Source organism: Fundulus heteroclitus, chromosome 22 (genome assembly GCF_011125445.2).
Source record: "Fundulus heteroclitus isolate FHET01 chromosome 22, MU-UCD_Fhet_4.1, whole genome shotgun sequence".
In the NCBI taxonomy this organism is placed as follows: Eukaryota; Metazoa; Chordata; class Actinopteri; order Cyprinodontiformes; family Fundulidae; genus Fundulus; species Fundulus heteroclitus.
The window spans coordinates 746,779-877,500 of NC_046382.1; the positions used below are offsets into that span (position 1 = coordinate 746,779).

A 130,722-nucleotide genomic window follows, 5' to 3' on the forward strand; every position below is an offset into this window, starting at 1 on the left:
GTATTTTTCTTTTTACTTTTGTCTAAAACATTAAATTGAAGCTGACCTTTAATTCTGGGTAAGATTTTGATTTCATGGGATTTACAATAATAGAAATGCTTTTTGATCAAATATTAGTAAAATAAAAAAGTTAAGTTACTTGCTTAAAATATATTTGAGTTTTATCAATTTCAATACTAAAGGCAAAATATCGGATCGGGACTCGAAATCGGATCGGATTTAAGGTTAAAAGATCGGATCAGGATCGGAGGCCTAAAATGCTGATCGGGACATCCCTAGCTGGAACGCAGACTGGCTTTGGTGGTTGAACTCAAGGGGAGATGGGATAAAATCTGGAAGTGAAGCGCGGAAAATCCCAACAATTTGGAATATTGGATTTCACCATTTGGAGCCAACAAAAGACTTAAAGCTGTGGATGCTTTTCTGAACTGTTGGCCGGTTGATAACATCAAGGACAATGGCCTCTGGAGAGTGTTCACGGAAATATAAACAATATTTACCAATGTTTACCTTCTGCTATATGTGTCTCGTTGTATTTGTGCTTCTCATGCAAGAGGTTTTTTTCCGGATATCTCACACTGTACCGTTAGAGGATAAGGTGTGATATATCTGTCTTTTTTTTCCTCTCCATACCTATCGTGGCGACTATCTTTCCACAGAGTAATGGCAGCGCCCTGTGGGCACCGTGTAATGCGGTTCCTTGGCAGCTTGGCCTCAGTAAATCGTCCCCCCCTGAAATGTTTGTGATGTTTGTGATGGCGGTTGTACTGAAACAGCAATTTCCCTCGAGGCTTCGAGGCGTGTGTCGAGTAATGGAGGGGGCGTTTCCGTGAAGCGCGTATCGAGGCTTGCTTCATTTAGGGGAGGAGCCGAAAACGATGACGTCCGAAGCCTCGCTGGCCGGCTGTACCACGTGACTGCTTCGGGAAGTGGCTCAGATTTTGGCGCAGGGTTTGACAGCTTTAGAAACCCCACAGGCTCCATTCAAAATGTGGGATGTTGTAGGCGAGTTGCGGTCAGTTGAGAGAGTGGAAAGAGTTTTGATAGCAGAGTTTGGATAGTGGTTATTTAGTTTGAGACAGTTAGTTTGGTGTTTGGAGATAGATAGATAGATAGATAGATAGATAGATAGATAGATAGATAGATAGATAGATAGATAGATAGATAGATAGATAGATAGATAGATAGATAGATAGATAGATAGATAGATAGATAGATAGATAGATAGATAGATAGATAGATAGATAGATAGATAGAGGAGGATTTCCCCAATGTGGGAACATTTTGATTTGATAAGCCCTAACAAGTTAAGGCTAACTGAACATTTGCAGATGCATTAGGTTTGCTTATGAGGAACTGTATTTTTCACTGTTTATTTTTTGTAAAGTTGAGGTGTTTATTGTGCTCCAAGGAGTTGGGGTACAATAATAACACCTCATCCATGCTAAGGCACTACCGTGCCTTGCATGAGAATAGGGAGGAAACTGGAGCTTCACCCAGCCAAGGTATTTCATTACTATATTCCAAACACACTATCACAATTTTTGCATGCTGATGTTTGCTTGTTGTGCAAATAAAGACAGGTAACAGACAGTGTATTTATTCCCTTTTAACCAGCCACCAGAAAACAAGAGCTGGATGAAGCTCTGGTCTCCATGATAGTGAAGGATACCCAGCCTTTCACTATTGTGGATGACGTTGGATTCAGGACAGAGGCAAACATAAGCAGGCTGGAGAACCCCCTGGAGTACTGGGCTAATCATCGGTCACTGTACCCCAATCTGTACAAACTTGCACCTATTTATTTATGCACCCCGGCATCATCTGTGCCATGTGAGCGTTTCTTTTCAAAAGCTGGAGAAGTAGTGTCAAAAAAGAGAAATCGTTTGAAACCAAAAACTGTGGAGAAATTGTTGTTTCTTAATAAAAATGCATGAAATCATCCAAGTTACACAAGCATTAGCCTATTCACTACCGCCTCCCTAGTTCCATAAGCACTTTCACTGTCCTCTGCCTGATTAAGCCCATGCCATTTTTCTAGAGTCACAGAAAAACATTATTACACAACATGCCATATCACATGACACTACTATTTTGGGAATAATTACACACAGAGAATACATTCAAACAATATTTTATTATACACATATGTGTACACAAAATTTATGTAGACAAATGATTTCGTCCTACACCTTTTGTGAAGTCATTCCCAAGAGCCATAATAGACAACAATTCAATGCATCACACGTGTTAAAGGTATACTATGCAACCGGCGTTGATTTTCCAGCGAGGCTCCCCCCAGAGGGTGAAAGTAAAAGTGCACTGTCGTAAAGATGCTCAGCTGTTCTCCTGGTTCCTCCATCAAGCCAGGCGCGGTTGTTTTGAGCTTAGCAGACAGGCGAACGCAACGAAAAGTGGAAAAAACGGCAGTACAAACAATGACTAACACAGTGAAGGTATGAACATGCACACAGAGAGAGAGAAACCATTCCAATGCAGTGTTTCCCCTAGGAATTTGGGAAGACCGGCGGAGTGGGGGGGAAACAAGCTTTGCGCCGCGGAGCGGGAGGGGAGACAAACTTTGCGCGCATATCGAGTTAGTTTTATTTTTTTATTATTATTTTTTTGGAATGTCGGCGAGGCGGTAGCGTGAGGGAAACCCTACAATGTTACTTACAATCGCATCAGCAGAAACGCGAGGTCCGCGTCAGCCTTGCAGCCTTCTATGTTCACCCGTGTACGACTCCTCTCTCTGTCCAGAGCCCTTTTCCTCTTTCTTGCCTGCTCAGACATGGACTTTCGCTGTTTTCTCGCTGGTTCCGCCATGATAACTGCACAAATATCGCCACTGCGCTACCAACGAGCACGCCTTTCACTGCGGGCGTGTAGCAGTTCTCACCGTAAAGCAAGACCGACTCGCGGTCTTGCACGAGACTTCTGAGCCTGTGAGTGCGGGCCGAGGGCTCCTGCAATTGCAAGTGCGGTATTTCTCCCACAGACCACCAGGGCGGCCGAGAAAACCTTAGTTCAACCTGAAATGACTCATTTAATCATCCAAAACGGTATGGAATATATTAATTAACTGAAAAATGTTGCATAGTATGCCTTTAAGATATAGCTGGCTGTGATTATACACCTGGCCAGTAGGTGGTGTCGTGTGCACATGAGGCTCCAAGAAATAAACCCTTTCTCGAACCAGTTGGCTCAAGTGGTTCAATGCCTCATGAGACTTCATCTCACCATCACTAGTTGTAAGGTCATAGTTTGTATTATGACCTTACATAGTTTTCTTTGCTCAGGAAATCCTCAGCTGGCAGCTGATCCTTCTCTGTTCTCCAGAGCTCCGTCTATGATCAAACTCTGCTCACCCACCCCGCTCTCTGCCTCCCTGCTTCAGCCTTACCTCATCGACCTGGCGATCAGCCTTCCACAGCTCCTCTCCATGAAGTTCCACTTTCTCCTCCCTGGCGGGTTCATGATGCACTCCCTGTAAGCCCTCTCCCCTTTATTGGTTATCACCACTGCTCCTGTTTTCCTCCACTAACCTCTCGCTCTCCCGTAGGCTCTGCTCCGCTTTGCTCCCTTTACATCCGGCTACGGAATCCCTGATCCAGTCCTTTTCCCTTTAAATAAACATTTAAAACAGATTCATGTTCTCCTGAGTGTGTGTTCTGCATGTGGGCCAAACACTTACCTGACAACATGACACTACAGAGCTGAAAAGTTAATATCAGAATTTATGTGCTTTTAAAGCTTGAATATATTTCACTTTTGTAAATCCATGAGGATTTTAAGCAATTCAGAACTTTAGTAAATATGGATAAAAATATTAATGTTATGCTAAAGCAGCTAGCTTAAGTTATTTTTGTGGATAGGTTCACATCAAATTGACATCAAACTGTTTGTTGGTGGTCTCTTTACCCGATGCTGTTTAAGCATGTTTTAATCCTTGTTTGCTCAAGTGTAGCCACTTGCTTTAGTCCCAAGTTCAGTCCATCTTTTGCCCACAAGTTAAATGATTAATAGGGCTGCAACTAACGATTACTTTAATAATTGATTAATTGGTTGATTATTTCTACGATTAATCGTAACACAACAAAAGTGAGGCTGCAAAGCTGGGGTGTCAAATGTGGTTCAGTTGAACCTCAAACTTGTGCTAGTCCTTCTTGGGAATGGTGATGTTGGATTGACCTTAACTTTTAGATGCTGAAGTGCTGCTTGTACTTCAAATCCAGTACCAGCAGACTCAGGAACAGCTTGTTCACAAAAGCTTTAAAGGCTATCGACTCCTGCTGAGGAAACTAAGTCTGTACATGTTACAATATCACTACTGTGAATACATATTTGTTCTTTCCACACTTAACTTGTGATGAACGTGTCAGGGTTTGTTTATCGATGAACTCAGGACGCACACACGGGACTAAAAAGTTTGAGTTTTTAATTGAAGGAAGTATGCTGGGTGGTGAGTGATGAAGACCGGAGGTTCAGGACTGCAGAAAGTCAGGGATGTAGGTGATGGCAGCAGCTGACGGCCCGGAGCAAGAGTCCATAATGACCGGGTGGCCAGGAAAGCTCAGTGCTGCTAGCTAGCAGACCCTGTAGCAACACCAGGCACTGATCAGAGTATCTTCCAGGGCGGCAACTCAGGTTAGCAGTTTCTTGGAGACACCAGGGCACAGAGCAGAGCTTCTCCAGGGCGGCTAGTCAGGTTAGCGGTCCTCCAGCAACACACATCAGAGTTCAGAGTCTTTTCAGAGAGACTGGTAGGACTAACCTTCAATGAGAGAGCAGAAACAAATCTTCCAAGGCAAACCGAGGACTGGCATGGAGAGGTGGATGACTGAAGACGGCCCAGTGCCGAACTGAAGGCAGAGGGAGGTTTAAATAGAGCACTTAACAGGTGGAACAAGGGTCTGGCTAATTGACTGGTAAATTGTTAACAGGTGTGACTGACTGCTGAGGAGGTGAAGTGAAGATGACAGAAAATAACTGATGACAATGAAAACTAACAATAAATAAAGTCAAACCAAACCCACATGAGATGAAAAAAATAAAAATAACAGAAAAATGAAGTCAAACCAAAACTCAACCATGACAGCACGGGGATCGGACCCAAGATTGAACCACATCAGGTCAGTGACATTTAACAAGCTTTACTGAAAAGAAAAGGGGAAGCGCCAACGTGCAGGGCACGCTGCTTGCACTCGGGCTGGAACCTCTCCCTGAGGAGAACCAGGGCACGGAGTGCCGGTTTGAGGCGGTGTAGTGAGTTCAGGGCTAAGGTCCGCTCGCAGGCAGAGTTAGCTGGGGCGCGGCCAGGGGACGGCCGACAGGGAGGCAGACGGTTCCAGTGGGGCTTTCCAGAGACGTGATCCAGAGGGGTCCGGGTTTGGCAACAGTGAGGCAGAGATTCAGCGGCAGTACAGACAGAGAGATCCAGGTCCAAGTTCGTTAACTGACGGGTTCAGAGATCCACAAAGGTTAGACAGGTTCCAGTACTCACAGGCAGGAGGGTCAGGCTCAAAGGTAGGCAGTCCAGGATAAACAGGGTCCAAAGTCCAGAGGCAGATCCGATCAGGTTTCCAGGCAGGCAGACAGAGACAGAACAGGGTCCGAGGCCCTGCAGCGCTGATTTCACTCCAGATTTTGCCCTCAGCTTGGGAAAGTGGGTCCTGTGCCTGCTTTTCTGACTCCTCTGAGGAAACAAAGCTGGTTCAGCTTAGATGGATTCACTGCGGTATCTGTTTTACAGAGAAGTGAGAGACTTATCTCTGATCTGGCTAGCCGTTTTTTCATGCCAGACTGGTCCTCCAGATGATGAGAGATTTCCGCCATTTGCTGTCCCAACAAAAAAGCAGGAACTGAGTTTCAGAGAGGTACATATTTACTCAGCTTGTGGGTCTTTCAGGCCCCATGAGGCACCATGTGGTTAGCAAACGTGGCTGGCTTCCCCAGCCAGACGCTCCTCCAAGGTCCCAGGCAGAAGTGGTGAAGTAACTGGGTGTCTGTGGGAACAAATGTTTTGTAGCACTGATGGAACCCTGTTGAGGGGAAGGATCCTTTGTGCCTGTAAAACTTATTTTACTTCCAATTCGATCTGAATTTAACATGCAGGTAGGTTAAATGCAGAAACAAATTTCATTGGAATGAATGTTGCAATAACAATTAATATGATTATTATTATAATCCTGCTACGTCTTTTTGCTCCATTCTAATTCCTTGTTTTTACTGAGATCCAAAGTTTCTTGAGTGGTTTTCAATTAATAACTACAGTTCTTTTGAACATTTAACCCTCAGTTTCCCTCATCCAAACTGCAAAGCAATAAAAACTTCTTCTGTTTGTTGTTTTGTATCGTCCACCAGGCCCTTACACTCAGTTTTTGGATCAGTTGTCAGATTTCTTATCTGATTTGGTGATAAACACTGACAAGGTTATTATAGTGGGTGATTTTAACATCCATGTTGACACTGAATGTGATAACCTTAGTGTAGCCTTTAAAACTATCCTAGATTCAATTGGTTTTGCTCAAAATGTGCATAAACCGACGCACTCTTGGCTCCATACTTTAGACCTTGTGCTGACATATGGCATTGATTGTGAAGAATTAACAGTATTCTCTCACAACCCTGTCCTGTCTGATAATTTTTTAATAACATTTGAGTTTAATCTAACTGAGTTCTCCACCCCCAAAAGAGGGTTCCATTATAGTAGATCTTTATCGGATAATGCTGTATCAAAACTTAAAGAATCTGTCCCCTTTGTATTATCCTCAGTATTGCAGAAATGCCCTGTAGATGGCAGCAATGCTGTTTCTTCCCATTCACAAATCGATACCTTTGCTAACAGTGTGACTTCCTCATTGCGTTCTGCATTAGACAATGTAGCTCCCTTGAAAAAGAAGCTGATAATTCACAGGAAGCTGGCTCCTTGGTTTAATTCAGAGCTGCGTTCCTTGAAGCACAATGTTAGGAAATTGGAGAGAAAATGGCGCTCTACACACCAAGAGGAATCCTACCTAATCTAGAGGGAGAGTCTATTGTTGTATAACAAGACCCTTCGCAGAGTTAGAGCAGCATATTTTTCATCATTAATTGAAGAGAATAAAAATAATCCTAGATTTCTCTTTAGTGCAGTTGCTAAACTTACTCAGAGCTGCAGCTCTGTTGATCCATCCATTCCCTTAGCTCTTAGCAGTAATGATTTTATGGGATTCTTCATAAATAAAATTGATGCCATTAAAAATAAAATAATTGGCATCCTCCCAAACATGATTACCTCGTCCTCAGTAAGTGAGGCAGCGTTGGAGGAATCTTTAGAACCTGCGCAGTGTCTGAACTGTTTAAAAGCAGTAGAGCTTTCTGAGCTATCTAAAATTTTAGCTTCATCTAAACCTTCTACCTGTATGTTAGACCCAATCCCAACCAAGTTGTTTAAGGAGGTATTCCCTTTGATCAGTGGTCCTATTTTAGACATGATTAATCTGTCCGTCCGTCCGTCCGTTGTCTTCCGCTTATCCGGGGTCGGGTCGCGGGGGTAGCAGCTTCAGTAGGGAGGCCCAGACGTCCCTCTCCCCAGCCACTTGGGCCAGCTCCTCAGGAGGAACCCCAAGGTGTTCCCAGGCCAGCCGGGAGACATAGTCCCTCCAGCGTGTCCTGGCTCTTTCCCTGGGCCTCCTCCCGGTGGGACGTGCCCGGAACACCTCTCCAGGGAGGCGTCCAGGAGGCATCCTGACCAGAAACCCGAGCCACCTCAACTGGCTCCTCTGGACGTGGAGGAGCAGCGGCTCTACTCTGAGTCCTCCCCGGATGACTGAGCTCCTCACCCTATCTCTAAGGGAGAGCCCAGACACACTACGGAGAAAACTCATTTCAGCCGCTTGTATCCGGGATCTCGTTCTTTCGGTCACGACCCAAAGCTCGTGACCATAGATGAGGGTAGGAACGTAGATCGACCGGTAAATCGAGAGCTTCACCTTTTGGCTCAGCTCTCTCTTCACCACAACGGATCGGTACAGCGCCCGCGTCACAGCAGACGCTGCACCAATCCGCCTGTCGATCTCCCGCTCCATCTTCCCCTCATTCGTGAACAAGACCCCAAGATACTTGAACTCCTCCACTAGGGGCAGCACATCCTCCCCAACCCGGAGAAGGCACTCTACCCTTTTCCGGTTCAAGACCATGGTCTCGGATTTGGAGGCACTGATTTTCATCCCGGCCGCTTCGCACTCGGCTGCGAACCGCTCCAGTGAGAGCTGTAGATCACGCCCTGATGAAGCCAATAGGACCACGTCATCCGCGAATAGCAGAGACGCAATCCTAAGGCCACCAAAGCGGATCCCCTCAACACCTTGGCTGCGCCTAGAAATTCTGTCCATAAAAGTTATGAACAGAATCGGTGACAAAGGGCAGCCTTGGCGGAGTCCAACCCTCACCGGAAACGAGTCCGACTTACTGCCGGCAATGCGGACCAGACTCTGACACCGGTCGTACAGAGACCTGACAGCCCTTATTAAAGGGTCCGGTACTCCATACTCCCGGAGTACCCCCCACAGGATCCCCCGGGGGACACGGTCGAATGCCTTCTCCAGATCCACAAAACACATGTAGACTGGTTGGGCAAACTCCCATGCCCCCTCAAGAATCCTGCTGAGGGTATAGAGCTGGTCCAGTGTTCCACGGCCAGGACGAAAACCACACTGCTCTTCCTGAATCCGAGATTCGACTATCCGACGGACCCTCCTTTCCAGAACCCCTGAATAGACCTTACCAGGGAAGCTTAAGAGTGTGATTCCTCTGTTGTTGGAACACACCCTCCGGTCCCCCTTTTTAAATAGGGGGACCACCACCCCAGTCTGCCAATCCAGGGGAACTGCCCCCGATGTCCATCAATGTTGCAGAGCCGCGTTAACCAACACAGCCCCACAACATCCAGAGTCTTAAGGTACTCAGGGCGAATCTCATCCACCCCCGGAGCCTTGCCACCGAAGAGCTTTTTAACAACCTCGGCAACCTCAGCACCAGAGATGGGAGAACCCGACCCAGAGTCCTCAGGCTCTGCTTCCTCAATGGAAGACGTGTTGGTGGGATTAAGGAGGTCTTCGAAGTATTCCGCCCACCGACGCACGACGTCCCGAGTCGAGGTCAGCAGCACACCACCCCCACTGTAAACAGTGTTGGTGCTGCACTGCTTCCCCCTCCTGAGACGCCGGATGGTGGACCAGAATCGCTTCGAAGCCGTATGGAAGTCTTTCTCCATGGCCTCTCCGAACTCTTCCCACGCCCGAGTTTTTGCCTCGGTGACCAGCCGAGCCGCCTGCCGCTTCGACTGCCGGTACACATCAGCTGCTTCCGGAGTCCCACAGGCCAAAAAAGCCCGATAGGACTCCTTCTTCAGCTTGACGGCTTCCCTCACCGCTGGTGTCCACCAGCGGGTTCGAGGGTTGCCGCCACGACATGCACCGACAACCTTGCGGCCACAGCTCCGACTAGCCGCCTCAGCAATAGAGGCGTGGAACATGGTCCATTCAGACTCAATGTCCCCCGCCTCCTGAACCCTTTCAATTTCAATTCAATTTTATTTATATAGCGCCAAATCATGAAACATGTCATCTCAAGGCACTTTACAAAGTCAAGTTCAATCATATTATACAGATTGGGTCAGATTATACAGATTGGTCAAAAATGTCCTATATAAGGAAACCAGTTGATTGCATCAAAGTCCCGACAAGCAGCATTCACTCCTGGGGAAGCGTAGAGCCACAGGAAGAGTCATCTGCATTGTACATGGCTTTGCTGCAATCCCTCATACTGAGCAAGCATGAAGCGACAGTGGGAAGAAAAACCACCCATTAACGGGAAGGAAAAACCTCCGGCAGAACCGGGCTCAGTATGAACGGTCATCTGCCTCGACCGACTGGGGTTACAGAAGACAGAACAGAGACACAACAAGAGAAACAAAAAAGCACAGAAGCACACATTGATCTAGTAATCTGTTCTACATTAGATGGTAGTAGCGGGTGAGCCGTCTTCTCTGGATGATGTCACAGTTAACAGAACGCCAGACCAGGTGTACCTACTATTCTGTTCTGTCTCTCCTCGAGGTCGGTCGGTTTTTCTTCAGCTCTCCAGAGCTCCTTATCTGCTTTTACCCTGCCCCCATTCTCCTGCTATTTGCTTCGTCTGTGTCTTTTGTGCCATTTCTTCATAGCAACCGAAAGCTCTAAGGAAATTATGGATCTCGTCAGCTGGTCTCTCAACGCTATTGATCAAATTTTTTCAACTGGAAAGCAAAGGACCGGGGAGCGTGCCTGTCCCGACGGAACTTTTTTTGCGGGATACATCTTGGACCCGTGGCAGAAATGGTCCACGGTGTGCCTCTCAATTCTTTCTGTTGAGGACGTCGAAGATGTCTACTTATTCGGATTTATGATACTTGGATTCCTCATTTTTGGCTTTGGAGGATATTTAATGTATCAACACCTTCAAAAGCTGCTGGCGGTAAATATAGCCCTGATGAGACTGCCAGTGGCAGTCGACGCGATCACGAGGTCGTTGAATGAACAAAACGGACGGCTTGATAAGCTGACCGCGGTTGTGGTACAGAGGTGAGATGGGATAAAACCTGGAAGTGTGAACGTTACTAGCCCATCGATTGGATTATTGGAATATTGGATCCTGGAGCCAGCAGCGAAAAGACTCTAAGGCTGACAGAAAAGTTGGTGTCAGCTTGTTCTCATAACAAATTCTGTTTTCTTCAAATCGGACTCCCCGCTATCAAATTCTCCCTGGTTGTTATGGCGACATCGCACAAATTCCCTGCTACCCCACATTCCTGCGGACATCTGTGGAGGAGTCAAGCCGGAGCGGCAGAGTGATAAGACTTTCCACCAAGGACACTTGCCTGCCGGAGGACGGCCTTCATGGACATACAGATTTCCACACAACATGCACCCAGACACACATATGCTCACAAATACAGATGACTTTACCCGACCAGAACTCAAATGTTTACCTTCTGCATATATGTGTCTCGTCATTGATTGTGCTTTTTGTGCAAATGAGGTTTTTTTGTCGGATGCTTCACATTTTGTGTGGAAACACAAATTGTGCAGCACCTGTCTTTTTTCTCTCCTCCACTCGCCCAGTGTAAATCTTTTTTCAACAGATCTCAAGGCAGCGCCTAGGGACCCCGTGTAAAGCGGGGTCTGGGGCAGTTTGGGGAACGCACCTCACGGCTAGCGCTCATGTAGCAGCGGCCGACTGGGTGTGTTCCTGGCAACGCAAGGCCTCAGTCAATCGTTCCCCCAAAATGTTTGTTAAGTGTATGTGATGGACGGTTGTACTGGAACTGAAATTTCGATTGTAATGCAAATTGCAGTTGACTAATAAAATTGATTGATTGATTGATTGATTGATTGATTGATTGATTGATTGATTGATTGATTGATTGATACTATGAAGAGAAAAGAGAGAGAACAGAAAGTTTAAGCAGAAATGACAACACATAATGCGTAATTGAAGAACAGTAGAACTCAATATAGTGAGAAAATTAGATCCTGATATACTCCAGTAACCTAAGCCTATAGCAGTAAAACTATAAAGGTAGCTGAGAGTAACATGAGTCACTAGTTATAATTTTTGTCAAAAAGAAAAGTTTTAAGCCTAGTCTTAAAAGTAGACAGGGTGTCTGCCTCACGGACCAAAACTGGGAGTTGGTTCCACAGGAGAGGAGCCTGATAGCTAAAGGATCTGCCTCCCATTCTACTTTTAGAGACTCTAGGAACCACCAGCAGACCTGCGGTCTGAGAGCGAAGTGCTCTGTTAGGAACATACGGGGTAATCAGAGCTCTGATATATGATGGAGTTTGATTATTAAGGGCTTTATACGTTAGAAGAAGAATTTTAAACTCTATTCTTGATTTAACAGGAAGCCAATGAAGGGAAGCTAAAATTGGAGAAATATGATCCCTCTTGTTGATTTTCATCAGAACTCTTGCCGCAGCATTTTGGATCAGCTGAAGGCTTTGAACTGCATTTTGTGGAATTCCTGATAGTAAAGAATTACAATAGTCCAGCCTTGAAGTAACAAATGCATGGACCAGTTTTTCAGCATCACTCCTGGACAGAATGTTTCTAATTTTGGCGATATTCCGGAGGTGAAAAAAGGAAACTCTGGAAACCTGTTTAATATGGGATTTAAATCACATGTCTTGGTCAAAAATAACACCAAGATTTTTTACTTTATTACCAGAGGCCAGGTTAATGCCACCCAGATTAAGTGATTGGTTAAGAAGTTTATTTTTTGAGGACTCTGGCCCAAAGATTAAAACTTCGGTCTTGTCAGAATTTAGATGCAGGAAATTTAAAGTCATCCAGCGTTTGATGTCATCAAGACATGACTGCAGTCGAAGTAATTGATTGGATTCATCAGGATTTATGGATAAATATAGCTGAGTATCATCAGCATAACAGTGGAAATTAATCCCATGCTGTCTGATAATTTTGCCTATCGGAAGCATATATATAGTAAATAGAATTGGTCCAAGGACTGAACCCTGTGGTACTCCACAGGTGACCCTAGAGTTTGAGGAAGATTTATTATTAACATGAACAAATTGGAATCTGTCTGACAGATAAGATTTAAACCAGCCTAATGCTTTCCCCTTAATCCCTACAGTATGTTCAAGTCTTTGTAGGAGAATATTTTGATCAACTGTATCAAATGCAGCACTGAGATCTAACAGGACAAGTACAGACACAAGTCCCTTATCTGAGGCCATGAGAATATCATTAGTGACCTTCACCAGAGCTGTTTCAGTGCTATGATGAGCTCTGAAGCCTGACTGAAACTCCTCAAGTAGGTCATTACTTTGTAAATGTTCACAAAGTTGATTAGCAACTACTTTCTCAAGAATTTTAGATAAGAAAAGAAGATTAGATATAGGTCTGTAATTTACTAACTCATCTTGATCAAGAGAAGGTTTCTTAAGTAAAGGTTTAATAACAGCTACTTTAAAAGCCTGTGGTACATATCCATTTACCAAGGATAGATTAATCATGTCTAAAATAGTGCCACTGATCAAAGGGAATATGTCCTTAAACAACTTGGTTGGGATTGGGTCTAACATACAGGTAGAAGGTTTAGATGAAGCTAAAATTTTAGATAGCTCAGAAAGCTCTACTGCTTCTAAACAGTTCAAACACTGCGCAGATTCTAAAGATTCCTCCAATGCTGCCTCACTTACTGAGGACGAGGTAATCATGTTTGGGAGGATGCCAATTATTTTATTTTTAATGGCATCAATTTTATTTATGAAGAATCCCATAAAATCATTACTACTGAGAGCTAAGGGAATGGATGGATCAACAGAGCTGTGGCTCTGGGTAAGTTTGGCAACTGTACTAAAGAGAAATCTAGGATTATTTTTATTCTCTTCAATTAATGATGAAAAATATGCTGCTCTAACTCTGCGGAGGGTCTTGTTATACAACAATAGTCTGTCCCTCCAGATTAAGTAGGATTTCTCTTGGTGTGTAGAGTGCCATTTTCTCTCCAATTTCCTAACATTGTGCTTCAAGGAACGCAGCTCTGAATTAAACCAAGGAGCCAGCTTCCTGTGAATAATCACCTTCTTTTTCAAGGGAGCTACATTGTCTAATGCAGAACGCAATGAGGAAGTCACATTGTTAGCAAAGGTATCGATTTGTGAATGGGAAGAAACAGCAATGCTGCCATCTACAGGGCATTTTTGCAATACTGAGGATATTAAGAAGGGGACAGACTCTTTAAGTTTTGATACAGCATTATCCGATAAAAATCTACTATAATGGAACCCTCTTTTGGGGGTGGAGAATTCAGTTAGATTAAACTCAAATGTTATTAAAAAATGATCAGACAGGACAGGGTTGTGAGAGAATACTGTTAATTCTTCACAATCAATGCCATATGTCAGAACAAGGTCTAAAGTATGGAGCCGAGAGTGCGTCGGTTCATGCACATTTTGAGCAAAACCAATTGAATCTAGGATAGTTTTAAAGGCTACACTAAGGTTATCACATTCAGTGTCAACATGGATGTTAAAATCACCCACTATAATAACCTTATCAGTATTTAACACCAAATCAGATAAGAAATCTGACAACTCATCCAAAAACTGAGTGTAAGGGCCTGGTGGACGATACAAAACAACAAACAGAAGAGGTTTTATTGCTTTGCAGTTTGGATGAGGGAAACTGAGGGTTAAATGTTCAAAAGAACTGTAATTATTAGTTGGCCTGGGACTAATTAATAAATCAGACTGAAAGATAGTTGCCACTCCTCCTCTTCCCACAGATCTGGGAATGTGGAAATTTGAATAACTGGAGGGGGTTGACTCATTTATACTAACGTAGTCCTCTTGTAGCCAGGTTTCTGTGAGACAAAACAAATCAATCTGATTATCAGAAATCAATTCATTAACTAACAAAGTCTTTGGAGGGAGAGACCTTATATTTAATAGACCACATTTTATTATTTTATTTTTTGGGTCAAGGTGAACCATATTGATTTTTATTAGGTTTTTATGATTTGTTCCTTTTAGATCAGTTTTTGATCTGTTAAGTTTTGGCCGTGGGAAAGACACCGTCTCAATAGGATAATGGGTGGGTAACAGTACAGAAGCTGCAGAGAGGTGTGTTAAACTACGGCTCTGCTTCCTGGTCTGGACCCTGGGTTGTCAGCATTTAGGAGAACTAATAAATCCGGCCAGATTCCTAGAAAGAAGAGCTGCACCATCCAAAGTAGGATGGATGCCGTCTCTCCGGATCAGACCAGGTTTTCCCCAGAAAGTTCTCCAGTTATCAATGTAGCCCACGTCATTTTCTGGACACCACCTAGACAACCAGCGGTTGAATGATGACATGCGGCTAAACATGTCATCACTGGTCAGATCAGGCAGGGGACCAGAGAAAATTACAGAGTCCGACATAGTTTTAGCAAACTCACAAACCGAAGCAACACCAACTTTGGTGACCTCTGATCGGCGTGACCGGGTGTCATTACCGCCAGCGTGAATAACAATTTTGCGGTATTTACGCTTATCCTTAGCCAGTAGTTTTAGGTAGGATTCTATGTCGCCTGTTCTGGCCCCTGGTAGGCATTTAACTATGGTCCCTGGTTTCTTTAGTGCCACATTTCTCATTATGGAGCTGCCAATAATTAAGGTCGGCTCCTCAGCGAGATTGTCGCTCAGAGGGGAAAATTTATTAGAAACGCAGATGGGTTGGTGGTGATCTGGGGTCTGTAATCTAGAGCTATGCTTCCTACGAACCGTCACCCAGCCAGCCTGGTTACCAGGCTGCTCGGGTGCTACTGCTTTAGGTTCGCTACGTGAAGTTACTCTATGCGGCTCCGCGCTAGCAAAAGAGCGGCTATCAGCTGGTTTTTCAACAGCACGGAGCCGGGTCTCCAATTCTGACACCCTCGCCTCCAAAGCTACAAAAACACTACATTTATTACATGTACCATCATCACTAAAGGAGGCAGAGGAATAACTGAACATCTGACACAGAGAGCAGCAGATAGGAGACTTAGTCAGGGACGGAGAAGCCATTATGAGGCTAAGGCTTGGCTAGCGCTAGGCTAACGCTAGGCTAAAGCTAGGCTAACGCCCTATTATCACGCCAAAGAACAAACCGTGTGAAACACGAGGAGTTCCCAAACGTGATGAGCAGCCACAGACAATGTTTTAAAAGTGCTTATGTTTGGAAACAGATGTTACAGCAAAGAGGTTTAAAGATAAAAAGCGAGAGAGCCTGGAGCAAAGCTCCGTCGTTCACACAGCAACAACAGGAAGTGACACAATACGCCTTACCGCAAACAGGAAGTCCGCGAGCTTTAACCCTAACCCTCTATCCTTAGTAAATGGATATGTACCACAGGCTTTTAAAGTAGCTGTTATTAAACCTTTACTTAAGAAACCATCTCTTGATCAAGATGAGTTAGTAAATTACAGACCTATATCTAATCTTCTTTTCTTATCTAAAATTCTTGAGAAAGTAGTTGCTAATCAACTTTGTGAACATTTACAAAGCAATGACCTACTTGAGGAGTTTTAGTCAGGCTTCAGAGCTCATCATAGCACTGAAACAGCTCTGGTGAAGATCACTAATGATATTCTCATGGCCTCAGATAAGGGACTTGTGTCTGTACTTGTCCTGTTAGATCTCAGTGCTGCATTTGATACAGTTGATCACAATATTCTCCTACAAAGACTTGAACATACTGTAGGGATTAAGGGAGGGGTGTCAAACATACGGCCCGCGGGCCGGATCCGGCCCGCCGAACAATTTAATCCGGCCCTGTGGCTAAATGCATTATCATTATAAAAAAAAATTAAAAATTAAAAATTTTCCCCAGTGTCCTGTCTGGCAATGTGGCAATAAGAAATGTTGTCTTAATGCCAAAAAGAGCTCATCAGATTTGATTTTCACAAGTGGAGCAGTACTGCTTTTGCCATAGTGCTCCGCTTGATTTATGAATGTGAATAGTTTTATTATGATTCATGTGGGGAATATCTCAAATGATATGGACACTGCAATGGGAAAGTAGGAGAGGAAATGAAGAACAAGAATAAAAAAAACAAATGGTGAAAGAAAGAGGAGCTAAAAGGAAGAGAATGATAAAACAATTATTGAAAAAAACGTACTTCGTTTAATTGAAAATATGCAGTTCCTATATTGTCCACAAGGGGCGCTGTGTTTTAATTAGCAGATTAAGCTTCAGGTGTGGAACAATTTAAATAATTTCTTAATTTTTATCTGTTTGATGTAATTTGTCATGTAGGACAGTGTTTTTAAGTTCCAAAAAATGTGAATAAATGTTTTTCAACATTGTACAATCACTGTGATCAGTTATTATGCATAATGCACAAGTAAATGTTTAACTGAGTAAAAGTATTGTTGAAATTGCACATACTTTTCTTAAAAATGCTGAGGTTATTCATAATATATTGTGTAAAAGTGAAATTCATTTAATATAAAAATCAACAACAAGTCCACTTTTATTAGTTCTATTTAATCTTGCAATGAGTTAACTCGTGTGGCCCTCTTGAGATCAGATTAAGCTGAATGCGGCCCCTCAACCAAAATGAGTTTGACACCCCTGGATTAAGGGGAAAGCATTAGGCTGGTTTAAATCTTATCTGTCGGACAGATTCCAGTTTGTTCATGTTAATAATAAATCTTCCTCAAACTCTTAAATCTTCACTTGTGGAGTACCACAGGGTTCAGTCCTTGGACCAATTCTTTTACTATATATATGCTTCCGATTGGCAAAATTATCAAACAGCATGGGATTAATTTCCACTGTTAATGCTGATGACACTCAGCTATATTTATCCATAAATCCTGATGAATCCAATCAATTACTTCAACTGCAGTCATGTCTTGATGACATCAAAAGGCGGATGACTTTAAATTTCCTGCATCTAAATTCTGACAAGACAGAAGTTGTAATCTTTAGACCAGAGTCCTCAAAAAATAAACTTCTTAACCAATCACTTAATCTGGATGGCATTAACTTGGCCTCTGGTAATAAAGTTAAAAATCTTGGTGTTATTTTTGACCAAGACATGTGATTTAAATCCCATATTAAACAGGTTTCCAGAGTTTCCTTTTTTCACCTCCGGAATATCGCCAAAATTAGAAACATTCTGTCCAGGAGTGATGCTGAAAAACTAGTCCATGCATTTGTTACTTCAAGGCTGGACTATTGTAATTCTTTACTATCAGGAAGTCCACAAAATGCAGTTCGAAGCCTTCAGCTGATCCAAAATGCTGCAGCAAGAGTTCTGATGAAAATCAACAAGCGGGATCATATTTCTCCAATTTTAGCTTCCCTTCATTGGCTTCCTGTTAAATCAAGAATAGAATTTAAAATTCTCCTTCTAACGTATAAAGCCCTTAATAATCAAACTCCATCATATATCAGAGCTCTGATTACCCCGTATGTTCCTAACAGAGCACTTCGCTCTCAGACCGCAGGTCTGCTGGTGGTTCCTAGAGTCTCTAAAAGTAGAATGGGAGGCAGATCCTTTAGCTATCAGGCTCCTCTCCTGTGGAACCAGCTCCCAGTTTTGGTCCGTGAGGCAGACACCCCGTCTACTTTTAAGACTAATCTTAAAACTTTCCTTTTTGACAAAGCTTCTAGTCAGAGTGGCTCATGTTACCCTGAGCTACCTCTATAGTTATGCTGCTATAGGCTTAGGCTACTGGAGGACATCAGGATCTAATTTCTCACTCTATAGAGTTCTACTGTTCTTCAATTATGCATTACGTGTTGTCATTTCTGCTTTAACTTTCTGTTCTCTCTCTTTTTTCTTCATAGTAGGTACACCTGGTCTGGCGTTCTGTTAACTGTGGCATCATCCAGAGAAGACGGCTCACCCGCTACTACCATCTAATGTAGAACAGATTACTAGATCAATGTGAGCTTCTGTGCTTCTTTATCTCTCTCTGTCTTCTGTAACCCCCAGTGGGTGGAGGCAGATGACCGTTCATACTGAGCCTGGTTCTGGTTCTGCTGGAGGTTTTCCTTCCTGTTAATGGGGAGTTTTTCTTCCCACTGTCGCTTCATGCTTGCTCAGTATGAGGGATTGCTGCAAAGCCATGTACAATGCAGACGACTCTCCATGTGGCTCTACGCTTCTCCAGGAGTGAATGCTGCTTGTCGGGACTTTGATGCAATCCACTGGTTTCCTTTTATAGGAAATTTTTGACCAATCTGTATAATCTGACCCAATCTGTATAATATGATTGAACTTAACTTTGTAAAGTGCCTCGAGATGACATGTTTCATGAATTGGCACTATATAAATAAAATTGAATTGAATTGAATTGAATAGATGGCCATTAGATTACAGGACAAATAGTCCATGGAGCAGAAGTGACCCACATCTGTGAGGTCAGACCGACCTGCACACAGATCTGTAGAGATGACAACTGCAGGTGAGCCATGATTGTGAACAGGTAAAATAATATCTACCATTACAAGAAAGCATCTAATGAAGTATGGAGGTAAGTTATGTTGAATGGCTGCATGGATATACTTTATGGATGTGGTTTTAGCAGGAGAATAAATCTGTTTTACAGACAAAGCCATTATCTTGTTATTGTTGTACTCTAATTAGAGAATACTGTTGTCAGATTTTAGGCCTCTCTTTATCTACCAGCAGAGTTAGATATTCTTCAACCTTTAAGAAGAAAATTACAAAGTGAATCAAAACTAAAATTAGGAAAAAAACATGTTTTGGACAAATTAGAAGTGTTTTCTGCTGAAAACAAATACATCAAGAAATGAGAATTAGAAATTATATCATGAAAAGAAAAAACTGAATGGGTGATAATATTGAACAAACCATAATTCTAAGGGAAACATCATTTATTCATAAGATTTACTCATTAGCAGATAGTTTTTTCTTTCAGAAAGCATCAAATTAAAGCATTAACTGCTAGAATAAACCTCAAAGCTTTTACATTATCACTTTATTCTAACCAACACTCCTAATTGCTTCAGGGAAAAAGCTTGATTTGATGTCAGATCAGCCGTTTCCATTTCAGCCGATCAGTTAGATAGATGTCAGCGCTCCAGAAAGGATCTCTGGCTGCAGGAACCTGAACAAACTTGGACAAACAAGGTAAACTATACACTTCTGTGATTAATTATAAAAGTGATGTTCTTTATTTAAAGCCTGTTTTTTGTTCTGCTGTTGAGGTGATGGGAAGTATGCTTGGGAGGTGAATTCAGAAAGCAAATGGTTCTGGTTTTTATAGATGTTGTAATCAGACGGTGTGTTGGGTGATGAATAACTGCTGAAACATTTTCAATGTGTGGTAAAACATCTTTATTATTCACAAACAATAGGTCTAGATGATAATGAATGCTTTATTGCTCTTACATGACAAACATGTAGTAATAACCTATAATCTCACCATTTATGAATTAAATAATTCTCTAAAAAAGACCTGGCAGATTAATATTTCTATACAAAGAAGAATTTTAGTGTGACTGAAAATGAGCCAAGCGTGGCCATTAGTCGACACAAAGCAGTAGATCCATAAAACGCTGAAAGGCCACGTTAGGTTTTCTCAGCTTGGAAAGTTATTTCTAGATTGAACAAAGTTCAGGAAAACTTTTTGTGAGAAGAAAAATATCTAAGATCTGATGATGGAGAAAATCTTCCACTTTGACCTAAACATCATTTTATAATTTAGATTTTCTAGTTTAACATCTGGATTTACATGCTACACATAAACAACCATCAGACATGTTTTCTCTTAAGATTTACACAACCATCATCACTTCTGTTTACAGACACCACTGTCTTCAAAGTTCTGGTTCAACACTGAAGGACAGAAGAGATGAAGTTCAACAGGACATCAGAGGAAAACAGCTTTGATAACAGCTTCAACATCAGCCAGAGCATGAAATCCACTCATAGAAACCATGGTGATAACAGTGACTATGATATAGTTGAACAAATCGACACATGGCTGGACCCGATCAGCATTGGCATTGGACTTCCTTTGACTCTAATAGTGATAGTTGCAGTTTTTCTACAGGTGAGACAAAATAACTTAAACCTGATCAGCAACAATGAATGAGCTGTTTGACTTTGTGTCTGCTCTTTAAATAATGGTTCTCTCTTATTTCAGGTGTAAGTTTACCTTTTCTTACTACTAGAAATGACTGAAATGTTTGAAAGAGGAAACATTTTACATGTTAATAATATTCTGGAGTCATTAGTCACTTTTTTCTCTGTTGTCTTTGTTGCAGGTGAAAATGGATCAGGGTGTCCCAGTCTACGTCATCAACCTTCTCTTTTCTGATCTCATTCAGTTCTGCGGCAGAATTACATATTTAGTTCAGTCTAGGTATGATCCCGGCTATCCCATCATGGAGTTTGGTTTAATGGCCAGTGTTGGATTCATGGCCTGTATCTCCTTAGAAAGGTAACTATGTGTTTCCCTTTAAGCTTCTTCATTGTCTCATATAATCCCGTTAGTCAGTACCTGATAGTCTCCATGGACTAAACAGCTCCATCTGTTATTACAGGTATTTGGTCATCGCCAAGCCACTGTGGTACAGATTCAGGAGAAACATCAAGACATCTCTGATGGTCTGTGTTGTGGTCTGGACTCTTTCTCTTTCAATCCTGCTAACTCGTTGGCTGGCTAATGATCCTACTGCTGATTATATTATTATTCAAATCATCATGCCTGGTGTGCTCCTCCTGCCCTTTCCCTTCTTCATCTTCTTCTTGGTTGGGACCATTAAAGCTCTGTCTGGAGCCCTCAGTGTCCCAGCAGAAGAAAAAAGACGAATTGTAGCCATTCAGGTTGTGGTGCTGCTAATTTATTCTCTGCTTTTCCTGCCTATCATTAGTTACTTCCTGTTAAAGGAATTTAAATTAATTCCTTATCTTCTGTTCTTCGTTTGTGCTTATCTCAGTCCCCTTGCAGACACAACTCTGTATTTGTTAACTCGTAAAAGCTTCCTGGATAAGTTTCTGGCTTCACTCTGTTCTTGTAAAGCATCAGACAATCAGGAGATGAGCAGCAAGGATACTGAAAGCACGACTGCTCCACACACTGAGACTGTTTAGGCTTTAATATCTTGGGCCTCCACAACAATCTATTGTAGATGCTTTTTTCTTAATTGTTTTTAATGGACTCATGTTTTGTTTTAGAACTCATCTACTGCAGAGGTTTCCATCCTGCAGCAGCAGCAGAGACATGTCAGCAGCTTTTCAATCGGTCCTTTACGCATGAAAACAATCAGAAACAGATCCATGAAATGAAAGAGGAGAACCAAGATGTGCATCTCATTCAGTAGAAAATAATCGTAAGAAAAACACCAAAAAGCTATTCCTCCAGTTGCTACACCGTAATTAACCATCAACAGATCAAGAGTTGCCACACTTCTACGTTTTTCCTCTGCAGACACTGAGGAGGCTCCAGGCAGACAGATGCAGGTCACAACTGGACATATGATGAAGACGAGGGAAGGGATGGCAGCAGAAACAGTGATAGCTAAAATAAACGTCAGTCTGGATGAGGCAGAGCAGCAGCTTCAGGACCACTTGGTCTCTTCTGGCCTGATATAGTGAGAACGCTGTGTGAAAAGGGCTCTGGACACTTAGAGATGCTGATCTCACCTCTGAGCGTGGCTCTGGCTCTCAGCTTCCCCACCCAGAGTGGTTTTAGAGGGAGGGACTCCCTCCTCTCTGTCCTCAGGCTGATCCATGCTGCTGAATTCACATCCACATCAGCTCACACACACTTTCTACCTTCACCTGCAGAGGAAACACACATCATTCATCTGATCATCAACTCTGATCATCCTTTACATCATTAGTGCTGGAAAAAGATCAGCTGCTCCTCCTCTGATTGGCTCTTCTTCTCTGCTTCATATCAGTGTCAGTTGAATGCAGTCAGACAGCAGTGAGAGGCAGAGGAAGCTGCCATCAGCTGCTGTACTTCTACTATCAGTCCACTAGATGGAGCCATGGAGCAACATTTCATCCACTGACACTGATTCACTCTGACTGAACATCAGCAGCTATTTTATTTCACAATCATCAAACTCTACAAGTGGATTATCTGCTGCATCAAAGCTGAACTATTTAACAATCTGACTGAATCAAACACATTTTAACTTTCACTTTCTGGTTTTAAATCTCTGGTTAAAACCCATCTCTTCTCCTTGGCCTTTCGCACTGTCTAATAATTTTATATACAACTATTTTACATTTTACTTCATGTTGGTGTTGTCGGCCAGGAGAGACTAAATCACGGTGTTTCTGAAATGTGAGTAGCTGCAGACTCCCTCTCTTAAGGGACGGCCCATCACAGCAGGGGTGCCAACACTGCTATGAACCAAGCCCCCTGCATTTATTCTCCTCTTTGTCCGTTGGCCTTTGAGGAGAGGATTCCTTCACTGGGGAGACCCAAGATCTTGAGTTCAAGCTGGACGTGTGGCTAAGTCTGCAGTAATCAGACGCTGCATGATCAACTTCTACCGAGATCAGGTTTGGTGATTTTTCTCAGTAGTTGCAGGAAAACTGAGCTGAGCCACACACTTGCAGGAGTGCAGTAGGTCCCCATGCTGTGTGCCCCCCCCCCCCCCCCCACACACACACACACACACTTTCATGGACCGAACACAGAAAACACAGGAGACCCGTGGAAGCTTCATTCCATGCCAGGTTTCACATGGGGTGAGAGTCGCTTGCTTGCTGCTCCGAGCTACTTTCAGCAATATCTTCCAAAAGAATGGCCCAAAGTCATAAATGTCATAAATAAAGCTCTGCTGATGTGTTTGGGTGTGCTTTACAGTTATAACAAACCTTATTTCCATAAGAGTTTTATACACCGATGGGATATTAATGTTTGTGTTTTCCAGTCCGCTCATTACTACCAAATAGGAGTTAAAAGCCTTTTTAAGTGAGCACCGAGCTCTCGCTAGCATTAGCCCGAATTAGCCTCTCTAAGAACTCGCTAATACCCTGGTAAAACATAACTACAGGTTTTTATATACATGTTTGTTCTCCATAGCTCTGCCATCGTCTCAATAGTCATACAAGCTTTATTACAGCATTAATGGGGAAAACTTATGTTGTTTGTGTAACTTTAGGATCAACCTATCAAGCTAATGACCTATCCTCTGCTTCCTCTAGCGCCCTCTAGCTTCCTCAGTGACCATTTGGTGTGTTAATTATTTTCTGGAGAAATAATTGGATTAATAGAAATCAAGCATCCTAAAGGTTATTGATTTTTATTGAGCAAATCATTCTTCAAAATGTTATTTCCTCAAATAATGTTTTATCTAACTCAGATTTGTATTATGAATGAGTTGAAACACACGTCAAATGTTGTTCTGACCTAGTTAAGCTAATTTAAGGTAATTCCATGTTCTTTAAGATTAACTTTGGTTCTTTAACTCAGACCTGCGTTGAACCAGGATTCACCGAATGATTCTCATGATGGTGATGATGATCAACCATTTTATTTTGTCTTTTGTTTCTTTTGCATGTAAATAGTTCCTTAGTTTCTTTTTATCTTCATTTTGCTTAGTAGTGTTAGTTAAGTTTCACTAGCCTGGTAGAGAGGATTTGTTGATTGCAATATTGTGTTAATTCAGATAAACAGCATTATATAGTGATGTTCTCTGGATGTTCATTTTATTTCTGTTATTAAATTCTTGAACTTGAAGAAGTTGTCACTCATTTATTCTACATGTGTGCAGAGTTTGCTGTTAAAAGAACACCAGTGCTGGAATCATTACTTTTAACCATTGATCTGATCTCAGCTGTTTGGGCTGATATTCAGCAGACAATACCTGACAGACAGAGAGTTAATTATTACCAAAACATGTGTAATGGTGATTCTATAATTAATCTATTATTTTCGTATAGGGCTGTTTAATTTATCCAGGTCTTGTTGGTTTTAATATTGGTTTAATGGTATCATATGACTGCTGTTTATTTACTCTGTGTACAGCACTTCATGTGGGTGTTTAAAGTGCTCCATAAATAAAGCTGGTGTTTTATGGTATGTTAATATTGATGTCCTTTTATTTTGAAAAGACTCACAGGGAGCAGCAGGAAGCTGTCCTGTCTTAACTTAATGGCAGAGACGAAAGTTTGGTTCTAGGAAATAAAACATAAAGCAGTTTCTTGAGTGAAAAAAACAAAGAAACATCAGCTGTTGGTGCCAGCCAAAGAAGGAGAGCGGGGGGGGGGGGGGGGGGGGCTCCACACTTGCGTTGAGATGTCCTGGAAGGTGGACAAAAGGGGGACGCAGTACACACACTTGCACTCACCACACACATCCTACATTCCCAGGCACCACCATCCCAGAGGGGTATCCAACCCCCGGACCGAGGAGGTGAACCCTCACATCAAGATGGGGGGAGGGAGAGACCACTACATCCAAACCCATCCAGTCCATGCTCCAGTCCCACCCCGATCCCAGACACCATGAACCGAACGAGTCAACCAACCAGAGACCACCTAACAAGCTACCTCCCCCCACACACTGCCCTCCATACCTAAGCCCCCCCCCCCCCCCCCCCCCCCCCCCACCATATTCCAGAGGAGAGCAAAAGCCCCAGCCCCAGCCGATCCCCAGGACCCAATGCCCCCCCCCCCCCCAGCCAAGACCCCCCACCAGGTGGGCGGCTCCTCATCCAGGTGTGTGAAAACCCTGAACTGGCCTCCGCCTGCTCAGATTTTATGTTGTTGCATGTTGTTCAAAATGAGAGGGCCAAAAAGGGAGATCCCTCCAAGACTTGGTGAGGGTTAATGCAGCCGCTTCTTGTTCTGCAACCATCATCTGATCCTCAGCCTCAAGTTTATGTAGTTTTTCATGGTAGTGCTTCTTACTCAACCATAATCTTTAATACTGCTGCATACTGAGCAGACGGTTCTTGTCCTCTGACTGAGGATGTATTGGAGCAAGTGGAATTAGCCTTGGAGTAATCTGAAGCTGCAGAAGAAACACTAGAAACTGAGGAGGTGAAAGCAGAGGCAGCACGGACCGATTCCAGCACCTCCTTGGTTCCTTGAAGTTGACACTGAGCCTTGTGTAAGACCGCTTTGGTAGCTGATGCTTAGTTGTCCAGTTTATGTCACATTTAATGAGGCAGACGGTCAACTCTTCTGTAGTCATTTACAGTATTTACTCAGAAACGTCATTCTGAATGATTCTCATGCTCCTTAAGGATGTCGCCTTGGTTTTGTCTTATTACTGACTTTGTAGTGACCTTAGCTGAGACCTTCCAGCATTCATAAAGACTGTAGAAGCAATAATTCAACCATTTTTCCCTGTATTATTCTCTGGCCTTTCCTGTTAGGCTGCAGCGTTTTCACTATTCAGAGGCTGATCAGGCTGAACCGCTCACCGTGATTCTCTACATTCACTGGTCTGTCTGGTTTCTGCATCTCTCTCTGTAGTGGCTGCCACACATGGAGTCTTTTTACTTGTCTGGGAAATACCTGAAGTCCTCCTGCCTGCAGTGTTCTTTATCTAAGAAACCTGAAGGCACCAGCAGTTCTGTTTCATCAGTTCTGCTAAGATCTTTAAAAACAAAAAAATAGTGTCTTAGATTCATATTTGATGAAAACATTTCTGATAGTAGTGAAGGGGTGAGTAAATGAAAACAGAAAATTTACAGACACTTAAAAAGTCAATCCCATTTTATCTGTCCTTAAAACAGTGTTCAGAGGAACCACCATGATTTAAATGTTTAATTAATGTTTTTATAATGGGTATTTACCCTGGAAACATGAAAATTAAGAACAATACAAGGAAAATAATATTCAACAAAACATTATGGATTAGAATTTAAAACATGATGGACAAAATGAATTATGATTAATTGATTATCTATTTTAACATTGTGCACATTATTTATATAATTTCTTTCAGTCGATCATAATTAGCTGCTTAAATGGCTTCAAACCACCAACCCTTATGTTCTAATATATCTATGGCTATAAAAACCTGATCAAAAACAAAGTTTCCCTTTTTCTCCTATTTCCCCTTAGTCCCTGGAGCTGTGGCGGGTTTGCCCTGAGTGCGGTCTGTCAGGCGCTGCATACAGCTTCAGGTTGAAGGTAGTTGTGTCCTGATCCTCCTGAGGTCCCTGCAGCGCTGCGTCTCCATCGCTCCCCTCTCATCGCTCCTCTTCTCGTCTCTTTTCTGCTACTGACAGTTACGCTGGTAGTCCAGTTTCTCCCCCAGCTTCGTTCCTGCCAGCTGCTTGTTGAAAGCTTCGTCCATCTCTCCACTCTGTTCTGCGGTAAAATGGTTCTTCCAGTCTCCAACCTCACCTGCACAAAGAGGACAGAATAAATAATAAAACCTGATCCTGAATTAACGAGCCCCTTTAATCTGTTCTGACTTCCTTTTCAAACAGGATCGCCATGTTTAAGGACTGACAAACTGATGAATGTAATAAACTCACATGGTTGGAATCATTCTGAAGGGTAAAGAGGACATTTCTGATCATGGAAGTCGGTCTGGAGGATAAAGAAACGATTTCTAAGCGTCGTTCACCTTTCCTGAAGATGACGTTCCCCATGTTGCCGTGCGAGTTGGCCGCGCTCTCCTTCATGGCGCTGAAGGTGCTCGCCGCTGCGATCTGCTGCACCTGAGCGTCCGTCAGGCTGAAGCCGAGGAAGCTGGAGATCTGGTGGATACCTGCGCTGAGGTCCTACGGCACAGAAAAGCCAATCTGTCAACCGCCTCACAGATTCAGCCCGGCGATCAGAGGGCTCTACCTGTTTCAGGTCTTCATAGGTGACCACCAGGACGTTTGGGTCGTCCATCTTCTTGTTCCAGGCTAAGGCGTGGTCAAAGTACGAGCCCCAGGCCACTGCAGACACATATCCACCATAAAGGTCTGCCTCCATGAAACATGGAGACCATAAAGCTCTAAATATGTTCTCTGACATCAAGTAACCTGTAGCTGGCAGTCAGCTGTATTATCAGGGCTTGTTCAACATAATCTGAATAAAAAGCTTCCAAAGGAGCAGCTGATTATGCTTTTCTGTGCCTAATGCCATAAACTGAGCCAGGACTGAGTAAAGACCTCCACAGTGACCCTGCTGACTCAGCTTTATCTGCAGTTTATGGCAGCTTTCAGGTCATAAACACAGCAGAGAGCAGGTGTGGAAGTCCAAACTGAGAAGCAGAAGCTGCAAAGTCAATCATTCAGCTCTTTATTTACATGGAAACACATTGAATACAAAACCAGGGGCTGAGAATCATCTGGAGAGGTTCACAGGGTATTTCTGCATGTACCTAAACTTTATCTAAATCTCCCTAATATCCTCTACAACATGAGGGGAAGTATTTACTTGCAAAGTGCAGCAGAATAGTTTGACTAGTCCAAGAAAACCTCTCCGTTATTGAAAGTGAACCTGTGGTGGGTGTAAAGTCAACACAGTTGTTTTAGCGTAGCGCCCCACAGCGCTGCCCCGCCCTGAGCCGCCGCCTTCCCTCACCGTCTCCTTTCATGAACTGGGAGAAGAAAGCATCCCAGGAGCCGACGGACGGCAGAACCGGGTTGTTGTTGCAGAAATGATAGTAGGAGACCAGCGTGTCCTTCGGGTTCCTGAAGACCACCACCATCTGGGAGAAAGACAGCTCGTTAAAACGGCTTTCTCTCAACCTCAGGATTACAAGGCCGTCTCCAGCTAAACCTTCAGGCTCTATTCACCTGGAAAACAAAGTCTCCATAAATTGAGTTCCTTATGGTCATCTTAGAATGACCATAAGGAACTGAACTTAACCTGTTTAGAAAGTATTTCTGAGTGATAAAATGCAAGGCAAGGCAAGGCAAGGCAAATTTATTTATATAGCACAATTCAGTACAAGACAATACAAAGTGCTTTACATGATTAAGATATAGCAAAATAATAAAATGTAGATAGAAAATAGAATAAAAGCAAGTATGGATAGAATGTAGTAACAAAAAAGAACATTAAAAACAGTAAAACTGTTTAACTAGAACAGTCAAAGGCAATTTTAAACAGATGTGTTTTTAATCTTGATTTAAAAGAACTCAGGCTTTCCGCACTTTTACAGTTTTCTGGAAGTTTGTTCCAGATAAGCGGAGCATAGGAACTAAATGCTGCTTCTCCATGTCTGGTTCTGGTTCTGGTTCTGCAGAGCAGGCTGGAGCCAGAAGACCTGAGTGGTCTGGAGGGTTGATGCCCTGATAACAAGTCTGTGATGGATTTAGGTGCTAATTCAGGGATTTATAGACTAACAGAAGGATTTTTAAAGTCTATTCTCTGAGATCCAGGGAGCCAGTGTAAGGACTTTAGAACTGGTGTTATGTGCTCTACTTTCTTAGTCTTAGTGAGGACGTGGGCAGCAGCGTTCTGGATCAGCTGCAGCTTTCTGATCCACTTTTTAGGAAGACCTGTGAAAACACCGTTGCAGAAATCAATTCGACTAAAAATAAGTGCATGGATTAGTTTTTCCAGATCCTGCTGAGACATCAGTCCTTTAATCCTGGAAATGTTCCTCAGGTGATAGAAAGCTGACCTTGTAATTGTCTTTAGATGCTTTTGAAGGTTCAGGTCTGAGTCCATCACTACTCCCAGATTTCGGGCCTGATCAGTGGTTTTTAGCTGAAGCAGCTGAAGCTGTGTGCTAACTTTTGATCTCTCCTCTATTGGTCCAAATATTATTACTTCAGTTTTGTTTTTATTCCATTGAAGAAAATTTAGGAACATCCACGTATTGATTTCTTCTAGGCATTTACTCAGTGCTTGAACTGGTTCATAGTCACCTGGTGACATGGTGATGTAGAGCTGTGTGTCGTCTGCATAGTTATGGTAGCTGATGTTATTTTTTATTATCTGAGCTAGAGGGAGCATGTAGATAATGAATAGGAGGGGACCCAGGATGGACCCTTGGGGTACCCCACATGTTATTTTTGTCGTCTGGGATGTAAAATTACCTACTGATACAAAAAAGTCCCTGTCGTTTAAGTAGGATTTAATCCAGTTGAGAGCTGTAGCAGAGAGGCCGACCCAGTTCTCCAGGCATTCTAACAGAATGGAGTGATCGACAGTATCAAATGCTGCACTGAGGTCCAATAGAACCAGCACGGTGGTTCTTCCACAGTCTGTATTTATATGGATGTCATCAAACACCTTGATCAGGGCGGTCTCTGTACTGTGAGCATGGAAACCTGACTGGAAAACGTCAAAGCGGCTGGTCGTTGTTAAGAAGGTGTTTAATTGTTGAAATACAACTTTTTCAATGATCTTACTGATAAAGGGGAGGTTTGAGATGGGCCTGTAGTTCTGGAGTAGAAGTTTGTCTAAATTGTTCTTTTTCAGCAGTGGTTTGATAATTGCTGTTTTTAGGGACTGGGGTACAACACCTGACAGAAGGGACGTGTTTATTATCTGAGTCAAATCAGACGCTATGCCAGGTAAAACTTTTTTAAAGAAAGCTGTGGGTAGAACATCAAGGCAGCAGGAGGAGGAACTTAGCTGCTGAATGATCTGCTCTAAGCTTTTGGAGTTTATTTGGCTGAATTGGGACATTTGGTCAAAATCAATTCTGGTAGGAGACAACTTTGGTACTGAACTTAGTATGGATGTACAAACAGGTCCTCTAATCTTTTGGATTTTCTCACTAAAGAAGTTAGCAAATTCGTTGCAGGCCCTGGTGGAGTGGAGTTCAGAAGCCACGGACACAGGAGGATTTGTTAACCTGTCGACTGTGGAAAATAAGACACGAGCATTATTAATGTTTTTCTTGATGATCTCTGAGATGAAAGATTCTGTTGCATTTTTCAGTTGTAAGTTATAACTGTAAAGTCTCTCTTTATAGATGTCATAGTGAACCTGGAGTCTGTTCTTTCTTCACCTGCATTCAGCTTTCCGACATTCCCTTTTTTCACTTCTAACTGCTGGAGCATTTCTCAAATGAGATTTTTTCTTCCCGGAAAAAAACTTCACTTTGACTGGAGCAATGCAGTCAATGATGTCTGAGACTTTAGAATGAAAGTTATCTACTAGCTCATCTACTGAGTTGCAGCCCAAGGTTGAAGTAGCAAAGTAAGCTTGAATAAAAGTTTTTGTGGCATTGTCCTTAAAGGTGCGTTTTCTTACGATGTCCCTTCGGCTAAATGAGTCACTGGAAATGATACATTCAAAGGTAACGGAGAAGTGATCGGATAGGGCAACATCAGTTACATTGACCTGTGAAATCTTTAGACCTTTAGTGATGATTAAGTCTAAAATATGTCCCTGCTTGTGTGTTGGCTGTTTAACATTCTGAGTTAAACCAAAGTTTCTAAGTGTGTCACACAGTTCTTTTGCACTTCTGTCTTCAGGGTTATCGACGTGAAAGTTGAAGTCTCCCACAATAATTAAAAAGTCATAATCAACACATATCACAGACAGCAGGTCACTAAAATCATTAAAAAGTTTGATGTGGACTTAGGAGACCCGTAAACATTCAGAAACATAGTTCGTACCGGGCTCTTTACCTGGAGAGCCAAATGTTCAAAAGAGTCAAATTTTCCCAAAAACACCTTTTTACACTTTAGTGAATCATTAAACAATGTTGATACTCCTTCACCTTTCCTTTGCTGTCTGCTCTCACAAAGAAAATTATAGTTTGGAGGAGTCGACTCCATCAGTATAGCTGCTTCACTAAATTCATGCAGCCATGTTTCTGTTAAAAACATTACATCAAGATTATTGTCAATAATGAAGTCATTAATTAAAAGGGATTTTCCTGACAGAGATCTAATGTTTAATAAACCTAGTTTATATGATTTGGTGGTTGATGATGTCTCTGTGGCAGGTTGCATCTGACAGTTTATGACTTTCAAGTATTTGTTCCTGTTTATCCTTTTGTTTTTCTTTTTTCTGCCACGTATCATCACAGATATTCCATAATCCCCGGCAAAAGACCCAAGCTGATTCTGGAAACTGTCATGTCTGATAAACGTGCAGCGAGGGCCCGCTGTGTATCACAGCGAAGTAATCTGAAGGTCTTGAGGACAGGCATTTTCCGTGATACGTAGAGAAGGATCTGGGGCTCTGCGGCCTTTGGAAGATGCTGATTTAGTCACAGAGCTGTGGCTATGTAGATAGGATGTCATCTGTAGGCCAATCTTAAATACTTTGTTCATGTTATGAGAAAATTCCAGGAAAGGAACCTCTGGGCTTTGTGGAGAGGAAGGCGAGGCGGGTGTAGTCCGGACCGGTATTTTTGACGATGGCGGTTCTTGGTCCTCTCTTTGTCCTGCTGAGATCTGGGATGGATCCTCCTGTAGCTCTGACGAAGCCTCTTTCTGTGTCATCTTTCTGGCCATCTTTATCTTGGCTTGTTCGGGCTGCACTGGGCTTATCATTTGTTTTGGCACTGGATGTACTTTGTTTTGGGACAAAGCTGATGGCGTATGGTTCACAGAATAGAAGATGTTTGAAATCAGCCGTTTTGCACCTGACCTATTTAGAGAGAAGCCATTGCTGCTAAACAGATGTCTTCTTTCCCAGAAGATGTTAAAGTTGTCTATGAAGGTTACAGTTGTTTGTTTGCATGTTTTTTCCAGCCATTTGTTTAGCATCAGAATTCTGGAAAAAATCTCGTCTCCACAGTTAACGGGCGCATGAGGCCCGCTAAGAAACACCTTGACATTAAGGCCATGAACTAGGTTCAACAAACGAATATAATCCTCTTTCAATACTTCTGATTTTCTTATCTGGTTGACGTCGCCCAGGGCTTCAGCTTGTATTGTGAGTTTTTCCAAGGTCGGGCGATCTTTCAAGATCCTCAGAAGGTTGTCTGATATTTCAGACACCAGGCCAAAGTTCGAAGGGTTATAAATCAACACCTCTGTGTTTTTCTTGTTACAGAAATGTTTAATCCCCCTTACAGATCCATCGACTGTGGAAAATAAGACACGAGCATTATTAATGTTTTTCTTGATGATCTCTAAGAAGAAAGATTCTCTTGCATTTTTCAATTGTAAGTTATAACTGTTAAGTCTCTCTTTATAGATGTCGTAGTGAACCTGGAGTCTGTTCTTTCTCCACCTGCGTTATTCCGTAATCTCCGGCAAAAGGCCCCGGCTGATGCTGGGAACTGTCATGTCTGATAAACGTGTGGCCTGGGGCCAATCTGTATCACAGCGAAGTAATTTGGAGTTCCTCAGCACCAGAGTGTTCTGTGATACGTAGAGGAGGATCTGAGGCTCTGAGGCCTTTGGAGAATCCTGGTTTATTCACAGCAGAATGGCTATGTGGAGAGGATGTCATCTGTAGGCCAATCTTAAATACTTTGTTCATGTTATAAGAAAAATCCAGAAAAGGAACTTCTGGGCTTTGTGGAGAAGAAGGGGAGGCGGGTCCAGTCTGGACTGGTGTTCGTGACGATGGAGGTTCTTGGTCCTCTCTTTGTCCTGCTGAGATCTGGGATGAATCCTCCTGTAGCTCTGACGACGCCTCTTTCTGTGTCATCTTTCTGTTCATCTTTAACTTGGCTTGTTCGGGCTGCACTGGGCTTATCATTTGTTTTGGCACTGGATGTACTTTGTATTGGGACAAAGCTGATGGCGTATGGTTCACAGAATAGAAGATGTTTGAAATCAGCCGTTTTGCACCTGACCTATTTAGAGAAAAACCATCTCTGTTGAACAGATTTCTCCTCTCCCAGAAGATGTTAAAGTTGTCTATGAAGGTTACAGTTGTTTCTTTGCATGTTTTTTTACAGCCATTTGTTTAGCATCAGAATTCTGGAAAAAATCTCATCTCCACAATTAACGGGTGCGTGAGGGCCACTAAGAAACACCTTGAGATTTAGGCCATCAACAATGTTCAACAAACGAATGTAATCATCTTTTAATACTTCTGATTTTCTTGTCTGGTTGACGTCATTCAGGGCTTCAGCTTGTATTATGAGTTTTTCCAAGGTCGGACGTTCTTTCAAGACCCTTGGAAGGTCTGTCTGAAGGATGTTTGTTAAATCAGACACCAGGCCACTGTTCAGATCATTATAAATCAACACCTCTGTGTTTTTCTTGTTACAGAAATGTTTAATCCCCCTTACAGAACCATTGCATAATATCAGGGTCCTTGGCCCTGTGGCATGTCTTTTCTGTGATGTCTTAGAACGAAAATCGTTGACATACCTCTGATTGTTGCCGTGATCCTCCTTGGTCACATTTTGGAGCGGAGCGAATCTGTTTCGTAATGGAATTCCAGCATTTCCAGCAGGTTTACTCCTATCATTTGTTTTGAGAACAGCCCGTTGTTGTTTCATTTGTCTTGGGACATCTCTCTGTAGTCTCGGCCAGTTTTCTTTGTCTGGGTGCGGGGTTTGTTGATCCTTTGGTCTTGCACCCAGATTGATCCAGGGATTCTCATTTTCCTCCGGGGACTGTTTGTTCGCTGAGCAGTGTTGTAGTACTCGAGTCCGAGACTCGAACTCGAGTTCGAGTCATTAGCTAAATTTAGAGACTCGTGACTTGACTTGGACTTGAGCACTGATGACTCGAACTTGCACTCGGACTCCTACATTCAGATCATTCTGACTCGGAAATTGAGAAAAAGACTCGACTTTTTTTATATCATTAGGCTATAATTTTAATATGTCATTAGAATATTGTTTGGTGTATGATTTTAATATCTAAATGGCGTACCGCGCACGTGACGTCACCATCTCATGAGCAACGCCCCTTGCCGCTAAGGTTGGGCAAACAGTGTCAGAGCGTACGTAGCAACCAGCCATTACACATGCAACAGATACAACGATATGACCAAGTTTTCAGCTGTTAAACTTTTACAAGAGTATGTCCAGGCGCCCAGTTTACTGGTAGAACTGTGGAACAACATACCAACGTTCAGCTAAAACGATGGCTTGAGTGTCAAGGGCTTAGACTGGAAAACGGGTCAAGTTGATAGAAAGGTAAGTCGATGTTTTTCTCCTGCTCAGCGTTCATGGCGTCATCAGCCGTTTTTTTCTGTTTGTAGTCACCGTCCAGGAATCGGACTAAATTGTCCGGCCCGCCGAACAATTTAGTCCGGTCCGGTGGCCAAATGCATTATCATTATCCAACGGCTGTATCTCCTCGCTGCATCTGCACCAGATTTTTTGTGAGTCATGAGGAAACGCTGCCGAACACGTTTGTGGGAATCGCCCGGTGGACGGGCGAGGAAAATGCGTGACAGCATCTGCGGTGCCGGCTGACCGGCGGTGCGTGAACCCCGCCCGCCGGCCGGAGCCGCAGCGTTGGCCAATAGGCCAGAGCAGCGCTTGGCTGCGAGGGCCGATCGACGCCGCTTGCAGCTTTAACATCCTTCATATGCGGCCTATCAGCGTACCTCGAGTCGCTGTTGCACGTTCCATAACAACAATGTTTAAAAACCATGGTTAGGAGACGTCTTAGACTTGGAAAAAGCAGTCGTTTACCGAGTAAAACCAGGGTAACTACAGCGGAAGAGTGGAGGAAAATGCATATTTGCCCGACATGTACCACGTGATATGGCGTCACGTTCTAAAAATAGCTCGCTCGCGGAACGCCATTGGAATGTTACTGCTTCATGTCATACATCACACGTCACGGCATGTTCATACAACGAACTTGGATCAATAGTGACTCGACTCGGACTTGACTCGGATGAGTAGTGGACTTGACTCGGACTTGACTCGGATGAGTAGTGGACTTGACTCGGACTCGACTCGGATTTGTTTTTTATGACTTGGACTTGACTTGGACTTGAACACTGGTAACTCGAACCTGGACTCGGACTCGAGGCATAGTGACTTGACTACAACACTGGCTGGTGGTCACCATTCAGAATCACAGGCAGGGTTGTTTCATTTCCATGCGTGGCGTTTACATCATAATTCACTTCGAGTCGACAGATTTTCAGTTCCATAACAGTTATCTTCTGTAAAAGCTTGTCTAAGTCCATTGTGGTGAAGGTAGGCATGCTTTGAATCGGGCGGTTCTTCTTCATATCCACTTCATGTTGAAGTCTTTCCATAAGAGCATTTTTCCTGAGAACTGCCTCCTCTGGGCTGTTGTAAAGAGGCATCTTGTGTGGATTAGCTGAAAACTAAAATAGTCCACATGGGGAAAAAATCAAAATCAAAAATAAATCAGAAAATAAATAAAATAAAATAACTAAATCCAACTTTCTGTAATTTTGGTTAAGAGATAAAAAGGAGATAAAAAGGGAGGAAAATGCAAGCAAGCAGGGAGCAGAGAAAAGAGCGTCCGAGTAGGCAGAGAGGCGGAGTTTGTAGCTCCTCTTTTCACTGCAGACAAGTCTTACCTTTGTCTTCTTCTCGTTGAAGGTGGAGGGCATGTTGTCTGGATGAAGGTGAGTCCCCAGCAACCGTGGAGATGGAGCCTGTTCCACGCTCTGATGAAACCCAGGAGGAGAAACAAAGATACGTCTCAGCAGGAGAGCTCTGCGTCTTTAAAACAGGAGCTGCAGCTTCTGATTCTGCGTTTTCTCCTTTCTATCGCCAGAACATTTGCTTTAATCTAACTGTTTAGGTCCGATCTGGTGCTGGATGGCTGAGATTCTTCTGAGATGTTCTGGACACGCAGGTTTAAATCATATCTGACAGAAACATTAGTTTGGAACAACCTCACAGCAAATATTAATTCATCTTCTCCACATTAGGTGACAGAAGAAAATTGACTTTAACAACAGATGGACTCTTTCTGCTACTGATGACGTAAATCTGCACAGCTCGACCTTTGACCTCCCTGTGTGCCACGCCCAGTCTGAGCTAGGACAGCCGTCTGGTTTCTCATGCAGGTTACCAGCATAGAGCGCTCTCAGCAGCGCTGATAAGAAACACAGTAGCCCTGCACGCAGATACGTACTCCTGATAAAATGCTGATAAAATGCCATCATTCCAGCTTTTTCTCTTTCAAACTTCCTCACACGTCTGTTTAAATTTAAGGTTTGACTGCAGGCCACGCAGGACGTCGGTACCTTCAACACCTCTGGTCCAAAGAACTCGATCAGGGGGGGCATCTTGGACTCATTTTCCGTCTGGGTGGCCTGTGCGATCATCTTCCTCATGACACCAACCATCCAGTTAAATCCTGCGCGCCCACAAAGAAATAATGCATGAATGAAAGTAGCAGGAGCCGCTCACCTCGGCTCGGTTTAGTGCTAAAGAAGCTGGATGTTATTTTTTCAGATGGTAATTCTCCTCTTCACTGGATTATTTATGACTTAACACATCATCAGAGGCAGAAAATTAAGCCATATATTCAGTAGCTCAGAATAATAAAAACAGCAGAAATAATGTGTGAGGGTGCTGCTGCTAATACTCCAGTTTATCCTCACATTTTTCAAAGAAACCGTCTCTAGGACTCATTTTGGCTGCCTGTAATCTGTCTTGCTCACCTAAAACTGGGTTTCTAGCTTTTCCAGCGCGACTGTTCATTGGATGAACTGAGGGGATGTAAAGACCTGAACACAGATGAATATCCCCCCCTAACAGGCCTCTGTGGAAGCACACCCTGCAGGCTCCACCTGCCTGCATTCCTCCAGAGGAGATTATCTGTCTGCATGTCAGTTTTTTTCATGCAGGCTGCCGTGCAAAAAGCCTCCAAAGTAAACATTTGACAGAAAACAACACGTCACATTCAACGACCGCGCCGCAGCCACATCAGGAATGTCACGCTTTGCTTCTGCTACAAGATGCTCTCTGTGTGTTTTCTAACGGCACATATTACAGCCTGGCACTTAAAGGTTTTTAGAAAGACTAATTTTCATCACTGGTCTACAGGATCCAGAGGAATGGAGCGAAGCTTGCTCTTCAGCCTCACCCACAGGGAGACAAAAATCTTCAAAAATAATTAAGGAAAAATGTCCGTCCGCATGAGAGGACGCAGCGCCACTGAAAACGCTGTGGTGGGTATGCCAGACCCCTGGGGGGGGGGGGGGGGGGGGCTGTGACGCTGCCTCAGAAACATGCAGACAACTATGTGAAGTAAACACAGCAGCATGGGGGGGGCGCATGTAGGTTACAGAAAGATCTGGAGCTACGACGTCATCGTTTCAGAAAAGATGCAGCTCCCATCTACACGATAACATGAAAACAACGTTTTTACATTTTTCTAAAAAGATCGTACGCTCTCCCAAAACGGTGCATCCGTTCTCATAACTTCTCTCTCCTCAGACCTGCATCTACCTGCAGTGAACTTATGGAAAGCTCTGGTCAAGAACTGCTGCTGGACCACAAGAACCGGAATTAGTTTCATTAATAGTATCTTCATTAGCTTATTCAGATAATGATTGAAGTGCCTTGGAGCTAAACTAGTGACAGCAGGTAGTGACGTGGTAGGTGAAGGAGCTCTGCAGTGACACTGAAAACATCTTTTTTTCAATGTTTAATTTGTCAACGTTTGATTTTACATTATTTAATTTTTTAACGTTTGATTTTACAAAGCAAAAACTCTTTTCCGTGTCGCTGCATGCTGTCGCTGTTTTAGCTCCATATAATGGGACACCTGACCTTTGAGACGTAACTCCCCTACAGGCTAATAACAAAGGTTGGTAATGCTTTATCATCTGAATGAATGCACCTTAATGACAGGATCAAGGTGTGTCCTGAGCAGGTGTAGCGGTAGTTTCACTCATTTATCAAACTAACATTTAAACTGGAATAAAAATTAAATATTGACCCCTCGTGTACATTTATTCCTTGATTTTTGATTGGTCATTAAATAATTTACAGGTTCTGCTCACAGTTTGTTGAATATGTTCCTTGTTTCAGATAAATTTAAACTTCCTGCATCAACTGTTTAAGCCATACGGCATTTATTACATTTTGTCAGTGAGGGAGAAGTTTTATTCCTCAAACATAAAGCGGAAAACATTTTGTGTAATAAAACAGCAGATCAGGTGAAATCACAGACACGTCCATGGGCTGCTGTCTGTGATTTAAAAGAAGGGGTTTGGTATTATATTTATGATTAAAGCAGAACAGGAATTTAAACTATTTCATTGTTTCCCTCATTATTGACAACAAGGCCTTACATGTCTGGCTGCATGTTGGGTAAAATTTTCTGCAAACGCTGAGATTTATTCACAGTTTGTTTCTATGACAGTAAAAGATTCTGCTTTTCTTTTGCATCTCTTAGATTATTCAGCTTCCATTTTATCCACAGAGTTAACATTCGTTCAGGTATTGATGGTTTAATTCTTTGTTTTCATTGTTTTCATTAACAGTTGAAGGTATGGGTTTATTAAAACACTCCAACATATAATTGATGGTTCCTCAACAAACCGTGGTCTCAGATTTTAAAGCACCGTCCCTGCAGATTGTCATTGTTACTCAAACAGCTGCTCAGAGCAGGAACCACTAAAGGAGCTCTTCTGTTGTCTCCATTTCCTTCTCACCAGCCTGAACACCTCCAGGATTTACTCTTTGTTTTGCTCATTGACCAGGCTAATGACTCTGCTATGCTAGCCAATAATAGCGTAGCTTTCTGCGACCAAACGACGCATCTAAATATTCGCTGAATGTGATTGGACAGTACTATTTATCAACCAATTTAATGAAGTATAAAGCTACCAAATCACAAATAAACAGTTCATAAGTGCAACAGTCATGGTTTCCCACGTAAAGGGCAGCCATGTTGAATTTTGCAGTGGTGGTTGCTGGGAATCCTCCAGGTTAAACGGTGTATGCGTGTTCCAGGCCTGTTTTAGCTCCTAGTTCAACAGGAGTTGGAGATTAGATGTGAAGAGCTGATCATGTTGAAGTTTACTATTTCTGGAGGGATATGGAGATACAAACAACCTTTAAACTAAAACTAGATTTATGCTTTTCATATGTGTTTAAGTTTATTTACCCTAAACCTTGTTGTACTTCTTCAACAGGATCTCTGTTAAATCTCTGCTGAATATTAGTCGCTAAGAACATCCAGGGTCGAAGCTTCAGGAGCGGCGATGCTCCTGGTTGTCTAGACGGTTGAAGGGGGGGGGGGGGGTTCCTTCCACACACCCAGCCTGTTTTACCCCAGGAGTGTTGCAACCATTTCCCATAAAACATCCATGAGAAACGCGGGAAGAGGTCAGAGTGCAGGCAGGAGAGACCATTTACTGCAAAAAGGGAGCTATAAGTACGGCAAATCTTCTTGAAATGAACGTATTTGTTCCTGATTTGAGTAAACAAGATGATCTGGCAATGGAACAAGATTTCTGCACTTGAAACAGGAACAACTCATCTCCATCGTCTTATTTCAAGTGTAGGAAATCTAATTATCTTATTTTAAGGGTAGAATACTCTTTCCATTGGCAAATAGAATCAAATAAAGGACAAATACACTCATTTCAAGACACTTTGACTTACTTTTGCAGTGCTGGTTTTGCTTGTTGCATTGATTTACTCCCTGACAGGAAACCTGAAGAGCAGCTCCACAACTGGCCCTGCAGGACTGGTTTGGCCCTTCAGAGTTTGACCGCTGGCCTGATTTGGTTCCTGTTCCTTTGTGGCAGCTGCATTCAGTCTTCTCCTTCTTTTTTATTTATTTACCGACTCAGTGCAATGCCAGCTCAGAGGTCTAGCTGCTTCCTGCAAAGCAACCGTCTGCACAGCTGCTTTCTACAGTGAGACTTTCTGCAACGCAGAGCCAAACTGTTGCTATAACTCAGCTGTTCACCCCAACTGGTGACTTCCACCTAAAAGCACGATTATCCTACTAAGTCTTGCCTGTTTTTGGTGTTTTATCATTGAAATGAATGCCCTGCTGCAGCCTGCAGCCCCTCTCTCCATGCAGGGCTCATTTCTGTGTTCCTTACCACATTTGGGATAAGCCACCAGCATGATGTCATCGTCTCTGGCCCTGATGTCATCCAGGCACTTTAAATGTTCCTCGGGACACATGAGGGTGGGGTACAACACCCCGTTGAATCTGTACAGCTTGTCCTCGTCCCTCATTTGCTTAGCCTTCTCCATCCTGGCCTGCATCCTGGCAGCGAGGGGGTTGTTGCTCATTCTGCCCAGGGAGACGGTTACGGCACAGGAACCAGAAATCACAGGAGCCGCTGCGAGCCGTGGAGAAAAGTTGGAAGCTCAACAGGAAGAGCTGCTCTCTGCTCGGTCTGTGAGTGACGGGGGAAAGCAGGGAGGGTTTGGGAGGAGGAGGAGGAGACTGGAAGCACCTCCTCCCTGCACGCACAGGCAGGACAGTCTGTTGATTCATGGAGGAGTGATTGATGGCAGATCCTGGTTCAACCGACTGCCGAGCCATCCCACAGAAACAGTCCCCGCCCCTTTCATTCAGTCGGCTCAGAGGGGATCCACAGAGGGGGTCAACACGAGGTCAAGGTAGGAACTTGAACTGAAACACGTTCCCCTCTTCCTGCAGCCTGTGGCGCAGATGTTTATTCTGCTGCTTCCTGAAATGGGAGACCAGTGCCTGCACACACATCTACAACCCAGCCTCGTTCAGGAAAACCAGGGTTCTGTCTACGGTTCCTGCTGCGTGGATCGGTTCTAATCTCCATGTTCCACCGACCGGCTGCAAAACAAGCTGGAGTTTAAATTTAGTTTAAATCCAGAATAAAGAAAAGTTTTCTGCCTCCAGAAACCAAACCAGTTACAGAAACATCTGCCTCCCATTCTACTTCTGCCTCCCAATCTACTTCTAGACCCTCCAGAACCCACAAGGGAACCTGCGGTCCCAGAGGGAAGGGTTCTGATGGAACCATGTGGAACCAGACGTTCTGGTACCACTGGAGATGTTTGATCATCAGGAGCTTCTTAGATGTAGGATGACATGGAAGCTTCTTTAGATCCATCATCCATCCATACATCCATCCATCCATCATCCATCCCTCCATCCATCCATCCCTCCATCCATCCATCCGTCCATCCATCATCCATCCCTCCATCCATCATCCATCCCTCCATCCATCCATCATCCATCCCTCCATCCATCCATCCGTCCATCCATACATCCATCATCCATCCCTCCATCCATCCATCCATCCATCATCCATCCATCATCCATCCATCATCAATCCATCATCAATCCATCATCAATCCATCCCTCCATCCATCATCAATCCATCCATCATCCATCCATCATCCATCCATCCCTCCATCCATCCATCCGTCCATCCATCCCTCCATCCATCCATCCGTCCATCCATACATCCATCATCCATCCCTCTATCCATCCATCCATCCATCCATCATCCATCCATCCATCATCCATCCATCATCAATCCATCATCAATCCATCCATCATCCATCCCTCCATCCATCCATCCATCATCAATCCATCATCAATCCATCCGTCCATCCATCCATCCATCATTTATCCATCCATCATCCATCCCTCTATCCACCCATCCATCAACCATCCATCATTCATCCATCCATCAATCCATTATTCATCATCCATCCATCATCCATCAATCCATTATTCATCATCCATCCATCCATCCATCAATCTATCATCCTACAAAAAGGTTGGAAAAGGTTACAAACAGCCTATTTCATGGCAGTCAGCTGCTTAGATAGATGATACCTAGAGTTTGCTCTCTGCCTCTCTGCCTGTTCGGACGCTTTTTTCTCTGCTTTCTGCTTGCTTGCATTTTCCTGCCTTTTACTTTTTATCTCCTTTTTATCTCTTAACCTAAACCACAGAAAGTTGGATTTAGTTTTTATTTATTTTCTTTTACTTATTTTTTTATTTTGATTTTGAAAAGATGCCTTCCTTCAACACAATGGACTTTGACAAGCTTTTACAGAAGATAGCTGTTATGGAACTGAAAATCTGTCGACTTGAAGTGAATTATGATGTAAACACCGCGCATGGAAATGAAACAACCCTGCCTGTGATTCCGAGCGGTGACCACCAGCCCAGCGACTCAGCGAACAAACAGTTCCCTGAGGAAAATGAGAATCCCTGGACCACTCTGGGTGCAAGACCAAAGGATCAACAAACCCCACGCCTAGACAAAGAAAACTGGCCGAGACTACAGAGAGATGTCCCAGGACAAGGGAAACAACAGCGGGCTGTTCTCAAAACAAATGATAGGAGTAAACCTGCTGGAAATGCTGGAATTCCTTTACTAAACAGATTTGCTCCGCTCCAAAATGTGACCCAGGAGGACAAAAATCAGAGGTATGTCAACGATTTTCGTTCTAAGACATCAGAGAAAAGACATGCCACAGGGCCAAGGACCCTGATATTATGCAATGGATCTGTAAGGGGGATTAAACATTTCTGTAACAAGAAAAACACAGAGGTGTTGATTTATAACGATCTGAACTGTGGCCTGGTGTCTGATTTAACAGACATCCTTCAGACAGACCTTCCAAGGGTCTTGAAAGAACGTCCGACCTTGGAAAAACTCATAATACAAGCTGAAGCCCTGAAGGACGTCAACCAGATAAGAAAATCAGAAGTATTAAAAGAGGATTACATTCGTTTGTTGAACATTGTTGATGGCCTGAATGTCAAGGTGTTTCTTAGTGGCCCTCACGCACCCGTTAATTGTGGAGATGAGATTTTTTCCAGAATTCTGATGCTAAACAAATGGCTGGAAGAAACATGCAAAGAAACAACTGTAACGTTCATAGACAACTTTAACATCTTTTGGGAGAAGAGACATCTGTTCAACAGAGATGGTTTCTCTCTAAATAGGTCAGGTGCAAAACGGCTGATTTCAAACATATTCTATTCTGTGAACCATGCACCATCAGCTTTGTTCCAAAACAAAGTACATCCAGTGCCAAAACAAATGATAAGCCCAGTGCAGCCCGAACAAGCCAAGATAAAGACGGTCAGAAAGATGACACAGAATGAGGCTTTGTCAGAGCTACAGGACGATTCATCCCAGATCTCAGCAGGACAAAGAGAGGACCAAGAACCTCCATCGTCACGAACACCAGTCCAGACTGGACCTGCCTCCCCTTCTTCTCCACAAAGCTCAGAAGTTCCTTTTCTGGATTTTTCTTATAACGTGAACAAAGTATTTAAGATTGGCCTACAGATGACATCCTCTCCACATAGCCATTCTGCTGTGAATAAACCAGGATTCTCCAAAGGCCTCAGAGCCTCAGAGCCTCAGATCCTCCTCCTCCACGTATCACAGAACACTCTGGTACTGAGGAACTCCAAATTACTTCACTGTGATACAGATTGGGCCCTGGCCACACGTTTATCACACACGACAGTTCCCAGGTTCAGCCTGGGCCTTTTGCCGGAGATTATGGAATATCTGTGATGATACGTGGCAGAAATAAGAAAAACAAAAGGATAAACAGGAACAAATACTTAAAAGTCATAAACTGTCAGATGCAACCTGTCACAGAGACATTATCAACCACTAAGTCATATAAACTGGGTTTACTAAACATTAGATCTCTGTCAGGAAAATCCCTTTTAATTAATGACTTCATTATTGACAATAATCTTGATGTTATGTTTTTAACAGAAACATGGCTGCATGAATCTAATGAAGCAGCCATTCTGCTGGAGTCGACTCCTCCAAACTACAATTTTCTTTGTGAGAGCAGACAGAAAAGGAAAGGTGGAAGAGTAGCAACATTGTTTAATGATTCACTAAAATGTAAAAAGGTGTTCTTGGAAAGATTTGACTCTTTTGAACATTTGGCTCTCAAGGTAAAGAGCCCGGTACGAACTATGTTTCTGAATGTGTACAGGCCTCCTAAGTCCACATCAAACTTTTTTAATGATTTTAGTGACCTGCTGTCTGTGATATGTGTTTATTATGACTTTTTAATTATTGTGGGAGACTTCAACTTTCACGTTGACAACCCTGAAGACAGAAGTGCAAAAGAACTGTGTGACACACTTAGAAACTTTGGTTTAAGTCAACATGTTAAACAGCCAACACACAAACAGGGACATATTTTAGACTTGATCATGACTAAAGGTCTAAACATTTCACAGGTCAATGTAACTGATGTTGCCTTATGCGATCACTTCTCCGTTACCTTTGAATGTATCATTTCCAGTGACTCATTTAGCTAAAGGGACATCGTAAGAAAACGCACCTTTAAGGACAATGCCACTGAAACTTTTATTCAAGCTTACTCTGCTACTTCAACCTTGGGCTGCAACTCAGTAGATGAGCTAGTAGATAACTTTCAGTCTAAAGTCTCAGACATCATTAACTGCATTGCTCCAGTTAAAGTGAAGGTTTTTTACGGGAAGAATAAATCTCCTTGGAGAAATGCTCCATCAGTTAGAGGTGAGAAAAGGGAATGTCGGAAAGCTGAACGCAGGTGGAGAAAGATGAGACTCCAGGTTCACTATGACATCTATAAAGAGAGACTTTACAGATATAACGTACAACTTAAAAATGCAAGAGAATCTTTCTTCTCAGAGATCATCAAGAAAAACATTAATAATGCTCGTGTCTTTTTTTCCACAGTTGACAGGCTAACAAATCCTCCTGTGTCCGTGGCTTCAGAACTCCACTCCATCAGGGCCTGCAATGAATTTAACTTCTTTACTGAAAAAATCCTAAAAATTAGAGGACCTGTTTGTACTACCATATCAACACCAGAACCAATGCTTTATTCAGCTGGAACTACTTCTGACAAAATGTCCCATTTCAGCAAAATAAACCACAAAAGCTTAGAGCAGATCATTCAGCAGTTAAGTTCCTCCTCAAGCTGCCTTGATGTTCTCCCCACAGCTTTCTTTAAAAAAGTTTTACCTGTCATAGCGTCTGATCTGACTCAGATAATAAACACGTCTGTCAGGTGTTTTCCCCCAGTCCCTAAAAACAGCAATTATCAAACCACTGTTAAAAAAGAACAATTTAGACAAACTTCTACTCCAGAACTACAGGCCCATCTCAAACCTCCCCTTTATCAGTAAGATCATTGAAAAAGCTGTATTTCAACAATTAAACACCTTCTTAACAACGACCAGCCGGTTTGACGTTTTCCAGTCAGGTTTCCGTGCTCACCACAGTACAGAGACCGCCCTTATCAAGGTTTTTAATGACATCCGTATAAATACAGACTGTGGAAGAACCTCAGTGTTGGTTCTATTGGACCTCATTGCAGCATTGATACTGTTGATCACTCCATCCTGTTAGAGCGCCTGGAGAACTGGGTCGGCCTCTCTGGTACAGCTCTCCACTGGTTTAAATCCTACTTAAAGGTCAGGGAATTTTTTGTATCAGTAGGTAACTTTACATCAGAGATGACAAAAATCACATGTGGGGTTCTCCAAGGGTCCATCCTGGGTCCCCTCCTATTCAATATCTCCATGCTCCTCTAGCTCAGATAATAAAAAACAACATCAGGTACCATAACTATGCAGACGACACACAGCTCTACATCACCATGTCACCAGGTGACTATGAACCAGTTCAGGCACTGAGTAAATGCCTAGAAGAAATCAATACGTGGATGTGCCAAAATGTTCTCCAATTGAATAAAAACAAAACAGAAGTAATAATTTTTGGACCAATAGAGGAGAGATCAAAAGTTAGCACACAGCTATAGTCACTTCAGCTAGGAACCACTGATCAGGCCCGAAATCTGTGAGTAGTGATGGACTCAGACCTGAACCTTCAAAAGCATCTAAAGACAGTTACAAGGTCAGCTTTCTATCACCTGAGGAACATTTCTAGGATTAAAGGACTGATGTCTCAGCAGGATCTAGAAAAACTAATCCATGCGTTTATTTTTAGTAGAATTGATTACTGCAACGGTGTTTTCACAGGTCTGCCTAAAAAGTGGATCAGAACGCTGCAGCTGATCCAGAACGCTGCTGCCCGCGTCCTCACTAAGACTAAGAACGTAGAGAACATGGACCCGGTTCTGAAGTCCTCACTAAGACTAAGAACGTAGAGAACATCACCCCAGTTCTATAGTCCTTACACTGGCTCCCTGGATCTCAGAGAATAGACTTTAAAATACTTCTGTTAGTCTATAAATCCCTGAATTAGCACCTAAATCCATCACAGACTTGTTATCAGTGTATCAACCATCCAGATCACTCAGGTCTTCTGGCTCCAGCCTGCTCTGCAGAACCAGAACCAGAACCAGATATGGAGAAGCAGCATTTAGTTCCTATGCTCCACTGATCTGGAACAAACTCCCAGAAAACTGTAAAAGTGCGGAAAGCCTGAGTTCCTTTAAATCGAGATTAAAAACATATTTGTTTAAAATTGCCTTTGAATGTTCAAGTTAAACTGTTTTACTGTTTTTAAGGTTATTTTTTTTGTTTCTGCATTCTATCCCTACTTGCTTTTATTCCTATATTTTAATCATGTAAAGCACTTTGCATTGTCTCTGTACTGAATTGTGCTATATAAATAAATTTGCCTTGTCTTGCCTTGCCTTACATTCATCCCTCCATCCACCCATCCACCCATTCATAAATCCATCCATCATTCATTCATCCATCATTCATCCATCCATCCATTATCCATCCTACCATCCATCTATCCATCCATCCACCATCCATCCATCCTTCAATTCATTATCCATTATCCATCCATCCATCCATCCATCCACAGGATTGTTTTATTGATATATTTCTAAGTCTGTATTTTTCTATTCCAGGGTATCTCGTTGCTCTCAGATGAACCAATAAATGTCTCCACCTCTGTGTCTTTAGTGCAGCACCATCATATTCGCCCTGTTTGGACCATCGTGCCATTTTTGCACACAATGAACACGATCACATCATCCGTGCTGTTTAAAAGGCGTTTTTAACCTGAGTCTTTTCTTTGTGCTGTCTGGACTGAACAACCAGGGATCTAGGCTGCAGCCGGGATGCAGAAAATGCCTTCAGGTCCGAGCTGCTTACCCAACCAAACTAAAAGAATTGATCCATTTAACTTTATTCACAGTTTAATTCGTTTTACTCTGCTTTTGTTTCTCTGCAGCACTCTGAACTAAAGCCTCCCACTAGCCATCATCATTGCCCCGGCTCAGTGCCTCCTATTTACATGTCAGTGTTGCTCAGAGCTGCTGGTTCAGGAGGGTTCACAGCGTCTCTTGGCCCAGGGCTGCAAACAAAACAGCCTTTGTAGCGCTGGACCCAGGTTTGGTCCACATGGTGTCACCATCACAGGGGACACAAATCAGTGAGGGTCCCCGTCTTTCCTTCTGCCTCTTTGATTGCATGAATGAGAAACGTCTTTAAATCTTTTTGGTCCAAATGCTTCTGCAGCTCAGTGCTCCTCTGAAGCAGTTTGCCATTTTCACTGTAAACATCACTTCTTCTGATGTTTATGTGCTGCCATGCAAACAGCAACATGAGGCCATTCCTTTTCATTAGATTTTCATTAGATTATTTATTGAGTAAAAGTCAAAATATTACAAACAAACTTTGTGTGACAGCTTCCAAATCTTATTTGTAGATAAGAATTCTGCTATTCTGATTTAATTGTTGATTCCTCCATGAACTCAGCTCACTCTGTTTCTTTTAAGATGCTTGAACTTGTTTCTCTCAGTGATCTATCTGATGTTATATATAAGTGAAGCTCCTGTAATTGTCCACTTGATTGTCTTCCACCAAATTTGCTTAAAGATACTTTTGGTGTGATTGGGCCTTATTTATTGGGAATTGTAAATTCCTCATTGTCCTCAGGCTGTGTCCAAGGCTTTTTTAAACAATGCTGCTGTCCAACCATTGCTTAGAAAGGCAAACATTCATCCTGAAGTCTTGGCAAATTCTATAAATTCATAAATTGCCTTTTTGTCTGAAATACTGGAAAAGTTAGTCTTTAAGCAATTTTAAATTTATTTGGAAGCAAACTCACTTTACACCAGTGAAGTTGATCTAGAACCATAAACTGAGTAATTATGTGTCGTACACATATTGAGGAAGAATGAATTCAGTCTGGGGCATCCTGGGTAAACTGCAGCCCTAATTCATCCTCTCATCTGAAGCTCCATCTCCTTCACTGCAGAGGACTCCTGGTGGGTGGAGGACTGAGTCCACTGCTGACAGTCAGACGAAAAAGTGCTTAATGATCCACCGGCGTTAAAACATCTACAGCAACAGTTACTCTCCAGCTGTTTGACTCTTTCAGTTTAGGTCACTGAGGTTTGCAGACAGCTGTTTTTGCACAGCTCTCTAAAGGTCCCATCACAACATTTCATTTGGCTGCTTTGATGCCAACAACTTGGCACGTCGTAGATCTGCTGCTGGGCTTCTGGAGTCATTGATTAAACTGGTACCTGGGTCTTTTATTCCTTTAGCATTTATGTTTTTAAGTTATTCCAGTTGTACTGCCAGGGGACCTGATTTAATCTTTTTTCATTTTTGTATTTCTTGTTGTGTGTAGACTAAGTGGACTCTCCTGCAAATGATTTGCCCCATAGGGACCATAAATATAATTATTATAATATAAATAATATAATATAATATAAATAATGTGTTTCAAACTAGAAGTATTTGTGTAAATATTTACCCAATATATTACCCAAGCCAGATTTAAGCGCCTCTGAATCTTTTCTTATCGTCCAGCATGTCTGAAATGTGTGGGTTAATTTAATATAATCTAATATTTCGTAAAAATGTAAACCAGCAGCTTTACAGTTTTACCTGTGATAGAATAAAACCTTTCATCGCTTTGTTGCTGAGAAATGACGTTGTGAAGTGAGCCTGCAGGGGGCAGCAGTGAACCTGTGTCCACTTCCAAGAGAAGAAGAAGAAGAAGACGAAGAAGACGAAGGAGGCGGAAGTCCAAGATGGCGATGGACGGGATGATGTCCACGTCTCCGGGTCTGTCTTACCAGACTGCGGGGGATTTCTACCCCAGAAAGTTCGGATCCAAGCCGGACGTGGTTCCGTCCGGGGTGACCGAGCGGAAGGTGGTTCCGCTGGACAAACCGGACATGGTGTCGGTGGACGTCATCAACATCAAAGAGCCAGGTTTGTTATGCTAGCTTTGCTAACAGCTGTTAGCATCGTGTAGCCGCAGCTTTAGCCTCACCGTGGACCTCTTCGTCAGAACTTTGTGTGTGTGTGTGACCCTGTTTATGGGTCCGTTAAACCCAGTTCAGCCCATTCGGGTCTGATCCAGTACCAGTTACCATGGTTACGGCTTCATCCCACTGTAAGCTGGGTCAGATCCAGATGATCAGTGAGGAGGAACCCTGCAGATCTGCTTCTATGGTTAACCACGGTTTAAAAAAACAGCTCTGGGTCGCAGAGGAAGAGGCTTTGACCGGTTTTAGTCTCCAGCTGTGAACAGAACAGCTGGACCAGAACCAGGACCATGTCTCTGTTAAGCCACGGGGAAAGCCACCCCCACCGGTCCCTGCTAGGTCCCATGGAGCTGGTCCCTGCTGGGGTCACCCTGGACCGGCCGCCAGTCCGTCACAGAGATGTCAGCCTGGAGCCCAGTTAACCAGGAGCCCAGTAACCTGGAGCCCAGTTAACCAGGAGCCCAGTAACCTGGAGCCCAGTTAACTTGGAGCCCAGTTAACCAGGAGCCCAGTAACCTGGAGCCCAATTAACCTGGAGCCCAGTAACCTGGAGCCCAATTAACCTGGAGCCCAATTAACCTGTAGATCAGTTAACCAGGAGTCCCAGGGTTTCCCGCAGCGCTATCTTGGCGATGCAGCCGCCTCGCCAAACTCACACTACCGCCTCGGCAACATTCCAAAAAAAATAATAAAAATGTGACGTTAACACGCGGTTTGTTGTTGTTGCTTTTGCGCGTGCGTGAATGGCAGGGAAAAAACACATGGATACCCCCCGCTCCGCGAGTTGGTCCGCGTAAAACGTGTCCCCCCCCGCCCCCCCGCTCTGCGGAAAACGTGTCGGCTAACCCCCCCACCTCACCCCATCCCCCTAACTCACCGCCTCGCCTAAGCAAACCTAAGCAAACCAGGAGCCCAGTTAACCCGGAGCCCAGTTAACCCGGAGCCCAGATAACCCGGAGCCATTTAACCAGGAGCCATTTAACCAGGAGCCATTTAACCAGGAGCCCATTTAACCCGGAGCACCGTTAACCAGGAGCCCATTTAACCAGGAGCCCAGTTAACCCTGAGCCCAATTAACCTGGAGCCCAGTTAACCTGGAGCCCAGTTAACCCAGAGCCCAGTTAACCTGGAGCTCAGTTAACCTTGTTGCCAGGTATCAGTGCTAACCCTAACTGCTGCTCCTCAGAAAAAGTGACTTTGTTACATCTGTATTAAATCAAATTGATGGATTTGATCCACCTGCCTCGGAAGGTTTAAACCGGCAGCTGCAGTCAGGCGTCCCTGAGGCGGCGCCTCTGTGTGCTGCTCCTCGTGAGTCGCTGCTTTAACATCCTTGAGTTTTTTATTCTCCTTGTGTTTAATGGTTTCTATGACTTCTGCTGAAAAGAAAGGCTTTGAACTGAGTCAGTGGTAAAGTTCATGAGCAGCAGGGCAGAGAATCCATGGACAGTCGGGGAGGAGCAGACTGATGCTCAGTCTGTTTCAGGAGCAGAAGGAGGCGCTGCTCTGTGGAGCCACTTGGTTCTTAAGCTCTCGTTAAGACTGGAGATTCATTAAGTGTCTCCATCAAAGAGGACATTCTGGTTGTCCTTCCTTTAGTCACAGGAAAAGGGTGAAGACGCTCTGTGTAGGCTGGACCTGATGGGCCAAAGCTTTCCATGCTCCGTTCTCCTTCCAGCAGAGGAGGAGAAACCAGCAGTTTTCACGTTGTTCCTGAGTGATTAATTATCTAAAACAGGCGAGACAGCAACAGGACATTAACAGACTACACACAGGACAGGAGTAACTACACATTAATGTAATTAGAGGAGTAGCTGGAGCACCTTCTTCATCTTCCTTTAGAGCGTGACGTGTCAGGAGCTAACTGGACCTAAAGGGGATGAAGGTCGTGGCTGGAAGAAGGGCTTCAAAATAAAATCTGACTTTATTAAGCCAAATCCCATTAATCATTTTGTTTCACAATAAGAAACTAAAACAATAATGTGAAAAACTTGATTTCATGTCACGCATCTGGTCTGAGAGTTGCTCTGAATTCAAAGAGCACCTAAATCCAACATGGCCGCCCTGCTGTGGTAAAGGATGAGGATAAAACTAAATGTTTGCTGCTGGTGGTTTTACTCCATGAGGACAGGCTCTGCTGGTGGAGCTACAGACTGGAGGCTCATCAGCAGGATATGTGGAGTAGAACCGGACCGGCGCCGTCTTCTGCTCCAGAACCCAGAGAGGAGCGCCTGGTTCTCATGGTTCCACTGGTCCACCCTGAGGCTCCGTGTTGACCGAGCGTGTTTGTCTCTGCAGACGCTGCCGTGCACCGGAAGAAGCAGGAGCACGACGCCTACGTCCTGGTGAGCCCCCCCCCCCCCCAGACGCTTCACAAACTTCATCACTATGTAGTTGTTTATTTTGTACTTTCACAGATGGAATCACACGGGGCTTCACAATAGACGACATGTTTTATATATAAATATAGCATCACAGTGCTTCATAAGAGACAACAGAACTAAACACAAGGTTAAGATCAAATACAATAAAACTGCAGCTTGAGACCAAAACACAATCAGCCTAAAGCTGTTTGGCTGATTTATTTAACTTTTGGCTGATTATTTAACTTTTGGCTGATTATTTAGCTTTGGGCTGATTTATTTAACTTTTGGCTGATTTATTTAACTTTTGGCTGATTATTTAACTTTTGGCTGATTATTTAGCTTTGGGCTGATTTATTTAACTTTTGGCTGATTATTTAGCTTTTGGCTGATTTATTTAGCTTTTTGGCTGATTATTTAACTTTTGGCTGATTATTTAGCTTTTGGCTGATTTATTTAGCTTTTGGCTGATTTATTTAACTTTTGGCTGATTATTTAACTTTTGGCTGATTATTTAGCTTTGGGCTGATTTATTTAACTTTTGGCTGATTTATTTAACTTTTGGCTGATTATTTAACTTTTGGCTGATTATTTAACTTTTGGCTGATTTATTTAACTTTTGGCTGATTATTTAGCTTTTGGCTGATTTATTTAGCTTTTTGGCTGATTATTTAACTTTTGGCTGATTATTTAGCTTTTGGCTGATTTATTTAGCTTTTGGCTGATTTATTTAGCTTTTGGCTGATTTATTTAGCTTTTGGCTGATTATTTAGCTTTTGGCTGATTTTTTTTTTTAGCTTTTGGCTGATTTATTTAGCTTTTGGCTGATTTTTTTATTTAGCTTTTGGCTGATTTTTTTTTTTTAGCTTTTGGCTGATTATTTAGCTTTTGGCTGATTATTTAACTTTTGGCTGATTATTTAGCTTTTGGCTGATTATTTAGCTTTTGGCTGATTATTTAACTTTTGGCTGATTTATTTAACTTTTGGCTGATTATTTAGCTTTTGGCTGATTTTTTTTTTTAGCTTTTGGCTGATTTATTTAGCTTTTGGCTGATTTTTTTTTTTAGCTTTTGGCTGATTTTTTTTTTTAGCTTTTGGCTGATTTATTTAGCTTTTGGCTGATTTTTTTTTAGCTTTTGGCTGATTATTTAGCTTTTGGCTGATTATTTAACTTTTGGCTGATTATTTAGCTTTTGGCTGATTATTTAGCTTTTGGCTGATTTATTTAACTTTTGGCTGATTATTTAGCTTTTGGCTGATTTATTTAGCTTTTGGCTGATTTATTTAGCTTTTGGCTGATTATTTAGCTTTTGGCTGATTTTTTTTTTAGCTTTTGGCTGATTTATTTAGCTTTTGGCTGATTTTTTTTTTTTTAGCTTTTGGCTGATTTATTTAACTTTTGGCTGATTATTTAGCTGAGCTTTACAGAAGTCAGCAGAGGCAGCAACACCACAGGTGGTCTTTGAGGTCCAACGTTCCTGGTGTTCTGGGACCTTTTGCTCCTTCATGCTGGGATATCCAGAGATGTTCTCCAGCTGTTCCTGGGGTCTTGAAACTTGGTCAGAGGAACTTAAAGAACCTGATCTTCCCTGAACGAGACGCTGCGGCTGCTCTGGGTCAGAACCCTCTGCTGGCACCAAACTGGACTTCTTGTCTCCTGAACAATCAGGAGGAATGCTGGCAGAAAACATCTTCTCCAGAAGCATCAGCCTGCTTTCCATCCTGTCAGCTTCTGACGCCTTGTTGTGCTTGAAGCTGAACTTCCTGCTGCCGGTGTCTGGAAAACTGAACGCTTTGGATCACGGCTCAGTAGCGCCCCCCTCAGGAGACGCAGTCCTCCAGCTTCCTGGACGTCTGTGGATGACAGCAGAAGTCCGTTTCTGGAACATCTCAGTCCATCCTGCTGGACTCCTCCACGCTTCACCGCTACCAGCTGTCCTCCTGTGGTGAAGGGAAGCCTTTTTACTGAGAAGTGAACTCTTTAAGGCTGATTTCCTGATGAAATCTGCAGCTTTCCTGTCTGAGCGTCCTTCTAACAGCAGCGCTGTTGGTCTCAGGCTGCACTTCCTGTTCAGACACACCAGGGGCTTCAAAGGATTTAGTCATAAAAATAATATCGTCCTGGAACTTTAAATACAGCACGACATCTTTTGTTTTGCTTTGACTTTAGTTCAGCAGTAAATGCAACGCAGACCTGGAGACGCCGTTCCAGTGAACTCAGTAAACCAGACAGAGGTCCTCAGATCCTGTTTTATAGCTAAAATGTTTTATTAAAGACGAAGTAGAAACTAATCAATCCCCCAAAAATATAGGAAACTCCAGGCTTTTTTCTTTTGAAGAGGCAATAAAGCAAAACTCTTAAACTTATTCGTCACATCGATGTTATTTAGATGTATTTATCGATCTATTTGATCGACATTAACTTTATTATATTAAAAGGTTGCATGTTTACTTTAGTTAAATAGATAAAAAATCTAATTTTTTTTTTAAAATATGCATATTGTTTGTGGCCCAGAAATTCTTTCAACTGGACAATTTTAAATTGTTATTGTAAAGTAAATTAAACACAGACATGTCATACCAAGAGGCGCCACGTGGGGGCAGCATAGGCCAGGCTTTGTGTCGGCAGGAGGCTGAGAGTCCAAACCCCTCATGATGCCTCCATAGAACGGGAATTCAACCCGCAGCCCTTTGGTTGGTGGTGCTGACAGAGAAAATGACCCCACCAACATGGCCGCTCTGGTTTTAGCTAGAATAAAATCAGGAATAAACGGCGAGTTTCATAGAGGAGGATCTGATGGTTTACAGCAGATTGTATGTGTTTTCACACTTTTCCCTCCTTCTTTCCTCCTTTCTCCTCCTTTTTCCCTCCTTCTTTCCTCCTTTCTCCTCCTCCTTCCCTTCTTTCTCCTCCTTTCCTCCTTCTTTCCTCCTTTTTCCCTCCTTCCTTCTCCTCCTTTCTCCTGCAGGGCACCATCCACCCGTTCAGGAAGGCGCATCGCTCCGTCTTTGGGAAGCTGCTGCAGGAGCTCAGGCTGGTGTCCTCCGACAGACGGGTAGGCAGCGCCTCCTCCTCCTGCTTTCTGGTCCTGTTGGGAGTCAGAACCGAGCGTTGGGAGTCAGAACCGAGCGTTAGGAGTCAGAACCGAGCGTTGGGAGTCAGAACCGAGCGTTGGGAGTCAGAACCAACAACACCAGGCCCGGTCTGAACCTTCCTGGTACCTTCTGATGGGGGCAGCAGAGCGCTCCAGAACCAGAACTGTCCCTGGACCTCTGAACACCACAGCCCAGAACCCAGCTGAGGTTCTGCTGACAGACCCGACGTCTGTCTGTTGGTTCCTGCCCAGAGAGTTGGACACGTTGAGCAGAACCTGGAACAGAACCTGCCGACCCGACGGGTTTAAGGTTCCATTGTTCTGTTCGCTCAGCCAGAGTCCGGTTCTGGTCTGGACTTGGACTAGGCCGTTTTGGCCAGTCGGGTTTAGATGTTCTGGTGGGTTTTGGTTTCAGAACACTGTGGTGTACGGAGGAGCTCACAGTGGACCGGATCGTTCATGATACTCAGCTATATTTATCCATAAATCCTGATGAATCCAATCAGTTACTTCGACTGCAGTCATGTCTTGATGACATCAAAAGCTGGATGACTTTAAATTTCCTGCATCTAAATTCTGACAAGACAGAAGTTGTAATCTTTGGGCCAGAGTCCTCAAAAAATAAACTTCTTAACCAATCACTTAATCTGGGTGGCATTAACTTGGCCTCTGGTAATAAAGTAAAAAATCTTGGTGTTATTTTTGACCAAGACATGTCATTTAAATCCCATATTAAACAGGTTTCCAGAGTTTCCTTTTTTCACCTCAGGAATATCGCCAAAATTAGAAACATTCTGTCCAGGAGTGATGCTGAAAAACTAGTCCATGCATTTGTTACTTCAAGGCTGGACTATTGTAATTCTTTACTATCAGGAAGTCCACAAAATGCAGTTCAAAGCCTTCAGCTGATCCAAAATGCTGCGGCAAGAGTTCTGATGAAAATCAACAAGAGGGATCATATTTCTCCAATTTTAGCTTCCCTTCATTGGCTTCCTGTTAAATCAAGAATAGAATTTAAAATTCTTCTTCTAACGTATAAAGCCCTTAATAATCAAGCTCCATCATATATCAGAGCTCTGATTACCCCGTATGTTCCTAACAGAGCACTTCGCTCTCAGACTGCAGGTCTGCTGGTGGTTCCTAGAGTCTCTAAAAGTAGAATGGGAGGCAGATCCTTTAGCTATCAGGCTCCTCTCCTGTGGAACCAACTCCCAGTTTTGGTCCGTGAGGCAGACACCCTGTCTACTTTTAAGACTAGGCTTAAAACTTTTCTTTTTGACAAAAATTATAACTAGTGACTCATGTTACTCTCAGCTACCTTTATAGTTTTACTGCTATAGGCTTAGGTTACTGGAGTATATCAGGACCTAATTTTCTCACTATATTGAGTTCTACTGTTCTTCAATTATGCATTATGTGTTGTCATTTCTGCTTTAACTTTCTGTTCTCTCTCTTTTCTCTTCATAGTAGGTACACCTGGTCTGGCGTTCTGTTAACTTTGACATCATCCAGAGAAGACGACTCACCTGCTACTACCATCTAATGTAGAACAGATTACTAGATCAATGTGTGCTTCTGTGCTTTTTTGTCTCTCTTGTTGTGTCTCTGCTCTGTCTTCTGTAACCCCAGTCGGTCGAGGCAGATGACCGTTCATACTGAGCCCGGTTCTGCCGGAGGTTTTTCCTTCCCGTTAATGGGGAGTTTTTCTTCCCACTGTCGCTTCATGCTTGCTCAGTATGAGGGATTGCAGCAAAGCCATGTACAATGCAGATGACTCTCCCTGTGGCTCTACGGTTCCCCAGGAGTGAATGCTGCTTGTCGGGACTTTGATGCAATCAACTGGTTTCCTTATATAGGACATTTTTGACCAATCTGTATAATCTGACCCAATCTGTATAATATGATTGAACTTGACTTTGTAAAGTGCCTTGAGATGACATGTTTCATGATTTGGCGCTATATAAATAAAATTGAATTTAATTGAATTGAATCTCAGAACCAGAACCCGTACTCAGAACCGGTGGCAGCATTAAAAGCCCAAACCACCGCCCCTCCTCTGTGGTTCTGGTCCGGTAGGAGGAGGTTGGCTTGATCCATGGTTCTGTTCTGGCCCAGTGGTTCTGTCCTCATCGCCTACTGGACTTCTGAACGGTTCTGTCAGAACCTGTAAACATGTTCTGCTGAGGCTCAGCTCTCCTCTTCAGCCGCTTCAGTTACCGTCCCATCAGGACCTTTTACCGAGGCCGGTTCTGTCTGAGGTCTGGGTCCGGTTGGTGTTCTGAGTTTTGGGTTTGGGTCAGAACCGGGATGTAACCAGAGAACAGATGAAATGAGACCAGAACCAGCATAGAACCGGCTAAAACGGATAAAAACGACAAAAGATAAAACAAGAAAGAGCAGAAAATAACAGGATGACATCAGAACGCACCAATAGAACCGGACAGAACCAGAACCGGACCGACCCGCTAATCAGCGGCTGTAATTAGCAGCATGCAGATCATATCAGGTTCCAGATCAGCTGCTGGTTCTGTGCTGTGATGACCCAGGAGTGAATGAGCAGAACCTGCCGACCCGGTTGCTGAATGGACCAGAACCATTCCTCTCTGCCAGCCGCCATTGTGGCTTCTCTGATTGGTCACGGCTACGAAAACCCCGCCCCCAGCCGTCCTGATTGGCTCGTCCAGTTTGTGGCTTTAATCAGATCATAACTACCATTTAACTTTTCTCTGCATTAAACACAAGCAACAAAAATGTCCTTAAAGATATAAACAAGGACTATTTAAAACTAAAAAATTAACTGTTTTTATTAATCAGATTATTATTATTATTATTATTATTATTATTATTATTATTATTATTATTATTATTATTATTAGGGAATAACTGACCAGAACTTAATGCTGTGGAGAGATTCCTGACAGTTTCTGCTAAAAACTATGATTATATAAACTCTAAAACAAATATTAAAACTAGATTATATCTCTGCTGCAGCTTTTCTCTTCCATGTGGAGGAAAATCACTTCAGACATAATTACTGACGCCTAAAGAACGTCTGATCTAAAATGTTACGTAGACAGAAACTGCAGGCCTGCCGTTTGGAAGCTGTGTTTATTAAAGTTGTGATTATATTACAGATGGGATTAATTGTCCAGGTGGAGCCGTGTCCATCAGGCTAACTCGTCTAAATCCAATAAACTTTATTTATAAAGCAGCTTTGAACACGAGAGCCTCTCCTGATGCTGAAAGAGCTTCAACACAAAGAGAGCTTCATCTTCTGTGCCGTGTGATTGTGTCGTTGTTGTCGTCCTGCTAACCTGTGTCGGTTCTGGTCAGTTCTGGTCGGTTCTGGTCGGTTCTGGTCGGTTCTGGTGTTCTGTAACCCGGTGCTGGAACCCTCTGGGCCTGGCTAACTCCTGGCTGCTCCTCTCTTTCTTCCAGTCGTGGAGGATCCTGCTGTTCGGAGCGCTCAACCTGCTCTGCACCGGCTGTCTGCTCATGTGGTGCAGCTCCACCAACAGCATGGGTAAGTACCGACCCGGTACCGACCCGACCCGGTACCGCCGTCTGGCAGAACCGCTGCACAACCCCGCCCACACACAGCACACACACATCTGGACCGGCCCGGCAGCAGCAGAACACGCTGGTCTGTTACACGTGGCGCCGGGTCCAGTAGGGGGCAGAACCACCTCTGGACCAGAACTTTAGTGGTGTGAACATCTCGGACTGAACCTGTTGCTGCTTCAGGTCGTAAACATCAGTTTTCTGAGTAGGATTTGGGTCTGGACTTTGACTAGGCCACTCTGAATCCTTCAGAACTCTTCATAGTGTCTCTGGTCAGGGTGGTTCTCCTGCAGGGAGGTGGACCTCCAACCCAGCCTCTAAAGGTTCTCCTCCAGGATGGTTCTGGTTCAGCTCCATCCATCCATGGAGGAGAACGTCCCCCAGCATGATGCTAACACCACCCTGCTCCTCTGTGGGGGTGTTGTGTTCATTAGGTTCTGGTCCCACCTGAGCAGAACCACCTCGTCTCCTTCAGGGTGTGGAGCAGCAAGCAGAACTTCTTAGGACTTTCTTTCATTGATCTCTTTCTTCGTGCCGCTCTGCCATTAAGGCCAGAGTCGTTACTAGTTGTCCTGTGAGAAGATCCTCCCTCCTGAGCCGTGATCTCTACAGCCTGTGATGTGGAGGAGCTGCAGCGTTCTCCTGGTTTACCTCCATGGAGGAGTCCAGCTGCTCCACAGAGGGTTAGGCTGCTTTTCTAGGCCATGGTCCACATCTGGCTCTGCTGACCCGAGGAGAGCCTGATGGGTTCCCATCTGCAGCACAGCAGAGGGACCAGGACCCTCAGAGCCTGAGATGAAGCTCGTTCATCTCCCAGTGCAGCCTGTCGTCACCCAGGAACAGGAGAACAGGACACCAGGAGAGCAGCTTCTGTTGCCATCTGCTGCGCTGGTCCTCATCGATCCTCCTCCAGGCTCCTGGTCCTTTATCTGATCCAGATGAAGGGTCGTCTGTCAGCCATGACGGGTGAAGATCTGTCCAGGTCTCAGGTTTCTAAATGCCTGAGCAGATCTGGGAGCGTTCCTCCTCCTCCTGCCTCCTCCTGAGGGAAGAACCGGGTCGGGGGTTTCCAGGGTCCTGCTTGACCTCCTGCAGGTACCGGCCCCGCCCTCAGGTCCTCTCTGAGGGAATCGCTGCCATGCAGAGAACGCCGTGGAACCCGATCCCCGCGCTGCTCCGGCTGCAGCAAACACGCAGACAGCCTCCCTCGCTGGGCGGGTCGGGTGTCGCGCTCGCAGGAAGCGCAGAACGCAGCGATCGAACGGGGGGGCGAAGGCGACACCGCTGTCGATACCGAGTCAGGATGAGACGGCGGGCCGGACTGGGCGCTGAAAGCTGGACCCGACTCACAGCAGCCTCTGCTGCGGCGCTGCTGACTGGGTCTCTGGGAGGTTTCAGGAGTCCACTTCCTGTTCTGACTGTTTGTTTATAGAATAAATTTAGAAAAACCATGAAAAGGATCTACTGCAGACTGGATTTATAGAATAAAGTTAGAAAAACCATGAAAAGGATCTACTGCAGACTGGATTTATAGAATAAAGTTAGAAAAAACATGAAAAGGATCTACTGCAGACTGGATTTATAGAATAAAGTTAGAAAAACCATGAAAAGGATCTACTGCAGACTGGATTTATAAGATAAAGTTAGAAAAACAATAAAAAGGATCTTCTGCAGACTGGATTTATAGAATAAAGTTAGAAAAACCATGAAAAGGATCTACCGCAGACTGGATTTATAGAATAAAGTTAGAAAAACCATGAAAAGGATCTACTGCAGACTGGATTTATAAAATAAAGTTAGAAAAACCATGAAAAGGATCTACTGCAGACTGGATTTATAGAATAAAGTTAGAAAAACCATGAAAAGGATCTACCGCAGACTGGATTTATAGAATAAAGTTAGAAAAACCATGAAAAGGATCTACCGCAGACTGGATTTATAGAATAAAGTTAGAAAAACCATGAAAAGGATCTACCGCAGACTGGATTTATAGAATAAAGTTAGAAAAACCATGAAAAGGATCTACTGCAGACTGGATTTATAGAATAAAGTTAGAAAAACCATGAAAAGGATCTACTGCAGACTGGATTTATAGAATAAAGTTAGAAAAACCATGAAAAGGATCTACTGCAGGCTGGATTTATAGAATAAAGTTAGAAAATCTGTTAAAGGGATCTACTGCAGACTGGATTTATAGAATAAAGTTAGAAAAACCATGAAAAGGATCTACTGCAGACTGGATTTATAGAATAAAGTTAGAAAAACCATGAAAAGGATCTACCGCAGACTGGATTTATAGAATAAAGTTAGAAAAACCATGAAAAGTATCTACTGCAGACTGGATTTATAGAATAACATTAGAAAAACCATGAAAAGGATCTACCGCAGACTGGATTTATAGAATAAAGTTAGAAAAACCATGAAAAGTATCTACTGCAGACTGGATTTATAGAATAAAGTTAGAAAAACCATGAAAAGGATCTACCGCAGACTGGATGTATAAAATAAAGTTAGAAAAACCATGAAAAGGATCTACTGCAGACTGGATTTATAAGATAAAGTTAGAAAAACAATAAAAAGGATCTTCTGCAGACTGGATTTATAGAATAAAGTTAGAAAAACCATGAAAAGGATCTACCGCAGACTGGATTTATAGAATAAAGTTAGAAAAACCATTAAAAGGATCTACTGCAGACTGGATTTATAGAATAAAGTTAGAAAAACCATGAAAAGGATCTACTGCAGACTGGATTTATAGAATAAAGTTAGAAAAACCATGAAAAGGATCTACTGCAGGCTGGATTTATAGAATAAAGTTAGAAAATCTGTTAAAGGGATCTACTGCAGACTGGATTTATAGAATAAAGTTAGAAAAACCATGAAAAGGATCTGCTGCAGACTGGATTTATAAAATAAAGTTAGAAAAACCATGAAAAGGATCTGCTGCAGACTGGATTTATAAAATAAAGTTAGAAAAACCATGAAAAGGATCTACTGCAGACTGGATTTATAGAATAAAGTTAGAAAAACCATGAAAAGGATCTACCGCAGACTGGATTTATAGAATAAAGTTAGAAAAACCATGAAAAGGATCTACCGCAGACTGGATTTATAGAATAAAGTTAGAAAAACCATGAAAAGGATCTACCGCAGACTGGATTTATAGAATAAAGTTAGAAAAACCATGAAAAGGATCTACTGCAGACTGGATTTATAGAATAAAGTTAGAAAAACCATGAAAAGGATCTACTGCAGACTGGATTTATAGAATAAAGTTAGAAAAACCATGAAAAGGATCTACTGCAGGCTGGATTTATAGAATAAAGTTAGAAAATCTGTTAAAGGGATCTACTGCAGACTGGATTTATAGAATAAAGTTAGAAAAACCATGAAAAGGATCTACTGCAGACTGGATTTATAGAATAAAGTTAGAAAAAACATGAAAAGGATCTACTGCAGACTGGATTTATAGAATAAAGTTAGAAAAACCATGAAAAGGATCTACTGCAGACTGGATTTATAAGATAAAGTTAGAAAAACAATAAAAAGGATCTTCTGCAGACTGGATTTATAGAATAAAGTTAGAAAAACCATGAAAAGGATCTACCGCAGACTGGATTTATAGAATAAAGTTAGAAAAACCATGAAAAGGATCTACTGCAGACTGGATTTATAAAATAAAGTTAGAAAAACCATGAAAAGGATCTACTGCAGACTGGATTTATAGAATAAAGTTAGAAAAACCATGAAAAGGATCTACCGCAGACTGGATTTATAGAATAAAGTTAGAAAAACCATGAAAAGGATCTACCGCAGACTGGATTTATAGAATAAAGTTAGAAAAAACCATGAAAAGGATCTACCGCAGACTGGATTTATAGAATAAAGTTAGAAAAACCATGAAAAGGATCTACTGCAGACTGGATTTATAGAATAAAGTTAGAAAAACCATGAAAAGGATCTACTGCAGACTGGATTTATAGAATAAAGTTAGAAAAACCATGAAAAGGATCTACTGCAGGCTGGATTTATAGAATAAAGTTAGAAAATCTGTTAAAGGGATCTACTGCAGACTGGATTTATAGAATAAAGTTAGAAAAACCATGAAAAGGATCTACTGCAGACTGGATTTATAGAATAAAGTTAGAAAAACCATGAAAAGGATCTACTGCAGACTGGATTTATAAGATAAAGTTAGAAAAACAATAAAAAGGATCTTCTGCAGACTGGATTTATAGAATAAAGTTAGAAAAACCATGAAAAGGATCTACCGCAGACTGGATTTATAGAATAAAGTTAGAAAAACCATTAAAAGGATCTACTGCAGACTGGATTTATAGAATAAAGTTAGAAAAACCATGAAAAGGATCTACTGCAGACTGGATTTATAGAATAAAGTTAGAAAAACCATGAAAAGGATCTACTGCAGGCTGGATTTATAGAATAAAGTTAGAAAATCTGTTAAAGGGATCTACTGCAGACTGGATTTATAGAATAAAGTTAGAAAAACCATGAAAAGGATCTGCTGCAGACTGGATTTATAAAATAAAGTTAGAAAAACCATGAAAAGGATCTGCTGCAGACTGGATTTATAAAATAAAGTTAGAAAAACCATGAAAAGGATCTACTGCAGACTGGATTTATAGAATAAAGTTAGAAAAACCATGAAAAGGATCTACCGCAGACTGGATTTATAGAATAAAGTTAGAAAAACCATGAAAAGGATCTACCGCAGACTGGATTTATAGAATAAAGTTAGAAAAACCATGAAAAGGATCTACTGCAGACTGGATTTATAAGATAAAGTTAGAAAAACAATAAAAAGGATCTACTGCAGACTGGATTTATAAGATAAAGTTAGAAAAACCATAAAAAGGATCTACTGCAGACTGGATTTATAAAATAAAGTTAGAAAAACCATGAAAAGGATCTACTGCAGACTGGATTTATAGAATAAAGTTAGAAAAACCATGAAAAGGATCTACTGCAGACTGGATTTATAGAATAAAGTTAGAAAAACCATGAAAACGATCTACTGCAGACTGGATTTATAGAATAACATTAGAAAAACCATGAAAAGGATCTAATGAAGACTGGATTTATAAAATAAAGTTAGAAAAAACATGAAAAGGATCTGCTGCAGACTGGATTTATAAAATAAAGTTAGAAAAACCATGAAAAGGATCTACTGCAGACTGGATTTATAAAATAAAGTTAGAAAAACCATGAAAAGAATCTACTGCAGACTGGATTTATAAAATAAAGTTAGAAAAACCATGAAAAGGATCTTCTGCAGACTGGATTTATAAAATCAAGTTAGAAAAAACATGAAAAGGATCTACTGCAGACTGGATTTATAGCATAAAGTTAGAAAAACCATGAAAAGGATCTATTGCAGACTGGATTTATAGAATAAAGTTAGAAAAACCATGAAAAGGATCTACTGCAGACTGGATTTATAGAATAAAGTTAGAAAAACCATGAAAAGGATCTACTGCAGACTGGATTTATAGAATAAAGTTAGAAAAACCATGAAAACGATCTACTGCAGACTGGATTTATAGAATAAAATTAGAAAAACCATGAAAAGGATCTAATGAAGACTGGATTTATAAAATAAAGTTAGAAAAAACATGAAAAGGATCTACTGCAGACTGGATTTATAGAATAAAGTTAGAAAAACCATGAAAAGGATCTACTGCAGACTGGATTTATAAAATAAAGTTAGAAAAACCATGAAAAGAATCTACTGCAGACTGGATTTATAAAATAAAGTTAGAAAAACCATGACAAGGATCTTTTGCAGACTGGATTTATAAAATCAAGTTAGAAAAAACATGAAAAGGATCTACTGCAGACTGGATTTATAGAATAAATTTAGAAAAACCATGAAAAGGATCTATTGCAGACTGGATTTATAGAATAAAGTTAGAAAAACAATGAAAAGGATCTACTGCAGACTAGATTTATAGAATAAAGTTAGAAAAAACATGAAAAGGATCTACTGCAGACTGGATTTATAAAATAAATTTAGAAAAACCATGAAAAGGATCTACTGCAGGCTGGATTTATAGATTAAAGTTAGAAAAACCATAAAAAGGATCTACTACAGACTGGATTTATAGAATAAAGTTAGAAAAACCATGAAAAGGATCTACTGCAGACTGGATTTATAGAATAAAGTTAGAAAAACCATAAAAAGGATCTTCTGCAGACTGGATGTATAAAATAAAGTTAGAAAAACCATGAAAAGGATCTACTGTAGACTGGATTTATAGAATAAAGTTAGAAAAACCATGAAAAGGATCTACTGCAGACTGGATTTATAGAATAAAGTTAGAAAAACCATGAAAAGGATCTACTGCAGACTGGATTTATAGAATAAAGTTAGAAAAACCATGAAAAGGATCTACTGCAGACTGGATTTATAGAATAAAGTTAGAAAAACCATGAAAAGGATCTACTGCAGACTGGATTTATAGAATAAAGTTAGAAAAAACATAAAAAGGATCTTCTGCAGACTGGATTCATAAAATAAAGTTAGAAAAACCATGAAAAGGATCTACTGCAGACTGGATTTATAGAATAAAGTTAGAAAAAACATGAAAAGGATCTTCTGCAGACTGGATTCATAAAATAAAGTTAGAAAAACCATGAAAAGGATCTACTGCAGACTGGATTTATAGAATAAAGTTAGAAAAACCATGAAAAGAATCTACTGCAGACTGGATTCATAAAATAAAGTTAGAAAAACCATGAAAAGGATCTACTGCAGACTGGATTTATAAGATAAAGTTAGAAAAACCATGAAAAGGATCTACTGCAGACTGGATTTATAGAATAAAGTTAGAAAAACCATGAAAAGAATCTACTGCAGACTGGATTTATAGAATAAAGTTAGAAAAACCATGAAAAGGATCTACTGCAGACTGGATTCATAAAATAAAGTTAGAAAAACCATGAAAAGGATCTACTGCAGACTGGATTTATAAGATAAAGTTAGAAAAACCATGAAAAGGATCTACTGCAGACTGGATTCCTGTCCTCTAACAGAGAAGTCAACATGTGTAGCGCTGGTTTCACGTGAGCTGCATCTAAAATGTTGTTTATGCTGTAGCTCTTCCTTTGAAATAACACTTACATTTAAATCATTTATAATTACATTATGTTTAAAAAAAAACAACATAAAAATGTGTTTATTTTACATAAAGTTTAGGAGAGCTCTGCCTCTTCTAGTTCAGAGGTCAGGACAGGTAGACCTTCATGTGACACAATGAAGTAGCTGTCAGTTTCTAAAAGTTTGGTGACTCTTTCATCCATTCACAGACATTCAAAGTGAACTTTAACATTTTACATGTTAAAATGAAGATAATCGGCTGTAGAACACGGAAAGTTGAGTCTGATTCGAGTCTGTAAAAGTTTTTGATTAAAATATTATTTTAAATAGTTTATAGATTTGCATAATTCTATAAACTAATAATAATTCTAAATCAGTAATAAATGAATCTGACTTAATAAAGAGCAGAAATCCACACACTAATAGCACAATACGTTCAGCGGACCAGCTGGGACTCTGATTCTGATTTGAGTCGTTCAGCTGATCTGATGGATTTAACTCCATTATTAGAAAGAAACAGTTTGTTGACAGAAACTCTGTAATTTCTCCTGCTGAGGAACCAACAGTGGAACCATTTCTGCAGAGAAACGGCTCAGAAATCGTTAATTTGGGGAAACGTGGTAAAGAAATGATTATTTTCTGGCCTTTGTTTCTCTGGTTCCTGCAGGATGGACACGTTCTGCTGGGATCGTATCAATCGGTGAATTAACTGCAGTTTGTCTCAGTTTAGTGCATTCTGCTGTGATTTATGGTAAAAAGCCTTTTGTTCACGTTTATAGTGGAGTAACGGATGATTCCTGACGTTTTCCTCACTGAGGATCACAGCCCTGTCTCATTTAAACGTCCACATCCTTCTTTCCTGCGTAGACTGTTCCTGTAGACGAGGACGAGTCTTTACTGGAGTTAGTCGTCCTTCCACAGCGTCGGCTCTCAGTGAAAACGCACATCTGCCCGGGTTATATTTAGCTCTAATTTAACTCAAAGCAGCTATTCCTCGGTCCAGAAATCGTTTCTAGTAATCTGCTGTTTTTTCCTCGATGCATGCGGGTCTGCAGGGACGGTGGGGACGTGGGGGGACGGTGGGGACGTGGGGGGTCGGTGGGGACGGTGGGGACGTGGAGGGACGGTGGGGACGTGAAGGGACGGTGGGGACGTGGAGGGACGGTGGGGACGGGGATGGACGGTGGGGACGTGGGGGGACGGTGGGGACGTGGGGGGACGGTGGGGACGTGGAGGGACGGTGGGGACGGGGATGGACGGTGGGGACGTGCACGTCCAGCGCCTGCGGTGCGTTTCTGCTTTAAATGAAGCATGAGTCCGTCCCCGCAGAGACACACGTCCGCTGGCTTCTCTCTCCCTGGCGCTCACACCCACGTCCTCTCTGACCTCCCCTCTCTCTGCTCGTTCCAGAGCAGACGTGCACTGAGCTGCGTGCACGGCCGGCCGCCATGCAGCGCTCCGTGGCCTCGTTAGCTGTGACTCAGGGCTTAGCAGACGGCGTGCAGACCCTATAGACGCCGTGCTTTACGGGGCGGGGGCTCCACAGAGATCATCAGAGCGCCGCTGATCCGGACTCCCTGATGTCGCTTCCCTTCCACGGACGCTGCTCAGGACCGCCCAGCAGGGACAGACTGGAGACCCCCGGCCTGCGGGCCCGCCACCGTGGGGGGAAGCGACGGTTTGCACGTGTTCCTGAGCAGGATTTGTGAGGCGAAACAGATTCACACACTGACACCGTTTCTCAGAGCTCTGAAAGCTGCTGAGCTTCACGCGATGGGGTTCTAACTTTATGGCTCAGGTAGCATGCTAACCAGTAGGTTTAAGAGGTGCTAACATGTAGCATGGTGTTAGCATGCTGTGGAGGAAGAGTGCAAACATCCTCAGGTTGCATCAGAACGGGTTTGGGTCTGCAGGAATCTCTGCTTAGAGCCTTTCAGCTGGAGGAACCTGACGTGTTGACCTCTCTGAGAGGATCCAGCATCTCCAGAACCGTCTCCTGCTGAGGAGAACCGACTTCCCACGCTGGTGGACCTTCAGGCACATGAAGGTGTCAGACGGGAACAGGTAGCAGAAGCTTAATCCCCCATGGATAAAACCTGAAGAAGAAAATCTGAGCGCTTCCATGAGTGATGCTGCTCCATGTTTTGGGTTTCCTCTTGTCAGAGAAACCGGGTCTCTAAGTCTGCTCCAGAACCCTGAGATGGACCTTCTCCCATCTACCCAGGAACCGTTAGCTGATGATCCAAAGCTGCCACACTAGGCTGAGCTGGTACCAGTATCAGAACCTTAACGGTCTGGACCTGTCAGGAAGCTCCTCGTATCTGAGCCCTGCTGAGAACCTGTGGGTCAGTTCTCCAGAACCGGAGAAACCGAAGCCATCAAACCGGATCGTGGATGAGGCGCCGTCAGTCTGGATCCGGGTTTGGGTCAGCAGGTGTTAGATGTTCAGGGCTCAAACATCCCTGTCTGGACCAGAACCTCAGGGTGTGGTAACCAGACCCAGGCTCTGAGTCCAGAACCAGCAGGATTCTGGCGGTCTGGGCCGAGGCTGACCCGGTAAAGGTTCAAACCCGGGTTCTGGTCCAGCTGACCTCATCAGTTAACAGATCCTCCAGTTTAATCCCGTTAAACAGAACCAACGGTGACTCTGCTCTCCTCCAGGAGCTTAACGGACCTCTGGACAGTGTCGCCGTGTTTGGTTTTAGTTCTGGTTCCTGAAGTTCTGGCCCGCTTCACGTCTTGCCGGCGGTCCTCAGACATAATCTGATAGTTTCTGCTTTAGAAGCGAAGCGTGGAGGAAGTCCTTCCGCTCCCTCGGCTGTAGCGTCGCCCCCGTTGACCTCCGGCTGCAAAGTCTAATAGCATGATCTGCAGCAAGCGACGCGCACACAGCCTCATGTGTACATCAGAGGAAAACAGCCCCCCCCCCCCCTGCCCCCCCCCCCCCACCCCCACCCCCCGCTGGCTGCAGACGTCAGGCTCAGCGCGTATGGAAACACACAAACACAACGACTTTGTCCCTGTGCGCTCCACAGGCAGCACAGAGGCTGTTAAACTGTTGATCCGAGAGACTTCAGTAGAAATGTTCACGCTGTTCATCATCTCTACCCTGAAGGCCTCCTCCCTGGGTTCTCCAGAACCTCAGACTGGTACCACCAGTGACACTACTTTGTTCTGGACCGAACTAGGACGGCCGTAGTGGATGTTGGTGTGGTGAAGCCAGATTCCTTCGTCATCATCGTGGTTCTGGATGTTCTGGATATAGAGTCTATTTAACGGGTCCAGCATGATTGGCGTGTTCATTACGTTTGAAATACAGCAGACTTTCTGATATTAAATCCAAGCGTCTTTATTACATTATTATTGCAGACGTTGTTGGGATGACGGTTGTTTTCGGGTATATTGGGCCGTTCCAGACCTCCGTGCTTTTATTTACTCAAACCGGGCGATTTGGCCTAAAGATCGCGATATATTGAGAAGTTCACCACGCTAACAATAACATGTTTAGCTTTGACGCTAATGGATCGGGTGGAGTCACTTGACGCAGCGTCTTAAAGGTACAGGAGTATAGCCTACCTGTAAAATGAATTTTCATTTCATTTGTTAAAATACCTAGCCTCGTGAGACCATCCTGATCTTGCGAGCTTTCAAGGTTTCACTCGCAGATCAGTCTGGATACTCTCCGTTAAAGAAAATTTGGAGCCGTTCACCAAACGAACGTCCAATCAGCGTTGGCTTTGAGGCGGGTTGAGGTGTGACGCAACGAGAAGCGCGACAGTTCAGTCTAAAGAACATGGCGGCTTCAGCCGATGAAACTAGCGTTAGCGTGGCTATCGAGCAAGTTTTATCGGAATTACAGAGTATTTCTTTGCTGAGCTAACGAGCCTTTACCTGCAGCAGCAAGAGTAGCTTGGCTTGTGGTTGTGTTTTCGTCTTCGCTCGTAACAGAGCGACGACGAAGCATGTTGACGAGTACGTCATATGCTTCGTTGATCTGATTGGTTCATTTGGCCCGTCTATCACCAACATAGGCCAATCAGCTAACCAGTATTTTCGCCCCTTCCCAAAATTACTTCAACGGAAGGTTTCCAGATGGATATGCGGAGCAAATCTATCTGGCGGAGTCAGGTAATAAAAAACCCACATGGGTAAAATGACGTCGGTTATTGTCGTAATTCTTCGGTTTATCGCCCAGTCCTGACTTAACCAAAAGTTTTTTTTGTCCCACGCTGCAAATAGAAACAATAAAGGGTTTTAGCGGCTATCCAGCTTCTGGGAAACCCAGCTTCAGCTGTCCTGATTGGACTTTACAGGTATTTTGTCATAGCGAGAAGTTCTTGGTCCAGTAAATGGTGGCATGGTACCCAGAGAGCTGCAAAGCCAGCCCTCCTCCACCAGGCCTGAGCCTTGGTCTGCACTCGTTAACCTGAAGCCCTGTTGGCCTTATGGCCGAATATCTCTGCTGTGGTTGGGATCTTTGGGCTGTCTGCGACCCGGCCGGGTCCAGTCATGACATCCAAACCCAAATGAAGGACCCCCGTAGCAGTGATGTGTAGTATAATAAGCCTGATCTGGAACAGGAACGGATCAGAGGCGCCGTTAAAAGCCCTAAAACAGTCTCTGTTGACTTCATGTGAACTTGTTTCTAGAGCGTTTGGCTCATAGAGCTTCATCTGTGCCGACGGCTTTCTGTGACGCTTTGGGTCGGAGCAGAATGGGATAGTGAGAAATAAAACCCAGTTTTCTTCAGGCTTTTATTGGTTTTCTTTCCTGCACACCCAGCAGAAGCTTTTTCCTGTAAGTTTTCAGACAAAGACACGGTAAACGGCAAAAGAACCAGCAGAAGGATGGGGGGGGAGTCTGTTTGCGTGTTCTAACTTAAATTCAGCTGTGTGTGTGTTTAGCCGGGCGGGGAGAAAAGCTGATGTCTTTACTTTCCTAGCGGCTGGAAACCGATCCGGTCGTCCGCTGCACAATTTGATCCAGGAGGAGACGGCTCAGTCAGGAGGTTCTGTAGAATCATCAGCAGATCGGGTTCCAGCAGCAGTGCTGCCTAACCAGCACCCAGAAGAACCGGGTCGCCTGTGGACCCGAACAAAGGGACGGCCGCTGACTGCCGCGGTTCTTTAATTTTTGATCCCGTCGGCTGTGTGGTTCCTTCTGAACAGACTCCCGCTCTGAGTGATTCTCAGAGAAACCAGGTCAAGTGTCTCTTCCACAGACGAATGAACACACCTCCTCCTCCCTGACCTCCTCCTCCCTCCTCCCCCTCTTTCTCTACATTTCTCCTCCCTGTCCTCTTCTCTCCCAGCGCACCGACCGCCGATGATTCCCTGTCCTGACATTTCCTGTAAGAATGAAAGCGCTCGTCGTGTCTTCTTGCTGACGACACTGAGGGTTTTCATCCAAACATGTTTTGCGTGGCGGTGATGTTTGTATGCATATCCATTAGTTTGTTTGTTTGTCATGGAGACACGGCTCAGTGCACACGCGTGATCTCTGCGTGTGTGTTGTCCCCGGGCCCTGAGTGTTCCTGTGTGTCAGAACACAGCTGGTGAAGCTTTCCTTCCCACGGGGCCCTTTGGTGCAGCGTGCTCAGCGTGTGTGTGTGTGTGTGTGTGTGTGTGTGTGTGTGTGTGTGTGTGTGTGTGTGTGTGTGTGTGTGTGTGTGTGTGTGTGTGGGCGGGCCATCGCGCCTCCCTGGACAGCCACCACATCTGCTTCCCACTCAGCGGGACTCGATCTCCAGAAGATGCTGCGGAAGGAGCCCACCTTTCAGACAGAGTCATAGATTTCTAAATGAGACAAACACAATTGTTCAGTTAAATTTCTGCTTACGGCTGAATAAATATTAAATCTTTTAAGATTATTTATAGAGCACTTTTCAGTAACAAGACGATTCACAGTGATGTACATTAGGGGTGGGTATTGCCAAAGAAGTCACGATTCGATTCGATTCAAATCACGATGCATCACGATACTTGAATTATTGCGATGCATTGGGATATTTTCACTGAACACTATTAGAAAGAAATAAAGCCATTACCAGTGACTGACTGGCTGTGTATGATCTGGATAGTGTCTTCAATTGATACATAACTGAAAGCAACTCAATTCATACATAGCTGTATTTATTGAAACGACTTTTAGAAGTATTGCCATGAAAATAAATATTACTGTAACTGGACACAAATATTACTATTACTGGAGTGGACACACTGACAAAAAGTGCTTAGGATTTATAAAATTTAAAATAACAAAATAAGGATAATCAGTGCCGTTTACATGGCCTCAGTGGTCCTTTAAACCAATGAAATGAAAACATTCAAATGTTTTTGCGTGTAGAAATTGGGGCTAGCTTGCAATCGAATGTTTGTTTAATCAGTGCTTGCAGCGCTCGCAGCTCTGGTTTTTCTGGATGGCGCCTCAGCATGTGTGCCTTTAAGTTTGTTGTGTTCCCACAGTATTTCATTACGGTGTAACAATGTTTGCAAATTGCGTGCATCATATCAATTTTGTTTTTTACCTTCTTTGTTTTTAAAGCCAAAATGCGTCCAAAGATCTGACTTGACATGTGATGGAGCCGGGCGAATTGACATGTTTTGTTTATGAACGACTCGTCGCCGTATCCCGCGGCCGGAAATGCTCGTGACACAAGGCAGCGGGCGTCAACACATCTGCAGCGACATCTACTGGACTGGAAGTTGTATTACACTTGTTTTTGACTGATGTTTGCCAACCATTCATGCAATTTATTTATTATTTTTTAAATTAATAATCGATACTTGGCATCAAGAATCGATGCATTGGATTGCGAATATTAGAATCGCGATGCATCGTCATGACGATTATTTTGCACACCCCTAATGTACATGAACAAAACAAAAAACAGAGGAAAGAAAGCATTACAGAGGAATAGTAGCAGCAGGTCAAGATATAACATAAGTTGGACTACAAACTAAAACATTAATGTTTAAAAGCAATCCTAAACAAATGTGTTTAATCTTGATCTAAAGGAACTCAGGCTTTCAGCTCTTTTCCAGTTTTCTGGGAGTTTGTTCCAGATCAGTGGAGCATAGGAACTAAATGCTGCTTCTCCATGTCTGGTTCTGGTTCTGGTTCTGCAGAGCAGGCTGGAGCCAGAAGACCTGAGTGGTCTGGGGGGTTGATGCCCTGATAACAAGTCTGTGATGTATTTAGGTGCTAATTCAGAACCGGGTCCATGTTCTCTACGTTCTTAGTCTTAGTGAGGACTTCAGAACCGGGTCCATGTTCTCTACGTTCTTAGTCTTAGTGAGGACTTCAGAACCGGGTCCATGTTCTCTACGTTCTTAGTCTTAGTGAGGACTTCAGAACCGGGTCCATGTTCTCTACGTTCTTAGTCTTAGTGAGGACTTCAGAACCGGGTCCATGTTCTCTACGTTCTTAGTCTTAGTGAGGACTTCAGAACCGGGTCCATGTTCTCTACGTTCTTAGTCTTAGTGAGGACTTCAGAACCGGGTCCATGTTCTCTACGTTCTTAGTCTTAGTGGAAGGACTTCAGAACCGGGTCCATGTTCTCTACGTTCTTAGTCTTAGTGGAAGGACTTCAGAACCGGGTCCATGTTCTCTACGTTCTTAGTCTTAGTGAGGACTTCAGAACCGGGTCCATGTTCTCTACGTTCTTAGTCTTAGTGGAAGGACTTCAGAACCGGGTCCATGTTCTCTACGTTCTCTGTGCTGTGGTGAGGAACCTGACTGGAAAACGGGACATTTTGTTAAACATGAGCAGCTTTAACAAAGCAGGACTCAGGACGGTAGTTTGGTCTTAATGGAGGATGTAACATTGATCCCAACAAGCTCGGGGGGCTTCAGGGTTGCAGGTCATGGCTCTGGGGGGTGTGGGGGGGTTGTGGGGGGGGGGGGGGGGGGGTCTGGGGGGGGGTTAAGGTGTCCCTGGCAGATGCTGCTTTATTCCCACGCGGACATCAGAGTCTCTGTGTCGCCTCATAAATGGATGCAGCAGCAGGGCCTCGGTCCGGTTTCTCATCGACTGTGGAGGACATGATGAAGGTGTGTGTGGTTCCAGCGTGTTTAATGTCCATTTTTCAGCGTGAAGACAGAGAAACATGGTGTTTGCTGGGACTGTTGTGATCCGTCCTGCTGTGTGTTTGCAGGCACCAGAGGCTCTGTCAGGACAGGTAGGGTCTGGATGTGCGTCCTTCAGCTCCAGTTTCAGGTTTCTCTCCAAACAATCAGCAGTTTGCTTCACTTCCAGACGTCACTTCATCCCCGTCCTCCTCCTCCTCTTCCTCGTCCTTGGGGATCGTCGTCACCGCAGCAGTTGAGGCGTTCGATAGAAGCTTTTAGTTTACATCTGCACATCACAGGAGCTGAGCCGACACCACGCCGCGGGGCTCGCTTTACTGTTTACCGGAACCGATGGCATTAAGCCTCTATTTGCTGTGGCTAGCACTCCCCCCCCCTCCCCCACGGGTTTCTGATTCCTCCTGTTTATGGCCAGAGGGACAAGAACACAACATCTGAACCAGTCGTGACCTGCTTATAAAAACAGATTAATTACAATATGAGTAACTTCCTTTATTAGGGCAAAACCCACAGAGAGAAATATACCATTCAGGTGTCAGTAGAGCAGATAACACTTATAGTAGGAGAGTTAACTTTGTGTTAGCATCCATGCTAATGTAGTCCACAGCAGGGCAGGTAGCTGCTGGTGCTTCTGGTCCAAATGTCAGTCTGGCTCCACCAGAACCGACGTCATTATCAATATTAGTATCATCAGCCTCCAGTGGCTTTAACACTAAACAAAGGGTTGCTTCACCATTGATCAGCCTATTTATTATTACCAGAACAAATGTGAGCACATCCGTTTATATCGATTTTAAAGCATCGTTGGAGTATCATTGACTATTGATTATATCATCTATTGATTATAAGAATCATTTGATTGATTCTGACAACCATACCGGATGTGGTCAAACCCTCAGTGAAGCAACTTCTGCTCTAAAAATAAAACTTTATCACCAGGACCTTCAGGTTCAGATGCTTTCCGTCATATTCTGACCTCAGTGCGACAACAACCAGGTAAAGTCTGCTGCCGTTTGCACAGGAGGAATTCTCCTGATCATCTTTCCTCTGTAGTAATAATAATAATTAGTATTAATTTCTCCTCCCTGATGGATGGTGAAGCTCTTCCTGCTCCAGCGGCTCGTTGATTGGCTGCGTTCAGCCTAAAGCAGCAGATCTGGGCGAGGTGGCCCTGATGAATAAACGTCCTCATCAGGACCAGGTGGACATTTGTCCGCTGCTTTGCTCTCTGAGTTTTCTTTACTCGTCCCTGGTTGTGTTTGGGCTGCTCATGTGCAGACGCCATTAAATATTCATCCTCCAGCTTCTCTCCTCCCCTTTAATTACTGAACATTATTTTACTCCCATTCTAGTAGTTAGCAGCACTACAGGAAGCAGACTTTGGGGGAAATGTATAAAATGAGTCGTCAGGGCTCGAGGCATGGAGGATAGGGTAGGTTTGACTGAACTTCTCTCCATCGACCGTCTCTGGGGACAAAGATGCAGTTTTTGTTGTGTTTGGGTGTGTGGACAGCATGGAGAGTGTTTCCTGTTTAGTTTCTGTCCATCTGTGGTGGATGACGAGCGTCTCGCCGGCTGTTTGTTGCTCCGGTGTCACTTCCACTCGTCCTCTGGGTGTCAGTGTTTGTAAGCTGGAGACTTATGAAGAAACTGAGCTGGGGGGAATGGGGGGTGGGGGGGTGTATGTAAAACTATCCGAGCAGAGCGAGGGGAAATTTCAGCCCGTCCATTGATTCGGCCCCGGCTTGTTTCAGGGTCACTGTGATGTCAGCGTTTGTATTATTATTGCTTTTATTGTCTGCAGCTTTTAATTCAACACAATGACATCAAAGCTCATTGATCCCTGTGGAGACATGAGCTGCTGCGTATCAAAATAACAGGCGGACGCAGCAAAACACCAGCCTCAGAACAACATGGAGGCGTAAGGCCGGTTGATGAATCAGGACCGATGAGGTTTGGATCTTCTGCCAGATTCTCTGAGATGTCAGGTTATGACCGCTTTGGCCTCATAAAACCAGAAAGTTCAGCATGTAAAGTCCCCGCCGTTTAATAAATCAGTTCAGATGATCTGTAGAGATTCATTTCATGCTGGTTCAGGTGTGCCGGACCAAAAGCTGCAGGAGACCAGCACACACCAGTCCTCTAAGCAAGTCGTGCTGCTTAGTTCCCCTAAAGCAGCGGTGTCAAACTCATTTTGGTTTAGGGGCCACATTCAGCTTAATCTGATCAAGAGGGCCACACGAGTAAACTCATTGCAAGATTAAATAGAACTAATAAATGTGGACTTGTTGTTGATTTTTATATTAAATGAATTTTACATTTACACAATATATCATGAATAACCTCAGCGTTTTTAAGAAAAGTGCAATTTCAACAATACTTTTACTCAGTTAAACATTTACTTGTGCATTATGCATAAGAACTGATCACAGTGATTATACAATGTTGAAAAACATTTATTCACATTTTTTAGAACTTAAAAACACTGTCCTGCATGACAAAATACATCAAACAGATAAAAATTAAGAAATGATTTAAAATCAATTTTCCACATCTGAAGCTCAGTGCTACCATCTGCTGATTAAACACAGCGCCCCTCGTGGATAATATAGGAACTGCAGATTTTCTATTAAACGAAGTACATGTTTTTTTTCAATAATTGTTTTATCATTCTCTTCCTTTTATCTCCTCTTTCTTTCACCTTTTCTTTTTTCTTCTTGTTCTTCCTTTCCTCTCCTACTTTCCCATTGTAGTGTCCATATCATTTGAGATATTCCCCGCATGAATCATAATAAAACTATTCACATTCATAAATCAAGCGGAGCACTATGGCAAAAGCAGTACTGCTCCACTTGTGAAAGTAAAATCTGATGAGCTGTTTTTGGCGTTAAGACAACAATTCTTATTGCCACATTGCCAAACAGGACACTGGAAAAAAAAAGAAAGAAAAAAAAAAAGGAGCCGGAACCGGCCCGCGGGCCATATGTTTGACACCCCTGCCCTAAAACATCAAGGATTTGCTTTACAGCAGCAATTCAGTTTCAGCAGCACAATAATTATTTTAACCAATAATAAAAAAACAGTCCTGGTTGTTGAAGCTGTAATAAATACTTTTTATCTCATTGAATAAGATTCAGTTTTAGCAAACAACCCTGTGTATAGTTTCAGTTCAAATGGTAATATGTTAAATGTGTTGCATGATTACAGCTAAAAGCTACATAGAGTTTAGATCTCACTGTTTTTTCATCTTTTAACTTAGTTTTTAAAGCGGCTGCATGTAACTTCAGAGCTTTTAGAGGCATCTCTCCTAACGCCTGAATCAAATAAACGCCTCGTTAGCAGCTCTCTGCAGCGCTGAACTCTGCAGGTGTTGGAGCCAGGGAGCATCTAACGGTTTCAGAACAAATGTTCTCCAGAACTGGAACTGCCCGACGGGTTGCAGGTTACAGAAATTCATCATTTTCACCTCCAGCAGTGGGAATATACAGAACTGTATGTTAAAAGCTGCTTATCAACTGGTTTGTCTGCTTTATTGTGACGACCTGCCAGGTTTAAGTTCCCTGCAGCATCACTGAGATCATAAATGACCAACTTAGACAAACTTAGTGTTATGATATTTAACATAACTGTCTTAACAGTCTTGCAGATCAGAGGTTTGGTTTTCATAATATGGCAGATTTTCAATAGTTTGTAGTTGTAAATGGTTTTTCATTTGGCTAATGTGGAGGTAAAAATGGCATCAATATCAAAGTAGCAGAGCTCTGTTAAACCTTTGACCAATGGCTGATCTTCTATTGGTAGAATCCTGCCAAAAAGCTAGAATTTGTTTTGGAATAAGTTCAACAAGAAATATTGAAAAAAAAGTACTGAAAAAGAAGAGAGAACACAGGCCTGCAGTGGAGCTGAACTCATCCTGATTTTCCCATCTTGTAGTAGGATTTTTTTACATAATAATTTTATAATCTTATAATCATTGTCTTTTACATAATATTTCCAGGCCCCTGGACTTTATTGGTTGATTATTTTAAGCTTTATGGAAGCATATAGATGATTTTTATCCACTTCACCATTCAGTCATTGCTGCTTAGTACTTTTACCAAGGAGAAGTACATAACCGGAAGTGGACCGAGGACAGAACCCTGAGGAGCTCCACCATTAACAGTCGTCCGTCAGAAAAACCCCGATGATGTTTGTTAGCATGCTAATAACTGATGTTAGCCTACTAATAACTGTTATTAATAGCAGTTATAACTGTTAGAATGAAGTTAGCATGCTAATAACTTATAACAGTTATAACTGTTATTAGCATGCAGTTAGCATGCTATATCAGTTAGCATGCTAATAGTAGTTATTAGCATGCTAACTGATATAGCATGCTAATAGTAGTTATTAGCATGCCAACTGATATAGCATGCTAATAGTAGTTATTAGCTTGCTAATAACAGTTATAATTGTTACAATGTTAATAACAGTTATTAGCATGCTAACTGTTATTACATGCTAATAGTAATTATTAGCTTGCTAGCAGTCAATAAGCTGAGACTCAGGTCCATTCATTAGAACTGGTTCTCTACTCTCAACATGGAGGTTATCCAGACGTTCCCAGCAGTAAAGCAGTGTTCAGAGTTTGCTCTGTGTTAGTTTTTCCTGCTGGTCTCCCGGATCTGTCCCTCCTCACAGTCTGCCTCTCGTCTCCGTCTGTTAACTGGACTCTTTCTCACTCATTCACTTCTCCTCTGTCAGTTTGTCCGTCCACATGTCCGTCATCCTGTCTTCTGCCTTCTCACCTCTCTCTCTCTGTCTGTACCCGTCTATCTGCCGTGATGTTTCCATCCATCTATCTGTCTGTCTCCTCCCAGGCTGTCGATGTGCCCCCCCCCCCCCCCTGCTGTCTGTCTGTGGGTCTGTGCCGCGGGCCTCTCTGTCAGGAGGATTACAGGGCGTCAGGTTGGCCAACATGGACTCTTTTAGTGGGGAAACAAAATGTTCCTCTCAGCACAAAGCCGCTCTAATCCTGCCTCCTCTCCCCCCGCGGCACAGCCTGATTACAGAAAGCTGGTTGGCCGGCATTAAGACAGACAGACGGCCGGAAGACGGACGTTTGGCCAGACTGACGGCTGAAGGATTGACAGATGGACGGGCTGGTGTCAGACTGGTTTGGACTGACTGGTTTACTAGCTAACCGGCCCGTCAGCCTTCCTGCTGCACCGGCTGCTCTCTAGTAACTGACTCAGGAAAAGTTTCCAGGTCTGGTTCAGTTTGCAGCCCAGAAGGTATCTGGGTACCGGTTCAGCAGCTGAGAGCCGTCTGTACCAATCAGAGAACCTGAGGTCTGGTTCTGCCCTCCAGCTCTGAATCTGCTGACCGGGCAAAAGAAGCTGAGGCACAGATTTAGTTCAAGAGATGTAAACATTAAAGATTGACGTTGGGTTAAATCCCACCTTCTGAAGTTCTTCCTAGAAGTAGAAGTTGTTGTCGCTCCATATTTCTCCAAGCTGAACATGCAAACCTCGTCTGGAACATAAATGTCTTCCTGTCACATTGGATCTCCTCCTCTGTTCACACCAAGCCTCAGCATCTGCAGTCCTAGCTGTCCCTCTGACACATTCACCTCCAACCTGGACCGCTGTGGCTACTCCTTATTAAAAACTAAACATCTCCAGCTCTGATCTGTCCTTGTTTCCTTCAATACACCCTGGAGGACCTCAGAAGTTCTGGACCTCCAGTCTCTGCTGGAGCTTCTCCAGAACAGCGTCAGTGTGTGAGGACCACCTCAGGTCCCTGGAAAGGTTCCCAGGAACCAGAAGTGATCCACAGCGTGTTGCTGAGGAGAGACGTCATAAACCCAACCTTTACATCCAGCCTGCTGGTGTCATAGGAATGAGACCTGAAACGTTGAACTTAAACTTAGACTTAGACAAACATTATTGTCATATTGTATGCACAGAGTGCGTACAGAAAGAAATTTCGTTTGCATACAGCTTGAGAATTTCAGTGAATTGCAGTAGATTTCAGAATAAAGTAACTTTGCAGGATAAATAAAGTAACTTTGCAGGACAATAAAGTAACTTTGCAGGACAATAAAGTAACTTTGCAGGATAAATAAAGTAACTTTGCAGGATAAATAAAGTAACTTTGCAAGATAAATATAGTAATTTTGCAGGATAAATAAAGTGACTTTGCAGGATAATAAAGTAACTTTGCAGGACAATAAAGTAACTTTGCAGAATAATAAACTAACGTTGCAGGATAAATAAAGTAACTTTGCAGGATAAATAAAGTAACTTTGCAGGATAAATAAAGTAACTTTGCAGGATAATAAAGTAACTTTGCAGGATAATTTAAGTAACTTTGTAGGATAATGAAGTAATGTTGCAGGATAATAAAGTAACTTTGCAGGATAATGAAGTAACTTTGCAGGATAATAAAGTAACGTTGCAGGATAATAAAGTAACTTTGTAGGATAAAGAAGTAATGTTGCAAGATAATAAAGTAACTTTGCAGGATAATAAAGTAACTTTGCAGGATAATAAAGTAACTTTGCAGGATAATTTAAGTAACTTTGCATGATAATAAAGTAACTTTGCAGGATAAATAAAGTAACTTTGCAGGATAATAAAGTAACTTTGCAGGATAATGAAGTAACATTGCAGGATAATAAAGTAACGTTGCAGGATAATGAAGTAACGTTGCAGGATAATAAAGTAACGTTGCAGGATAAATAAAGTAACTTTGCAGGACAATGAAGTAACTTTGCAGGATAATAAAGTAACTTTGCAGGATAAATAAAGTAACTTTGCAGGACAATAAAGTAACTTTGCAGGATAATAAAGTAACTTTGCAGGATAAATAAAGTAACTTTGCAGGATAAATAAAGTAACTTTGCAGGATAATGAAGTAACGTTGCAGGATAATAAAGTAACGTTGCAGGATAAATAAAGTAACTTTGCAGGACAATGAAGTAACTTTGCAGGATAATAAAGTAACTTTGCAGGATAAATAAAGTAACTTTGCAGGACAATAAAGTAACTTTGCAGGATAATAAAGTAACTTTGCAGGATAAATAAAGTAATTTTGCAGGATAAATAAAGTAACTTTGCAGGATAATAAAGTAACTTTGCAGGATAATTTAAGTAACTTTGCATGATAATAAAGTAACTTTGCAGGACAATAAAGTAACTTTGCAGAATAATAAAGTAACGTTGCAGGATAAATAAAGTAATGTTGCAGGATTCAATTTAATTCAATTCAATTTATTTATATAGCGCCAAATCATGAAACATGTCATCTCAAGGCACTTTACAAAATCAAGTTCAATCATATTATACAGATTGGGTCAGATTATGCAGATTGGTCAAAAATGTCCTATATAAGGAAACCAGTTGATTGGATAATAAAAAAAGTTATAATAAAGTAACTTTGCAGGATAAATAAAGTAACTTTGCAGGATAATAAAGTAACTTTGCAGGATAATTTAAGTAACGTTGCATGATAATAAAGTAACTTTGCAGGATAATAAAGTAACTTTGTAGGATAAATAAAGTAACTTTGCAGGACAATAAAGTAACTTTGCAGGACAATAAAGTAACTTTGCAGGATAAATAAAGTAACTTTGCAGGATAAATAAAGTAACTTTGCAAGATAAATATAGTAATTTTGCAGGATAAATAAAGTGACTTTGCAGGATAATAAAGTAACTTTGCAGGACAATAAAGTAACTTTGCAGAATAATAAAGTAACGTTGCAGGATAAATAAAGTAACTTTGCAGGATAAATAAAGTAACTTTGCAGGATAATAAAGTAACTTTGCAGGATCATTTAAGTAACTTTGTAGGATAATGAAGTAATGTTGCAGGATAATAAAGTAACTTTGCAGGATAATGAAGTAACTTTGCAGGATAATAAAGTAACGTTGCAGGATAATAAAGTAACTTTGCAGGATAATGAAGTAATGTTGCAAGATAATAAAGTAACTTTGCAGGATAATAAAGTAACTTTGCAGGATAATGAAGTAACATTGCAGGATAATAAAGTAACTTTGCAGGATAATGAAGTAACGTTGCAGGATAATGAAGTAACGTTGCAGGATAATAAAGTAACTTTGCAGGATAATAAAGTAACTTTGCAGGATAAATAAAGTAACTTTGCAGGATAAATAAAGTAACTTTGCAGGATAATAAAGTAACTTTGCAGGATAAATAAAGTAATTTTGCAGGATAAATAAAGTAACTTTGCAGGATAATAAAGTAACTTTGCAGGACAATAAAGTAACTTTGCAGAATAATAAAGTAACGTTGCAGGATAAATAAAGTAATGTTGCAGGATTCAATTTAATTCAATTCAATTTATTTATATAGCGCCAAATCATGAAACATGTCATCTCAAGGCACTTTACAAAATCAAGTTCAATCATATTATACAGATTGGGTCAGATTATGCAGATTGGTCAAAAATGTCCTATATAAGGAAACCAGTTGATTGGATAATAAAAAAGTTATAATAAAGTAACTTTGCAGGACAAATAAAGTAACTTTGCAGGATAATAAAGTAACTTTGCAGGATAATAAAGTAACTTTGCAGGATAAATAAAGTAACTTTGCAGGACAATAAAGTAACTTTGCAGGATAATGAAGTAACATTGCAGGATAATGAAGTAACGTTGCAGGATAATGAAGTAACTTTGCAGGATAATGAAGTAACGTTGCAAGATAGATAAAGTAACTTTGAAGGACAATAAAGTAACTTTGCAGGATAATGAAGTAACGTTGCAGGATAATAAAGTAACTTTGCAGGATAATAAAGTAACTTTGCAGGATAATGAAGTAACTTTGCAGGATAATAAAGTAACTTTGCAGGATAATAAAGTAACTTTGCAGGATAATGAAGTAACTTTGCAGGATAATAAAGTAACTTTGCAGGATGACGGTTCCAGGGTGTTTCTGCTATTTCAGAAAGTCTTAAATAGACACAGATTTACTAAACCTGTTTTCACTCTTCCAGATCTGTTCCTGTTCAGCTTAATTGTGACGATGGTCTAACAGATATTAATAACAGTCCAATATAACCAGAGAAAGTCAAAAAGCAAACGATGGGTTAATTAAAGCCACAGAAACCAACCTGGTACTGAAAGGCGGATCTACCCTGTTGTGTTCTGCGCTGCAGAAATGCTTTAATTCAGCAGTAACATTAAGGTCTGATAACTCTGTGGTGTTATAATGTGGTCACTCCTCTGTCTAACGGTAAACGTCTCATTCAGTTTTGGATAAAACCTGCTGACTGTGTAAAATCTGCTCCATGCCAGGCATCATTTCACCACTGATGGTTTCTGTGTCTCCCTGTCGTTCCAGCGCTGACTGCCTACACATACCTGACCATCTTTGACCTGTTCAGGTGAGCTCTGAGCGCCGCTCATTAACACATGACGGTACTAACGCGGGTTAATATGGCTGGAGGAGCTGCTTTGGGAGACGGTTGGTGTTTCCTCATGGAGAGATGGTAGCAGGGTCACAGCCGTGAACTCCAGCTGACCCTCTGGGTTGTTTCTGGACCTTCGTCGGCCACCTGTCCATCACTGACTCCTTCTATTTGCTCGTCTCTCATCTGTGGCCCTCCGCCCCCCCATCAGTCACCTGGGCTCTTCTCTCCCTGCCATCACCCTTCCTCTCCGCTCTCTTTAACTTGTCCTCCTCCTCTCACCTGCAGTCTGATCACCTGTCTCATCAGCTCCTGGGTGACGATGAAGAAGCCCAGTCAGGTCTACTCGTTCGGGTGAGTTCGCTCTTCAGGCTCAGTCTGTTGGAGCCCATTTATTTCTGATTTAATTCATCTACAGATAAAATAAATCAAGTTAAACAACTGGGAGGAAGCTGGGGGGGGGGGAACTATTTACACCCATTTACAGGTTCTGGTTCAGATGTAATTTAAGGAAAGGTCTGATGTCCTCTCTTCGTTAACTCACACCTGTACGCTGCAGGAGGAGGAAGGCGGTCGCTGCTGAGAGGCGACCTCAGACCCCGGGGTTTGGAGGAGCAGTGACACAGTTGAAATGTGCTTTTCAGCTCCACTTGAGTCTAATAAAGCCCGACTCTGTGTGTAGGGGCTGTTGTGGGTCCTGATGGTCTTCCAGGAACCAGCGGCTCCATTTAAGCCCTGCAGCAACAGAACCCGTCTTCCCAGAGCAGAGGTGGGGGAGGTGGGGGTAGATTAACCAGCAATTCAGACCTAAACATTGCTGGTGCCTTTGCATAGAGCACAACTGGAGGATCTCAATGTGAAAAGGCATTAACAGTCATGATCCTTTAAATCAGGTCACATCTGGTTCCTTTCGATTTACTGGAAGTGTCACAGTAAAGGCTGGGAAGTCACTGAGAGGAAGGTCACAGGAATCAGTTTCAGACCTGACCAAGGTCCACATTACTGCTCAGTTTAGGAACTATTCACTGTTAAATCATCATCCATCCATCCATCCATCCGTCCATTCATCCATCATCCATCCGTTGTCTTCCTCTTAGCCAAAGATCGGGTCGTGCACTGCAACAACTGAACTAAAAATAAGTTATCTTGAAACGAGGGGATTTTCCTTGATTTGAACAGGTAAATAAGATGATCTGCCAATGGAATGAAGTGGTTTTACCCTAAAATGAAATCATTAGATATATTCACTTAAAATAAGATGGAGATGAGTTGCTCCTCTTTTAAGTGCAAAAATCCTATTCCATTGACTGTTTTTCTTATTTACCTGCTCAGATAAAGGACAGATACACAAATTTCAGGAAACTTTACTTATTTTCAGTTCAGTTTCTGCAGCGTGGGGCCAACAGGTCCAGGAGGAACCCTAGAACACCACCTCCTCCTCCTCCTCCTCCTCCTCCTCCTCAGGAACATCCTCCAGCTCATTCGGGGTCTTCCCAAGGCGTTCCCAGACCTGTGGGGCTGTATCGTCCCTCAAAGGAGTCAGCAGAGGCGCTTTGGGCATGTGATCAGGATGCATTCTGGGATCTCCTCCTTTCCCTTGGCCCGTCCCGCTGGGGGGGGGATCCCAGGGAAGTCTCTGTGGGGGTGCGTGTAACCAGCCAGAGGAAGCAGAGCGATGCGCGGAGCTGTTTGCAGCAAGCAGAGTGTGAAAAGCGGTTAAGACCTCCCAGCTGTTACGGGCTTGTCATGAAGGCGTCGCTGTGGTGTGACAGAGCTGTCACACTCGATATGAGGCGGCAGCTCTAATTGTGTTTTCCTAAAATCGTCAACACCAATCTGATGATGATTAATTAGAGCGGATGAAATGTCTGCGGTGTCACTTTGATCCTCCCAGAGAATTTTCCTCCCAGATCTCAGCGCCGCTGAAGGCCGGGTTTATTCATAAACACGCCGGTACGAGCCGATTGGAGCTTTTTCTACGCCGTGTCCGTACGGATTAGCCGCAGGCAGGGCAGAGCGTGACCTCTGCCCTCGCAGCGTGCGGCCAATCCACACAGACAATGGGCTCTTTGTGGGAGTTTCTACGGGAGTCATCTACAGTGTCCACGCTGCATAGCTGTAAAGTGACACAGACGGCCTGTTAACCTGCACCGTGGCTGTGCTGCAGCTCAGCGGCTCAGGGGCCCGGCCCTTCAGCATGCCCACACCCACAGGCTCAACAAAAAGCTCTTTTGTGGCGTCACACAGCTTCCTCTCACGGTATGACCTCCATCTAGGCCTCAGAGTGTCTAATTGGTCCATTCAGCAGAGTTTTCCTCTGCTAGGCTGCAGTCGGAGAGCTGCAGCACGGCAGCGTTAACACAATGCAGTTTTATTCATATTTAGCTTTTTATTTGTCAGAATTAAGTCACAAAACCATGAAGGCTTCATTTGTTCTCTATGAACAGATGTAGAACAGCCTAGCTGTGCTTCTTTTCTAGATGGAGCTAGTCTGCCGTTAGCTGTTGACGTTTCTCTACCATAGAAAGTACTCCTGGATCCTCCTCTTTGGCAGATGAGCGTTCACACTGAGCCTGGTTCTGGTTCTGCTGGAGGTTCTCCTCCCTGTTAAAGGGGAGTTTTCCTCTCCACTGTCACTTTATGCATGCTCAGTATGAGGGATTGCTACAAAGCCATCAACAATGCAGAATATCAGGATGTTTCTTCTGGGTTTAGTTGTTTCATTAAAGTCTAGAATTTCAGACTAGTGGCTCGCTTTTTTATTACAGTAGGCTGACAGGAAGGGGGTGGAAGAGGGGGAGAGACATGCGGCAAAGGACCGCGGGTCGGATTCGAACCCGGGTCAACCGCATCGAGGACTAAGTCCTCCGTATATAGCGCGCCCATTCAGCAAATTTTTTTAACCACTACTGCCACATAGCGGTGCTTAACACAGCCAGCTCAAATTCATCTCTAGTTATATAGAAATGCATTAATTCATGAACTCAGTTCATTCCTGTGTCGCTGAATCATGAACACAGACTCATCAAGTGAGAATGCTATACAGCATTCTCACTTATTAAGTTCCTTCAGGTCTTGATTATTATTCCGTACGTTTTTCGGCATCTAACTACTCCTGCATACTTTTGCAACAACCGATTGAAACAATTTTCGTATCAAAACGTTCTGCTCCTTCAGGACATTACTGCTATGACTTTTGGTAATTATAACTTTTATAATATTTAAAATATTCAACTTTTTGTGAGTTTTTTTTTTGCTCTCAATCAAATGAATGGAGAATCCTTCAAATTCTTCAAATGTTTCAGCTTTTTGACAGCTTACTGCTTCAGCCTACTTTCAGCTAGAAACATCATTCAACTTTTAAAATGTTCAAATAACCTTCAGCTATCTTCAGCTACTTCAGCTTTTTCATATCTTCTACCATTTTCATATAGTACCTCCTTAAAATAATTTTGCATTTTCATAAAATTCTGAAAAATTAATGCGTTGCTATGGTTGCTAGGGAGTTCATTTAGAGTGGCCACTCTGCCGTTCCTATAGATTTTCCTTCTCTGAAAAACTTCTCACTCGCTCAATTTTCACTCTATTCACATAAATTATACATCAAAACATAGGAATTTTTGTCTGGATTCTGGAAATGTAACCATCATTGGTGTGGGATTTATAGTTTTTTTGCAAATCACCCCAGAGCACCACGAAGCCTAAAAGCTCTCCATTGATTTTCTATGGAGGTGTGGTAAAAAATCACACCTGACATTCCCAAGTGACACATGTTTTCACATCATCGCTACTCCTAAACCGTTTGATGTACAGGAATGACACTTTCACACATTCATGTTCAGACCCTTCTGCCACTCACAAAAAAGGAATTTTCTTGATAACTGATACGGTTTTGCCGCAGGAACAATTTGTTCGGGGGTAGCGGATGTGCAAAATCCTGAAAACGCTTTGGACCTGCATCCTTCTAAATGATGCACTTTTTTACATCGTCACCATGCCTACACCGATTTTTGTACAAACATAAAAATTAGCACCACAGTCCTCAAAAGCCTGCTGATACTCACTCTGAAAGAATTATTTTGATATCTCTTATAATTTTTCAACTAGAGCGATTTGTTCGGGACCATTTTTAGAGGATTTTTGCTTTTTCGTCAATATTGCCCTTTATTTCATGATTTTTTGCGCCCACATTAAAATATTTCAAGCAAAAACCCATAGTTTGTCTTGTTCCCCTATCCGTTCCGAAATAAACGCAGAACAAATTACGTCTCTAGCCCTAACGGTTGATGAAAAATCCAGAGTTGTTTGAGGCAAAGTAATGCCATTTTATTCCAATGGGAGCACTTCTGAGCCAAAGTCTCAGCCTGCAGTAGACGGACACCAGCAGGTGTGTGTGAGTTTCCATGACAACAGAACTCTGCTGGCCAGAGGTTACTACAGGTCAGGGACAGGCTCTCTTTGCTTAGAATGGCACCTTTTGACACCCATTGCAGGAGCTGTGATGAACGTAGGGATCTGATGATTATCAGGCATGTGTCATTTTTCTGTCACTTTTTAGATTTCACATAGTTACTACTACTTACTACTACTGAAACAAATACTGATACTACTGATACTGCTACTACTACTGCTACTGATACTACTACTACTACTGCTACTAATGATACTAGTACTGCTGCTACTACTACTACTGATATTACTACTACTACTACTGATACAACAACTACTACTACTGATACTACTACTGCTTATACTACTACTACTGCTTATACTACTACTGATACTACTACTACAACTACAAATCCTCAAATTCTTCAATTTTTTTCAAATTCTTCAAATTCTTTAAAAACTGATACTCCTGATACTACTGCTGATACTACCACTACTATTACTACTACTACTACTACTACAACTACTAATACTAACTTTCAAATATACTTCAACTAGTTCAGCTTTTTCCTAACATCCTTCAGCTGTTTTTAATGTTGGTTATTTTATTTCATTTCAGCTAGTTTTTTGTCTCTTCTTCAAAGATCTTCTCCATCTTTTCCTCAATCATTCTACAGGAAAGCATTCTCACTGCTGTTTTGCGGGGGGGCTGCAGCAGAGAGCCAGAGGGAAGGACCTGAAGGTGTGATGGTTCATGTTTTTAGGTCCACGGGTTCCACAGAACTCCCTGCTGCAGCTGTAAAGCCAGCTGAATGGACCAGGCTGCTCCACTAAACCAGGCCTGGGTCCTGGCCGGGTCCATTCTCATCTCCTGCTGCATGTCTGCGTTTGCTGCATGTCTGCGTTTGCTGCGCGTCTACGTTTGCTGCGCGTCTGCGTTTGCTGCGTGTCTCTTTCTGTCCGTGCTCCTTCAGCGCTCCTCCAGAGAACGCCTCACTAAGCACAAACACTGGCGTCTTAGTGCGGTGCAACCACGCGGGCTATTAGATTACAGTCAGTGTCGAGTTCAACCCCGTTAGCTCAGCTCAGCGCTCACTAAGCCGCTTACTGTATGAGGAGGTCAAAGGTCGGCAACCGCTGTAACCGAATGACGCTTTCTTCTGCAGCCAAGTTGGAGGCCGTTTCCAAGACTTAATGCCGGGATGTTTGGGTTCCTGCAGCCAACGTCTGCTCGCTCTCAGAGATTCTGGACACGTCCTGAACTGAGTCCAGGTTCTTCTCCCCACAGCGACTGACAGGCGGCGCTTCATACAGCCCCTTATTATTCCCATCAGTTAGACGCATATCTGTGAGGCTGGGTAAACAGTTTACACCATCTCAGCTTTCCTCACACGCTTTTGGACCGTCTGTATTCCGGCCTCGTCATGAAAAGCTGTGATTTCAGACGATGGAGTGGTGTCAGAGCTGCCTTCTCTCCTTTAATCACTCCGTGGAGCTTCAGTCGCCACCCTTGGTGGAAAGCTGTGGTCGGGTTTAAAATCATGGCTGCTGCTGGGCAGTGGTCGGCTCTGGTGACATCCAGAAGGTCCTGGGCTCTTTGCATGTTCTCCCTGTGCCTGCCTGGGTTATCACAGGGTTCTCTGACTCCCCCACAGTCCAACAGCATGGCGGTTAGGTTAACTGTGTTAGGTTAACTGTGTTAGGTTAACTGTGTTAGGTTAACTGTGTTTGGTTAACTGTGTTTGGTTAACTGTGGTAGGTTAACTGTGGTAGGTTAACTGTGTTGGGTTAACTGCTTTGTCTGTGTTAGGTTAACTGTGTTGGGTTAACTGTGTTGGGTTAACTGCTTTGTCTCAATGGAGAAATGGGTGGATGGTGTGTTGGTCCTGCATGTCTCTGTGGTGGACCCGGCCTCCCACCCAGTGACTGCTGGAGAAAAGCAGCCCCCCCCCCTTCACTTGTATAGACAAGCTATAGATAAGCCTGTATAGACAATGACAGTAGTAAATCTAATTTAAGAGTTAATGCCTCTCCTGACTGTTGGCAGCCTGCTGTGGCTCACAATACCATCCTTAAATAACCATTTAGTTATTATTATTATTATTATTATTATTATTATTATTATTATTATTATTATTATTATTAAAGGACTGCTCTAGACTTGTGTAATGAGACCTGATAAATGGACATTTCTATAGTTAGGGGACTGTTCTTTCTCTGCAGCTCCTCTCACCTGTGGGGTTCCTCAGGGGTCCGTCTTTGGTGCCCTGCTCTTAATTTGCTATATTTAGTCTCTTTGCTCCATTTGCAGAAGATATAATTATGCATTTTGTGTTTTTTTTAGATTAAAGTCAGTTTAAAAACAAGATCAGATACATTTTCTTCAGATATCATTACCTTTACATTGTCCTTCTACTGATTTTGGCTTTTTGACTCCTAACAAGGACCCCAGGGCCTAATGCTTCTCAGGTTGGAAAGGTTAGAGAAAGTGGTGAGAATTAGTCTTTACCAACCAGGTTTTCAGCAGTATTAACTTAGTTGTTAAAGCCCTGGGAGGAGATGTTAATGGCTTGATAAGGAGCACTGCTGGACTGCAGTAACTCGCTGCATGTCGCTGCAGCTTGTGTTCTACTGGCACTGAGTATAAAGACATTACTTCATCCTCAGCTTCTTTTCACTCACTTAACTTCTGATAAAGGATTTATTGAGAATATTATTCATAACTTGGACTTTATTGTCTTCCGTTTAAGGGAAATTTTTATTGCAAGCCTCCGAGTAAAAACAGAAGACAAAAAGAGACATAGATATAAGTAATTGTCAGGAATGTAGGAGCAGACCAAGAGATTTTATATGTAGAGAAAAAGGATGTCGTACCAGATGAATAGTGTATATGCAGTACTGTTGGATTTTTACATGGTGTGGCCCAGATCTATTTATTCTAGGGTGATGACAGCTTTATAATTAATTTTCTCCTCCATGGATTGGTCACATGATGTCTCCTCCTGTCCAGGTTTGAAAGGCTGGAGGTTCTGGCGGTCTTTGCCTCTACGGTCCTCATCCAGCTGGGAGCTCTGTTCATCCTGAAGGAAAGGTAAGAATCTCTCCCCACACGCCACCAGGCGCGAGGACACAAAAGGGACAGCTTCTCTGTGTGGTTCTGGATGTTACGAGTCCCACACATTGATACCCGGTACCGTTGTGTTGGTGCCGGATGAACACAGCGTTGTTTTGGGTCTAATTCAGCGTTCTGTAGAGCAGAACACCAGAACAGGGCAGAAGCTTTGGACCCTTCAGCAGCAGTAGGGTAACGTCACCGGTTCTGGAGAAACCCAGCTGAGGTCCAGTGTTTGTGTGACTGAGGGTCAGGTCCTGTCGTCCAGCATCAGTGTCTGACCTCACAAATGGAGCAAAGGTCCAAACCTCCCAGGAACACCGCAGAACCTCGTGGGCCGCCTTCCCAGAAGAGCTGGAGCTGTTAGCGCTGCAGATGATGGAGCAGCGTCACAATGAAGCTCATGGAACCTTCATGTGAACACTTCTGGATGTTTAGTGGGTTCCTAGGGCCCATCCAGAGAACTCAAACATGGAACAGGAGAACCTTCCCAGGAGAGTCCAACAGACCAGAACCAATGCAAGAGGAACAGATCATCCAGGAGGTCCCAGAACCCTGAAGTTCTGCTGGCCTCACTGCCTCAGTTAAGGTCAAAGGTCACGATTCAGCACAAAGAAAGAAAAATGGCCTCCGTGGTAAAGTTCCAGAACCACCGCTGACCCAACAAAGACAAAGGCCCGGCTCACATTTACCAGAAATCATCCTGATGACCCCCAAGATGTTTAGGCAAGTGTTCTGTGGAGCTGAGGGTCCGGTTACATCAGGTCTAACACCAGCAGGTCTTCAGAAACAGAACATCCTGGAGCACGGTGGAGGTGGCATGATGATCTGGGTCGCTGCGCTGCTTCTGGACCTGGAAGACCCGGGTGTTTGGACCTGGAGAAGATGAAGCTCTACCCCCCAGACAGGAAGCGCTTCATGTGATCGTCCTGAAGGTCCGTTAGCTGAAGGGCAGAAAGCAGCCGAAGGTTTGGATCAGAAGGACAACCTGAGGAGACGAGGACCGGACCAGGGTCTGGACTCTGCTGGTTCTGGTCTTCATCTGGCTCTTCAGATTCACGGTGTGTGTCCACCAAAGGCTGGACGATAATTCAATAACTGTATATATCGATCAGAGAAAAAAGGGTCAATAAAAGTTCAATAGAATATATTTTCCTTCCTTTTACAGTCTAGCCAATCATGAAGGTTAATGTTACATCATTACATCCTCCCAGCCAATCACAATGCAGACCCAGGAACCAAGCTCCGCCCCCTTCAAAGATTTCAGAGAGCACGCGTTCTTTCTTCTTTTTTAAAAACTTAGTTTTTGTAAACAGTTGGTTGTATAAAGGATTTGATCCAGTGTGTGTGTCTGTGTCTAAAAATAGGTTGCTAAGCAACAGCATAAAGTTGTCAGTTACTTAAATATATGTTCTGAATTTGTTGATAATTATCGATATGGATCAATATGCTAATTTTTTCCATGCCGTCCAGCCCTGTGTTCTCCTCCTCCTATGCTCCTGAGTGTGTGGACGTTGCTGCCTGTCTCCTTGTCTCCTCGTCCCCTTGTGTCCTTGTCTCCTCATCTCTTTGTCTCCTCGTCTCTTTGTCTCCTTGTCTCCTCATCTCCTCGTCTCCTTGTCTCTTCGTCTCTTTGTCTCCTCGTCTCCTTGTTTCCTCGTCTCCTTGTGTCCTTGTCTGCTTGTGTCCTCGTCTCTTTGTCTCCTCGTCCCCTTGTCTCTTCGTCTCTTTGTCTCCTCGTCTCCTTGTTTCCTCGTCTCCTTGTGTCCTTGTCTCCTTGTGTCCTCGTCTCCTTGTGTCCTCGTCTCCTTGTGTCCTCGTCTCCTTGTGTTCTCGTCTCCTTGTCTCCTCATCACCTTGTGTCCTCGTCTCCTTGTCTCCTCTCGTTCACGTCTCCTCGTCTCCTTGTCTCCTCGTCTCCTCGTCTCCTTGTCTCCTCGTCTCCTTGTCTCCTCATCTCCTTGTCTCCTTGTCTCCTCATCTCCTTGTGTCCTTGTCTTCTCGTCTCCTCGTCTCCTTGTCTTCTCATCTCTTTGTCTCCTCGTCTCCTTGTCTCCTCGTCTCCTCTCTTTCACGTCTCCTCATCTCCTCGTCTCCTTGTCTCCTCGTCTCCTTGTCTCCTCATCTCTTTGTCTCCTCGTCTCTTTCTCTCCTCGTCTCCTCATCTCTTTGTCTCCTTGTCTCTTTCTCTCCTCATCTCCTTGTCTCCTCATCTCTTTGTCTCCATGTCTCTTTCTCTCCTCATCTCCTTGTCTCCTCATCTCTTTGTCTACTTGTCTCCTCGTCTCCTCGTCTCCTTGTCTCCTCGTCCCCTTGTCTCCTCGTCTCCTTGTGTCCTCGTCTCCTTGTGTCCTCGTCTCCTTGTGTCCTTGTGTTCTCGTCTCCTTGTGTCCTCGTCTCCTTGTGTTCTCGTCTCCTTGTCTCCTCGTCTCCTCGTCTCCTTGTCTCCTCGTCCCCTTGTCTCCTCGTCTCCTTGTGTCCTCGTCTCCTTGTGTCCTCGTCTCCTTGTGTCCTTGTGTTCTCGTCTCCTTGTGCCCTCGTCTCCTTGTGTTCTCGTCTCCTTGTCTCCTCGTCACCTTGTCTCCTCGTCTCCTTGTCTCCTCGTCTCCTCATCTCCTTGTGTCCTTGTCTCCTTGTCTCCTCATCTCCTTGTGTCCTTGTCTCCTCATCTCTTTGTCTCCTTGTCTTCTCATCTCTTTGTCTCCTCGTCTCCTTGTCTCCTCGTCTCCTCTCTTTCACGTCTCCTCATCTCCTCGTCTCCTTGTCTCCTCGTCTCCTTGTCTCCTCATCTCTTTGTCTCCTTGTCTCCTCATCTCTTTGTCTCCTTGTCTCTTTCTCTCCTCGACCTGGAGCTGCTTGTCTCTTTCTCTCCTCATCTCCTTGTCTCCTCATCTCTTTGTCTCCTCGTCTCCTTGTCTCCTCGTCTCCTTGTCTCCTCATCTCGTTGTCTCCTCATCTCCTTATCTCCTCGTCTCCTTGTCTCCTCGTCTCTTTGTCTTCTTGTCTCCTCATCTCCTTGTCTCGTCGTCTCCTTGTCTCCTCGTCTTTTTGTCTCCTTGTCTCCTCGTCTCCTCGTCTCCTCGTCTCCTTGTCTCCTCGTCTCCTTGTCTCCTCGTCTCCTTGTCTCCTCTCGTTTATGTCTCCTCACAGATCGGATCAGCGGCGGTCCCACCCGGCTGCTGTTCACTCACTGTGTTTGTTTCTGTTTTGTTAGTGTGGAGCGCTTCATGGAGCAGCCGGAGGTGCACACGTGAGTACCCCCCCCCCCCCCCCCCCCCCCCCCCCCAGAGACAGGCAGCAGGCCGTGAACAGACATGATCCGCTCCCTGAGCCCACAGTCTGCCAGCTGTGGGGACACAGCTCCACATCTGGGTCACTCTGAGCAGTTAGTCCTTCAGAGGAGCGTCAGGTTCCTCCATCTCCTCCATCTTCACCCAGACCGTGGAGATGGACCATAGCTGAAGACCTGGAGCTGCTTTACAGTCTTCTACAGCGTTCAGCGTGTCCTAGGCTTTGGAAACGGCTCCAGTAGTTTTCACAGCTGCTGATAATTATAAAAATATCAGGAAATGTTGCAGTTTGTTGATTTTGCTTCTAGAACAGTTCCTTCTCCATCTTATGTCCCTGGAATCTTCCACGTTTGTGTTGGTAAACTAGCAGGAGAGAGAGGTTCTCCTCTGTTTTCACAACCAGAACCGCGGTTCTGCCCCATAAAACTACAATCAGCGCGTCAGGGCGACTTTTCCAGTGACATAAAGTCACTACTGCCTGCTCTGCAAGGCGCATCTGGAGCTGATTTTATACGTTTTATGCAGATTTAATGTTTTCTGGTGGTTAAAGTGTGAGGAGCTCCAGGTTGTCCTGCTGCTGTAACCTGGGATCATTTCCCAGCTTCTACTCTCTGAAGCTGAATTATAATCACAACGGGGACGGTGGAAACGTGTAACATTCACACATTTCAGCCAACATGTTCCTGCACGATGTGGGACCAACCCCAGAGCAGCAGGACGTCCTAACGTCTGGCAGCATGTAGCACAGGGAGGGCAGGTTTGTAGACAGAAAGCACAGAAGCTCACATTGACCCAGGAGTACTTTCTATGTTAGAGAAGACAGAGCAGAGACACAGAAAGCACAGAAGCTCACATTGACCCAGGACTACTTTCTATGTTAGAGAAGACAGAGCAGAGACACAGAAATCACAGAAGCTCACATTGACCCAGGAGTACTTTCTATGTTAGAGAAGACAGAGCAGAGACACAGAAAGCTCAGAAGCTCACATTGACCCAGGAGTACTTTCTATGTTAGAGAAGACAGAGCAGAGACACAGAAAGCTCAGAAGCTCACTTTGACCCAGGAGTACTTTCTATGTTAGAGAAGACAGAGCAGAGACACAGAAAGCACAGAAGCTCACATTGACCCAGGAGTACTTTCTATGGTAGAGAAGACAGAGCAGAGACACAGAAAGCACAGAAGCTCACATTGACCCAGGAGTACTTTCTATGGTAGAGAAGACAGAGCAGAGACACAGAAAGCACAGAAGCTCACATTGACCCAGGAGTACTTTCTATGTTAGAGAAGACAGAGCAGAGACACAGAAAGCTCAGAAGCTCACGTTGACCCAGGAGTACTTTCTATGTTAGAGAAGACAGAGCAGAGACACAGAAAGCTCAGAAGCTCACATTGACCCAGGAGTACTTTCTATGTTAGAGAAGACAGAGCAGAGACACAGAAAGCTCAGAAGCTCACGTTGACCCAGGAGTACTTTCTATGGTAGAGAAGACAGAGCAGAACAGAGACGCACTGATCCAGGATCAGGTTTGAGTCCCTGCAGTTGAATGTCCAGCAGGAACGTCTGCTCTCCTGTCACAGAGGACCTCTGTCCCCGGTGGGGTGGGGCCAGATGTTGGTGGTGCAGAAAATGATGTAGTGAGCATCGTTGACGGCGAGGATCTGTGCAGGAGCTCCAGGAATGTTTAGCGGCGCTTTTCTTGATTAGGGATGAGCGGGATTAATGGCATTAAAGCCAGCGAGATGTAAACCTGTCTGCCTGACAAGATTTACCCCCCCCCCCCCCCCCCCCCCCACCACCATGATGGGCTCCTCAGGAGAGGAGCAGGTGTCTGCACAGCAACACCCAGGCCCCGGTTCTGATTAATCGGATCTGCCGGTGCCGGTCTCGTTTGAGTGTCCTAATTGGATCAGGGCTGGAGTTTTTGTGTTATTGGAGAATCTGCGATGATTTCATCCGCTTACAGGACATAAACCAGTCAGATCAGGTTCTGCTTGTTTTTCTGCTCCTAGATTAGACCCGGTTCAGTCAGGAGTTCATGGTTCTGACGGGACCAACCGATGGTTCTGACTGTCAGCAGCAGAACCGGGCCCATCTGGCAGGTGGTCATAATGTTGTGCCTGGTGTTGCTCTCTGTCCTCAGGGGTCGTCTGCTGGTCGGGACGCTGGTGGCTCTGTTCTTCAACCTGCTGACGCTGCTGTCCGTCAGGAACAAGCCCTTCACCTACGTCTCTGAAGGTACCGCCTCCTCTGGCCCGTTTGGGCCGGGCCTTTACAGAACCATGATGGTGTCCTCTGTCTGGGCCGGGCCTTTACAGAACCGTGATGGTGTCCTCTGTCTGAGCCGGGCCTCTACAGAACCGTGATGGTTTCCTCTGTCTGGGCCGGGCCTCTACAGAACCGTGATGGTTTCCTCTGTTTGGGCCGGGCCTTTACAGAACCGTGATGGTGTCCTCTGTCTGGGCCGGGCCTCTACAGAACCGTGATGGTGTCCTCTGTCTGGGCCGGGCCTCTACAGAACCATGATGGTGTCCTCTGTCTGGGCCGGGCCTCTACAGAACCGTGATGGTGTCCTCTGTCTGGGCCGGGCCTCTACAGAACCATGATGGTTTCCTCTGTCTGGGCCGGGCCTTTACAGAACCATGATGGTTTCAGAACCATGATGGTGTCCTCTGTCTGGGCCGGGCCTCTACAGAACCATGATGCTTTCAGAACCATGATGGTGTCCTCTGTCTGGGCCGGGCCTTTACAGAACCGTGCGTGATTTCTGTAGAGTCCTGTAATCTCTGTCTTCTCTGGGGACCAGAATAATGGAGTTTTTGGGATATTTCGGGGGATTATCGAAGTGAAACGGCACGCTGGCTCGCTCCCTGTCAGTAAATACTTCAGGCAGGTCCGGTTCAGTCCGGGTCGGTTCCTCCGCGGTCCAGGTCGGTTCGGTCCGGGTCGGTTCCTGTAGCGTAACAAAGCAGCTGGGCGGATGCAGACATTTCTGGGGGATTACAGCGGTTGAGCCAGAGGAAGCTGGCGTGTGGCGGTTCTGGGAGATAAACGGCCGGTGATCTCGTTAAGCTCTTCTTCTTCTGCTGTTTTTAGTCTTTGGATGTTTGGGTCGTAATCGGGTCGTTTTGGAGCATCCAGCTGTTTACAGCCATTTCCCCAAAGGCCGTAAACAAACATCTGGAATCAGAGGGAGAAGCCCAGCCGGTGTTGGACCTCCTCAGCTGATTCACAGCAGGAACCCAGTTCTGAGTCCAAACGGACTGAAGTTGGGTTTCTAACCTGGTTTTTACTCCAGCAAACCTTTTTCAGCAGATTTTCCTGCTGAACGTTCATCAGCCTCCTGGTCCAGAAGGTTCTGGATTTAATCTCCTCTGGTGATGCAGCTGATGTTTGAGCTGTGAAGCTGAGAGTTACAGGCTGGTTTTACCCTGCCAGACCTGGAGGTCTGAGAACCTCCTGGAGGTCCGTAGAACCATCTGGATGTCTGAGAACCACCTGGAGGTCTGAGAACCTCCTGGAGGTCTGAGAACCACCTGGAGGTCTGAGAACCTCCTGGATGTCTGAGAACCACCTGGAGGTCTGAGAACCTCCTGGAGGTCTGAGAACCACCTGGAGGTCTGAGAACCTCCTGGAGGTCTGAGAACCTCCTGGAGGTCTGAGAACCTCCTCCTGGTGTAAACTGCGTCTAGCTGGAGGCATAAACCCTCTCCTCCTCCTCCTCCTCTTCTCTGTCCAAGGCCTGATGAAGGGAGGGTTGCTGGGGGGATTCCCGCCCCGTCGCTATCCAGGAAAAGGTGGGAATCACCATAGCAACCAGTGACTCGGCCTCTGCAGCCTCTCCTCTTTCTCTCCTCTCTTTCTCTCATTCTACCGTCTTTTCATCCCTTTTCTTTAGTCTGGTTTCTTCTCCTCCTCCTCACCTCCACCCTCCCTCTTGTCCTCCCTCTCCAGTCTTCCCTCCTTTCTCCTTCGTCCTCTTTTATTTTTCTCCTGACCTTGTTTCAATATTTCCGTCCCTCCGTAGTTCTGCGTCCTCATGCCTGTAAATCTCCTTCCTCCCTCCCTCCTCTCTCTCTCTCTCCGTTTTATCTTTTCTCCTCTCATCCTCTTGTTTTTCTCTCCATCCCTCCCTCCTTTATCTCCTCTGTCTTTCTGTCCTCCTCTTCCTCCTCCCTCCAGTGGTTTTCCTCCTCTTCTCTGCGGCTGACTCACAGTTCCTCCACTGAAGCGTGAGCTCGCTGTGTGTGTGTTTCAGCTGTTGGTTGTTGTGTTTGGAGCAGTCTCAACATCACTTAACATCTGACATTTTTCACCCCCCCCCCCCCCCCCCACCCCAGCACCGAGGCTGGCGGTGTTACGCAACGGCGCTCCGTCAGCGGCGACACGCTGCAGCGCGGATCATAAATAAGTGACTCCATTAAAATGTTTGTTTAGACCGACTCGGCCTGCTGGCACAACACAAACACGCTTTAGTGCTCGGTGGGGGCAGGGCAGAGTGAGGCCCCCCGACCTCGGCTGGGAGCCCGCGGGCCCCCGCCGTGTCGGCGGACATTAAGGTCGGCCGGCGCAGCCGAGCGAGGTCACTTATCTTTATTTAAACAGGATATTTTTAGTCGCCATCGCGAGGAGGAAGCCGCTCGCTTCTTTTTCAGGAGCGGATCCAAAAATAACCAGAATCTGAACCGGAGCGGGGGGACCAGGGGGATGGGGGGGCTAATGGGGGATGGGGGCCAGGGGGGGATCTCTGAACCCGGTGGAGGCAGCTGTGAGAGGAATCAGCTGCGCCTTAATATTTCATGCAGCAGTGAAGCAGAAACTCGTCCTCATCTGCAGCTGCAGAGATCCGCCGTTCTTCAGGACGACCCGGAGCGCCGGCTCCAGAACCGGCACCAGAACCCGAATAAAAGGGAACAGTCACAGTTTCCACTGAACGGTTCCTCTCGTGTTATTTGTTAAAGACAAAGACCTGATTTAGTTTCCAGGTGTTGACGAGGCGCCGCTGGCTGGTTCTGCTCGTTAACGCCTCCATTTACCAGCTGGACCCGGGCCCGGTTCCTGAGTCCAGGCAGCAGAACCGGGTTTCCTCGCTGCTTAACTGTCACCAGTCAACGGCTCAGTTAAAAGGCTCAGAACCAAAGGGAGGAGCCAGAGTTCTGTCTGAAGTGGACCTTTTGTTGAAGCAGTTTGTCAAAAAACATTTTCGTCAGCCGATAACAGACGTGTTGCACCAAAAGGACCGGTCTGGTTCTGGTTCTGGTTCTGGTTCTGGTCCTGGTCTCTGCTCTCTGCTCTCTGATCGTCTCAGAGGCAGCTGCTGTGGGGACCTGAGCTGCTGTGGACGGGTCGGACCGCCTTTAGTCTCACCAGAACCAGCTTTTGGTCCAGTGGGCCTGCAGGTGGCGCTGTGGAGAGGAAGGTTCTTCAAGGTCCCTCTGCCTTTCTGCTGACCATGTGGTTCCACTGATCTCTATTTATTCACTGGATTGCTGATTGGCCGTATATAATACACGTCACCATGAAGCCACCAGCCGCCATATTGGTACTCCCTATTTCCCTCCAGTAACTAGGCAGTACGGGCGCTACAGCATCGAATAACGAGGATTTTCTCATGTTCAGGGGGGCTGAAGACTTTAAAAATGTCAGATGCCATATACTTTTATGCTGTTTGTGCATAAGCCTTTAAATCTGACATAGATTTACAATAGAGCTAAATTAATGAACCAATTTAAGCTCCACAGAGCTTCAGTTTCTACATTAGAAAAATCACATAGATTTGCCAAATACACACTCAAGTGTATATCTATACATTACATAAACAGCGTGTGTATGCACACACACATTTCTGCATAATAATAATAATAATAATATTGAAAGGAACAGTAAACAAATGACCAAAAATATCTTCAATGATGTAATGATATACAGAGTTGCGGTTCTAGTTGAGAATGTGCACACACTGCACCCATTGTTTCATCCCTTCAGCATCACTGTGTGGAAATCTGCAATCAACCAAAACGTGTGTGTGTGTGTATTTATATAAGTAACATGTAAAATATTTCAGCAAATTATTTCCTAGTAGTTGATAGTGTTAGTACATCCACTGACTGCAGAATTACCTGTGAAACGTTTTCACTCAGCCAGAAAACTGCTTGTTGTTGCAACCAAATCCTGTGGGATTCTGTGAGAGTAGGGAGGAGCAAGATGGCGGCCAGTGACTTCAGTTTTTAGGCCCAATCATCAATCCAGTGTATAATATAGATCAGTGTGTGGTTCTGTTGCCATGAGCCCCTGATGAGCAGAACCCAGTTAGTCTAGAACCAAGCTTCAGTTCAGTAGAGGGTCCAGAACCAGGACTTTGATGGGTTCTGTTCCTGCTACCTGTGCTGCTCACTGGAGACTCTAATTATTATTATTATTATTATTATTATTATTGTTATTATTATTATTATTATTATTGTTATTATTATTAATTGTTTTAATGTCTAGAGTTGGGCCGCCCTGTCATAGCCGGGTGAAGCAGTGAAAAAGCAGCAATAGCCCAGAGGAAATGGATCAGAACCTCTGGGACTGAGCAGAGAGCGAATAGCTATAATGTGTCCGGTCCGTCTAGACGTTCTGGGCCTCAGGCGGTTCTGGTGTCGTGGTTCTGGTTCTGTTACAAACTCAGAGCTCAGCTGGATCCCGTTGATCTGAATCTTTCTCCTTCCAGCGGCCACCAGCAGCTGGCTCCAGGAACACGTGGCGGACCTCAGTCGAAGGTAAGACCTCCTCTTCCTCCTCCTCCTCCTCCTCTTTTTCCTCCTCTTCCTCCTCCTCCACCTCTTTTTCCTCCTCCTCTTCCTCCTCCTCCTCCTCCTCCCTCTCTCCCAGGGTTCATCAGACCCAGATATTCAGCGGTTCCATACATCTGGACTGTCCCACTGACCTATTGTTCAGTGGGTCCTCTTTGATGTAGTTCTGACCCAAAGCCCGGTCCGGGCTCTGAAGGTGAGCGATGAGGCAGCAGCTCTCTGGGTCCGGGTCACTCCAGGCCACAGCCTGCAGAGTTGTGCAACAGAGCTGAGCCCTGATTGGCTGCGGGGGCAGAAGTGAACAGGACGTCCCAGCCTAGTTTCCACTGTGTGTGTTTAATGTGTGTGTGTGTGTGTGTGTGTGTGTGTGTGTGTGTGTGTGTGTGTGTGTGTGTGTGTGTGTGTGTGTGTGTGTGTGTGTGTGCGCTGCAGAGATGTCCCCGTTCAACCTGAACCGAGTCTGGGGGCCAACTGGGTTACATAAAGCCTGCTGCTCTGTTGGCCTCACCAGCCAGCAGCCTGATATGCCTCTGCACCGTGCGTGCACGTGTGCTCGTGCACGTGTGGGCGTGCACGTGTGGGCGTGCACGTTGCTGCTGGGGAGGACAGAGAGCGAATTTTAAAAAGCAAATGTTTCCTGAGAGAGAAAGAAGCACCATGACCTCACGGTTACTGCTGAGCGTGAATTATAGGGTAAATATTTCTCTGAGGCTGAAACGTTTACTGGAATATGAAATTACTTCCCGTACCGCCTTTAAAGCACTTTATAATAATAAAGCTCTGGGCACACAGCAGAAATTAACAGTGAAATTAAAATAGACAATAAAACACAGATGGGCAATCTGGATTATAAGGCGCATTAAAGGAAGTCAGTCAAAGTTAAACGTGTTCACAATAACTACCAACCTTATACCTTAACGGTAGTTAAATACTGTTAGTTAATTAGAATTAATAACAAGACAGAGTCAACCTCTCAGGATGTGCAAACAGTGTTGAACTGTGACAGAGGAGGCCTGAGGGGGGGGGGGGGGGGACCATTACCAGACTTAAAGTTAGAGAACTTTAAACCGGATCCTAAAACGTACAACAGGGGAAGATATAGAATTACTGAGATCAAGAAGTTCTCAATAAAAACCGGACCTGGCCTCGTGGGTCACGGTTCTGATGGGTTCAGATCACAGTTTTAAGCAGTAAATGTCTCTTCATCTTCTCCTTTATCACTAATTGACTCATTTTCTGCTCCGCCTTAAATATGTCCAAACATTAAACCCTCTGGCCTCCTGGTGCACCTGGAAGGTGTGCAGCTCCTGCAGGTTTGGCTTCATGTCTAGACGCTCGTGGCCGAGCAGAACCATGCGGTCCGATCCTTTGGCGGCACGGTGAATCTGTTTGCGTCGCACCTGCGTTGTTTGCACCTGTCGGAGCAGAACCCCGTTAACTCGGCAGCCTAAAGGAGCTTATGGGTAATGAAGATCTGCTCCTGCGCCGCTGCAGACGACGCGTCTCGCCATAAACCGATCAGAATCCTCTTAAATTCCCGTTATCCATCGTTAGCGCGTCAACGCTGATGGAAGAATATCGGTTCTGACGCTTTGATTAGTTGCTGGGGAAACACTGGGCTGGATTATGTTTGCCTTAGTTTTAATCCCGAGCTGAAACACAAACACACACATGGTTTTATGTCAAATTATATCGATGCATCAGCAGAGATTAACGGCTCGCAGGGATGGGCGGGTTCATCCACTTCCTGCCTGCATCCTCGCCTCTAACGCTCAGCTTCACCCCCACCTGGGGGGTCATCGCTGCTTTTACCTAAAATGAATCACAATTCATCAAAGATAAATCAGATTATGATTAAACTTCCACCCACAGCGTCACAGAAAACGCTGAGCTGCTTATTTCATTTCAAAGTAAAGCACAAAGAAGCGCAGAGAGCCATAAATGACATTTCAGACTCAAATGCAGGAAATTAAAACATTAAAAAAACATATTTATTTAATTTTTTTTCTTATCTTTTATAAATTTTTAAGTCACAGAGCAGTGGGGCAAGATTTAACATTTCAGTAGTAAAGTAGCCCAGATGTAATTACTGGATAAAAAACTAAAATCTGATTTATTTTCAATTTCTGAACCGATTCTTAAAGAAACTACCAGCGTCGTTCTGAACGCGCTCCATAATTCAGTCAAATTTAGCTAGCCGCTGCTTTCCCTCATCCTGACCACACCAAAGCCTCCACTCATCCGACACCTGGCCCCGCCCCTCAGCGGCTCATGGCCCCGCCCCTCAGCGGCTCATGGCCCCGCCCCTCAGCGGCTCATGGCCCCGCCCCTCAGTTACCCTTGACCCCTGGGTTTTCATTCCAAGCCAGAATCATCCTGATTAAAGGTCTAATGGAGAATCTGAGTTTCACTTTCTGAACAGAGGCACAACATAGATTAAAGTTCTTGTTTACATTGTCTGAGATGGACCGGCTGCAGTCGGTGCCGCTAATCTTCCACAGTGGATTTAGTGGATTATACCCAAATAAACAACATTGTTTGAAAACTGCTTCTGTTTTTGCTCAGTTTATCTTTTCTGAAGTCTGATAAAAATGAGAAACAGGACATCTGTGATCAGTTCCCTGCTTTAGTGACCTCATGACTGGAGTCCTGCTTTCTGGCCCGGTTCTGCTGGCTTTCAGAGTCCAGAAGTGACTCCCAGAACCATCAGCGCTCGGCAGGACTGGATTATAGGAAGAACTGGAGTTTTAGGTTTGCTTTTAGGCCCAGCCCAAGGCGGCGGTCCACATTAATGATGTGTTGACGTGGATGCTAAACACCGTCTGATGTGTTGAAGCTGCGCTTCAACCCTCAACACCTTGGAAGGAAGACGCCCCGCAGTGTTCGCTTCTGACACGTCAGCAGTTCAGGCTGACACTCGGCCCGGCGTGACTCTCATCGTTTATCTGTTCCTGGACCACCGGGTACCCAGCGCCTCTCTGGGACGGCTCTGTTTGGTGATTTTTCAGGCCGTTTGCTTCTTTCTGTTGTTGGGTTTTGTCCTCCTGGACTAAAGGAGCGGTTTTGCACGTCTGGGTGGATTCACTGACCTGCTGCAGCGCCGGCAGAACCTCCTGGAGCCGCAGAGGAAGTTATGTGGGCTCAATTATTACCAGTGAGAATGTTTCTAACTCTAACATGAGTACAGCAAAGACAGTTTTATCTTAACATATTTTAACGTTTGGTGTGAAGTTGATTAGACGTATAATAAATGTAACAAAGACAGATCCGCCCTGCAGAAACAGGGAGGAAGTGCAGCTGCTAGCCGTGTTTCCATCATTTTTACGCACATTTTAATTCAGCACGTTAGAAACGGTTCATGGAAACAGGAAACTTGTAAACAATTTCCCCAGTTTGGTGAAAAGCTTTTTACGCTGCAAGTGGTTTTTGGATTAAAGCTCTGGTAGCTTTGTTACCTTTGTTAGCCCTGTTAGCTCTGGTAGCGTTGTTAGCTTTGTTAGCTTTGGTAGCCCTGTTCGCTCTGGTAGCTCTGTTAGCTTTGTTAGCTCTGTCAACCCTGTTCACTCTGGTAGCTCTGTTAGGGTTGACAGATCTGGTAGATTTGTCAACCCTGTTCGCTCTGGTAGCTCTGTCAACACTGTTAGCTGTGGTAGCTCTGTTAGCTTTGTTAGCCCTGTTAGCTCTAGTAGCTTTGTTAGCTCTGTTAGCTTCGTTAGCCCTGTTAGCTCTGGTAGCTTTGTTAGCTTTGTTAGCCCTGTTAGCTCTGGTAGCTTTGTTAGCTTTGGTAGCCCTGTTCGCTCTGGTAGCTCTGTTAGCTTTGTTAGCCCTGTTAGCTCTAGTAGCTTTGTTAGCTCTGTTAGCTTCGTTAGCCCTGTTAGCTCTGGTAGCTTTGTTAGCTTTGTTAGCCCTGTTAGCTCTGGTAGCTTTGTTAGCTTTGGTAGCCCTGTTAGCTCTGGTAGCTTTGTTAGCTTTGTTAGCCCTGTTAGCTCTGGTAGATTTGTTAGCTCTGGTAGCTTTGTTAGCCCTGTTACCTCTGGTAGCTCTGTTAGCTTCTGTAGGTTCTGGCTCCACCAAGCAGACCTCCTTCCTGCAGGGACAGACTAACCCAGATCATCCCTCCTGCTCTATCGTGCTCTGTTGCTCCCATCTGCTGATATCTGACTCCATGTTCATGGGAAAGCAGGTTCAGTGTTGCTGTCAGCGGTGAAAACATCTGGATCTGATGACCGAGGAGCAATGGATGAGTTGAATGGTTTGACCTCCTCCCACTGAGCAAACGTCTGTCAGATTAAATCGGCCACGACGTCCACATCAGCGGCCGGCGCTTCTAAAACGGGCCGGGACGCGCGGGGACGCCCTCCCACGCCTCGTCTGCACGTGTCACATCGCATTAGGACAGATTCCTGCCCGAGTGCCCTTCAGCCAAGTCCCAAGCCGTTACCAGCCCCACAGGTGGTGGGAAGCAGACCCTTTCTTCTTCTTCACCAGCCTGAATGACATCAGCCTGAAACACTGAGTGGTTCTGCTATGGATCACCCTGGTTCTGACCTGGTTCTGACCTGGAAACGTTTTTAATTATCCAGAACCCACAGATTCTCTCTGAAACCCACGTCTCCAGGGTTCTGCTGGACCCGTCTGGCTCCTGTTCAGAGATTAGAAAGTTTTATTCTGCCGTTTGTCGCCGCGTGGCTGTTTCCCCCTGTGGTTCTGCTGAGAGGTTCTGGTCATCCAGATTGTTGGTTCTGGTGTCTCTCATCTTCCTCTGGACAAACCTTCATAGATTCTTTAAAGGGGTTCAGTTTGCTGGCCAAGCAGGCAGGACCACCGTGGTAACTGGACCAGCTCCAGGTACCTTTGTCAGTGTGGGCCGGTACTAGGTCCAGCTGGAGAATAAAACCAGCATCTCCAGTAAAGAGAGGAGCATGAGGAGCTCTAGAAGGTTCTGGTAGATACCTGCAGTGACTGTGGACTTCAGAGAACCCAGTGGACCAGAACCAGCAGATAACGCGGCGCCCCAAACTGTCACTGGCTGTGGAGACCCTCCAGACTCTGGACCTTGATTTCCAGATAAAATGTAGAATTTACTCTCATCTGAAAGCAGAACTTTGGACCTGGTGGGTCTTTGGTACCTGGGTCCAGTCAGCAGTCTTCTCCATGGTGGTGCCTGGAGTTAATTGGCTCGTTAGGGAATGTTTCCCTGTTTAATAAATCTATATAACGTAGAAGTTTTCTGAGATGAGGGACACGGTCGATATTTGTAGCTGTATCTGTTCCCAGAGCCTGGATTTTATCTCTATTCATCGTTATAAACAATAACAATCATAAATATTAATGCCTTTCTCATTGTTTAAAACATCTGTTTCCTTCTCTGTTCTGGGTTTTCTCCTCCATCATCATGTCCAACCTGATCTGACGGTTCTGCTCTGGTTCTAGTAGCAAAACATTTAATCATATCTGAAACCTATAAAAGTAAAAACAATTAAAAAATGATGTGATTTTTGGTTACTGAGCCTCAGTCAGAACAGCTGCCTGAGTTTCCCCAGGAACCAAAGCTTCATCCGTCTCTCCTTTAGGGTTAAATCAGCAGTTCTGGTGGGAAAGACGATTAATCTGCCTCCGTTTCATCAAGGCTGCGTAATCTAAGTAATATCAGGGAAATAAAATCAGCTAAACTCTAGAACTGTAGACCCAGAAGTTCTGGAAACTGTAAAGTTCTGGATTAATGAACATATGAAAGTTGCTGCAGTTCAAACCCTTCAGCCTGATGAAGACCCGTCCTCTGGAGAACATTGTTGCTCTGCTTCAAACCCGACATCTATGGGTTCCTGAACCTCCTAATGTTTCTGGACCGGTCCAAGCCCTAATTCCTGACCGGACCGGTTCTGATCTGTGGTGAACTGACCTTCCCAGCAGCAATGATGGTTCTCCAGCTTCCAGCTGCTGGAGGTTTGACCCGGTTCTAACCTGGTTCTAACTTGGTTGTGATCCTGGATCTAACCCGGTTCTGATCCTGGTTCTAACCTGGTTCTGACCTGGTTCTGATCCTGGTTCTGACCTTGTTCTGACCTGGTTCTGATCCTGGTTCTAACCTGGTTCTGACCTGGTTCTGATCCCGGTTCTGACCCGGTTGCTGTGTTCTGTCTCCAGCCTGTGTGGTATCGTTCCGGGTCTCAGCAGCGTCCTGCTGCCGCGCATGAACCCGTTTGTCCTGATCAACATGGCCGGAGCGCTGTCCCTCTGCGTCACCTACATGCTGATAGAGATCAAGTAAGGCTGCCTTCCCATCATGCACCTCTGCTCCTCCAGCAGGAGACCCTCAGGTCTGTTGTCGCACTGCCTAACCTCCTCCTCTTCCTCCTCCTCCTCTTCCTCCTCCTCCTCCTCCTCCTCTTCCTCCTCCTCCTCCTCTGCGTGCAGTAACTACGCGGCGGTGGACACGGCGTCGGCGGTGGCCATCGCCCTCATGACCTTCGGCACCATGTACCCGATGAGCGTTTACAGCGGCAAAGTTCTGCTGCAGGTCAGGAGGACGTCCTCTGAGGTCCGGTGTCTCTGCAGCAGCAGCCTGTCTCTCATTACTGTCCTCCCTGTCTCTCTGCACAGACCACGCCCTCACACGTCATCGGCCAGCTGGACAAACTCCTCAGAGAGGTGAGGCCCCCCTCTCTGAAAGTATTATTACTTCTATTATTATTATTATTAGTAGTAGTAGTAGTAGTAGTAGAAGTATTATTATTAGTAGTAATATTATTATTAAAAGTATTATTATTATTATTACTATTGGTATTATCATCTCAGAGAAATTAGTCAACATTACTTCAGTCAGACCTCGCCCAGCAGGAAGTTTATTAAACTCAGAGAGGCGCTTTGATTCCTGCTGACTGGTTCTGTTTGTGTCCAATCAGGTGTCGACTCTGGACGGGGTTCTGGAGGTCCGTAACGAGCACTTCTGGACCGTCGGCTTCGGCTCGTTGGTAGGTCTCTGAGCGCCGCCCGTCTGTCTTTGTCGCCGGTTAGATTCCCGCTCCCTCCGAGAACGAGTCGTTCATGCGGACTCTCCCTCCGCAAACAATAAAAAATACCAAAATGAGAACAGAGTCGGGTAAAAAGTCCAGCTTTGTGTGAGCCGTCTGAGCTCTGACTGATGGTTCTGCTGGAAACGGGTCTGAGCTGCAGCTTCATACCGGGCCGGGCTGAACATTCTCTGCAGGGACGGTTCTGGATCTGTAGGGCAACATACCAACAGTCCTTCATCCTAGATTTAACTTAAATTAAAAAATGAAATGTTGATTTCTGCCTTAGAAGAGGAAGATTAAAACACTACGATGAAATAAACGTAAAACCAGCATTAAGAGATGAAATAATTCATAAAATACCTCAAAGTAAATAAAACCCAGGTGTTCTCAGCAGAGCTGTTCCTCTCAGCACCAAAGCAGCCCTGCGTGTATTCCTCTATTTATTCCTGGGTTTATTCCTGTTAGTACATCAGAGCGTCCCTCAGTACCGCCCTCGGCCTGCGGGGGGCGCAGCCTCCCTGTTTACCTCTGTTTACCCTGCTCTGATGGCCGTCCGCAGCTATCGATGCCCCAGTAGTGGCTCTTGTTGTCATGTGTGCATGTTTCTGCTCGCTGTTGGCCCAGCGCTAACGGAGCAGCTGTCCAAACCCATTTGACCCCCCTGACTGCACCCGAGCCCCCGGGCCGCCCGCCCGCTCTGCTCCTCTGCTTTCCACGGCTGAAGCTTCCCGTGAGGAGAGGGAGCCGAGCGTTTAGTGTCGCTGGATGTGCTCTTTGGGTCCTGCCCACTTGTTGAGTCTTCTGTTTTCTCTCAGCTGTACGACACCTTTCTGCCTCTAACCTGTTTACCCCCCCTCCCCCTCCCCCCAGGCCGGCTCCGCCCACGTCCGGATCCGCAGGGACGCCAACGAGCAGCTGGTTCTGGCCCACGTCACCAACCGGCTGCTGCCGCTCGTCTCCACGCTGACGGTCCAGCTCTTTAAGGACGACTGGACCCGGCCCCTGCTGAGCGGCGTGCTGTCCTCCCCGGCCGCTCCGCCTCCTCTGGCCCCCGCCGAGAGCTACGCCTCCTCCTTCCCCCCGGCGCCGTACCCGTCTGCTGTGGCGGGAGGGGGTTTCGACCCGCTGACCTCCACCCCGTCCAAACCCAGCAGCCCTCCCCCGGAGTTCTCCTTCGACACGCCGGGTCGGAACATGCAGCCGCTGGTGCTGCCCGCTCCGGGGCCACACACCCACAGGCCCTACGGCGGCGTGGGGCTCTCCTACGGGGCGCCGCCGTACGCGGGGGTGCTGGGTCAGGATCCGGCCCGGCCCAGGCAGGGCTTCGGGGCGCCGGGTCTGGGCCTCCCCTCCTCTCAGAGCTACAGGACTGCCTTCGTAGGCGCGCCGGCTCCGCTCCGGTTTGGAACCAGCAACCCCGCGGCCCCTCAGTCCCAGTACAGACAGTACCGGCCCTGACTGAACCCGGCCCAGATCGTCGGCGGGTCGAGGGAGAACTGCTGGTTTTGGTGTCGGTGGCTGCAGAGAAGCAGCCAGAACTTATTTATTCAGGGAAACGAGCCGCCGGGTTTTTGTTTGTTGGGTTTGATGATAAAATCACAGCGAGAACGACCAGAACCTCAAAATGGGTCTGACTGTAAAGCTGGAAAAAAAGGTTTGAATCAAAATAAACTTTATTCAGAAGGCAGCGATGAAGACCTGGCGTGGTGCCGCCCTGTTGATGAAGATCCACTGAGGAGAAACAGCTCTGAGGAAACTTTGAGTTTAATAAACCTTCAAAGTGATAAAAATGAATCTTTCTGACCCCAGAGCTGTTGGTCCATTCACACACAGAAACGTTTCCAAATTCAGGACCAAAAATCTGACGCATTTAGTGAAATATTCTGTTTATTTTGTACCAAAAACATTTTAATAAATGAATCCCGTGTTTTTCTGCAGGTCACCATCGTCATAACCGTCCACTTTTTACTTTTAAACCACTTTAAAACAATAAACATTCCACCATGACGGGGATCAGTGTGTTTCTGTTTAATGAGAATCTTCCCGGGAACTGAATGGCCACCAGAGGGCAGCAGCGAGGCATCAGGCAGTGACCCAAGCATCTGACGGTTAAAACCACAACGTCCCTCCAGACTCAGTCAGTGCATTCTAGATTTGAGCGTCTTTGGTCTTAATCCCCAGTGAGTGAAGGCCGTGTTATTGTTTTCATTTGATAGTTTTGTGTCCGATCTGTCGACTAATCCTTCCATGAATAACTGGGAATTAAGATTGTATTTTCTATGAAATCTCATTGGAGGCGCCTCTCTGGAAAACCTACATGCAGGATTCTGGCTGTGGGCAGAGCAACATATTAATATAGCAGATTATGTAAAAACATGCACTGCAGCCATATATTAAAAAATGTAAATGGAAATCAGAGTTGTGCTCGTGTTTCAGGATGGATTTATAGAACAAGCTGCAGTGGAGCGTTGAAACCAGAGGCTGGGCCACTGGTCTTCATGGTGAGTTTGCCGGGCTAACTCTCTGTGTCCTGTTTGGTGGTTCTGGGCTGAGGCGTGGCGCTGCAGGGGTTCGACTGAGGAAGCAGCAGAACCAGGACTGGGTTGTTGGAGAACTGCATATTGACTGAGTTCATGTAGAGCCGCTCTGGTCCTGAGTGCTCAAAGTGTTTTACTCCACAGCTACACCCACTGACCTGCACCGATACGCAGATTGGTAAGTGCCTTGCCCAGGGGCACATTACCATGGGACAGGGGGAAGCTGCAGGGTCATTTGTACCGATGTGTTTTACATCGACAGGCCTCACGTGAGGGAAACCGAGAGAAAAAGGAAAACAGTGCAGCAGACGTAGCGCCCCTGTATACGCAGCTCATTTGACCAACAGCTTCTCTTACTGTAATATTTCTTCTCTGCTTAAATCAGTCCATAAACTATCACCATTATTCTTCCTTTCCCTTTAGAGTTTTACGTCGGTTGGCAACCAACTTAAAGAAACATTACCGCCACCTGCTGTTCTGGAGGATGGTCTGATTATTTACTGAGAACTCGCGTTTGATCTCCAGAAGTTTTACGAGATTTTCCGTCTGAATGTTACTGAGGGAAGTCTGTTGGTGTTCTTGTTGTTTGACCGGACATCACACACTATACAAGCAAACCGGTTTTATCTATGATTTTTTATTATCGTGTTTAGTGTCTCTGTTTCTGAAAATCAGCTGAGAATTTTAAATGTTCCCATGTGAACTAGGCATTACCAACCACCATCATAATTCCTTGGTTTCTCGTAGGATTGCTAGGAACGTCGATGGAGATTTCATGTGAAGTTTACTAGCTAATATGTTGAGTTTATAAGATATTTTATTAATCTGTAAACACTGTATAACTCGTTCATAAGTGGTTATTAGGCATTAAGGGCAAACAAGAGACAACTGATCAGTCTGTGTTTACAAGGTAGTAACTAACTGAAATGTTGAAGCAACTAGATAAAATATAAAGTTGAGCAGATTAGGCTCATTTGACAAGAAACTGTTTAATTTTCTGTCTTGCTCAGTTTTAATGCATAATAACTTATGAGTTATAAAGTGTTTACAGATTAATAACATCTATAAACTATCAGCTATCTATAACGGCAGCCTTATTGTAAGTTGGCACCATCATTTTAGTGAATATATTTTTTAGTTTGACAAGGTATTAATATGGAACGGATTTTGAGTCATATCCCTGTCAGCTGGGAGAAAACTAAGCTCTCAGGTGGAGTGGTGGAACGTTCTGGGTGACATCCTGTAATATTTGCATATCAAACAGGATCTGTGCTCTTGTCCCTCCCCTTTTGCCTGTTCTCCGTCTCACTGGAGCAACAAAGCAGGAGCGTCTTTGTGAAACAGGAAAGGAAGCTTCAACCTGACGTCTTATTGGTTCTGGTCTAGAGATCAGGTCTGTGTGACGTCACATCTCTGTTCAAGTATGTTTGAGACGTTTCCTCTTCATATCACCTGGTTACCGTTGGCGACTGAAAACTGGTCTTTATGAGATCCATTTTGAATAAATGTTGGAGCAGGGCACCACCTAAAACATGCAGGACAGGGTGTTGGGTTTCAGCGCTGGAAGCATGGTTTCCATCAGCAGAGCTCACATTACTCAGAACCAACAGGTCCACGTCTGCAGGGGCCTGAGGTCCTTGTTAACCAGGGTCCGCTTGGCTGGGTCAGCAACAGTGAGAAGAACAGCGTCGGGTTTCAGTCCAGGATCATTACTGGGATGAACCTGCTGCCAAACGGCGCAAACACAAAGCGGCCCGGCTCGCCTGCTGGGCCCAACAAAACCTCACAGCCTGGCAGGGACCGGTCGTTATTTAGTGCCCCAGAGTCACATGACTGCCAGCAGCCAATGGGCCGGACCGCCGTCCTCCCGCAAACTTGTGCGATTAGTGATTTTCAGAGTGGTGCTGGGGTGAAGGGTCGGCTCCGAGTTGTAACTGCTGACCCGATTCCTGTCCGTCGGCTTTGTCCCCAGAACTGATGGGCGGCGGTCTTCCTCCTGCTGGATCAGTTTAAACAGAACCGGTGATCCAGCAGGAGGAGGACCTCACCATGGGGGAGTCTCCATTTTTCAGGCAGTAATGGGCTCGATGACTGCAGGTTTTCTCCTGAATTAGACCAAATAGAGCAACTAGAACTGGCACCAAATATGACCCGATTGGGTCAGAGAAGCTTCATTTATCATCAGACCGCTTGGTTTATGTCAGGTTTAGGCTTCATTTGAACCAACTGAGAACATACTGTCTGAATAAAAGAAAGCACACCCTCAGTTGAAGCATTTATATACCAGGATATAATGAAAATGATCCGGTTCTTACCGGCTTCTACACCTGAGATTCACTAAAACACCAAACAGATTCCAGCCTGTTATTTATCAGACAGACATGAAACTAAAGTGAAAAGGCTGGAAAAGTAAATACCCCAGGATTATATTTAACAGGGAACGCAGCAGCCTGGAGGTGATCAATGCATCAGTATCTGATCATCATGGCTGTAACAGCAGGTTTGCTGCTCAGGAGCAGACAGGTGAGGTCAGCCCAACGCCAGGCTGAGAGCATCTGCTACGATCTTAGAGAAGCGTCTACTGCTGCTGCTGCCTGTCAGTCTGAAGGCTTGTAAGTCTTTTCTCTACTGTCTCAAGTTCTGCAAAGACATTTGTGCATCTGGATAAACCCCAAACATCTGGAACAATTTCTGCTGGACAGAGAGGAAATGTTTCCACCACCTGTCAAGCATTGGGGGGATGGGGGTCTCAATTTGTAGCTGCTTTACCTGGACTGGTTGTAGTCCCTGAGTCAGCCTTGAACTGATGAACTGAAGACGTCTGGAGTCACATGTAGCAGCGGCCTAGTCAAAGTCCAGACCAGAGCTAAAAGAGGCTGTGGTGGGACCTTCAGAGAGCTGAGGTCCAGGTGGACAGAGGGGAACGGCAGCGATGTGAGAGACTGAGACATGAAGCTGAAGCTCCGGATTCAGCTTCCAGATCATCAGATCCCGTCTGTGAATCTAAATGTCACCAAACATTCCATCAGGAGGACAGTAGAGACTCCTCTGGTTCCTGGACTCTCAGGGTTTACCAGTTCTGCTGCATGGAAGAAGCAACCCCAGAAAATGAAACGTTTTACACCCAGACAGGAGAAAGTGGACATTCAGCATCATAAGCCAACATTTCCTCACCTGTCAGGTAGGATTTCTAGTATTTGTTACACTGTTCAGACTGAGGGGACATGAAGTCGCTGCCAGGGACCTGGAGGACCGTCTGCTGCCTGGTCTGGGTTTCAGGGAGCAGAATCATGGCTGAGCCCGTTTAAGTGCCTCGTCTGAAGAATTTCATTTCCTCTGTAAAAGAGGATAATCTGTCCTGTGTTGTAGTTGTGGAGCTTTGGGGGAGATTGTGACCAAACAAAGCGTGTTTTGGCCTTTAAAGCTTAACGGAGCCTCTGGTTCCTGAGCTGTGGATGTGCTCAGCGGCTCTAAGCCTCTGAAATAAAAACGCTCCTGTGCCGTTCAGGTCTGGAGCTGTTGGCATTAGAGCCGACTCCGTGCTTTGTTTCCAAACAAACAGGAGAGCCTCGGTAATCTGGTGAAAATCCCCGGAAAACGGCCCAGATCTGAGCAGAACCGCTTCAGAACCAGCGGGCCGGGCGACCAGGAGGAGGCCTTCTAACCAGACATGGTTTTCATACGTCAGAGTTACGGGTCAGAGCAGGAGATCGCAGCAGATTAACATAATAATCCTAATCTTACAGAATTTAAATGACTTTTAGGTTTAAAACACCAAAAGCAGCTTATTAACTGGTCTGAGGTGGTGGTGGTGTTGGTAGGTCCGTCTCCTCCAGGTGACTCTGAAGGTGTTCCTGAGACAAACGGAGCACAGATCAGCCTTTAACCAGGATGTCCCGGGTCTCCTCGCTGTGGGACGGCCCGCCGTCCAAACATGGCGTCCAGAAGTCGGCGTCAGCCTGGTGGGGAGCTTTCCTCCAGAGAACGGGGCTCATGGCCTCCCTGAGCTGCTGATCCACCTCCTGTCTCCAGGTCTCTTTCTGTCCTGGTCCTCGTCTCCGTCGCTGTGGTCCGTGGCTGAAGGAGCGAGGTCCTGGGGGGGGGGGGACCAGCTCCCTCCTCAGGGCCGCCGGGTTCTGCCTCAGAGCTGGACGTCCCCTCCTGGACCTCCGGCTCCATAACGAGGAGGTCGGCTGGCTGAAGGACGGTTCTTCATCCTGAGTTTAACCACTAATAAAACACCAAAGCTGCAGATGTTTCTGGAGTTCTCAGGCTGTTCCCAGCCCCTCAGAGACCTGGCAGCCAGGTGAGCTCCTCTGCCCCACGCCTGGACCAATCTCCACCGTCTCCGTTCTCAGGACCCCGAGGGCCGGCTGTGTTGGTGCAACGCTGCAGAGTTGGTGATGTCAGAGGTGACAGCAGGCGGCCTGGGCCCGGTGAACTGGAGCAGAAGATGGGAACGTGACGCGGGCCCTCCTGGCCCTCTGGGGGCCGGACCGCGGACGTATCAGATGACCCCCCCCCCCCCCACCCTGCGGGAGCCGGCGGCGCTAAAACAGTGAAACTGCGGCGTTAATCTCCTGAGCCGTGTTGTGTAACACTGGCAGGGAACACGGCGTTCACGCAGGCCGGATCGCTGCATCTGTTTACTGCGACCTGCAGATTAAAGCAGACCTCACACTTCAGATAAAGACTAATCCCACACAAACACACGATCTGCCGCCAGCAGCCTGAGCCTCTGACCTGGAATGGCTGCAGGAGTCATGGCGGCGCCGCCTCCGTCCACCGCTCTGACCGGTGCTCCTCAGGAGGTGAGGAGAGGAATGCAGAGACGCTTTAAGGTAATCTGCAGCAAACGGCTGTAGGTGGCAGCATGAGGAGCAAACTAACCTCCACAGACCTGCATTTATCTGCCTCAGGAGGAATCCTGGAGAAGCAGCAGCTTCCTTCTACCCCCGCCTGTCCTCACCTGAACCGGCTGCTCAGGCTCTTCTAATTTATGCATCTTTCATCAGGACGACGTGTTCAGTGGATTAGACAATATTTTAAAATGATTCCAGTCACTCCATCACTAAGGGAAACTCTTTATATTGACTATAGACTGAAATACTCCAGCCTTCATTTTTGTTAACTAGGAGGATTTTTTCCACTTCCAGCTGATTAAAGCACGACATTTAAAATATGTTTAATAGCAGCTTAAAAGGCTCTTATTTAAATACACAATGTTTGGCTCTCTGAAGCTAAATGCTGCTGTAAGTTTTCTTTTAAACGTGTAAATCAGCCTAATGAAAACTGTCCTCCATCAGCTGCATGGAGCAGGAAGCTGTTCAGCTCCACGGTGCAGAGTTACCGTCTGTAGGGCCTAAATCAGCAGCTTTATCACAATACCATTAATATGATATATTTCTGTCTATGCAGGCATTAAAATAAAAAACATTCTTCTAATTTTTAAATAATAATAATAATAGATCACATTCAGTCTCCTGTCTCGTGAAATTCAAAGGTGCATCTTAAAAACGACGATGTGAATCCATGTAATTGGATCATTAATCATTTAATTGATGTATTGTTACCCCCTGAAGCCTGAAGCCATCCCGATGATTATCCATCCATCCTCCGAACCGCTTTATCCCTCATGGGGTCGCGGGGGGTGCTGGTGCCTATCTCCAGCGTTCACTGGGCGAGAGGCGGGGTACACCCTGGACGGGTCGCCAGTCTGTCGCAGGGCAACACAGAGACAAACAGGACAAACAACCATTCACGCACACACTCACACCTAAGGACAATTTGGAGAAACCAGTTAACCTAACAGTCATGTTTTTGGTCTGTGGGAGGAAGCCGGAGTACCCGGAGAGAACCCACGCATGCACAGGGAGAACATGCAGACTCCATGCAGAAAGACCCAGGGGTGTACTCGAACCCAGGACCTTCTTGCTGCAAGGCAACAGCGCTACCCACTGCGCCACTGTGCAGCCGATGATTAAAAATGTCCAAAGAAAGGAACATCTCCAGGAGCAGCCATGTGCCTCACCAGGTAACAGGGCTGCTAACCAGGCGCTGCTGGGATTTGAACCCAGGACCTTCTGTTCACTAGACAGACACTTTGACCAGCTAAGCCACAGCGGACACCTTAGAGACCTTCCAGCCTAACGGTCATGTTTAAGGTCTAAGGGAGGAAGCTGGAGTCTGGAGAAAACCCACTCATGCACAGTGAGAAGCTCCATGCAGACGTAGCCCAGACGGGAATTAAACCCAGGACCTTCGTGCTGCAAGGCAGCAGTGATGGTCGTCTTCTGCAGAAACTGTCTAGTACGGGTGAGGAGACAGCGAAGGGCTTTTATAATGATGATAAATGGTGGAGATGGTTGCCAGGTTGGGCTTCTTTAGAACACGTTGGCTGGAAAATGAAAGGCGTTGGTCGGGTTCTTCACACTCTGGAGAACCTGCTTATTTTCACGCTGAACCCCTGGGTGGTAATTGTTGGGCTCATAAAGGGAGCTGAGGGACCTGGAGGTGACGGGCGTTGACACCGACATCAAATTAAATTACAGCCAGCGGTTGTCTTCACTTCTGGAAGCCGCTTCAAAGCTTTGTGAGCGCGGCGTTCTGGGATGTTTGGACTGGAAACGGGTCAACGGGGAGCAGAACACAATGGAGGCGTTGATTAGTCCAAACAGCGCCCACATAGGAGCCTGTCACAGTCCCTTAGATGCAGTTTGACAAGCGCCCAGCTCTGGGTTTACTGAGGCCGCCTGAGTCCAGCTGCCTGACCCAAAGGTCTGAATCCCCCCCCCCCATGGCTGGGTCTCCCTGCATCTGCAGCCGGGTCTGCAGCCTCAACCCAGCGGTACCAGAGAACCACCCACTCCCACCTGGTCAGTAAAGACCACAGCCTGCTGGGTTATACCTGGAGACTGTCAGCCACAGCTTAAAGATAATGGACCGGTATCTCTGGTAGAGCTGCACAACATCAGGCATGGGGAACAGTTCTTACAATGAGGTGCTGCTGGGATTTGAACCCAGGACCTTCTGTTTACGAGACAGACGCTCTGACCAGCTAAGCCACAGCGCCTCCTGCTTCAGCCTTTTCTCAGAAACAGGAGCTGATTGGATGTGAACCACAGATCAGACGAGTTCATTTCTAAAGTTCTTTTCATTAACCAGACGATTCAATAGCTGAACATGAGCAGAAATCAAGAGGAAAGGAAATCTTCACACTGACTAATAAGCTGAGTAAATCATTGACTAGACTTCTTTCATGCGTCAGCAAACATACAGAAAGCATGAAATCACAGTGTTTAATAGTTTCTATTCATAATAAAAAATAAACTGGGTAAACCTTTTCTAAATCACAACTTGAAAAACATGTTTTGTTTCATTGTTTCACCACAACAAGCTTCACTGAGCGAGCAAAGGTTCCCCCAAATAAACGGAGCGATTCAAGTGGAAAGAAATCCAACTTAAAATGATCAGAGGCACCGTGGGAACAAAGAGAACCACTTTAAACCAGATGTTTACGTACGTTCTGCCTGTGGATCAGAACCTTTTCACCTGTTTTACGTCGTACTTCCATTCTGATGCCTGATGTTTCACACCAGAACCGTTCCTCATTAGGACACTGAATCCTTCTGGGCCCGTGGGACAGCTGGGCGGTCCCGTGACCTTTATGTGTGCATTGATCGTTAGAACAGCAGAACGTGGAACCTTCAGACCTCTAGATGTTGGACCAGAGGATAAACCAGGCGGAGGAGGTCCTCGGTTCTCCAGATGAACGTGGAACCTTCAGACGTCTCCCCCGTTAGAAATGTCTGTGACGTCTGAAAGGAAGCAGCGTGGATGGTGTAACTCAAAGGCAGTGGATTTGTCCACAGTGTGTGAACATCTGCTCTCAGCTGTTAGAAACTGTGATATAATAAAGAAGAGTTCATTTTAAAATCCTTCTTATTGTTAAAGATTCAGACGGCTTTAGTCCTCTGGATCCTCAGAGAAGCACTCAGAGCCAAATGAAGGTATTCTGGTTGGTGAAGGAGAAATGTGGTGACTTCAGCCGGCAGGTGTCAAAGGTCACAGGCGAGGCGTAGCAACACCTGCAGGTCAGAGGCGGTGCAGTGTTTGTGCTGCAGCAGCAGGGCGGCGCCGGTGAGCCGCCGTTAGAGTCTGCAGAGTTTGACGCTGATGCTGTTTGACGTCTCGCCGCCTCTCTGCTCAGCCACAGTCAACACAGAGTGCTTCACTCCCATTAACAATGCATGGTGTGTGTGTGTGTGTTTAAAACAGGTCGGCTTTTCCCACTCCTGCATGTGATCCTTCCTGCTGGAGCTGCAGCGTTTCTCTTTTTATCCTCAGCTGTAATGATTCTGCTCTTCATTTATTATAAAATGTCTCCTCAAGCTGAATCAAGCTCCTCCCTGGTGGAGTTCTAGTTTTTACTACAAGCTGTCTCTGAATGCTCAGGCATGGACGTAGAGTCAGATCCTAGCTTTAAACAGCTTTGGACCACAGTAAAGGAGAATTTCTGTAATTTTAGACAGAAAAGAGCGTCTTGAATGGAGCAGCAGATAAATAAATCAGGGCTCCACCTGCAGCAGGGAAGGTGTTGCTGTGGGTTGTCAAGATAAAGAACATTAAACTCCTGATTTATTGATCCTCAACGTTCTAGTGAGATCCTGTGAAGCCTCAGCTTCTATGCTACAGAAGAGTCAGCTGAGATATGGATGATGGATGGATGGATGGATGGATGGATAAATGATGGATGGATGGATAAATGAATGATGGATGGATGGATGGATGGATGGATGGATGGATGGATGGATGGATGGATGGATGGATAAATGATGGATGGAAGATGGATGGATGGATGGAAGATGGATGAATGGTGGATGGATGGATAAATGATGGATGGATGATTGATGGATGAATGATGGATGGATGATGAATGGATGGATGAATGGATGATAGATGGATGGATGGATAAATGATGGATGGATGGATGGAAGATGGATGGATGGATGGATGGATGGATGGATGGAAGATGGATGGATGGATGGACGGATGGACGGATGGATGGATGGATAAATGATGGATGGATGATTGATGGATAAATGATGGAAGGTCAGACAGACAGATGGATGGATGGAAGATGGATGGATGGATGGATGGATGGATGGATGGATGGATGGAAGATGGATGGATGGATGGATGGATGGATGGATGGAAGATGGATGGATGGATGGACGGATGGATGGATGGATGGATGGATGGATGGATAAATGATGGATGGATGATTGATGGATAAATGATGGAAGGTCAGACAGACAGATGGATGGATGGAAGATGGATGGATGGATGGATGGATGGATGGATGGATGGATGGATGGATGGACGGATGGATGGATGGATGGATGGATGGAAGGATGGATAAATGATGGATGGATAAATGATGGATGGATGGATGGGGGTCAGCCCCGGCAGCGGGTGCAGCAGCGGGGGCACTGGGGGCCGGGGGGTCAGCATGTTTCCACAGAGCAGCGCCCCGGGGGCAGAGGGGGGGGGGGGTTGGTGCTGGAGGAGTAAACAGGGCCAGACACGAGGAGCATGTGACCTATTTAGGCTGATGTGAAGGTCAGGCTGTAGGAAGAGAGGAGGAAATGTTACATGTGAAGCAGCTTGTCTCAGGACATTACATCCACCCCACTGAGCAGACAGAAGCAGCCGATACAGAACAGTTTACCGGACATAAGGTCCAGATACAACCCGCAAGAAAGAGGAACAACTTCTGGAGATGTCTCTGATCAGCTCATCGGGGGAATTCATACTTTTACAGTAACCAGTTAGCTGCTGCTCCACATGGTTCTGCCGTGGTTCTGAAGGTTCTAGACTGGAGTCTAACCTGAGGTCTGGTGACTTCTGGCCACAGGTCCTGACTGACTGGGGCAGGAAGCTTCTAGATCTCTGACCACGGGTCATTTAGATGTTTCACCACTTTACCAACATCTGGAGGAAGACTGAGCCCAGGAACCAGCGGGACTCACATCAGCCAGGACCTGCTGGATCAGGACTTCCTCTGCCCACGGTTAGCAGAGCTGGGAGGGTTCTGTCCCGGTAAGAAGCCTCTGGTCCACACGGACACACCAGAAACCTTCTGGAGGATCATGTTATCTACAGACGAGACGGACATCCAGCTGTTTGATCTCAATAACAGAGACGTCACGGTCCGCCTTTAAACCTTTACATCTGCCAGGCACGGCGACGGCAGCATCAGGCTGTGGGCTAAGCGGTAAACTTCCCTTCCAATCAGCAGCTGGTGGTGGAAACCTGGACCCAGTTGGGTGTTCCTACAGGACAGCAGTAACTCAGACCCAAACTGGTTCTGGACTGAATGAAGTGGGCTAGCACTGAGCTTCTCAAACGGACCACAGCCGTTTTAAACATCTGTGAAATGTGCTTAGAAACAGAGTTAATGCCAGGAAACCGACCAGTTAAAGTGAAGACGGACCAAGAGCGAAGGCAAGGCAAGGCAAGGCAAATTTATTTATATAGCACAATTCAGTACAAAGACAATGCAAAGTGCTTTACATGATTAAAATATAGCAAAATAAAACAGAATAAAAGCAAGTAGGAATAAAATGTAGATAGGAAAAAAAAAGAACAAAAAAGTGGTGATTCAGTTAACTAGAACAGTTGAAGGCAATCTTAAACAAATGTGTTTTTAATCTTGATTTAAAGGAACTCAGGCTTTCCACACCTTTACAATTTTCTCGAATGAAGGTCAACTATCCTCCCAGAACTCGGCCAGAACCTTGTAGATGGATCCCAGACCCGTGGGGATCAGGTGCGTCTCGCTAACAGACTTTTTGTGCATCTTGTACAGTTTTTAACGTGTCTTTCTTACAGAAAATCTACAACCAGAACAAATCTGGTCAACCCAACCGGCAGGGAGGTCAAAGTTGGACCAGAAACTGCTTTAAATTGTTTGGAGGTTCTTAAATAGGAAGATAAAAAGTTTAAAATGTTCAGCACTGATCTTCTTCTCGCCACAGTGAGAGTAAAGCTTCCTGTTGGTGATTGATGTGCTCCAGAGACGTAGGAAACTTTTAAACCAGTTGATCTGGGCTGAGATCATCCAGAGGGATCCTGGCTGGACTGGACTGTGTTCAGCGGTCGTATGAAGTTTCATAATGTGAGACGTTTTCTCATTTTAGGCTAGATTCTCAATATTTTTAATCACTTCAGTCCATCTTCTCTGGATTTGATCAGTCCTGTAACATCAGTCTGTGTGTTTCTGGTCTTTATTGGGGCCAAACAGTTTTAATGACTTGAAGGTTTGAATCTCTGTCTGTCTGCAGAGTGCTGATTGGTCCAAGAGGAGACAAAAACCCACCATTATGCCACCGCCGTTTTCCTTCACCTTGAGCTTGAGGACACGCAGCCGGCTCCACAAACACGAACACTTATCGGCACCCTTCCCTGACCCCTCCGGCAGCTGTGTGTACGCGCTCCTGCTTGAAGCTCATGTGAGGCGACAGGAGGGTCGCCGGGGTCATTCTCCGGGACGTTTCGGGACCCCGGTCGGTCCTGGCCGCCCGCCCAAACTGTCTGGTTGGTGGTTCTGGGGGATGGGGAGAGGAGCCCACGCCTGGAACAGGCCCGTTCAGAACCAGGCACGCAGAAGGATCAGGAGCCACCTGTTCTGAAATCACACCCACAGCCGGCAGTTCCTGGAAGACCTTATCACCTCGCATCTCCTCAGGAACCCCTCCCTCCCTCCATGTCTGCAGGCTGCAAGCAGCCAGACGAGCCATCAGGGGACATCAGAACCTTTTTTCATTCAGCAAGTTTTCCAAACACTACAAATGAGTGTTCTGAGCCACAGAAGGTTGGACGAGTGGTTGAACTCCATCGTCCTTTGTTTGCTGTCCTGTGTGTGTGTGAAACATGGGTGGTGGGGGTCTCTGTCTGGACTGATACGCCTTCAGTCGTTCTGGAGCGGCGGCGGCGGCGGACATCACTGTTCAGTCTCCTTGCACCTGACCCAAGCTGGTGCTGCTTTCTGATTGGCTCTCCGGCAGGATCCTGGAGACACACCGACCGCAGAGAGTTCCCTGGACGAGGCTGAAGGTAAGACCGTCACCTGTAGGCGTGCTCACCGAGGCTTAGCATGTCTGGGTGGACGACGAGGGACCGTTAGGCAACTTTAACACATTTGTAAGAAGATTGAATGTGAGAGGAGAAAGCAGTCATAGTAAAGATAGTTGTTTTAAACAAGTTAAAGAGGGAACATTAAAGCGCGAGAGCCTTGACAGCTTCAGCTGAGAAAAGTACTGAAAGGAATAAAGAAAAGAACAATTAGGTGTCCAGATTACATCCAGATCTCCACATCAGCATGCACTACTGACCGCCTTACCTTTCTTTTGATAGGGCCATACAATTACTACAAAAACGTCTAACTAATTACTTTAAAAAGGTTCAATGTTTAGTCTCGGACCTTTCTGTAGGTCGACATAGGAGGATAGACTGTAGCAGGAAGGCCTACTATACAGACGATCTGAGCCGGCTTTGCTTTTATTTTCCCTCCAGTCTTCTCATGTCGCCCTGATCCCTTGTTCTCCAGCTGTTCCAAACGTCTTTCCTCTCCTGCTTGAAATGATCGTGTCTATTTTATCAAATGGCTTCCAGTGTTCAGATGGTCTCTTGGTGGTTTGACTCCATCTATAGTGAGAAGATTCCTCAGGAACTCCACTTCCTTCCTTAGCCAACATGGCCCAACCTAGAAAACTCACCATTGATTCATCCCATGGTTACTGTTGTTTATTATGATTTAATCACAACATGCTACATGAAAATACAGCGACAATGGGAGCTAGTGGGAGCTAGCACACACACAGGAGCTAGTGTTAGCATACTAACGTCAGCAAACCCTGCTGTGCAAATAAACTGACATGAGTACACTGAAGTCATTGTTTGTGTGCAGTTCAGCTGAGAATAGCGACACTATTAACCAGGTGAGGCGATGCTGTGTAGAGCTAAATGGAGCCGTAAACATCCCCTCAGGTCGCTGCATGAGCCCGAGACGTTAGCCATTAGCTAACGTCTCAGGCTCTGGGTCTGCTTCCGTTGAATGTGTTCGGGGAAAGAAGGGACTTTCAGCAGAACTTTCTGAGCTGGTTTTCAGAGGCACCAGGTTGGTTTTAGCCAATCATGGTATCAGTGAGAAACTGCAACATCTTACGCTGGTCAAGGCATTTCTTCCTGTTCTTCTTTCAAAGAAGAAATCGTGGATTCTGACTAAACAGATGTGACAGCAGCGGCTACGCGTGCGTCCTTCTGAGCTGCCGTGTTTACGTTGGTTTGGCTGTGGGCTCAGCCACTCCTGCTTTTATTACAGCTGGTATGTCCATAATAAACCATAATAATGATAATAATTAACCATGATACTGCAACGTGATTAGCCCAAACCGTTTTTGGCCCCAAATGATTGAGACGGTAGTGGAACAAGATGGATTCTCGTGAGCTTGTGAACGCATAAATAGTGCGAGAATTTAGCTCGCAGGGAAGGTTATGAATTTGCTGGTTCTGGTTTAATTTTTAACGGCAACAATACAGCAGACCAGAACTGAGTGAACTGATGAAATTACATGAGTTAAAACACACCATAACTCACTGCTAGCTGGGCTGCATTAGCATTATGCTCATTTCAGAGCTAACCATAACCTGCTGATGCAACTGTCTCAGGTTTGAAAGATTATTTGGAGAGTTTGGAATTTAATTGTATTTAAATATTTGTTTTTTAAGTCCCTAGCATGAAAAAGAAAAAAGAATCATTCCAGTATAAACTGTCTGTCCATCTATCCATCCACTTTTACAATTCAATTAAATTCAATTCAATTTTATTTATATAGCGCCAATTCATGAAACATGTCATCTCAAGGCACTTTACAAAGTCAAAATCAATCATATTATACAGATTGGTCAAAGATTTCCTATATAAGGGAACCAGTTGATTGCTTCAAAGTCGATTGCTATACACCCAGCTGCATTATTATAGACCTATCTTTATGATTCCTTTTATGTTCAACATTCTTGAAAAATAGTGGCAGAAGAGCTAATTTCTTTGACAGTTTTCAGTCTGGATTTTGTAAGCTAGGTGGTCTATTCTTAGTTTTTGCCTACTTTTTCATTTGCCTTTATTTTTTAAGTATTGGTTATTATATTTCATCAACTTTTAAATGGTGAATGGCTTTAACTAGTCCTAGGCTGCCACCACTGGGCTCTTTGACCAGCAGCAGGCAATTGGTGAAGTGTCTTGCGCAAGGGCACAGTGACAGTCGGGGATCGAACCGGCAACCTGCCAATTGCAGGACAAACTCCCTAACTCCTGCTTGAAACACATTTATTTGTTCTCATTTACTCTCAATTTTTGATCCCATGTTTACCGGTTGGTTATAGTTTTATATCTTGAATGTTCTTAGATTTTTGCCTTTATTAATTGCCTTTAATTCTGGGCTTTAATCATAACTCCAGTGTTTTGGACAGTCAAAGTGAAGGCTGCGATGCCTTAGACGCCTTAGACTTGATTGATTGATTGATTGATTGATTGATTGATTGATTGATTGATTGATTGATTGATTGATTGATTGATTGATTGGGTTCAGTCTGTTTTTTATTGGTATGAAGGTGGTCAGATGCATCAATCAGCTGATTAACGTATCTTTGGAGAGATGGACTTTACTGTTTTCTGTAGTTTTGGGTTTGTGCTATGACTTAGTGCTATTCCTTTGATGCATGTGTTATTTAAGTGGATAACTGAAGGTTCGGGTAGATCAGCAGGCTCTGAAGTACTCAGACCAGCCCACCTGGCACCAACAACCTTTCTGCATTCAGAGTCAAATAAATCCCTTTTCTTCCTCTTTCTGATGTTTGATCATCAGCCCCTCTGATAATCACAGAGGCGTTTCCATTTTCCAATACTCAGGAGCTGCTGATGGGAGTCATATGCAGGCATTTGGTCCGACAATCTATCCATGACGTTCCCTCTCAGGGACTTTCACAGCTCCTCACACCTTCGGTCATGTGACCAACACCTCACCTCGTGGCCGGGTGGGAAACAGCTTACAGGTGACGATGACCTCAGTTCAGGAAGTTATGGGTCTGCGACCTCAGAGACGCTGAAGGTGTGAAGCAGCTTCATTCCAGGAACACGTTCCCAGAAACCCCAAAACCAGAGAACATGAGACCTCCGACTCAAGCAGAGCTGAGGACAAACCGTCAAAACGATAAATCAGGAAACAAATTCAGAAATTTCTTCACATAAAACTGGGACAACAAGGGGACCATAGAAAACTAAAATCATGTTTCAGGTTAAATGGAGATAAAATAGCATAAAACTTCCATAAATATGGAATATACTTTCTTCTAAAGCTTCTATTTTTTACCCAATTGTCCAAATAAAAGCTTAACATTTAATGTGATGTTGACTAAAGTTTAGCATTAACTTCACGTTGCCTCGACTATGAAACATCTGAGCATCAGCAGCAGGTTGAGATGGGTTTAATGTGTGAGCTTTATCAGAATCAGAGTCAGATATACTTTAATAATCCCATTTACCTCTTTACAAGCAGAAAAACGTTCATCTGAACGCCAAAGAATTCTGGACTGAACAACGGGAAAAGAAACACAGCAGAAGTCCAGAGAGAAACCTGCTTTACTTTTACTCTAATGAACTGGATCATTTTATGTAACCAATAGAAAGCGAAGGGACCAGGATTAATAGGTGGAAGAACCCCTGATATAAAACACATGGTTCATGTGACATAAAACAGATCAGAACAAATCGCTCAGAACGTAGATTTTATATTTAAACTCAAAATATGGAAAAATAACTGAGAAGTAACCAGGTTGTAAATTAGGACTTTGGTTGAAGCACCCTTTGGTTCCATCACCTCTGAACCGGGTCAAACCGGCCGACTCAGGCTCTAAAGGTTCTCCGGGTCTCCCACATGGTCAGAGGTCTCTGGTCCACAGCCGTCTTCAGGTGATCCCACAGAGTTTCTGCCAGATCTGAGGTCTCCTCCTGCTGAAGTCTTTCTGCTGTTGGGCTGGACTCATGGCGGTGCTGAAAATAAAACCTGATGGGTGAAAACGGACCGGACCTGTCCAAAACGTCCTTAACTGAGAGAAACCAGAGGAAGGAGAACTTTAACAGTTAATCTGTATATCAGCGTCCTGGTTCAGCTTTTTATTTTACCGTCTGAGTCCTGCAGGGAGACAAACCGGGTCCTGATCCGGGTTTCTGCTGACGGATTTCAGAGCGGTGGAGATGATGAGACTGGACCAGAACCAGCTGTGAGCGTAGCATCAGAAAGCTGGAGGAGTGAAGGACGTAAAAGAGGAACCAGAACTGACTGAAACCATAAGTCGCTGCTTGGTTTTATGATTCTTCATTTAATTAATTAGACCAACAGAACCTTTTATAAAAGCTTTTAAAATGTGTCTTTTTGTTATTTATGTTTAGCAAAAATAGCCATATTAACCTATGTTTAATTTAAGTTAAATAAGCCATATTGTGAATAAAATTGTTAGGGCTATATTTCATTGATAATTAGTTTAAGAAATTAACTGCATTTTACCCACATTTTATCCCACATTACTGTTATAAGTTTTACTGTTAAAAATTGGTTTCCTCCGATTTAAGCCTGTTTGCTGATTTTTAAAAATAATAAAGACATTCAACATAAATGATAAAATACATTTAAATCGGTGTAAAATAAAAAACATATTCTGTTAAATGTTTTAAATGAAGTATTGTTCACTTACACTATTGCTACTGATATCATAAATAAAACAAATAAGACTGGAGTATTATTATTATTATATTTTAAATAAAGATTATCTTTACACTAACATGTTTAATTGGTTAAATATAAAAGTGAAACGCCTCTGAATGATGAAAAAAAGCTGAGGGGTCTGGGTGAAGCTGTGAAGGTTTTATTCCTGCAGTCTCCATTAGGGGGCAGCAGAGTGCCGGCTGCACCACAGAAGGTCAGCTGAGGCTCCCATCCTCTCCCTGCGCCTCCAGAGGAGATGCTGCCATGTGAAGGTTTTACAGAGACAGGATAAAAACTGATATTTATTTATTTCTATGGCAGGAGAGACCAGAACAGGTTCCTCTAAACGGAACTTAAATTATTATTTCAGTCTGAAATGTTTGGTGAGGTGTTGACAGGCGTGTGATCGACTCGGTGATCCCTGGATCTAATCGGGTTCTCCTCTGGTCTGGAGGAGAAGCTGGTTTCAGACTCAGCCCAGCTGCTTTAACAGACACTGGAGAAGAACCGGGTTCTGTCTGAGTGCTGGATCAGAGAAATATCAAATCAGGATCAATCTGATCGTCTCCAGAACCTCAACGATGAATCTGTCACCAGGGTCTCCATAAAAGCAGGAGTGTGTTGACACAACGCCAGGATGGAAAGACATCAGCAATGGTCACAGCCGGAGCTGCTGCTGTGGACGTCCACAGAAGGTCTGTCCATGAGGGGCTCCATTTGTCCTGCTGTGTCTCCTGGTAAATAATCTGTCCACCAGAACTAAGCCGTGCGCTGGACTCACTAAAGGTCCATGAGCTGGTATATTTTATCCCACACTTCTCACCTGCTCCTTATGTCGCCCTCCTCCCCTGCTACTGAATCTTATTATATCAGCTTACTTTAATTTTACTCCGTAAAGATGTTATGGGTTTACACGGTTTCATATGCTTTATAAATAAATATGTGTATGGAAGGAATTTTGTGCCATTATTGTTGCAAGAAATAAACACGTTTTGTAAATGGAAATTTACAAAATGCAATCCAGAAATTAAACTTCTTAATCAAAAAGGTTTTGAGAGTAACTTTGCTGTTTTCTCAGGTTTTATATTTTAAAAGAGTTTTACAAAACATTTTATTTTTTCAAATATTTTATTTTTTCAAATTTCTCTTTTTCAGATTGAGTTTTATGAATTACATTCTTTTAAAATAGCGTTTTACAGATAACATTCTCTTCTCTTTTCTCCCTTGATGCATATCGACCAATAAAAACATTGCTGGCGTCGCTGAAGACCAATAGAAATGCTTCTCAGTCCAGCGGAAAGCCCCGCCCCCAGAAGTGAAGAGAATGTGATCTGTAAAACGCTATTTTAAAAGAATTCATAAAAGTCAATCTGAAAAAGAGAAATTTAAAAAGGTACAATTTGAAGAAAAAAAACATAAAATCTAAACAAACAGTTTAAAAAAAATGTTATGAAAAAAATAAAAACTCTCAATACCTTTTTTTGATTAAGATGTTTTTCAAAGTTATATTTCTGGATGGCTTTTTTTTTCCAAATTTCCATTTACAAAACGTGTTCTTGCAACATTAATGTCACAAAATTCACGCCATACACTACCTGCCACACATTTGACTCCGCCCACTCAGACCCAGTTTACCCTTTTAGTTCTGACCCATTTTCATGCAGTTTGCTGTTTATAAATGACTGAAAGCAGTCCAGACTACATCCTTCAGGTTCAGTACCTGTTTGACCCGGTTCAGAGTTCTGCTTGGACTGTAGCTTTGAACCCAGAGCAAGTAAAACCTTTCAGGAACCCGCGGGTCACGGTGCAGCCCGCCCTAACGGGGAACATCTTTGATTATTATTATTAGGCTACATGATTCAGGACAGCGATGTCCAAACATTTCAGACCTTCAGCCAGAACTGCAGAGTTCCTAAGAAAACGGGTCTCACGTGTTTGATGTTGAGTTTCCTGTGTTTGGTTGAATGTTTTCTACTTTGTTGGTCCAGATCAGGGTTCTGCAACCTTTACAAACCCAGGAGCTTTTTACACTCTGTCCAGTTTAATAAAACTTAAATACCTACAGTAGGATATTTGTTCTACTTTTTTTAAATCACAATTTAATTTCTATTTTAAGTTTTAAAATTAAGGGGAAAAGTTTTTGCTAAAAGATGATAGCAATAATTTTGTCGGTGAGGAAACAATGTAAATAGTTTCCAACCTGATGAATAAAAAATAGATAAATAAATATTACTGGTCCGTTTAGTCACACTATTGTGAAAACTGAAATTTTTCACAATAGTGTGAAAAATAACTTTATTTTTAAGCAAAGTTAGGATACATAAAAGTGGAAGGTCCAAAGAGCCACTAGTGGCCCCTGAGCTGCTACACCTGGTGAAGTTTGTTCCTTGCAGCAGAAAACGGGAAGTTTAATTAAAATTTAAATTAAAAACTTCTACTGTTTTCAGCAAGGGTCGATTATTTACTGTTTCTGAGTAAAGGAAAATGGCTGAATGCTTGTTGCTTCGCCTAAAAACATAATTCATTTAAGAAAAATACTTTATGTTGCAGACTAATAATTACAGAAATTCTGGAGGGCCACACTGATTCCTTTCTCTAACGGAGATCTGGGGCCGCACAAAATGGTTTCAATGACCGCAAATGGCCCCCTGGCCACACATTGGACACCCTGGCTTCAGGAGGACAGAAATGGAGGACTCAGGAGACGGGAGGCAGAAAAATAAAAAGGTTTTAATGAAAAGGAAGAAATGCAGCAGAAATAAATAAATAAATAAATAAATAAATAAATAAATAAAGCACCAACCAAGAGTTACAGGAACAGGATTTAATTTTATTTTGCCGCAAAGAGAAAACAGGAAACCAAAGCAGTCGAACCAGGAACTACAAGCAGGAGGCTTCAGGTCGTTGTTGTGCTGGAAGCAGAACCTCCGGCCCAGTCTCAGATGACAGGCAGACTGACACCGGTTCTGATCCAGAGCATCCCTGTATTCAGGACCATCTTTCCCTCGACTCAGACCAGTTCTCTAGTCCCTGCTGCTGAAAAACATCCCCACAGCATGATGCTGCCACCACCATGCTCCACTGTGGGGACGGTGTTCTGGATGGATGGGATGTGTTGGGTTTGGGCCAGACAGAACTTTCCTTGGTGGGTGAAAAGTTTCATTTTTGTCTCATCTGACCAGGGCTGCTTACGGGGAGCTGCCTACGTGCCTTTTAGCAAACTCAGACCTGCCCTTTCATCTTTAACACTCAGTAATGTCTTTTTTTCTGGACTCTCCTCCATGAAGCCCGGCTCTATGGAGCGTACGGCTGATTCTGGTCCTATAGAACCTCCAGGCTCTGCTGTGGACTTCTGCAGCTCGTTCAGGGTGACCTTTGACCTCTGTGCTGCCTCTGATTAATGCCCGGTCTGTGGGTTCTGATGGGCGGTCCTCTCCTGGCAGGTCTGTTGTGGTACCAGGGGAACATCAGAGGTCTGGATGTTTTTCTAACTCCACCCTGACTTGTTCCTCTCTGACTTCCCTGACTTGTCTGGAGCTCCTTGGTCTTCATGGTGCGATGATGTTGCTCAGTGCTGCTGAACCTCTGGGCCAAACAGGAAAGGTGTGTTTACTGACAGG

At 44.3% G+C, this 130,722-nt stretch overlaps 3 protein-coding genes, 1 long non-coding RNA gene and 1 other non-coding gene across 6 annotated transcripts in view; 2 read left to right on the forward strand and 3 right to left on the reverse strand.

Annotated features, from left to right (window-relative positions):
• Window positions 1-18,991: 18,991 nt before the first annotated feature.
• On the forward strand, window positions 18,992-21,641 carry LOC118557021 (G-protein coupled receptor 4-like). Its single transcript, XM_036125886.1, has 4 exons — window positions 18,992-19,005; window positions 20,388-20,598; window positions 20,813-20,988; window positions 21,092-21,641. The coding sequence occupies exons 1-4, from the start codon at window positions 18,992-18,994 to the stop codon at window positions 21,639-21,641; spliced, it is 951 nt and encodes a 316-aa protein (XP_035981779.1).
• Window positions 21,642-26,270: 4,629 nt separating this feature from the next.
• Window positions 26,271-40,679, reverse strand: LOC105924939 (sulfotransferase 6B1). The gene is made up of 7 exons (XM_036126321.1): window positions 40,359-40,679; window positions 36,534-36,646; window positions 35,859-35,948; window positions 28,047-28,173; window positions 27,321-27,415; window positions 27,097-27,253; window positions 26,271-26,870 (listed from the first exon to the last, which is right to left on the reverse strand). The coding sequence occupies exons 1-7, from the start codon at window positions 40,552-40,554 to the stop codon at window positions 26,743-26,745; spliced, it is 906 nt and encodes a 301-aa protein (XP_035982214.1). The 5' UTR covers window positions 40,555-40,679; the 3' UTR covers window positions 26,271-26,742.
• An 8,584-nt stretch (window positions 40,680-49,263) lies between these two features.
• Window positions 49,264-110,155, forward strand: LOC118557114 (zinc transporter 6-like). Its single transcript, XM_036126314.1, has 15 exons — window positions 49,264-49,447; window positions 51,802-51,848; window positions 54,837-54,923; window positions 58,401-58,485; window positions 83,076-83,118; window positions 83,431-83,496; window positions 90,542-90,622; window positions 93,858-93,893; window positions 96,076-96,170; window positions 100,645-100,693; window positions 106,874-106,993; window positions 107,144-107,246; window positions 107,330-107,377; window positions 107,632-107,700; window positions 108,613-110,155. The coding sequence occupies exons 1-15, from the start codon at window positions 49,264-49,266 to the stop codon at window positions 109,198-109,200; spliced, it is 1,701 nt and encodes a 566-aa protein (XP_035982207.1). The 3' UTR covers window positions 109,201-110,155.
• Window positions 110,156-117,277: 7,122 nt separating this feature from the next.
• Window positions 117,278-117,351, reverse strand: trnat-cgu. Its single transcript has one exon. It is a non-coding gene; the product is annotated as a tRNA-Thr (tRNA).
• A 12,537-nt stretch (window positions 117,352-129,888) lies between these two features.
• LOC118557120 overlaps window positions 129,889-130,722 on the reverse strand; it is a 2,389-nt gene continuing 1,555 nt past the window's right edge. For both annotated transcript variants that reach the window (XR_004927618.1, XR_004927617.1), the window contains exon 3: window positions 129,889-130,687. This is a non-coding gene — a long non-coding RNA (uncharacterized LOC118557120). The remainder of the gene's footprint in view (window positions 130,688-130,722) is intronic.

What these genes read in the sequence shown, in the direction of transcription:
- LOC105924939 (XM_036126321.1), bottom strand. Translation starts at nt 40,554, where the DNA reads ATGAGCAACAACCCCCTCGCTGCCAGGATGCAGGCCAGGATGGAGAAG. An exon ending in TTGGACCAGAGGTGTTGAAG is followed by an intron (nt 35,949 to 36,533) that starts GTACCGACGTCC and finishes GGGTTTCATCAG; the next exon opens with AGCGTGGAACAGGCTCCATC. An exon ending in GAACGTCATCTTCAGGAAAG is followed by an intron (nt 26,871 to 27,096) that starts GTGAACGACGCT and finishes CTCTTTGTGCAG; the next exon opens with GTGAGGTTGGAGACTGGAAG.
- LOC118557114 (XM_036126314.1), top strand. Translation starts at nt 49,264, where the DNA reads ATGGCGATGGACGGGATGATGTCCACGTCTCCGGGTCTGTCTTACCAG. An exon ending in ACCATCTTTGACCTGTTCAG is followed by an intron (nt 83,119 to 83,430) that starts GTGAGCTCTGAG and finishes TCTCACCTGCAG; the next exon opens with TCTGATCACCTGTCTCATCA. An exon ending in TGGACAAACTCCTCAGAGAG is followed by an intron (nt 107,378 to 107,631) that starts GTGAGGCCCCCC and finishes GTGTCCAATCAG; the next exon opens with GTGTCGACTCTGGACGGGGT.
- LOC118557021 (XM_036125886.1), top strand. An exon ending in TAGTTGCAGTTTTTCTACAG is followed by an intron (nt 20,599 to 20,812) that starts GTGAGACAAAAT and finishes TCTTTGTTGCAG; the next exon opens with GTGAAAATGGATCAGGGTGT. An exon ending in GCCTGTATCTCCTTAGAAAG is followed by an intron (nt 20,989 to 21,091) that starts GTAACTATGTGT and finishes CTGTTATTACAG; the next exon opens with GTATTTGGTCATCGCCAAGC.